The sequence below is a fragment of the Typopeltis vanoorti genome, chromosome 6 (assembly GCF_054136105.1).
Source record: "Typopeltis vanoorti isolate ZY-2024b chromosome 6, IOZ_Tvanoo_1.0, whole genome shotgun sequence".
NCBI lineage: Eukaryota > Metazoa > Arthropoda > Arachnida > Uropygi > Thelyphonidae > Typopeltis > Typopeltis vanoorti.
In genome coordinates this window covers 147,747,672-147,891,850 of record NC_143554.1, presented here as the reverse complement: position 1 = coordinate 147,891,850, position 144,179 = coordinate 147,747,672, and the positions used below count along the sequence as shown (strand labels likewise).

Genomic DNA, 144,179 nt, shown 5'->3' with positions numbered 1-144,179 from the left:
GCTATCAACAATAACATAATCAATGAGACGTTTCTTATTTCTTGGAACTTCTCTCCATGTGAATTTCTCAATCTCTTCATGCCTGATCATTCTGGTCTTAATAACTATTTTATATCCGGAACCGAAACTCAGTTGGTTGTTTCCATTACTAAATGCTGTACTCGTTTCTCAAAACTTTCCAGAAGGTTTTCTATTAATCTAGTAATAATTACATGCTGGTTAGATCTATAACAACGATCAAAGTTTCGTTTATGTGGGTTCAGTGCCTTCTCTAATGCCTGAAATATTCCATCTCTTTTTCCTTAGTAGAATCTTCTGCGAAGGCACAAATAAGTCTGATTGTTCAATACCATCATCATCAATATCCTGATATATATCCTCAAGGGATGATCAGGCTACTATGACAGCACCACATTGATTAAATGAACTTCCTTATTAATCTTGTATCAAAAATTTCCTACAAATTTGTTTATTATTTGTCATCATTCCAATATTGTCACCAACTGCTTTGAAAGAAGTCAACAGACACCATGATGTGAGGAGCAAACACCCATCGCGGCCCACCTTAATAAGATGTAGGATATCCTCTCGCTGTTACTACTGCAGCAATTCTACAAGACACACATCCCATAAGAGTACGGTAGCCATCAACGGGAATTTTGAACTATTTTTCCTATAGCATGTAATAAGGTTCTCGACTGTTTTTGGCCGGACGTAGTAGTTTTAGTTTACATCACGCTAGTCAAATGTCGTGGTCACTTAAGTGTGATGACGTTCATGTCCAAAGATCACGAAATTACAGCAGCAGTCTCGTCACACGGTGCATTGTCTTTCTAACAGAGTCAATGGGTGAGTTCCATAGATTGAGTTGCAAGTTGCGATGTCCAGAATGTTCAAATACTTCTTGTTCTTCAATGATGGTGTCACCTCAAACAGACGTGAGAGGCTAAACCAGAAAAAATAGAACCATAACATCATGCCGCCTCTAAATTTCATATTTAGGGTTATCTAATATAGTAAAAAACTTTATCCGGATTCCCTGAGTGAATTGAATAACTGTTGTAAAACATTTGGCCTATAAATCAGCAATACAAATAATAAAATTAACGAAAACGCTAAGAAAGCAGAAGCCTTCTGCCTGCATTCTTGCAGGCTTGGACTGGGTGTATTTAATAGTACAACATCATCTGCATAAAGATTACTAAATTTGATATCTCGGATTCGATATTAAGTTAAATGCCACATTCTGTCATAATGTGATTCATATATCCATATTATAAATGTGAATGGAGATAATGTGCATAATTGTCTTACACCTGATTTTACATCAAACCATATTTACTGTATTTCCTTCATTTCTATCTGCTGACTGACAACCTACGTATCGATTATGTATTACTCTGTTTAATGTTCGTTTTTCCCACATAATAACAGTGTTTTGAAAAACACTTCGCCGGTCACCTTGTCGTATGACGTTTCGAGGTAGACAAAACTGAAATACAGATCCTTTGAATATTCCCAACATTTCTCAACTCTTTGTCTTAAAGTGAAATCTAATTGTCACAACCATCTTTGACCCGAATCCAGCCTACTCTACTCTCCAAACTCCAATTCAGTTATTTGTCCACATCACACTCCTTTATATTATCGTGTCAATGAAGAAATTACTATTGAATTTTATGTGGAATACTGTATCTACTGCCGGCCTATTTGGCCGAGTTGTTAGCGTATCCGATCTCTCGCCCAGAGACTGCGGGCATGGATGTTTGTGATTGTCTTCCATCTCCATACATTCATTCACCCAAGAATGAATACACTCGCCTAATGAGTCACCATGGGAGTAGTAGACCCAACCCTCCCGCAATGGAAAAGGTTTTCTTCCCTGCAGAGGGAAGAAAATAGGCTGTTAATCATCATCACTATGGATATTACTTCTTCTCACTAATCGTTATTGCCTGAAAATTGAGACTAGCGATTGTTCGCCGTCAATATGAATAAAATACATCGCTCCTCTACACTTCGTATCCATCATATATTTCAATGTAATAATATCAATGGTATTACAATTTTAATATATACTTCGCCTCCATGGTAACTTGGACGTTTATATAGGTGTTGGATGGTTGGAGGTTAAAAGAACATCAGTTTGTGCATTTTTTATTATTTGTTAATACCTATTAGGTCAACATGGTAGGTACCCAATTCTTCCTCATCTGCTAGTTTATTGACGTTGATGATTCTTATGTTTATGGGCCAAACAGGAACACTGCTGATGGTGAGCTGAAGTTGATTTCGGTTGTAAACCGTCCCCTGCACGAAATCCAAACGATGCTTATCTCCGTAACTAGATTTTCCTCTTTCTCCTCACTAAACCAAAATATTTCTTTTGATGCCATCTCTCCTTCAAGAAATAGAAATATTCTGTATTTTTTTCTACTGAAATTCTTAGTCAAAGTATAATAACAAGTCAGTTTATTTTCCAATTTTTCCACTTTTAATTTTATTATTTTCCTTTTCCGAATATAGCAACTGAAAAATTCATGTTTTCATCCTGTAGAAGAATCTTACAATTCTGCGCATCTCAGAACCAGTAAAAGCGACTATCCTGATTTGGTATTTCTCTTATCCTTCTATTATTACCATATGTCTACAATTAATATTTTTCCATTTTCTTTTTCTGTCAGTTAAATAGGAATTACCTTGTCGACATTTTTTAATAATAAAATCTACAGAAAGAGTTCGCTGTGACAATATCAAGCGATACAAACAAAACACGTAGTTTTCACGCAATTTTTTCCAAACATGTTGCGATCACCGTTTTTTTTACCCAAATTCCCAATATAGCCGATTTCTATCAGAGAAGTAGGTTTTTCCCTCCCGCGAAACCGGCATTTTAATTGCTTAGATCAGGAAATCGACCATCATGTGTTTTACGTTGACGACACGGATGCATTTGCTATCAAACTCTCTTCCCAAATGCCTCTAGAATCTATGACAATATAGAAAAACTAACAACTGGTATTAGACCTAACACAGGAAGTCAAGGAAACTAAATTATAAAGGGAGGAATGGTGTGAATATGAGTGTAAGAGCCGAAATGGTATATAACTGTGTTAATGACGGGGATGGGCGTTTTCGTATAAATGTTGACGAGAAGAGAACGATTTGGGATTTATGTTCGTCTGGTTTGGCCGCACTATATGTGTGCAAACATGTCTACATGTGTAAGAAATAAGTATGATAGAGTCAAGATCAAGAGATCAAGAATGAGTATGATAGCTGGTGTGTGTAGTATGTGGCCCCCATGGATGAATCTCTGACTCCCCGGAGGTCTTTCATAATAAAAATAATAATAGTGCAGATATTATTATTATTGTTATTTTTATATTTTTATTATTGTTATTTTAACTCTCACTGATGGTCACGCATGAAAAGTGACTTACAGCAGTTTTCAACCAGATCACTATATCAGATTCGGCGACTTTCACTGGGTGATAAAACACAAAACATTTTGTTGTTCTAAGATGAAAAGCCAAACGACTATTTTTTCTGGCGAGGTTGATATAAGTTAAGGGGATAAAATTTAAGGGGATACGCCGACAATTCGTCGGCATGAAACGTTACAGATCGTAGTTTTCGATCTTAGTTTCGCTTACTGGCTGAAAAACAATAAGGGATTTTTATCCCCTTAACTTATATCAACCTCGCCAAAAAAAAAAAAAATAGCCGTTTGGCTTTTCATCTTAGTTATACTATGTTATAACATAATATAGTGACACACCTTTCTGGCAATCGTATAGCAAACGTTTGTAAGTTCTTTTCACTTAAACTCTGATATTCTAGGTCTAGCTACTCACTGATGAGAACTCAAAAAAGGTTGAAACCGGTCTGGGTAGTGACCTCTCCTCATAATGTAAAGACAGTACTACATCTCCTAAGAGGTGTGTGTTTTTACATTATGAGAAAATATCAAGAACAGTGAGGGAACTTGCTCCACCTTTGCAACGATTTGCCGTGGTGTCGCACTACCAAGTGGTCACTTACGCTTGGATACGTCGACAGTTCGTCGGCATGAAACGTTACAGATCGTAGTTTGCGATCTTTGTTTCGCTTACTGGCTGAAAAACAATAAGGGATTTTTATCCCCTTAACTTATTTTGTTGTTCTGTTCTTTCTACTCCTAGAATATTGGAGAATAATAACTTACTCTTAGATGTTCACTTTATTTCAGTAATTCTTCAGGTGTATTTAATGTGAGTATGTTTTCATATCAGTTCTACACAAGAGACATATATGAATTAACAGGACATCAGTGCTATATATATATATATATATATATATATATAGCACTGATGTCCTGTTAATCCTGTTAATATATATATATATAGAAAGTATTTTACCTTGGGTATAATATATGTTAAGAATACCAAGCAATTTTCTACATTTATATCTCCTCCAGAGAGTTTTATTTAATAAGGTTAAAACACCTTATGGCAACATGTTTCTGGTAAAATACTTACGAGCTCTGTATTACTAAATCTTGGTATTTCTAGCCTAGCTCCCACTGATGAGGCCTCAATAAAGGTCGAAACCGGTCTGGGTAGTGGCTCCTTACCTTTAATACAAAACATCATACATCCCCTTATTGGAGATGTGTTTTGGCATTAAGGGAAAATATTAAGATTAGTGATCGGAGCTTGTCCCACGTCTACCACGAGTTGCCCTGGCCTCGCACTACCTGTAGGATCAGCTAGACTTGCATCACTTGCAGGCGCAAACTTGACTTATTTGTCTGTTTGCTTACTTGGGAAATGGAGTAAAACCAGGTTTTAAAAATTGCTTGGTATTCTTAACATATATATATATATATATATATTCATATTTTTATATGGCATCAGATGTCTTAGTAAGTCTTACGTCCAGGAAAGGAAGAGATCAATTTTCTTCAGCCTGCATTGATAATTTGATGTCTTGGTGGAAAATGTCATTGATAATGCCAACGTTACCTTTTGACAGTTTTACTTAGTGATTAGGTTGATATTAAGACAATATAAATATGACATAAAAAGTTGTTTAAGCTGCAACTTCTCTAAATCAAATAACTGATTTCATTTTTATAGGTGACTTTTGAGATCAACAATATAAAAAGCAAATGAAAAATTTTATTTTAAAGATAAAAATGTCTCAGAATTGCAAAATATTTTACATTTCTTGACAATGCTAAATTGCGTTTAATAAGAGGAGACAAAAGCTTTCATTATTTGACATATAGGTCAAATTTAAGAGATGTCATTCTCCACTTACTTTCTGGTTGTACCCTAAACTGATCATAATAAAGTTTCTTTTCAGGAATGGATCCATCTATACATTTCTTAAACCTCTCTTTAAATATCGCAACCATTTGAAATTTTTCACCTGGCATAACGTACACTGCCGTAGGATTATTTTTACATAGAACATTTTCATACATAGTTTCCTTGGCCTGATTAGAAGAGAGTGATTTTATACAACATTTCTCATTGAAATAAATTTCACCATCATCTTCAACCTCAACATTTATAAACGGCTCCACTAGCAGTATTGGATTTCTTAGAATCTCTAACATGAAAGAGATCTTGTTATCAGTTGATAAAGGAGAATTTGTGTCTTCCTGAACATCAGATTTTGAAGAATTTGTATTTAAATCAAATATTGTAACACGACTATACAGATATGCAGAATATGATCTCTTCAAGTTCCAGTCAATGATCTGAGAACATTTTACAGTTGTGTTACTCTTGAAACTTCTGCATAAATGGGGTTCAATCTCGTCAAATGTGAACAATCCTGTTTCGGTTACATCAACGAGTTCTTTCGACGACATAAGAGAAAACGATATCCATTTCAAAAGAGGATCCAGCACGCTTCTTAAACTTTCTTTTTCATGTTCTTGTGTTTTACCGAGATAATGTACACCCCAATTACGAACGCTCTCAAACAGATCATATTCAGATTGAATCGTCAGTGTTTGCCTAAACAATATATTTTCTACGGTGTCTTTCTCACATTCCAAAAAATCCGATGATTTAAGAATGGTTTTCGTATGTCTGTCAATGATGTCTAGACATTTATACATCACATTAGAGAGACTCATCAGCTTGGCAAATTCGTAAACTTTACATACACGGTCCGACTCGGCTGTCATATGTTCCAATAGAAATTCTTCGCTTTTCTTCTTAAGAAATGGAATTTGGTATTTTTCTGCCACAAAGTAAACTTCTATCGCTGTGTCTATTGACGGAATTGAAATTTCATCTGTGTACAGATACCTGAAAATAATTAATATTGGTGAATTAGAAATCAGAATGCAAATGCAAAATGTACAGTAATGTAGTAATGAAATTCAATGTTTAATTATTACACGATGACTGAAAACAGCATTCATATTTCTTAGCCAATGTTTTTCCAAGAGTTTCTAAGTTCAGATTCAATGGATAGCGCCTTTAGTTGGAAATATCTACGTTCGAATATCATCAATGGGTCGATACCACCTAGAACCCTATATTGAAATCGGGTTAGACCGGCTTTCCGGAATATGGACAATTCTGAGACTACTGTTTTTTCTTAACTACCGTGAAGGACAAAATTATTTATCTCAAACCTTAATAATGGTTTAATAATGTGTTGTGTAAACATTCGTAAAATTCTTTTTATGTCATATTTATATTGTCTTAATATCAACCTAATCACAAAGTAAAACTGTCAAAAGGTAACTTTGGCATTATCAATGACAATTTCCACCAAGACCTCAAATTAACAATGCAAGTTGAAGAAAATGGATCTCTTCCCTTCCTGGACGTAATTACTAAGACATCTGATTCCATAATAATCTCCACCTTAACATCTAAAACTTATGTCGAAAACTGGACGACAAATTAACATAATTGTTCACTTAATTAAAGTAATTTGATTGTTTGTTTGGAGCATGTTCACAGTTATCATTGGTATTTCAGTGACACGTATGCCATAATGTTTAAGAACATAACAGGACGATATATAGAAAAGGGCAAATTATATATTTAATAGCGAAAATATTAAATTCTGAAAATTATACAAGCAGCTTATATATCTAGAAGAACGTGAACATTGGATTATTTAAAATATTAAAGTCGATAATGTTACACAAAGAACAACGCAAATGGAAAACACAGGACCCATTGCATTATGATTCAAAAATTGTAAATGATTTAAATTAAAGGATATTACATCCCATATTGTTTCATACCGAATAAGAAACTATATAAAGTTCGCGAGTACAAGCGTAAGCAAATACCTGGATAGTGCAACACCAGGGCAACTCATAGTCCACCTGATAGTGCAACACTGGACAACTCATAGTAAGGGTGGAGCAAGCTCCGTTCACTGTTCTTGGTATTTATCCATAATGTGAATCCCAGCTCCTAGGAGCTGTATTACTGTTCTACCCTATGAGAGAAGGTCACTACCCAGACCGATTTCTTCCTTTATTGATGTCTCATCAGTGAGTAGGCAGACCTAGATAATACCAAGTTTCTAGTGAACAGAACTTGCATACCCTACTATAAGAATTGCGAAGATGGTGTCCTAATAAATTACTAAATATATGAAGAACCAGAGGCTTCAATTCGGCGACGTAAAATTATTTAAACGACTTTAAATGAATTATTTACTTAAAGCCTTTGGCTCTTCATATAATTTATTTATTAGGACACCTTCTTGTATAACTTTATGTAGTTTCTGTATTCGACATGAAACAATATGGGATGTAATATCCATTCATTTAAATAATTTTACGTCGCCGAATTCAAGCCTTTGGCTCTTCATATATTTAGTAATTGTAAATGATGTTTGATTACAATAGGAGTAACACATATCTTACGTAGTGTAAGACAATCTCCCCAATTAAGATTCGTCCAGTAGAGTAAGGTTTCGGCAGTTTCTTTCAACAAAAATTTGAATTACGAGACAACGAGGCAGTAAGGGTATTTCACACCATACCATATCACAGTCAGTATCAATTTGTGGTATGCTAGAGAAGATTTCTCATATTTAGGAATTATGGACACATTAACACAACAATATCTTAATATTTGCCAAATATTTCAGTCTGAAACTAACAGACTATCTTCAGTGGCTACATAGGAACAATTTTTACCAATGAGGAATCCCAACAATTGATCACTGAGAAGAAGAACAGGCCGCGTGATGTTACATTGCTAAGCATTAAAGAGAAGAAAAATTTCCCCAGAGTGGTAACTAAATTATTTAAATTATTTACTTAACTAAATTAACTAAATTATTATTAATAAATAATACATTCTGTACAACAAATCCGATAAGTCTGGATTGGATCAGCACGAAATAGAGACAAGCCACAACATCCTCTGGTCCAAGACTCGCCTTCTACACAGATGTCGCTATAAATTTGAACGCCTATTCAAAGAGAGAGTGCTGAGGCCTTACTTCAACTCCTTAACATGATTCGAAATTACTGTATATATCCTTATCAAAAATATGGAAACGTTTAACTCGGTACTTTTAATTCCTACATTAGTCTAATGTCATTTATAAATTAAGATTATATGATATTGTGAATTAATACTTATAATTGAGTTACCATTCTGGGAAAACGTTTCCTCTTTGATGTTTAGCAACACGCGGCTCGTTCTACTTTTGAACGATCATCATCATCATCATCAAATTCCTGATATACCCTCAAGGGGTGTACAGGATAAGATAATGCAACATGAAAAATTTACATCAATACTATCTTCCTATCTACAATTTTCCCTCAAATAAGTCTGTTACCTGCCAAGATTCTAACATTATCAGATCTTATATTTCTGCCTTCTAAGGCACTTTTAATTATATCAATCCACTTATATATTGGTCTTCCTCTGGATCGTTTTCCTGCCAACTTGGCAGAGAACGCTTGTTTTGCTAATCTTTCCTCTCCCATTCTGTTTAAGTGACCATACCACCTGAGATTAGCTCTACTAATACATTCCTGGATGCTGACAATATCAAGTTCTTTCCTTATATCCTCATTTTTAATATGATATTGCCATTTATGCCATCTGTTCACGCCTATAATCTTTCTCAGGACTCTCATATCTCTGGTCTCTAGTCTTTGGTCAAGTGTTTTACTTCTGACCCAGCTCTCAGATCCATAAGTTAAAACTCGTTTGAACACTTTACTGTATACAGCTACTTTAGTATTTTGACTAATTTCTCTCTGAATAATATAAAATTATTCAGTTGACTTCCTACCATACCAGCTTTATTTATTCTGTTGTCTATTTCCATATTTAATTTACCATGTTCATTATAAGTCGTGCCTAAGTATCTGAAATGTTTTACTTGTTCTATAAGTTCGCCATTCACAATGCAGTTGATATATTCAATGTTTCTGCCTATTTTCATTGTCTTCGACTTGTCTTTTTAATACTGGTCTTCATGCAATGTCTATTAGAACCGTTATTCAATTTAGTCAGGGAATCTTGCAGACTTGTAGCGGGCAAAGAGGTGAGATTAACATATCCAATTTTGATATCATGTTTAATACCACTTTCCTTCATAATGTGATCCATATAGATAACAAATAACAGAGGGGATAATATACATCCTTCTGACACCAGATTTAATATTAAACTATCTTCTTGTACTTCCTTCCATTCTAACTGCTGACTTACAACTCAAATAAAGACTGAATATTGCTTGATATAATGCTCCATTAACACCATATGACCGTAGCATTTGGAATAGCTTCTCTCTTCGCACCTTGTTATTCACATGCCTTTTCGATATCTACAAAACTTAAATGCAGATCTTTGTTATATTCCCAATGATTTCTCAACTAACTCTCGTAAAGTGAAAATCCGATCCTGACAGGCCTCTATTTAGCCTGAATCCAACTAGTTCTTCACAAAGCTTCTCTTCCACAATCCTTCTCAACCGTTTCTCAAGTATACGTGCATGCATCTTACTAGGAACACTCAGTAGGGAAATACCTCTGTAATTCTCACATTCAGTTTTATTTCCCTTTTTATATATGGGTACTATGAGAGCCTACTCCAATCATTTGGAATTCGTCCCTCTGTCTAGGCCTTCTGCACTATGCAGTGCAGCCACTGTAAGACGTATACCTCCATACTTCAGCATTTCTGGTCGAATATCATCCACTCCTGCTGCCTTTCCACATTTCAAGCCTTTGATGGCTTTTTCTACTTGAAGTATGGATATGTATTCCTGACTGCATGCCTGGTCAGTGTTTTTTGCTACTGTGCTGTCATCACTGCTTGTTTCATTTAGCAGTTTTTCGAATTAATTACTCCATTTTTAAAGGATAAATTTTTTCCTGATTTCATGTCATCTTCACCTTTATCATCTCTAATTCCTTTTACAACACCCTTTCTCCTCCATTTCTGAGCTTCTTCAACAACCTTCAGAATATCTTACCACCTTATTGATATTTATTTTCTATGTTTTTACCAAAGTCCTTCCCTGACTTTTCTTTATCCAGTTTTACACAGTGTTTAGCATTCTTTATTTGTTTCTGAATTCTCTAAGAGTACAGTTTGACTTATTTGCCAGGAACCTTTGACATGCTGTCTTCTTTTCCTTCACTGCTTCTTTAATATGCCGTGTCCGCCATGGAGTTCTGATTTTTCTATCCTTGCAGACAACCTCACCAGATGCCTCTCTGATTGAATCAATCAGATAAAGATTTGTCACTAATCTTTAAGTTTTCTTAAAGATTTGCCACAAAATCTCTAAGGTTTTGATTCCTGTTCTCAAACTCTTTCATCTTGTCTTCAATAATCTTTGGTAACTTAAGTCTACAGTTCACATTTGAGAACTGCTCAACTTTTATTCTCTTCAAAACATTCTTACATAGTTGTATTTCAATATGAAATACAACTTAATCCTGCTCAAGGCTAAATGGTGATCACTTCCAAATTCAAATCCTCTGTATACTCTGGCGTCATGCACCAGGGAGAAAACATCACTGTCAACAATAACATAGTCAATGAGACTTTTCTTATTCCTTGTCTCTTCTCTCCATGTGAATTTGTGCGCTGTTTTATGTTGGAACATTGCATTAGTAATAACCAGTCCATGTCCTGAGCAGAAATCCTACAGGAATTTGTAGAAAAGAGCAAAGCTCTTTTCTACAAATTTTCCCAAAATATTTTTGTATGTCTGACAATCATTTCCTACTCTGGTATTTAGATCCCCAACAAGGACTAACGATTTCTTTTTCACTGTGTCAGTTGCTTTCTCTAAAACCTAAAAACACTCCTCCACTTCTACCATAGTAGAACCTTCTTAGGACCATATGCTCAAATGTCTCCAGTTCCATATTCTCATATTTTGCCCACATCACTCTACTTGAGACTGACTGCCATTCAAGAAGATTAGCCTCGTATTTAGTGTTGAATACTATGGCTGCTCCTTCTTTTTCTTGATTGTCATTCCCTGAATATAATATTTTCTATTTATTGCTCAGAAAGTTCTCACCAGTTATCGTCTTTTTTGTTTCAGTCACCCCTATTATGTCGATCGGGTTCTTATTCAATTCCTCAGGTATCTCCATTTCTTTGCCATTTAGGCTTCTTATGTTGATAGTACCGATCTTGAACTATGTAATGTTGAGTTGTAGTAAGTTTTAGGATTTGTTTATATACCTACTCAACTTTTATTCTCTTTTAACTGCAATCTGTCTTGCTTTGTTCAAACAGGATGCTCTATAGATAAAAGAATTCAAGAACATCAATCATACATTCTGTACAACAAGTCCGATAAGCCTGTATTGGCTCAACACGAGATAGAGACAAGCCACAACATCCTCAAGTCCAAGACTCGCCTTCTAAACACATGTCACTATAAATTTGAACGCCTTTTCAAAGAGAGTGCTGAAGCCTTACTTCAACGCTCTAACTTCAATCGAAATGACTGTATATCCTTATCAAAAATATGGAAAAATTTAATCCGGATAACATATTATTTTTTTTTAATTGAGACTTTTAATTCCTAAATTAGTCTAAGGTTATTTATAAATTCAGATTATTGTAAGAAATTGTGAATTATTACCTATAATTTAGTCACCAATCTGATAAAACATTTCTTCTGATGAAACTAGATACCCTTGTTTCATCAATCTGATGACACAAGGGTATCTAGTCGAACTCTAAGTTTAATTGATCGGGATGTCCATAGAAACTTAAAAAGAGGTATGTGTATACATTTCGTCCACTAACTCTAAAATGTAATACACATTTTGTCTTTCAGTTCGAAAAAGGTTTCGAGGCAGACACATCAATATTATTATTCGCAAAAAAAAAGCATAAAACGACTCACGTCAGCATAATCTGGAAAGCCTCAGGAGTTACGTCAGTAATCGGTATCTCTCCCTCTTCTTTTAGAGGCCCATAAAACATGGCAGCAAACACTGGACTGGCAATGGCAAGCAGCAACTTATGGACTTCTGCTATTGCTTTGCGGTCCCCTTCACCAACTATGAATGTTACATCAGAATAGAGGGGATCTTTCAACAAGGACAGAAGTCTTCCTTTCACTGTATCCATGGTAACTGAACGGAAAAATAGAATGAATTATTAAGAAGTGAATGTTCTTAATTTTAAATTTACGTTATCTTATTCCTATATCTGATTAACTTTCAGAAAGCATTACGACCACTAAAGCTAAGAATTTTAAAGCAACATTCCTTGCAATGACATGGCAAACGTTTTTCGTGTAACTCCAGATCTTTTACTTTCATGTGAAGCTGAAATAGAAGTCCCTCCTCTCCCACTCGCTTTCTATACTCAGAGGCTAACATTCTACTCTTCAAAAAACATTACGTACTTAAAAAACATAATGTTCTTACACTCTCTTCTGGCTTAGTGTCAAATAACAGTTCGTGATGTATATATTTTATAATAATTAGTAAAGCTTTCCAGGAAATGAGGGACTCATCAAGGAAGGTACTGTTCTTTCACATCATCACTCATAGCTTTTTTCGAATTCATCCATGCTACCTGCTCCCCCACCTCCAAAAGCTATATGCGACAACACGCCCTAGTCTCTCAGTCACACCTCTCATACCTTTCTTGAATGCATTCATTTCCACTTTCCATTAATGCCCCACAAATTACCAATCTCTCTTCATATTGAGATATCATATTTAATGCTCTTCTTTGCACCTTCCCCACTGTACTTGGATCACCTCGGAAACTAGATCTTCATATAGTAACCAGATTATGCATATAAAGGCCCTCTTTTACTAGGGTGGTCTGAAAGGTTCTCGACCTAACAATAAAAAAACGAATTTATAATTTCTAAATTATTTTTATTTGTCAACATAATCTCCCTTAAGACGAATATATTTATTTTAGCAATGCTCGCCCGCCATTATCCTGTCCCTGTAGTGGTTCTCAGTCACATCCGCAAAATGCCCCTCTACAGCTGCAATCACCTCTTGATTCGAAGAAAAAAGCTGACCCGCGAGGAAACGATTTAGCTTTGGGAAGAGATAGAAGTCACCGGGAACCAAATCTGGGGAATAGGGTGGATGTTCCAACAATTCGTAGTGCAAATACCATTTAATTTTCCCATTGCCAAAACACCTTTGTGGGCAGGTGCATTGTCCTGATGAAAGATGATTTTTGTTCTGCAAACGGGGTCTTTTCTCAGGAATTTTTCCTCTAGTCTAGTTAAAAGATCAGAATTATATAATATTTCCAGGTTATAGTTTTATCCTTTTCAAGATAATTAATAAACAAAATGTCTTTAGAATCCCAAAACAAGGATATCATGATCTTTCCTGTTGATGGAACCGACTTTGTCTTCTTTGGTGCTGAACAACCGGCTTCTGTCCATTGGTTTGACTACAATCTGGATTGCGGTGTGTAATGGTGAATCCAAGTCTCATGTCCCATCCATAGTAATACATCGACGCACAAAATCAGTTTTATTCTTGTTAAAACGCTCCAAGCACTGTTCAGTGATTTTCATGCGAGTGCCTTTTTGACTTGCAGTGAGGAAGCGCGGCACCATTCTTTCGCAAAGCTTTTTTATTTGCAATTCTTTATGAAAATATATCCTACACGTCCTTTTGAGGTGACTATAATCTCAGCAGTTTCATGCACTTTGACTCGCCGGTCATCCAATACCATATCGTGCACTTGATCAGTGATCTCGGGTATTGTTACACTTTTTGGACGTCCTTCAAGTGGATCATCTTCAAGACTGGTACGACCACTTTTAAACTAGGCAGCGATTTCTTAATTGTCGAAAAAGAAGAAGAGTGCCCATAAACGTTTATGAACTTCGAATGAATTTCATTTGGCGTTAATCCTGCTTTTACAAAGAATTTTATCACCGCACGACATCAGTTTTATCCATTTCAAGGGATACAGACAACACTTTTGCTTCCGACAGCTGTATAAAGCAAACCACTTGATAGAATGACTTGAAATTTCACACGGTGGCTTAACACAGATGTCCCAACTTAGAAAAAAAAAACATCCTGCTGATAGCTGAGCCATCTATGGTCGAGCCAAGAACGTTTCTGACCACCCTCCTACTTCCGTATCAATAATCGTTTTAGCATTGCAATTATCATCTGAGTTATAATGAATGTTAAAAGTAACATTGCATTGCAATTGATATCTGAGTTTCATTCGCAATCTTTGCTATACGGCCACTACTGAACTCCTATTTCATAACTACTAAAGCTCTAAGATTCCTAGCTTGATCAGTTTCTTCTACCATAATGTGTCTCTAAACACGCCATTATTCTAGAAACTGAAAAGCATTTTATCTCTTCACAACAAAGTGCTTTCCCTTTACCAAGATAAACCTAATGGCAAATTTGGACATGCCCACAATTCCAGCCTATACAAATGATTCTCTGCGTTTTCGGATACACCAATAGTCACCTTAAGTCTTGCAGAATCATATTTCCTGTCATATGTACTCATATGTACTGTCCGCGCGGTTGACTGAGTGTCGCAAGAAATATGCCTGGGAAAGGAGTGTCTTGGGTTCGATTCTCCTAGCCGACGTGAGGAGCTTAAAGAACTTTCTCAGACAGAGCCAACTTTTATGCGTGGACAGCAGGGTTTTTCTCCCCAGTTTATCTGGGATTTTGTCACCCTCAAGCAGGCAAACCGGCGTTGTGAACACACATGGATTATAGTCAGGAATACATAAGACACAGTCATTGGCCTGATTCTTCAGCTGTTCTGGTCCCGAGCCCGTATGAAATTAGGGGGAGTTGAGATGGTGCCGTACTTTCCCGTAGAAGGGGCTTCACGGCCGTTATATCATCATACGCTATAAATAAAAATAAAACCCTGAACTACATTTTCTCTCAAGGTGGAGATTGCTACCAATAGAAGACGTCACCAATCACCTAGTTATTTTAGTTCTTACTTTTTTTTTCAAAAGAGAGTCCCACCTCATCAAATGCAAATAATTCGGTTTTTTTCACATCAGCAAGTTCTTCCAATGACATATAGAAACCTTATACATTTTAACCGAGGAGACAACACGCTTCTCAAGTTTTCTTTTGTTTGCTCTTTTTTGTATTTAAGCGAGGTGATTTACGCCCCACTTATAAACAGCATCAAATAAAAAATATTCTGAGTGTAATGTCAGTGTTTCTCACAATATCCTTTGTGTAATTTAAATACTTTTAGGAGTAATACATTAAGACCATTACTTCTAAACTAAACCCGATCGATAAATATTCCGCTTTGACAAAAGATTTGAAAATAAACGTCGCTGCGGTAAAAACCTTTTATATCTAAAAATCCATAAACTGTTTTTTTTTCTGCATTTTTGATATACAAACACACTACGTTGTGCAGGAATATTTCTGTACTCAGTTCCATGAATTTATAGATTCCTTTAAAAACACTTTCTTCAAAATAACAAATGACCCAGTGTACACTGTAGATTGATTTTTGGGCTTTTTAATTCGACTTTCATATTTTGAATGTACCCAATTAGTTCTTCAGTAGAAGATACGAATTATATTATTTTGTTATTTGAATTTAATCCATTCCTTATACACATATTGGTTCCAAAATGTATGTTTCTGCAATGCGTTACGTTTACTTTAAGGAAATATGAACCATTTCCGTAACAAATCACTTTAAAATGAGATACTTCGATTCAACATAAGTTCAAAACCACAACAAAACAACAACCGGAACCAATAGAACACTCTAGCAGTACCTACTTTTCCCATTCTCGGAGAGATATTTGTATGCTTCTATAAAAGCATATTCCATAAATGGATATTAAAAAGCTTCGAATAGTTATCACTAAGAGTAAGAGTTATTGAATTTCCACTTCATGTGATTTTAATATTAATCTTGTTGAAATCAAGAATAATATGGACAAGAAAAGTAGGTATATCAAACAATATTCTGCTAAAAGTATTTCTAAAGTGTGCATTTCTTAATAATTATTTAATCTTAAACTCACTGCTATGCTGTGAAAAACTTATATTTATTTCAACGTCTTTCTTTATTGAAAGATTTAGACATAGATAACTCTATCTCTAATGTCTAGAAAATGCAGATGGTTGTTTTCAACTTCGAGAGTGAAGTTTATCTTGTTATGTATGGACTTGATTTTATTCACAAACGATTTAAGTTTTCTAAGCTATCTTGCCAAATAATGAAAATATCGTCAACATATCTCTACCATATAGATGGTGGGGAGATTGTTAAGAGAATTTCTTTCTCAATTCACTCTGGAAGTTGCAAACAACACCAACCTGCATTTTCTAGACATCATGATAAAAATACAATCAAACAGTGTCAATTTATCTATTTACAGAAAGCCGACAAACATTGGAAGATACCTTCTTTATACTTCTTCTAACCATCACAAGACAGACAAACTAAGCATTATCAATGTGTTGAAAAATAGAGCAGGTAAGTTTATATCAGAAGAGGAGGATACACAGACTGAAATCTCACTAATAGCCAAAACATTATCACAAAATTGATACTCTCCGAACATCATCAAAAAATATATATACGGTAACAACCCCAGACAAGAAGAACCAAACTCCCAGCACATTTCTACTGTAATTATTCCCTTAATCAAGTCAATTTCGTATCAAACATCCAGAATACTAAAAGCGCACAACATCAGAGTGATCTTCAAACCAACCACCAGCATCAAATATTTTTTAGGATCACCAAAAGATAAGGTGCCATTCTGCAAATATCCAGGAGTATATTACATTCCTTGCTCCTGGTGGTCTCGCCTACATGGGACAAACTTTGGAGTTTAGAGATCAGACAGAGAGAGCATGTCGGTGATGTAAACCACAACAGAAGTATTTCTTCCGGCTTACCACATCATTTCTGTACATCTAACCACACGATAGCGTGGCAAAATAGATCCATGCCATATTTATACTACGACTACAGACATCGTTTATTCAAGGAAGCCACAATAGTGTTAATAACTGGCGGAAACCTCACCAGTAAGCGGATGAGGAAACACCTCATTCGCTCTCTAAATCCATCTGAACTACAGCTAGCTAGCAATCACATTATGCGTTTACAACAAACACGCATGCGTGATAATGATTAAGAACAATACGTGAACTCAGTCTGTCACGTGAACGTGCAAACTTAGCTACTAGAGTGTTTACAACGTTTTTAATGTTCCTTTCAATTTGCATTTACTAGTGTTTTTTATACTTTTCCGCCAACGCCTTGAAAAGCTAGACAGTTTGCTAGCGAAACCGGTACGCAACGAATGTTAAAATATTTGTATATGGTCAGTATTAAACAATAAGTTTTTTTATACTTAACTTTCAAACGACCAAATATATTTAATTTGAAAAATTAAATATTTTAATTCAATCAGAGAGAACTGAGAATAATGGCATCGTATAATGGAAAATTTCGCTCTTTCACATTCTCTATATTGTGCACACCCCAGCATAAATAAGGTTTTCTTGTATCACTAAGTACCAAGTATAAACAACCTATATCAAAGATTGATGTTTATGACTCGAAATGGCGTAGTATTTGGGAACCATGTCATTGATTTTCTGTACGCTAACGAGGTTCGAAAATACTATTTTCACAAATTAAAAAAGTCTATAGAATTATAACATAGCATATCCAATAAATTTAACAAATTAAATTAATGCCACCCCGAACAAACCGAAGGGAAATGTTTCCCTTCTACGGAAATTAATTTGCCATGAATAGCGATAACTTTGAGTTACTATTACAACAAAATTAAACTTCTCACAAAATATTTAAGAAAATAATCCAAGTGTTGCAGTGAAACGTCGAACCATTGTGAGAATGGAAGAAAATTAAAAGACTTCCAAAAGCATTTGGAAAATTACAGTCAATAATCAGAAGCTAACTATTATTATGAATGAAGAGAAAAGATTTTAACCAATGTACCCAAACTATATTGACATATGACTGTGAAGCATGGACATAAATTCAAAGGATATTCAAAATTCAATACTATTAAGAAAGGTTAGCATAAAAAAGAAATATTTTTGGCATTACAAGACTAGTTCAAAAAGGAATATGTGGGTAAGAAATCAAACCAAACACTCTGATATAACAGCAAGGGTACATATTCGAAGACAACATCAAAGACGGGCAAAAGAAGTAATGGATTTTATTCCATTGTAGAAAGAACGAACAAGAAGAGAAAAATATCACCGATGTTTGAATAAATAATTGGATTTGCAGAAGAGACAGAGGGAAGAAAGCGACTCAGAGACTGTTTCGGAGTCATCTTTAAAAGGCGTTCATCTAGGTAATTGAATATGGCTGATGACGATGATTACTAAATTCTATATAATAATATAATATTCAAGAAACTATATGTCAGATCATACATGCTGAAAATCTAAATATCACTGCATTCTGCTATTTTATCGTTCTGCTCTGGCAATGAACAAGACAATTAATAAAGAGATATGCCAATCATGTTTTAGTGAAAAATGTTCAGAGAATAATAAAGGAACTTTAATTATATTTTATTTCCATGCGATTGTTAATTTATTAACTTCAACAATATTAAACAAATTTTCATCATTTGATTTACATAGGAAATTGAAGATACGTCGCCATCCACGAGATCCTAAGATGCCCGCTCTATATTCCCATGAATATGGGAGATGCACCTACGGAAAACTAGACATAAAATATCCATAGTTAATTCATTTCGATTCATCATACATTATCTTATAAAAAAATAATTGATATCAACTGCTCGATAACTTAACTTACCCGACATCGAGAAATATCGTCTATCAAATATACAGATCAGTGAATTGTACCTGGTTGTATATCTCGGAATTTTTCTAACCTAAAATTCCAAAGATAACACGCCATTTTGCAACAAACAATGTAGTTGGCATCTGGTATCTGCTGTCTTTCGTTTTGGATTTGTGCACTTATTACTAGGCAAGGTTCGTTTCGACGTACATAATAAGCGTGTAATAGACATTAAACGTGAAACTGAAATGTGAAACCATTCGGTTTTACTACGTGTAATGCTTGAACATCCAACATCGAGCAAATATTCACAACTCAATCGAAAGTGCAAAAAATCTAGGCAAATCCGAAACTATCGAATCCAACTGCTTAGTTCCCGTTTTCCAGGAAATAACGTCGTAAACAAGTGCGAGTGTGAAAAACGGGATCTAAAAACAAATAATTTTCAACTGATTTCCAGATATATTTTCGATGGCCAAATTAAATCCTTAGCAAAGGCCACAGTATTCTGCAATATTATATAATATATTTTTGTTCGCAAGTTTTAATTTGTTATCGGGGCTATTTTCAAATATACGTTATGCATCTGCATGCACATATTAAAAATAAATTCCTCTTAATGGACTGAACATACCGGTCGAAGAGAGGTCGACCAAGATGTCCAGAGACCTGTATGTCCATGACAACAGATACATTTTAAACCTGACAAAGAATTAATTTATTCTTAAATCTACACAAAAAACATAAACAGGAACAAGTATTAAACAAAAATATTCGGATTGTAATAATATCAATGTTAAAGTAATAGAGATCAAACTAACTGCTTACCTTAAAAAAACCGCAGACGCTGTGTGTACACCCTGAACCTCACATGAGAAATGCAATATTCCCTTCAGATAACATATGATAAATTTATCTGGCTGTTCCCATTGTGTGATACAAGCGACAATAACTGATTGCAGAAAAACAAAAACAAAAAAAAAACTCCTGAAACGTTAGGGAAAGGAAGAAGATACTGCTATCTTTGTAGCTGATATTTGTTTAAAAACCAAAACAAAGCATCGGCTTAGTTAGGTAAGCTGTATCTAGCATTTCTATCAAGACTGTAATGCCAATGCTAAGCCGTTCATAAGTAATCATTATGATGAATTAAAATTAAAATTATATTTATAATTAAAATTAAAAATATAATGAAACAAAAATATATGAAAATGAAAAGCAGAAAGTTCTGAAATGTAGTACACTGAGTCAGCTTCGCATTAGGAACACCCACCCCGATTTACATATTCGTCGCGATAGCGAAGTACCACATGATATCCACTTCAGTTTCGGCTTCTATAAATCGGCACTTCTCTTCTCTGTACGTAATCGTTAAACGTCTGACAGTAATGGGGAAACATGGCGAGGTAATCCAATTTGTTGGATAGGTAAACAAGCAGACAGTTGTGGCCTGGAGAGTAGATTCAGTATTTTGTCAAGAGCGGCACTTGTTGGTTGCTCGCATACGACAATATCAAGAGTATACCAGGACTGGATGAATCACGAAGAGACATCCAGCAGAAGGGCTCACATGGGTCATCCTTGCGTGGTTGATCCTGGAGTTGAGCGTCAGGTGTCACGACCGGTATCTCAGCAACCGGTTCAAAAATGAAAACATCAAAAATGTTTTAAATTTTCACCTAATCAACAAAGCAAAATTGCTGTGTTTGCAGTTTATTACGTTAAGGGTAAGATTTTCGTTTCAGTTATATAGTTCACATCATCAACAAATAGTTATAACCAATATTTCAAAATTGTATCATACGATAATATTTCAAGCCAGCCCTGTTAATTTGTGGTATTTACAAGATTTCATAATGTGAATGAGACTGTGCTGTAATACTATAAAACTAACATCAAGCATTCGAGATAGGTTTGATGACAGCATGAAGTGAAAGAAATTACAAGGTATGGTTGTAAGTTTCAACTCATTTCCCTGCACACAAACTGGCTGATGATGGCATGAATGGTACTAAAGATAATCTTAAGGTATTAGGTTTAAATCACTGCAATGCAGAAAAAAAAAGACAGCAGTGCAGTTCCATTATTTATATTTGCAATGCTTTTAATTCCCGTAGTAGTTATTATAACCATAATTCATAGCTGGAAGTGCCCATGTAATTTTGTAGCAGTTTTATTGTGTTTATAATGCTCCGCCTTAGGAAAACCACTGTAGGTTCAATTCTCAACGCATTCTATGAAATCATTCAAGACGTTTTTCTGGAATTTCTTTTTATGTAGTTGGACTAAAGTATCTTTTTTCCCGTTGGGTGTTAATTCTGTCCACAGTGATGGAAGTAACTTTGTCCTACGTGCTTTTCTCGTGAAGCTGTACTACCTAAATAGTTGCGATTCTGTTTTTGCACTCTACGAACTTCGTCGCCTAAATAAATGTCGACGAGGTCACTATGTCCATTTGCTCTGCGACGAATGAGGAGTCTTTTTGAAGAAACGGGACAACTCAGAGGTAGACCTGGCAGAGGTGACAAACGAATGAGTTCACAATAATAATTAAGGGGATACAAATCCCTTGTTGTTCATCTGCCAGTAAGCAATACTCTAAGATCGAGAACTACGAATCTATGAGTTTCATATATATACCGAAAACCTATCGGCGAATCCAAGTGTAAATGACCACTTGGTAGTACAGCACCAAGGCAACTCGAAGCAAAGGTGGAGTAAGATCCCTCATTATCTTTGATATTTTCTCATAATATAAAAACACAGCCCATAAGGGATGTAATACTGTAATAACATTATGAGGAGAGGTCACTACCTAGACGGTTTCAGCGTGTTTTGAGGTCTCATCAGTGAGTAAGTAGACCTGGAAGATAACAAGGTTTAAGTGAAAAGAACTTACATTATGAGGAGAGGTCACTACTCAGACTAGTTTCAACCTTTTTTGAGGTCCCATCAGTGAGTAGGTAGATCTGGAAGACAACAAGGTTTAAGTGAAAAGAACTTACATACTATACGAATGCCATAAAGGTGTGTTTGTATATTATAACATAAATTGAAATCCAAACGTCTATTTTTTCTGGCATTCTTCATAATAATTAAGGGGATACAAATCTCTTGTTGTTCAACTGCCAGTAAGCAAAACTCTAAGATAAGCTTCATGGTAGTGATTGATGTTTTGGTTAGGTGAGAATGACTTCTGTGACTCTCACCTGTCTGTGAAAACCTGTGAAGCTGTGAAACTCACAAACTGCCGGATATAATTACGTAAAAACCGCTTGCATGCAATCGAACAAATTCCTTTATATTCACCAAAATAACTGTCTCGTGCGGGTTTACTGTTTCGTTTATCATTGGGCCATTCTTCTTTGAGGACTTTCGCCAGTCGGATCCTGCGGCATGTTCATATACTGCAGCAACTTTGTCATGTCGAAGCAGCGAATGTGCATGGATTCAATCAATTTGATGCAGAATGCGGTCATTCACATGTCGCGCGATCCCTACAGGAGGTTCTTCGATATATATATATATATATATATTTTTTTTTTTTTTTTTGAATTCATTTTTACTCGGTTGGAATATTATAAGAAAGCTTTAATGACTGTTACCAAGAGATTAAAAGATGACGAGATATATTTAAAAAGATACTACTAGTTTACTAGTTTCATTGAATAGATCAACATCCTCACGTATCACAATCAAAGAAGTATATTAAAAATTACAGAGACTTAAAATTGTAATAACAGAACAAGTATAAAAAGACAATAGCGTGTTTGAAAAAACAAATGCGAATATGAGTTCCAAACAAACGTATACTACGCGCCGTCGCGAGTGCGCCAGTACTGAACAGAAGCAACGTGTGCGTCAGAGAGATTGTAACTCAGGCTGTTGTTGATATGAGAGGAATCTAGAGAAATTTCCCTAGATTCAACAATCTTTCTTTCGAGTTCATCGTAGCACACATGGATGTTAGAAGTTTGAGTCCAGTTTACAATGTGCTGGCGGCCTTCGTCTGAGTTAGCTGAAAAGAGAACGTGGCTAGAGAGAGCGCTAGCTCTAGTCCTGTTATAGGAGATATCTCTGCGGTGTTCATCCAAACGTAGAAGAATGGATTTAGCAGTCTGTCCATAGTATGGCTTTCCACAATCACACAAAATCTTGTACACTCCTGGAAACTGTGTAGGAAGATGTTTCTGTTTATGTGTGCTAAGAATGAACGAAGTTTTGGAAGTGTAGTGAAGCAAGTTTTGAAGTTAAGTTTCTTGAGAATCTTGGCCAGTTTTGGTGAAAGAGAGCTGATGTAAGGCAAAGAGATGAAGGCTCTTGGGGGAGAGGGATCTTCAGAAGTAGTTGAGTGCCTGGGGGAAAGAAATTTGTCAATTTTCTTTGGAGAGAAACCATTATTAATAAAAGTTTTTTTAAGAAAACGGAGTTCATTTTCAATTTCTGTTTCTTCTGTAAGTAATGATTTGGCTCGATGAGCTAAGGCACCTTAGCTCACCGAGGAAACGGACCAAGTGCGAAAGATATTAAGGAAACGGATAGATTTCTATCCGTGTCCTTAATATCTTTTGCACTTGGCTATGTTTTTTCCCACAATAATAACAATAATAAATAATTACTTTATCTCTGTTGGAAAAAATATGTAACATAATAAGGATAAATAATATAGAAAACCATTCAAGACACACATAATTGTTGTCCTATGATGTCACAAGTAATATAAAGTCCCATCGACATCATATCCACCAGGAAACGAAAACACGTTCTTCAGTCATCTGCACAAAAGTTATAATTTGCAGAAAAGGTCAGGTTATGGTAAACAGTAATGTAAGGACTAACATTCAAATAGCATGTCTTTTCTGCAATTAGTTCAGACAGTGCAGCTATCATGTTGTGTTCTGTTGTTGTGTTTTGTGTCTGGTAAAGAAAACATCATGGAGCCACAAAACTCTTTGAAATTTCCTTTCTTCAGGAAAATAGCACAAGACAAAACTCTTCACGAAGCTCTAAAAGGATGGAAACTGATTATTATTATTTTAGAAGACAAGTATATTGTGATGTATTTATCCAGGACCACTTGGGAAAAGTTATGCAGGAAGTGGTCTGATATCCTTGCATACTTGCAAAGAAGAGTCGACTATGAATTGGACATTGGTGATTGTTATATGCTAAAATGCCAAGATGGGGAACTAATGCTCGATAAAACAGGAGCTGGTGGAAGTAAAGTTTTCTCTATTAGTTGTGAAGAAGTTGAGAGATTTTCACCAAAAATGTATGACATTGGTAAACATTTACTCTTTTTGGAAACTGAATTACCACCTATGATGGGAAAAATTATCGCCAACCATCTTAATTCAGCAATGTTAAAATTAGACTTTCAAGATTTTATTCAATTAGATAAAGATTTTTTATTTTGGTACATTTACGAACATTTTATGAAGACTGTTTGTGTATACTTGGTGACGAAAGAATACATGGAATGTTTAGTGAAGCATGTTGTAATTTCTAGACTAACGCTGTATCAGATGTATGGAGCTATGCTTTCTGTGGTGTGTGATCTTAAGTTTCTTTTGCGTGACTGTATTTTGATGTAATGTAACCAAGAAACAGTGAGTAACGAACATTTTCTTTATTGAACTCATTGGAAAATATTAAGAGAGTAAACTAAATATTGTGAAATATTTTTAGGTAATTACATGTTTCGAATTTTTTGTTCTGTGAACATGCTCGTAAATAATATTTCATCAAAATAAAATATGCATTTGTAAACTTAAATGATCAAAGATGTGTGTTGTTTTTGTGTTTTCACAGTGAAATGTTTTCTCAGTTACTCTGTTTAGAAGTTGATCTATAAATCTATAACTTTATACCTTAATGCAATTCTGTTTAATTATTTTAAGAAATAAAACTTAATATTTCTTTAGGCAAAAAGTAATGAACTTTAAGATCTAAAAAATGACATCAATACGAGACCATATATGTAAAAATCGGTGACAAAGAAATGTTTAAGCAGAATCATTAATACACATAAAGAACATGATAATACAAGAAAACACAAATGTAAAAAATATCACTGCTGTGAAATTAACTCCAGGAACAGAGGGAAAAAAGTAGGAAAAACTGATATCCTGTAATTAATTATTTTAGAAAAACATCTGCTACCTATTGATATTGTTTGAACAATATATGTGAAAAGATTATTGGTGAACAAAAAAAAGCTTAAATATGCATGCAAAAAAATTAAGATTTTTACTCAGTTATTCTGCTTAGAAGTTGAAATAGCATTTCATAATTTTTTTCTCTCACTCTCTCTCTCTCTCTCTCTCTCTCTCTCTGTCTGTCACTTAGAACGAAATAGGAGGAAGGGTAAAAATTAAAATTAATAGGCAAACCTGTTCGTGAAAAGACGATATTGGTTGTCCATGTTACATACCCTACTGAAAAAACCCCGTATACTCGAAAACCAGTACTGATATTCTGCTTAGAATGTTGTTGTTCCATTAGCATAACAGGACTGTGCGCATAAACATCAAAAGGGAAGATATGAGTCATGAGCTTACACTCACATAAAGATAACATTATAGTCTAAAGTTTTAAATGTTTGGAACTTTGTAACATAGAAATTAACAAAGTATACTACAAAGCTGATATTCAGATGAAATAATAATAAAATACTATTTATTTGTGCTGGCAAAAGAAGTTTCTAATAAGAAAACGCTAACGCAGTGCCCAATGTATCATTTCTTTTAGGTCAAAACTTACTAATGTTAAAGAAAAACAGCGGTTCTAAAGTATAATCTTTGGAAGTTGTAACAGAGGAATTAATTTGAAAAGTATAGTACCAGACCTAATATTCAGTAGAAAAAGAAAAGTGAGTAACGAACATTTTTTTTTTGAATTTCTTATTATTAATCTCATTGGAAAACGTTAAGAGTGAAAACTAAAAAACTTGAGAAATATTTGTAGGTAATTTCATGTTTCGAAGTATCCTCTGTGAATATGTTTGTAAATAAAATATCAGAAAATAAAATCTGCAGATTGTAAACCGAAATGAACAATGTTTGGTGTTTTCCATATTTAAATTATCCCACAGTGAAATTTTAATCAGTTATTCTGTTTAGAAGTTGATATATAACTTCATAATTTTATACCTAATAATCCGTTAAGACTTAAAATTAACAACTCTCTGAAAGTAGGGTACCCATAATTCTTGAACAATATACCCTACTTTCAGACACTTGTTAAATTTAAAGTCTTAATTTCTGTTTAGTTAAGAATGACCAAAAAAAAAAAAATACGAGTGCAAATTACCAAGTTTTAGCATAAACTATCACGCTACATTGCGAAAATTAACAGAAGCGCTGAGTTTACTTTCTTTCCTCTGCTGTCACTAAGTAGAGAACCGCCACACTGTGCAGATAAACATAGCCAAGTGCAAATGACATTAAGGAAACGGACAGAAACCTATAAGGAACAAGAGCATCTGCATTTCAGATTATTTACTACAATTCGTTCTTTCAGTCATTGTTTATGTGTATGTGTGGGGTGTACTGTACTGTTTTGTGTATCCCGTAGACTAAACAAAAACTAATTTCCCTTGCCAGAATTCCATACTCTAACTACAACCCAGTATATCAAACATGGGAAGTCGCACATACCCACGACAAAAACGCGATTCCACTTCAACTCAATGATGTCACAATGGACAGAAACTTATAAGGAACAATAATCGAGCGCATTTTTCAGTTTATTTTCTGCAATTCATTCTTTCACCCCGCAAATCGTATTGTGTGTTGTGCTGTGAATACATGGTTAAAATTCAACTATTTTGGAATATCTATGTGCATTCAGAAGTTCGTTAGTTCCAATATGAGCCATTCTGGAGAAAAAGTAAGTGAATGTTTCTTTGTGTAGTTTAAGTATAGCAATGATTATTTGAAAATATTAACATCAGTTGAGGTTTTTTTTTGTTTATCATATACAGCCAAAACAGACAATATTTGTTGAGTGCAGTTACTTTATATGATGTTTGTAATTTTAAATGACCACTGCTCGTATGTTGTGATAAGCGCAATTCTGATACTGGATTGTTTTTCACAAGATTAATCATAGGGGTACATACATTAGAGACTATCAGCATGGGCTACTTTAGAGAATTTTCATGTCTATGTTACTAATATATGGTTATAAGCTGGGCGACTGGAAAAAAAGTGTGTGTGCTTGAGGGAGGGGGGTAGGGGACAACAATGATAGCCCGTAAATAATTGTTAAGAATATGTCTAAATGCTGACGCCATCTCTTGTCTCTAAGCTAAAAATTCCCACAGTCAAAAACTTTGTAATAAAGATAACATTGAATTAAAGAAAGTAGTGAACTTTAAATTCAAGGATTCCATACTCTATCTCATCTTTAACCACATTCCATACTTTAACTATTACCCAGAATACCATACGCGAACAAAAACACACAAGGTAATGTGACTGACAGATGGGACCCCAAGGGAAATTCCAAACATTCCATACTCTAACTATCATCCACAATTCCATCTGCAAACCATTACCCAGAATGCCACACTCCAACAAAAACACAACATGTCGGCAATAACGGACGGTCCCCCAGCAAAATTTCAAGGATTCTGTACTTTATCTTATCTCTAAACATCACTCCCAATTCCATACATAAACCAAGACCCACGACGTGACGACAATGCCACATATGTTCCCCATAGAAATTCAAAACATTTTCCACACTCGGAACATCATGCAACAAATCACACACAATGACATCAATGATTTTATCACCCAATGATGTCACGATTCCTAATATGAACAAGATCTTCATCTTGATCTTGTTCATAGTGCCACCCCTACTACTTATGATGATACAGCGGCCATGACGCCCATATGGATGGTACGGCTCCATCTTATGAAATTAACATGAAGCTATTGATTATAATGTATTTTTTATGTCTATCAATTGTGCATGTTCTCCTAGGCGATTTGCTGTTCTTAGGGAAGAAAACCCAGAGTTTCCTGGAAAACATTCCCTTCCACCTCCTGTATGAGACCAGCTAAACACCTTTAGTCGAAAGTAACCAGATAAAGTTCCTCACGTCATGGAGAGAATCGATTCCAAATCTTTCCGACTAAAAGGCCTAGACTATACTGACTAGACCGAGCTATGGACGCCTGAAACGAAGATTAATGAAATTTACTAAAGGTATTTTGTTTTTATATATATATTATTTTTAATGATTTGATGATTTTTAAGACTATTTTTTTAACTAATAAACGGATATTGCATTTATTAAAATTTAAAATTAAGAAAACAATAATTTTAAAATGGACAAAGAGTGTTGCATAATTGGTTCGTTTATGCTGAGATTTTTTTTCCAAAATATTCGACATGCAAAATGTGATCCGTCCAATACAACGAAGAAATCCAACAATTATCATTTAATTCTTGATTTCATTCTTTGTTGGAAGCTGCTGTGTACATCACATATTTTCAGTAATAATTTACTTTGATATCGATTAGTAAAAAGAGACTACTATCAGCAAAACCTATTAAGCTTTAGTTACTTGAAGCTTCCTTTTTATTGGATCAACATAGCAATGTTACACGAGATTTCAACATCCACTTACTGACTGCTTTCACAATAAACGTACAGTTCAAACTAATGTTTTACCTCATAGAAAAGCATCTTCACATTTCTTCAACTACAGAGAAAATAACGAAGCCATTTCGAGTTTCTAAAATGCGATCATAATACAACGTAATTCGTAAAAGATTAAAGGGAAAGGGAATAGTATCACTTTTAATCACCTACAATCTGATGCTGTGAGTGTGTCATTTAAATTGTAGCATTGTTAGATTTAATCGGTCGTATAGCGTATCAATATTTCTGAATCATAACTGCATTATGCAACATTTATTTAAACGTAGCCTCTTGTTCACAGACAAGTTGGCTTCAATTAAATAAATGTTGTAACAACAGGTAAAAAGGATTATGGGAACAACAGGTAAACAAACGCCACACTCGCCTTATGACCACGCTGCTCAATGTTTGTAGTTTTGCAATGCGTTTCACAGTGATATCCAAAGAAGTAGAATGCGTAAGTTTGTGTGTGTATAAAGCGATTTCTTAGAAAAAATGTAGTTCCAAATTTCACCATCACGCGGCACCGTGATGAACCGAATGTACATGGCGCAATGTACATTTCTTCTGCGTGTGTAGAAGGAAAGCGATACTAGCATAAATAACCCGTTTTTATTCATTTCTATTATGCATTCACATTCAAGTATTGTAGTTTCGATGTGCCGAACTTCCTGATATGCCACAAACTGCATCTTTTTCACAGTGTGTTCAATTTGCGACTGATGTTGTGCACATGCTATGTTATGCTGTCTTTCGAAGCTGGCAAGTTACCAAGATGATACCGATAAACCTGTCTTTGAGAAATCTCCACAGCAGAAGTCAAAGCAGGTCAAATCAGCTGAACGTGGATCCCAGGCAGCGGGAAATGCACGGCTGTTCACTCTGGCTTCCGGGAAATATTCTAGAACAGGGGTCTGCAACTGGCGGCGAACAGGCGTCCACAACCGCTAACCTTTACTGGCGCATGCGGCCCATAAAAGGTTGTAATACTTACATGGCATGTGGCCCGTATGTTGAATTATTTAAATAATACATTTTATAATATGAATAATAAATTGAAAATTATTTTATATCTATACTTCGTGATATCGCCGGTGCAACAAATCTTGTTGATTTTCATAAAATCTGCATCGAAATGAGATTATGTCTGAACCCTTTTAATGTTGACATCGATGACGTACCAAACCAAATACAGATGCAAGTTTTGGAATTACAACACAATGAAACATTAAAGAGAGCATTTTTTAGAAAATATCCAAAAAATTTTATCGATGCTTACCAAAAAAAAAAAAAAAGAAAAAAATTGGAGTGTTAATCAGTTTCTCAAAGAAGATGACAGTTGCATTTGGGAGCACATACATTTGCGAATAAGCATTTTCTGCCATGAGTTTTAGAAAATGAGACACAGTTACCAGCAGTGCCTGTTCATGGATTCAGTGATTTTCATGGAGGATATGGGTCCTATGGTTCTCCCCATAAATTTTATTCTCGACTGACTGATGAACATTTGCATGCCTCGATTCCAATTTGCACCTCAGGTTATAAAGTGGAGATAGACAATTTGACTAACGGAAAGCAATCACAAAAGTCACATTAAGCACGGAGACACACATATTGTGATGCATAAACTATATTACTTTGTTTTTATGGGATAATTTTTCATTGAGTTTTATTTTTATGCTTCTTTCATATCTCGTACTTGAAATATTTTTGTGCTTTTTTTTAAAACTGATATAATAAAAAGTGATAAGTTAAGTGTTTTTTTCACTCACTATTTTCTCTTAAATAAACGCTCGCAGCGCGATTATTAAAAATAAAAGTTGAAATGGAACCATAGGACCCATATCCTCCATGAAAATCACTGAATCCATGAACAGGCACTGCTGGTAACTGTGGCTCAACAAAATTGTTTATTATATCGAATACATTTCTGCAGTGACTGAGAAGGTCACATTGATGACGTACATTGATGAATCCAAAGTTAATGTCGTTAAAGAAGAAGAAGAATCCAATGATAAACAATGCTGTACACTGGAACCACACAGTAACTTTCGATAAATGAAAAAGAATTTTTATGTTTCATACGGCTTCGAGTAGCCCATACTCTACAACTGTGGTATGGCCACAGCCATACCACTTTGTCTGCCACATACCGCATCGAATGCCTAGCCACCGACTAGACTGGAGTAGGCAAGATATGTTTCCTTTATAAGTAAATACGTGCAGGTCTTGGGTAAATAGTGGAGTATGAATAATTACTCGAAAAATTAAGATCAGAAATCTTAGTGAGTATAATGATTGGAATATTCAACCATAACAGTAATTCATAAGGTGAGAAAGGATGCTCGTCTCATAAAATGGAGAGGTACAGACAGTTAGACGAACTGAAGTTATTTACAGTACACTTGCAAGAAATATTTGGAACAATATCGCATACATGGTTAGAAATAACTAATGAAACAGCTCTCAATCTTTTATTATAAGATGATTGATTTTGGCAACTGGATTAACATTGTGTGAAGAGTTCATGAGGGAAATTGCAGAAATACAATGTTCGATTTTATTTATATAACAGAAGTTCTTAAACCGAATTCACATATGAACCTGCTGAATAAGAAGATGCCTAAATTGGGTATTCGGCATTATTTAGTCAGATGAATAAGTAATTGGTAGACACCGTTGCTGCAGTATAACGTGTTCCTCATGGGGAATTCCAGGAGTCAGGTTACAATTAGAGAAAGTACAGAGATTTTCCACTATTTAACAGTCAACGAGATCGCGTGTTCATTGCAAAATCTCTCTCTCTCTCTCTCTCTCTCTGGTGATGCAAAATTTGGTAGAGCAAGCAACTGCTTTGATGACCCGGGATATCCTTGAGAATTTTCTTATGACTGGAAGAGTGGGCATACAAGAAGGAATTAAAATTCAATCTGCATTAATGCAAATATTTGATTCCATAATAAAATAGAATTAGGATAACAATCTAATTTCTGAGATTCTCAGAAATTAATTTCTCAGGAGTTTCCGAATACAAGAATTTCAGAATTATGGTTGATAGGAGATTTTTTACTAGGAGGAAGAACAATATGATACCATTAAGGACATTATTGCAGAGGCAAGGTTTTGAATGTGGTTCGAACAAGATTCTTGAAATTTTAAAACTGGTGGAACTTGTACGCGCTGGCTCCATCACACCACCGGGTATATCGATTATTTAAGATTATAGATTACGTATGTTTCAAACGTGATCAGTAAATTTATAGTAATAGCCAGAAATGCAAGTTTTTATTACTACTGGCTTCAAATAATCCCAAATATCTCTTAATACAAATAAAGGAGGAATTGTAGTTTTTATAACTGTTATTTTTCTACATAATATGCAGAGAATATTTCAATGTTTTTTGTATGTTCAGGTCATGATATTTGTTAAGTTGCACATTATTTTAGAGTAACCGTGTCATCATCATTAAATTCTTGATGATTAGCTCAGAGGCGGGGGATATGTACAGGATATTATGATAGTACTGAAAAAAAATTCACATAATTGTAAACTTCATATCGACGATTGTCTTTCCAATTAATCTATCCTCAAAGCTGTTTGTTTTATATTTCAGTACTTTACTTTATATTTTAACGTATCAGTCTGTTTATAACTTTGTCGTCCTATAGAACTAGTTCTGCCACCCAGGCAAGGAAAATATCACTTTTTTTACTAACCGTAAGCCTCCCATTTTTTCAGTGATCATATCACCTGAGGTCAACTATACTAACACATTCCTGAATGCTTATGCCAAGTTCTTTCCAAATATGTTAATTTTTAATATGAGACTGCCATCAATATTATATATTCTCCCCTAATCTTTGTTGTAATTCTCATGTCTCTGATCCCCAGTCTTTGATAAGTGTTTTATTTTTAACCTAGCTCTCTGATTCATTCCTTGAATATTACCGCGTACACAGTTTGTTAAGTGGTTTGACTAATTTCTCTCTTATTCTACATAAACATATTTACTTGTCTTCCTCACATACCCGCCTTGGTAAATGCATTGTCTATTTCTCTATTTAACTTAGCATCTTCACTAAACATTGTACTTAAATTTCCGAAATGCAATAACTTACTCTTTTGTAGATGTCCACTTCATTTGTGTAATTCTTCAGGTGTGTATATTTAATGTGAGTAGGTTTTTATATCATTTCCACGCACGAGACATATATGAATTGACAGTACATTAGTGCTGATTTAATTCTGGACTCACTTTCACCGTGATACATTTATTATTATTATAATTACCGCTATTTTGCCTGCTTCCGTTTAGAAGTGCCCCTATTTAGATGCCATTGGCTATTTACTCACGGATTCTTGGGGCATTGTAGATGTGAAAGGACACAAACACTTCAATAGCAGAAGCACCTACCCGACCTGACATAGCATCCACTTTCCCAATGTGTTCAGATGACGACCAAGCATAGTCGAAACGGACCGCTCCCCATCAACCCAACCCCATTAAAATTGAAAAAACCCCGGTTTTTTCAATTTTAATTCTCCCAAATTGCCCCCCCCACACACACACACTCAGTAGTTTTGGACAGCGCAGAAAGAAGAAAAGCCGCAACACCCAGAAAAAGGTATGTGTAAATTTCTCTTCCTTATGCTACATATACTTACTGGTCAATTCACATCTACAATGCCCTAAACAGGGGCACTCCTAAACAGAAGCAGGCAAAATAGCCGTAATTATAATAGTTTGTTAAAAGGAGTAACATGGGAGTTTTCCCAGAAATAATATCCATTTATTATTTTTATTTTTTTGATACTGCCAAAGTTTCCTTTCGACAGTGTTTTACTTTCTGATTAGGTTGACATTAATGCTATACAGATAGGACATAAAAAGTTGTTTGAATTGCACTTACTCTAAATTAAATAACTGTATTTCATTTTTACAAGTGAGTTTTGAGATCAACTAAATAAAAAACAATTGGCAAATCTCAAAAGTTGCAAAAGATTTTAAATTTCTTTGCCATGCGAATATGAATGTATTGCTTTTAATCAGATGAAATATTAGCTTTCATTATTTGGAATACAGGTCAAATGTAAGAGATGTCACTGTCCAATTACTTTCTGGTTGTACACTAAACTTATCATTTAGTCCTTTATAAAGTTTCTTTTCAGGAATGGATCCAGCTATGCATTTCTTAAACTTCTGTTTAAATATCGCAGTCGCTTGAAGTTTTTCTCCTGGCTTCACATACACTGCCGAGCGATTAATTTTAATACGAACATTTTCATAGATAGTTTCTGTGGCCTCAGAAGAAGAGAGTAACTTTATACAACATTTCTCATTGTAATAGGTTTTACCATCGGCTATAACCTGAACATTTATAAATGGCTCCACGAGCAGCATTGAGTTTTCTAGAATTTCTACCATGAAACAGATCTTGTTATCAATTGATAAAGAAGAATCTATGTCTTTCACAACATCGGATTTCGATGAACTTTTATTTAAATCAAATATTGTAACACGGTTATATAGATATGCATAATATGATCTCTTATAGTTCCAGCCAATAGTCTGACAAAATTTTACGGTTGTGTTACTCTTGAAACTTCTGCATAAGAGCGGTCCAATCTCTTCAAATGTGAACAATTCTGTTTCGATTACATCAACGAGTTCTTTTGATGACATAAGAGTAAACGATATCCATTTCAAAAGCGGATTCAGCACGCTTCTTAAACTTTTTTTTGTTTTTTCTTCTGCTTTAGCGAGATAATTTACACCCCAATTACGAACACCCTCAAACAGGCAATATTCTGATTGTAACGTGAGCGTTTCCCTACGCACTATATTTTCTATGGTGGCTTTCTCACACTCCAAAAAATTCGATGACTTAAGAATGGTTTCCGTGTGTCTGTCAATGACGTCGAGACATTTATATATTACATTAGAGAGACTCATAAGCTTGGCAAATTCGTAAACTTTACACAGACGACCTGCCGCTGTTGTATGTTGCAATAGAAATTCTTCGCTTTTCTTTTTAAGAAATGGAATTTGGTATTTTTCTGCAGCAAAATAAACTTCCATCGCCGTGTCTATTGACGATATTGAAATTTCATCTGTGTACAGATACCTGAAAATAATTCATTTTGGTGAATTAGAGATCAAAATGCAAATATCAAAAGTGCAATAATCTACTCATAAATTTCAATGTTCTAATTACTACACGATGACTGAAAAGGGTATTCATATTTCTTACCAATTTTTTTCTAAGGGTTCGAATAGATATTGCAGGAATAACGCCCCTCATTCGGAAATAACTAGATTCAAGCGTATTTAATTCAATGAGCCGAGAGCAACTATACCTTTCTATATTAGACGAGTTAGTGCGTCTTTCACCAAGATGGACAAATTCTGAGAGGCATATGTTTACTTTTATAACGTGCACAAAATTGTTTATCTGAAACCTTATCATCTACAAATGATGTCAAAATTTGGACAAAAAATCAAGGGCATTGTTCAATTAATTAATTATTTTAATTTGTTTCTTTGTTGGGAAAACGTTCACAGTTCTCATTAGTATTTTCTTGACACTTGTGACGTAATATTTAAAAAATTAACACAACGATATATTGAAAAGAGTGAATGATAAATTTAGTAGATAAATATTAAAACCTGACATTACAGGTCATCAAGCAGTTTGAATATCTAGTAGCACGTGAACATTGGATTATTTAAAATATTAAAGACGATGATGAACAACGCAAATTGGATACAGAGGAAACATTGCAAAGATGATTAAATTTTGTAAATGATGTTTGATTAGAATAAATTTATCATATATTTTAAACAGAGGGAGACAGTCTCTCCGATTCTGATTCGGACAGTGGAATAAAGTATTGGTGGTTTCTTGCAACAAGCATTTGAATATCGGGGCCAGCGATTGAGAAACCGTGTTTCACACTATAGCATATCATTGTCAGTATCAATTCATGCTAGACAACATTTCTCAGATTTTTCTAAAGACGGAATTCAGGATAGGTGTTCCTGCATTTTTTTGGGATCAGGATGATTTATCAAAACAAGGATATCTAATCGATTACTGTGATCGGGACGGGCAGAGAAACATATCAAGAGACCTGTGTTTAATTTTCCATTTTCCACCAGTAACTCAAAAATTTAACTGTTATATTTCTTCTTTCATTTTTAAAAAGAATTCGGGGTAGACAGATCAATATTATTATTTGGAAACAACAACATTAAAAAACTCACGTTAGCATAATCTGGAATGCCTCAGCAGTTACATCAGGAATCTGTATTTCCCGCTCTTCCTTTAAAGGCCCGTAAAACATGGCAGCAAACACTGGACTGGCAATGGCAAGCAACAGCTTATGGGCTTCTGCTATTGCTTTGCGTTCGCCTTCACCAACTATGAATGTTACATCAGAATAGAGGGGATCTCTCAGCAACGATAGTAATCTTTCTTTCACTGTCTCCATGGTTAACTGAAGGGAACAGCAGGAGGAATTATGCATGACTGTTATAATTTTTAATTTATCTACTGTTATTCATATTTCTAATTAACGTTCAGACAACATTGCTTCTACTAAGGCTAAAGATTTTAAAATACCGTTCTTTGCATTGATATGGCCAAGTTTTTTACATGTATGTCCAATTGTTATTCATTCATGTGAAGCGAAAATAAGACATTCCTCTCCCACACGCTTCCTATACTTAGAGGCTTACATTCGAGTCTTCAAGAACCAATTCTGTAAGTCTTCAACAATGTTTCAGTTTTCAAGACAGTTTGCAGTCAGGACATGTAGAGGATTCAGTATATTTGATAATGAACGAAAATGGCTTTATGCAGTATGCTAACTAATCATTTATAATGGCATTTTAATATGAGCAAATTTTGTAACTCAGCCAGCAGCAATGATGTCCTCTGGATGGCTAACTTTGGTTTAATATTTCCTCTTGGACGTGCAAAACATATATTAGGGCTTTACATTTGAAGGTGTGCTATCACAAGGCATTCAATATTTTCCCGATTTTTCACCCCAAAATTCTCCGAAAAAGGCATGCAGTCGAGATATGATGATCTCATATTTGTTTTCGGCATAATCTCAAATAACAGTTCGTAATTATTATTATACTTATAAAAGATTTCCAGAATATGAAGGACTCATCGAATAAGGTAGTATGTGACATTCAAACCATCACTCGGGGCTTTTCTCAAATTCATCCATGCTACTTGCACGTACTACCGCCAAAAGCAATCCGTGTCAACACGCACTGCTCTTTGAGAGAAAAATTTCAGCTCTCAACCTTTCTTGAATGTATTCATTGTCAATTTCCATGGATGACCTCTCTCATCATCCATAAAATTAAAAAAAAAATGTACCCTTTCAGAAGTATGCAGGTGTCTGTCACATGAGACCGCCCTCCTTCTCCTGTTTTTCATTGTTAGTGGTCCACAAAATCTCAATCTCCATTCATATTCAGACATCATATTTAATACTCTCCTTTGCACCTTCTCCACTTGGATCACCTCAGAAACTAGTTCTTGATATCGTAACCAGATTATGTCCTATAAAGGCTATCTTATACTTTCATATAATATTTTTTCTGCATCTTATCGTTTATAATATTTCAATTTTCAGTTCAAATTATTTCACAAATTATATTTAGACTTTTTCGTGAAAGGTATCTGAATGGATTTATTTCACTTTTTTTCACATTGCTATTTTTAATAATAATAATAATATCAGGCAGAGAATATCCTCAAGAGCATTTGTTTCTTTCTTTTTTTCTCAATATTTTCTCTTAAATCCAGTATGCAAATATTTAGTCCTTTTTAAAATCTTCGAATAATTTTTAGCACCTCGGAGCACATTTTCGTTTTTCAAGCGAATATCATGGTTGTTCTTCTCAGTTTGATATATTCATTCAAGTCGACATCATGGATCAATCTAGAAACCTTATTATTGGCTAATGTAATACGAATCAAATGCAGTTTTATTGATTCTTTAACACAAGTGGACAATTTTGTTAAACTAGTCCCTGTACACAACAGAAATCCAGGAGATGTATCTAGAGAGGAGAAGAGGAGATCTATATTAGAAACAAATAATTTAAATATCCTCTCCTGTATACATCCGTATCCAAATACTTGAAAGAGAATAACAGTAATGTATAAACTATCTCCGAAAATAATAGAACCGCAGCAAGCAATCCTTTTTATTGTAGCATGAAAATTAAATACAGCATAGAGATACAATGCGTTGTGTTTAGTGGCAACTGGATCAATTCAATTAGAACGTTGAATATGAAATCGTATAGTGAAAAACCTCCACTATACGATGTCATACTTACACAATATTCACACAACAATATTCGTGAGATTAAGAATATGAGATGAGTGAATTGTCTTTCCACGTTCCCACAAGTTTTAACTTCTGTCTTCCAATAAAAATGTGTCCGTAAAAATCACTTACGATGATGAATCATATATAATCTTTCTTCTAAAAACACTTAATTTATTCGATTTGGTATTATGGATAAAATTATTTATATCTACATATCTACATTATTTATATCCGGCATAGCAAAAATTAAAACATGAAACGAAAATTCCTAAAGCTAAAACAAAATCCCTAACACTAACACAAAAGTTTTTCATTTGTTTATTGTGTCCATTATGCAAGTATATTGCTAAGGGAAAGAGTCAAACATTCAGTGTAAACATCTAAAATACTTTCAAGAGAATTGAGACGTCTAATATTGAACAAGAACACGCCACAGGTAATTTTTATTTTATTGACAGAGATCCAGAGTTCATTTCATGAACATGCGTTTATCGACCATGCTGTCAGACAAACTGACCCTCATTCTTACTCAGCTGGGTATCAGCCATCAAAAATACAGAAGACGGCTTTCTCTATGACAAGTATGACTTGGGCATGAATCCTTGAACAATTTTACTGAAGTGGGTTGGACGATAATGGAGCATTCTCTACACAGTTTGAACTTTTCCACAACGATGCATGATTGGTTGAAATAGTAGGTAATTGTCTGACTTTGCATTTCGTTCGGAATACTAGAATTCAGGATAAGAAATACGTCTATGTGTTGTTGTTGTTGTTATGTTCCATCGAGTCGTTTTCAACTTCTTGTGATTCTATGAACATACGCTCTCCATTCAGATCTGTCCATGGTCATGTCTTTCAGAATTTCCAGACGCATTCCAGTTACTTCTTTAACTCCATGCACCCATCTGATTCGTGGTCTTCCTCTTCTCCTGCTTCCGTCAACTTTAGCAAGCATCATTCTCTTCTCCAGAATGTCATTTGCTCTCTAATATGTTCAAAATATAACAATTTGTTTCTGATCATCATAGCTTCGAGGGAGCAATCTAGCTTTATTCTGTCTATTAATAATTTATTGGTTTGTTTACAGTCCATGGTATTCTTGGTAAGCATTTCCAAACTCATAATTCAAATGCATCTATCTTCCTTCTCAGGGTCCAACTTTCATATCTATACAGTACCACAAGAATACCATTACTTTCACAATTCTGATTTTTGTTTCAAGTCTGATATCTTTATCTTTAAAGATCTTGCTTAAATTTGTCATTGCTTTTCTTCCCAGAAATAATCTACTTCTAACTTCTTCAGTACAATACCTATCTTTATAATTTGGGATCCTAGGATCACAAAATTGTTAACTATATCCATTTTCTCCCTATCTACTTCAAATTGTTTAAGTTCACATGTTGCCATAACTTTTGTCTTTTTGAGGTTAAGTTTAAGACCATCTTTAGCACTTTATTCTTTAACTTTCATAATAAGTTCCTCCAATCCATCTTTGCATTCTGTTAGCAAGGTGGTATCATTTGCATACCTCAAATTATTAATATTTCTTCCGCCAATTTTATTTACAACTGAAGACTCCTCCAGCCTTGCCATTCTTGAAATGGATTCGCTGTACAAGATAAACAGGTACGGAGATAAGTTACATGTTTGTATCTTACCTCGTATTTACTATTGCGAAATACTCATTTTCTCCCAGATCTGTTAGGACAGTAGCTTCTTACTGTTTACAATAAAGACTTCTCAGATTCTCTGGTATTCCCATTGTTCTAAACACATTCCACAGTTTCACATGATCTACAGAGTCAAAAGACTTGCTATAGTCAAGGAAACAAAGGTAGACATTCTTTTGATATTGCTGTGCTCTTTCTATTATCCATCTCACATTGGGGATTTGATCTCTTCTTCCTCTGCCTTTTCGAAATCCTGCCTGTTCCTTTGCCATTTCTCTCTTCATGAATGGTTCAAGTCTTTTCTGAATGATATTAAGTAAGAATTTACTTGTATGAGAAATCAGTGCTAGATTTCTATAAGTTTCTCACTCGCTTACATCACCGTTCTTCAATATAGGTATGTAAACTGATTTTTTCCCGTTTCCTAGGTCATCTAGTTGTGATCCAAATTCGTTGTCAGAGAGCTATTAAAATTTTAACTGCCTCTTTTCCTAGGGCTTTGAGCAGCTCAATACGTAACTCCTCCCCTCCTGGTGCTTTTCTACTGGATAGTTGTTGCAGTGCTCACCTCACTTCACTCTCCAGTGGTAATGACTTCTGTGTATAATCCTGCTCTTCAAATGTTTCAACAATTTTGGGATCTTTTATGTAAAGGGCTTCTGTATATTCTTTTGCTCGTAGAAGACCTTGAAACTTGGGATGTTTGAGAACAGCAAAATTTGCTGAATAGTAGAACGAATGGGACATAACACCATCAGAAAAATTAGGAATATGATTATTGCCAGTGAGAGAAGATCGTTTATGTAAAGGTGAGAAAGATTTCCACCATGTCAAGCAGTGGACAAAATGACAGGAAGTTTGTAGCAGAGTTGTAGAAGGTGGAAGATGTATGGAAAAGATGCCTGAATTAGGATGATTTTTTTTTAAAACTAAACAACCTTTTATCTACTTAGCTAATGTAAAAACTGCCCTACATATATACTGTTTCCTTTGCAAGAAACGATATCTTTGAATCAGTTCGCGTTGATTTTAAATGTTTTTAAATTTTTCTATCGCGTACGATTTAGAAGAACAGTAGGCCCTATATGACCTAGTATTTCCTGCTATGATGCAATCGTATGGTGCTGTTATTGCATCAATTTGCTCAATTAACATGAGATGACGCATTACGTGTGTAACTAAATAATGAAACACATCACATTGTTCCACATTAACCTATACACTCCGTTCAGTTCATGAGTCTCAGATACAGCTGGGTCGTATTCTTTGTGCGATAGAAATGTATCTAGCATATGTGTCAATTCTCCTAATTTGTTTTGCTATGTGTGCAGGGAGTTCTAGCCAAAAAAGAATCACAGGCCATTTACAACGTTAATTTAGGAAGTCTGCAAACTTTATTTCGGATGTAATGTGCATGATCAAAATAAAAGCGGAACTGCACATCTGAATTGTGCAAGTTGGGTGGAACAGTTTTTTTCATGAAGTCATATTCAACAGCCATCTAATCAATTAAAATATCAACTGCTTTCCTTTTCAACCCTCACCTGCATTCTACACACATCATTGATGTGCTATAAATTCATACATCTCTCTCTTATGTGGAGATGATATAAACACCTGTACTCACATTAAAAACAAACCTGGAGAATTACAGAAACAAAGTGAGCATCTATACAATAGTAACTTTTTTCTCCTCATATTTTAGGAATAGTAGTTTCTCTTAGAAATAACAACAAAAATCTGCCATCTTTCACTTCCCAAGGGAAGACGCCAAAACTGATTTATTACTAAACGCTCAAGACCGATGGAAAGTCATTCTTCATGAGTATCGATATGGGTAACTGACCCAATATTATATAATAATAGAATAATAGATCCAACTAATAGAAGAATAAGAGAAATACCAAGTCAGGGTATTCACTGTTACTGCTCCTAAGATGAGTAAAACAGTAAGATTCTTCTGGATGGTCATAACGTGAAATTTTCAATTGCAAAATAGGAAAAAGGAAGCAAAAAATTAAAAATGGAAAATGTAACTGATTTGACTGATACTGTATAAGAGAACGATACAGAAAAGATTTTAATATATAATTTTCTATAAATAATTTGAAACTTTTTTTTGCCCCTATATATAATGGGAAACAGTGTGAATGTAACGTTTTCTGCCATTACTTCTCCGGATTGTATGATTATAATAGTAGGAGGATGGAATTTATGTATAAATCAAGTAAAAAGATTTATTTCAATCTTTCTTTGATTCAATCCGAAAAAACGATAATTTGCCAAGTGATTATTTTTTCGATTTATGAGCTTATTGTATGGCTGTATTTAAAAATCGGATCAAAATTCACTATTGATCCGATTTTCAATATCCATGTCTCACTGTAATATTTGCCAATGATAATCTAATCTCACCTTGAAACGTAAATCCTTTGTGCTTTTGACATAAACGGTGCGACTGAAGCATATCTACTGTTCATTTGAGCTTTATGCTTTTCATATTTAAAATTATATCAATTCATAGATTAAAGTAATCAATATTATCCTATACGTAATTGCATTGGAGCAATTAACAGAAGCTCTATGCACTCTAAAAACTTTCATACATTAATAAAATTGCAGTCATTTGTTGCAATCAAATCAAATTGACGTGATGGCTTTATACCATGTAGTGGCTTAGATTTTTTCTATGTTGAGGATTTTTTATTTTGCAGGAATGGATTTGGATACCGACTGGTGTGTATGTGCCGAACACCTGGAAAACTGTTGAAAATATATTTGGTGTATTTTTTCTAAGTATGATAGGTATATATCTGCGTAGACACTTCAACCATACCTGATTACTATTTCATCAATTCTCTGATTCACAATGCTTATATATCGTCATAGGTGATGCGTTGGCTCAATATAATTTGTATTTTCGTTTTTTGCGTTGTATTTTGTAACTGAGTTGTGGTAGTTATTTTTATTAGTTCATGTTCTGCTTTGCCGAGAAAATCGATAATATCTATATAGAATACTATTACACGATAAAAAACGAGTTTTTATCGTGTTTTTTTATTTTTTTCTTAAAACGTTATCAGTATCAGTTGGAGGTGACATCACTAAAAGATATCTAAAAATGATGAGCTCGCTTATCTCCACGAGGCTGAGCAGAAATCTTCTGGAGGAGAGGGGGGATGGAGTATTGCAGGGAAGACCTCTGTCACCCTCTTGACTACCCTTTCACTTCCACAAGCTAATGCTATTTTTTTTTCCTCCAAAGTTATCAGTATCAGTTAGAGGTGACATCACTAAAAGATATCCGCAAAAGATGAACTCGCTCATCTCCACTAGTCTGAGCAGACATCTTCTGGAGGAGAGGGGGTAGAGTAGGGGGGTGATGGGATTAGGTGGGAGAACATTTCAGGGAAGACATCTGTCACCCTCTTGATGACCTTTTCACTTCCACCACCTAATGCTATTTTTTTCCCATCCCAACAATTTCGGACATATGAGTGAGAGATATAGTCACATGGTCTAACATCAAAAACACTTTTTGAGGATAAAATACTTAACATATTTTATATATTATATTTTATATAATAATATAGAATACCCTTCCAGCCACAGAGATAAGATTTGCCCTATGATGTCTCAAAGTAAGTCAGAAATATTGGCCTCTTAGAATATCCTTAAATGTTGGAGAACAGAATGTTATAAATCAACCTTTAATCGACAGAGAAAAAATCATTTTTTCACCTCTAAACATCAAACTAGGTCTTATGAAGCAGTATGTTAAAGCTTTAGATTTACAAGGTGACTGTTTGCAGTACATATGTGAAAAATTTCCACGACTTAGTTATGAAAAAATTAAAGCCCGTGTATTTGATGGACCGCAAATTAGAACTTTAATGAGAGACCCAAATTTCATCAACTCTATGAACGAAATTGAGAAAGAGGCCTGGACTTCATTTATGATTGTCGCGAATAATTTTCTTGGAAACAAAAAAAGCGTGCAATTACAAAGATCTAGTGGAAACAATGCTTGAAAATTTCTAACGCCTAGGTTGCAACATGAGCATAAAGCTTCATTTCCTATACAGTCATCTTGATAGATTTCCCGAGAATTTAGGTGCTGTAAGCGATCAACAAGGCGAAAGATTTCATCAAAACTTAAAAACTATGGAAGATCGGTACCAAGGAAGATGGGATTCTCACATGATGGCCGACTACTGCTCGAGTATTCAAAGGGATTGCCAAAACAGAACACACAGCAGAAATTGCTACAAACAAACATTTATTCCCTGAAACTCATGTGTAAGTAAAATTGTTATTTTTTTATAAATATTCTTGTAATTTTTAATGAATATTGTTAAGTAGTTATGTATCTAATTATCGGCCTCTCTCGCATTCAAAGCGCCAGTACGTACCATAGCAGGTTCTTACGCATTTATTCGTTTACTAACAAGCGAGAGCGGTGAGCGCTCCGATGCTGATCTGCGCACCGCTTTGAATAATAGGCTATATCTTCGGAAATTTTTCGAATTTCTTGATAAAAAGTTAGGAACAGATTTTTAAAAGTACATGCTTTCAGAAAATAATATTAAAAATCGATTTTTTTGATCCTCTAAATAGTACTGCCTCCTTAAAACTATCAAAAACTTACAAATTAGCAAAAAGAAAATGCCATAGAGGAAAAAACCTGATGTGATAGAGAAAAATGGGTTTGATGTTTGAAATCAGCGCACCGAAATTAGTAAAAAACAAGTCTCATATAAAAGTCAGCAAAAATTGTGTTGGACAGTGTTATTATTTTAGAAAACACATACATTGTGATATATTTATCCAGGACCACTTGGGAAAAGTTACGCAGGCAGTGGTCTGATATACTTGGCTACTTGCAAAGGAGAGTTGACTACGAAATGGACCTCGGTCAGTGTTATATTCTGAAATGCCAAGATGGGAAACTAATACTTGATGATACAGGGGCTGATGGACAAAGTTTTTTCTATTAGTTGTGAATAAGCTGAGAGATTGTCACCAAACATATACGACATTGATAATCATTTACTATTTTTGGAAAATTATCGCTAATCATTTAAATTCATCAATGGTAAAATTAAACTTTCAAGATTTTATCTAATTCGATAAAGATTCTTTATTTTGGGACATTTACGAACATTTTACGAAAACTGTTTGTGTATATTTGTTGATAAAAGAATACACAGAATGTTTAGGGAGGCATGGTGTCATTTCCAGACTGACACGATTATGTGAACAATTCGTTCACATAATCGAAAATCCGAGCTGTTAGAATTTGGTTGTTTTACAAAGACATACCAGATAATTAACCCAAAAGGTGACTTTTTTTGTATAGAAAAGTTTGGTATAGAAAAATATTTGTACTCTCCAGATAACACATATACAAATTTTACCTTTCCCCACAAAGTAAGATAAAAACACACCAACAGTCTGATGTAAAAAAGAAAAGAAGGTACATTTTTCTTTTCTTGTCAAATATTTTTTCATGATAAAAGTTTAAAAACATATCACTGGCAGTCAAAACTTTTTTTTCTTTTTTTTCAAAACTTGACAACACATAGTTGTAGTTTGGTGAATAAAGTACAAATGAACTGAAAAGTGACAATTTTGTTACTACATCTGTAGATACCTTCACCAGACTAGAAAAACAATCGTACCAAATTCAAACAATACGACTGTTAGAATTTGGTTATTTACAGAGAGACAACTGCTATTTTAGCTTATCACGTTACTTAAACTCTTAAAAAGTTTATTGTAGAAAATAAAAAGGTATCGTAGCATGCAGATAACAAATTAATCAACATGTATATGTCAAATAATACTCGCCTTTGGAAGAGAAAAATCAAAAACATTAACGAACTTAATACCCATACCCGTTCTTCATTTAAATGATACCAAATGATGAAAACAATATGGGTATCAATTTCCAAACTTTGAAAAGCTGATGAATTTTTTGCTTGCTGTGATCATAAATAATTACTTAAAGGTAAACATTTAGTTTTTCTCGCGAGTCGAAACTTATTTCAAAAATTTACCACCCATACATTCTAGTAATGGGGGAATTAAAAACAGAGACCATAGCAAATAACGGATTTGTAGCTTTGTGAATAAAGTACAAATGAACTAAAAAGTGACAATTTGTTATTACATGTGTAGATACCTTCGCCAGACTAGAAAAACAGTCATACCAAATTATAACAATACGACTGTTAGAATTTGATTATTTTACAGAGGCAAACACCTGATATTTTAGCCAATCACTTTACTTAAACTCTTAAAAAGTTTGTTGTAGAAAATAAAAAGGTATCGTAGCATGCAGATAACAAGGAATCAGCATGAATGTATAAAAAAATGACCGCCATTGGAAGAGAAAAATCAATAACATTAACAAACTTTATAGCCAGAACCGTTCTTCATTGAAATGATACCAAATAATGAAAACAATATAGGTAGGAATTTCAAAACTTTGAAAAGGTGATGAATTTCTTGCTTGCTGTGATTCCAAAATAGTTATTTGAAGGTAAACATTTTTTCTTTACAATTTTCTTTTTTTCTTTCTTTTTGAGCTAATATTCATTTGAAATAAGAATACATAATTATTTATTTGTGTTGGAAAGAATATCTAATATAATAATTGTTAAAATATATAAATATCCCTACTGTGAAAAAAAAGAGTTGTGTTGAAAGGATAACAGTCAAAATTCAAATTTAATTAAGACCATAACATTTTTTTCTCCTTGTAAAATTGCATGCCACAAACTAACCAGATTTTTTTTTCTTGACTCACTGAATTAAAAGTCTTGTTTGTTCATGCAAGCCCTCAAATATATCAAGAAACTTCAAATCTTGGAAGCAAAAGGAATATTTGGGTATTAAATTAATAACCAGAATTTTAGTGGAGAAGATTTCATCTGAAATATTACAATACTGCAAGAATTTGGTTATTTTACAAAGCCATTAGATATTTTAAACCAACACATTACTACACACACACACACACACACACACGTTTTCTCACCTACGTACAACAATTTGGCGACCGGATAAGAGAGATATCTTTAAGATAAGACTTAATGAGAAATCTACAGTGTTGGAAAATAAATTCACATACATTTTAGTTATTCATTAATTTTGCTCAGTTATTCTGTTAGAATATGTAACTAAACTGAATTTTAAAAGTAAAATACATAAAATAACCATTCAATTTGAAAAAAAAAATCATTTCACTTGTCAGAATTCCATATCCTAACAGCACTCGGAATTCGAAACAGGAAATTACACCTACCCTAAACAAAAGGGTGCATAGACTTTCCCACCAATCTTAGGAAAACATAGCATGAGCAACTGTGGGAAGGAATTAAACAGAGAACCAATCGGATAGTAATCTAAATTAAATAGTCAACTATAGAAAAACAGTCGTACTTCCCCGAACTGATAATACTGTGCAAAACATCAAAAGAAAAATATGAGTGATGAAAAAGGTGAATACCACGATTTGAAGTTAGCGCTTGGTTCTGGATTATTATTCATGAAAAATACACCACTTAGGATATGTGTGTCATAATGAACGAATCATCTGAATGCTAAAAACATAGTCATATGATGTTTCATATCGGAAACATCATATGACCCTATGCTAAAGAATTAACAGTGCACCAAATGGACAGAAATCTAAGGAACAAAAGTCAAATAGCTTTTCAGGTTATTACAGAAATTTCGTTCTTTCAAGATTGTGTTTTTGTGTGTTGTGGTGTGGATAAAAATTCAACTATTTTGGAATATCTATTTGCATTAAGAAGAATCATTTTGGAAAACTGTTAAGTAAATTTAAATTATCATTAGAATTTTTAGAATATATACAAAAAAGTTATTGTAATCTTTTAAGACTCCTTTTATTTTTAAAATACCGTTTGTTTTTTTCTCTTCATATAAACTAAAAAAACACCATTACCCAAACATTTGTAAACAAGATAACGTTAATTCGAAAAAGATGTTGTCATTTCCCAATAATCTTTTAGTAATGTCACCTCCAACTGATAATGAAAACTTCGGAGCAAAAAAAAAGAAAAAAAAAGTATATGTTTGAGTTATCAATATGTTCCCATTCTGGAAAGAAAGGTAAGTTAATTTTTTAACTTAAACATAGCAATTGATAATTGTAATTTCAATAATCACTGCTCGTATTTTTTGGTAAGCATAATTCTAACACTGAATATCTTTTTTTCATAAGAATAATCATAGGGAATATATTAGAGTATCAGCATGGTTACATTAGCGAGTTTTCATGTCTAATATGTGTGTGTTTGTTTGTGGAACACCAGCATATAATTAAATTATACAGAAAAGCGTAATCATTGCCGCCATCACGACTTACTCTAAGAATTCTCACCCTTTAATAGGAAAGAAATACCCCATAATGTATTGGAAATTAGTACACTCATCTATAGACAACGAAACAAAACATGACGACAATGACGGATGTGTGTCACGCTGGGAAAATTTCAAGATATCTTATCTCAAAAACATCGTCCACAGTTCGATAGCCAAACCCAAACACCATGTGATATCACAGAGAGAGAGAGAGAGAGAGAGAGAGATGCTCCCCAGAAATTTCCAAATACATAACGTCACGATTCTTATCTCTAAATATCACCCTCAATGAAATAAACAAACCAAAAACACCACGTGATGTTTTGGCCAAAGGGGGGCCCAGCAAAATACCAAATATTCCAAAATCAATAACAACAAACATCCACATCATGATTACTTATCTTATCGTGATCTTGATCTGGTCAGAAGTGTCCCACCAATCACGACACGATTCCTTATACACTAATATATCTCCCTTTTCCATTCAAAACAATAACGTCACTTATTTACAAATAACAAATGATGTCACTTATCTTCATCTGATAACAACAAACATTCACGTCACGATTCCTTATCTTATCTTGATCTTCATCTGGTTCGAAGTGTCCCACCAATCACAACACGAATCCTTATCTCTACCACCAACCATAATTCCATATGCGAACCAAAACACAAAAACTGAACCCATTGACACATATGCCCACAGAGAAATTCCAAACATTCCAAACTCATGACGTCACACATAATGACGTGATCAACCAATCACGTCACGATTCCTTATCTTATCTTGATCTTGTTCTGAACAGAAATGTCACACCAATCACCACACGATTCGTTATCCAATAATATATCTCCCTTTTCCATTCAAAACAATAACGTCACTTATTTATAACTAACAAACGATGTCACTTATCTTCATCTGATAACAACAAACATTCATGTCACGATTCCTTATCTTATCTTGATTTTGATCTGGACAGAAATGTCCCACGAATCACGCCACGATTCCTTATACCCTAATATATCTCCCTTTCCATTTAAAACAACAACGTCATTTATCCACAACTAACAAATGACGTCACTTATCTTCATCTGATAACAACAAACATTCACGTAACGATTCCTTATCTTATCTTGATCATGATCTGGTCAGAAGAGTCCCATCAATCACCACACTAATCCTTAACTCTACTATCACCCACAATTCCATAGGCGAACCAAAACACAAGAACTGTAGCCATTGACACATATGCCCACAGGGAAATTCCAAACATTCCAAACTCATGCCGTCACACACAATGACGTCATCAAGCAATCACGTCACGATTCCTTATCTTATCTTGATCTTGATCTGGTCAGAAATGACACCCATACTACTGCTGTTGCTTTCTTTGGTGGTTTTTCTTCAAAGCCATCTACGATTGAATGGCAAAGATAAAATAGCTGATCTTCTGTACTGTGTGAGACCTGTATGCAGTTTGGTAGAAGTCGATTTCGTTATTTTCTAAGAGCCAATTCATGAGTCTTTTATGCATTATTCTTTCGTTTATTTTACAGAGAGTACTAGTTATAGCTACTGGTCTGGAGCTTTTACACTCACTAGATTTTTTGTGGGTTTACACCCTTACTGAAACCTACCTGTAGGTTTCAGTAATGGTGTAATGACTGATGTTGCCCAGATTTTTGGCAGTTTACCTGTATTCCAGGAAGTGCTAAATATCTTCAAAAGGCAATTTTTTGCTATTTCTCATATATCCAAACATAAGATCAGTTCCGGGTGATCTGTCAGGGTCAATTTGACTAATTGCAGTTTCTAATTCTGTCATTGAAAGGTGTTGAGTAAAGATGTCTTCAGGATAGGTTCTGAATTGTATTAGAAGATGGTTTGCAATTATCCTGCATTTTTTGTCTTTTTTGTTGTATCGCAGTTTGCTTACTTTAGAGAAATGTTTGGCTAGTATATCTGCTATCTGTTTATTTGTTGTTGCTGTATTATACTTCCTAAAAGAGATTTTGTTTGAATAGTGATCAATATCCGGAAGTGATGCTTTATTGAGTACTCTGATGATATTCTAGTTTTGTGAGTCTTTTTGGATCAAGTCTCTTAGAATCATTCTCAGTTTACTTGTATGCAGTTTGAAATTTCATATTCAATTTTTTGTGTTAATTCCATTACCTTCTTTCTCTTTTCGTCTGTATTATTTTGTTTTAAATGTTCCTTGATAATATCTCTTTCGGTGATCATAGCATTGATATTATGATCATTCCAAAATGGAAGCGAATTGTTTTTCCTTCTTAGAATTGAATTTATTTGCAGCTCTCTGTATGTTGTTAGTTAATTCGTTGTTGCCAAGCCCAAGCCTCGAGTTCGTTGCTAATGGGTGTGCTAGTGTAATATATTTCTAATAGTTGTGTCTGTTTAGACCAATTCAATTTTCTGAAGTTCCAAGATCTATTTTTCTGTTGTTTTTGGTCTAACTACAAATTAACCTCCCTACAGGTGAGGTGGATGAAATAGTGAGACCAAATGGCATTTATTTACGTTATTCATCGGATGTTACAGAATGGTATTCAGATTTAGCTTGACGTCTATAGACGTCATAGCTGGTATTAGGGTTTTAATGGTTATGATAATAGGTCTATGATCACTGATGGCATTATTTAGGATTTTCCATTGGATAAGATTTACAGTTTCATAATCTACTCCTGTGATGTTTAAGGCAGATTCTCTGCCATTGTTTTTTACAGACATGTATTTTGCTTGTTGTTTATGATCTCAAGGTTTAGATCGTCAATTATGTCCTCTATTTGTGCTCCTTTCCGATGTAGTTGTGGGAAGCCCCAAGTTGGGGTTCCCCACAACTACATTCAGATCTCCTAAAAGACATTCAGATCTCCTAAAAGGATCTTTGTATCTAACATTGTTTGACTTTTTTTGCATAAGTAGTTCAGTGTTTACATCTGTGTTATAAGCATCGATTATTGTAATAATGATAAACTGATATCTTTGGAATCTTGGTGCATGGCGAATCATAAGGACGTATAGGAAAGATTGCAAATACAACTCAGATGTCAATTGCAATGCACTGTTAGCTTTATCATTGCATTACAACTCAGAGGAAAATTGCAACGCTGAAACGCACATTGATATTTAAGTAGAGGAAAGTTATTTTGACTCTGTACATAGCCGTTATATGAGTTCATCTGGATATTCTGGATACACATCTAGTTGATCTAAGTATACTGGAGAAGATACAAATGATAGTGCTAAACATGATTTCTGAATATGAACGTAGATTGAGAATTTGTTGAATTAAGAATAAATTAACTACTAACACTATAAAACAGGAGAGGGAGGGAGGGCGGGCCCATGTGATGGAGACCTTCATGCTTCTGAAACGATCACAGAATATATAGGTACGTGGAATTTTACATTTTATGGAGAGTGACAGAGGGAATCCATGTAAATTGGGAATGAATGCATTCAAGAAAGGGGTGAAATCTGGATTTTTCTCTCACAGATTAGTACGTGTTGACAGGGATTGCTTTTAGAGGGGGGGGGGGGGTGCAAGTATCATGGATGAATTTGATAAAATCTATGAGTGATGGTGTGAAAGAAAATTACCTTTCATGATGAGTCCCTCAATTTCTGGAAATCTGTTGAAATAATAATAATAATATACCAATACGAAGCTTTATTTAGGATTATGCCTGAATAAACTATGAGATAATTATATGTTAATTCCAGTCCATTTTCTGGACCAATATCGAGATAAAAATGAGGTAAACACTGATTGATCTGCGATACCTCACCTTCAGATACAGTTTTGATAGAGGTTTGCACATCACAGAGGAGATTCTAAACCAAGTTCATCCGTCCAGAGGACATCGTCGATGCTGACTGAGTTACAACCGCTCCTTAAATTAAAAAGTCATCATAGGTATTTAGTTAGCATACCGTATAAAGTTATATTTGTTGTATATTAAATACATTGCTGAATCCCTTATAACACTGATTGCAAGCTATATCGGAAGCTGAAAATTTCTTCTATTAACATTGGGTTGAATATTTATAACACTGCGGACATTGAAATTGAATGATGTGCAGTTTGAATACAGTTAATATATTGCAACGAGCTTAGTAACAGAGCAATTTTTGCTTTTATTTGTAAAGTGAAGCAAAAGTAACGTATTGGGAGTATATGTTTATATAATGTTATATTAAATGAAATACGACACACTGTCGGTTGAACATAAAATGATAACACCTAGAATTGGAAAATTTTATTTAAGTATTTTAAAATAGCCAAACATGATTACGAAATTCTTCACTATTCAAGAAAAATTTTCTCGTTATTACATACCATTAAATTTCGATAAACAATCATTTTCAAAATCCGAGTGTACATTTAATTGTCTGCATTTCCTAATTTCCTAATGTTTCTTGAAGAAAGAGTCGAATATAAGACTCTAAGTATAGAAATTATTGGTCTAAGGGGAGGTCTTCTATTTTACATTTACATGAAAGTAAAAGATCTGCAGTTATATGTAAAATCTTGGCAATATATCTAAGCAAAGGATTTTATTTTAAAATCTCTAGCTCCGTAGTCGTATAAACGTTAACTAGATACATGAATAAGATAACATAAATTAAAAATTACACCAGTCAGTTCTTAATAATTCATTATATTTTCCCCTTCAGTTAACCATGAAAACAGTGAAAGAAAGACTTTTTTCTTTGCTGAAAGATCCCCTCTATTCTGATATGACCTTCACAGTTGGTGAAGGAGAATGCAGAGGTTCACGAGTTGTTGCTTGCATTGCCAGTCCAGTGTTTGCTGCCATGTTTTATGGGCCTTTAAAGGAAGTGGGAGAGATACAGATTCCTGACGTCACTCCCGAGTCATTCCAGATTATGCTAACGCGAGTCGTTTTATGTTGTTGTTTCCGAATAATAATATTGTCCGGTCTGCCTCCTCTTAATTTTACAAATGAAAGAAAAAATGCGTCTTAAATTTTTAAGTTACTGGTGGAAGCATAATCACAGGTCTCCCGATATGTTTCTTTGCCTATATATATATATGTATGATCATTCAAAGAGCAGAACGCAGGAACACCTATCCTGCATACTGCCAATAGAAAAATCTGAGAAATCATCTCTGGCATACCATGAATTGATTCTGACCGCAATATCGTATGGTCTAAAACACGTTTACTCTCTTGTTCCGGCGTAATAACTCAAATGTTGGTTTCGAGAAAGGAATGAAGCCTTACCCCTATGTACGAACCTGAATCGTAGAAACGATATATCTCTGTCTAAGATATGCGATAAATTTATTCTAATCAATCATCCCTAGGGGAGACCTGACTCCCAACAGGTGCGTCCCTCGGGTGGCGGATGAGAGAAATTTATTCTCTCATCCGCCACCGAAATACTTTATTCGGAGCATCCCCAACGGGATGCTCCGAATAAAGTAAGGAGTCATGGATCAAAGGATGCAGCAGAGGAGTGGCAAGCCGGCTGCATTATTCTGCCACTCAACCCTATGAATCAGGAGTCTCCACTGTGTCAAGAGAATATTACTGCGTCCGAGGAAACCGACGCGACTGATCCTAGATCACAGGGAGTAGTCGAGAAGATTAGTATGTGGTCAGCCAATAGAATTTCGCATCTCTTAACCTTAAATATAAGGACACTGTTAAAACCTAGAAAAATAACTTGCTAGGATTAAATGGGGCATTGTAGGTTTGGCAGAAACCCATTCGAAGGAGAAGTGGCTTTAAGCATTGAACATTGAACTATAGCTGAACTCTGGCATAGGAATGCTTACATACTTGAAAGTGACAATACAATTAGAGTGTGTATAGGAACAAAGATGGGGTCCATGATGTACTCTTGTGTTCGTAAGGTAGTAGACCTTTGCAAAAAAGGATATATTTTGATATCATGTATCGTTCATTCTATACATTCTAAAAAGTGACATTTTATTACAATTGAAAAGACTCGTATATCAATCCGTTCCCTTCATGTAACTCCCCATAATCTTAAATTATGTATTAAGTAATTCATCTAATATATAATTACAAATGTAATTAATCTAACTTATGTATTATTCTAAATAGTTGGGCTGGTGTATAACAGAAATCTGTGCCTATGAGTCCAATATCAATGACAATATATGCCTAATAAGGAATATGAAATTAGGGTAGTGGCTCCTGTACAAGAATGGTACATAGGAGAAGAAAGGAGATCCAAATGTAATGCAATCTTTATGGATTGATTGATATTACTTTTTGTAGAAAGCGATCAAAAGATTTGGGGAAAAATTGGTTTGGTGCACAGCAAATGAAAATTTGGAATAGCGAAAATTAATGTATCGGATAATTCAGTTCCTGTTCACAGGAGCGAGTCATCCTTATGCAAATCCCATGGTCATCTTTTTGCTAAAAGTTGATTCCAGGATTGTTACACATTTGTAATTACACAAGAGCTTTTGTGTCCGTCATAAATAATACATCGCATTTAGTTTGATTGTTATTCAATATTCCTGAAAAAAAATTAATAAAAAATTTTCGACTTCTATGAATGAAACTCAATTTTAATGACAGTCCTCTTCCAATATTTGTAAATCTTTGGTATATTAGAACCATGAGTGAGCAAAGCATTAGTTAATATGAAAATGAAGTGTTGGAGATCAAATATAGAATTTTTCAAGTCCATTACGGCTTCCAGTAAACAAGAAGTGCATTTCATTGGAGCATTTTATTGCCCGAACACCATACACAAGAGTATTTTTTCTTCTGAGAGGTGATCATAAATATCCATCCATGCCTTCCTTGTCTTATTAAACGACGTGAACAAGAGTGTTTTCGAAAAATTAGGATGTGTCCGGCCTGAATATTTCTGATTTTTTAACTTCAGTTTCCAAACATACTACACAAGTTAGAAAAAATAAACTCGTTTATTTGATATCCTATTTCGAGATTAAGGTTTGCCATTTGTCTACTATCCTGTTTTCAGATAATGAACATGTTGTGGAATTTTCTTAAAAACAATCAGGATTAAAATCGAAGTTACAAAAACTATTTATATGATGCATTCAAATTGGAAAACAAAACACGAAACAACTAACTGACAAATAAGCAATTATCCCAGGTTCTCATTCAACACTTTTTTGTGACAAGTCGAATTGCTAGCTCATGAGTTTATTAGTTTCACTATTTCTAATCATTTTAAACCGACCACGCTGATGTATTTTTTCAGAATTACAATAAAATTCTAAGTGAATAGCAGGTTAAAGAACAGTCGATTTCACAATACTTATTATATAATATGAATTTCAATAAAGAAGATATTTGAAACTTACCGTAAATGAGCGACGTGGATAGGAAATATTAAATTCTTGTGCCAGTAAATTTTGAAACTGAAGTAAGGAAATTTATTTTGTAATTCTCAAAAAAATGCGCAAATTAAAATTAAAGCAAGCAATCGGATCTTCATAACTATTATCGCCACCGATTATCATGTGCTTAAACATCACAGATCAACTCGTCCAACTTACCGTGTTAATCTACTTAAACTGAACATTTGCTCTTAAAAACACGTGAAAAGTGAACCAGTTACTTAGAATGCGAAGGTTCATTTCTCTTCATTGAGAAATGGCATGGGATCAAGTGGGAGGGTATCTGATACAGATAATAAAATTTTTAAAAAAAATCTATCATCAGTAAACAGAGAGAGAGAGAGAGAGAGAGAGGCTATCGGTGTTGCGAGAACATCGATTTATGTAAAACCCATACATAAACATGCCATGCCATCTATATGCAGATTATTTGATAAAATATTCAACTAATGTAATAAGACTACGCTGAAATAAATTAAAAAAAACAAATGAAGGATGAAAGTTCAATAAATACTTTAATAATTTTAACAATCATACGTTTCTAACGTTTACAAAATTTTATGCTAAACACATCTATGTTATATTTAGAAATATACCATTCACGTATTTCTATCGCATTTTCTGTTTACTATATACAAGTACAGCATGTTGATTAAGTAATGTAATGTAAATATGCATAAATAATAATAATCTTGCATTTTGATTCACATACATATTTATAATGATTCGTTTAATGTGATAAGAAAGAGCTTTTTTTATTTTAACGATATTGGTTATGGAATAGTTTTGTATAAAACAGCATATATTTTTCTTCATCTTATCATTTGTATTTATATTTCAATTTGCAGTTCAAATTATTTCACAAATATTTACAAGCTTTTTAGCAGCAGGATATGCTGAATGCATTTCTTTTACTTTCTTCACATTGCTATTTTTTAATTACTTAATTAATAATAATAATAATAATAATAATAAAAATAATAATAATAAAATAATAATATCAGCCAGCGAATATCATCGAGAGCATTATACTGGATTATTATTTTATAAATCTTTCTTTCATTCTATTTTATTTTTATTTATTTCTCTTAAATCCAATATGTAAGTACTTTGCCCTTTTTAAAATCTTTCAGTTTTCTCAGTTGTATATTTCAATCTAAACCTCACATCTTCGAACTATATTATTTTAATTATATTTAGAACCTTGGCACACAGTTTTCGTTTTCAAGCGAATTTCATGGCTGTCGTTCTCAGCTTGAACTGGTCGAACACAACATCAACGATGGACAAAAGAAGTCATTGATTTTATTCCATGAGAGGAAGAACGAACACGACGCCGAACAAAACAAGGAGAATTGAATATCTTGAATCATTTTTACATCGTGGATCAATATAAAAGCCTAATTATCAGCTAGTAATACGAATCAAATTGAGTATAATTGATTATGTGATATGTATTGGCCAATTTGGCTAAACTAGTCCCTGTACACAACAGAAATCCAGGAGATGTGCAGCGAGGAGAAGGGGAAGATCTGTTCAATTCAGCATATATTAAAAAGAAATATTTAAAAATTATCAAATGTATACATCAGTATCAAAGTACTTGAAGGAGAATCAGAGTATTGTATAAAACATTTCTTACAAATGAATTGAACCGATGCAAGCAGAACTCTTTTTTGTAGCAAGAAAATGAAGTAAAGCAATACGGACAGTACAATTGACCCTATATTCTGTGCTTCATTTTCTGTCACGACTAGTATCTCAGCAACAGTCACATAGTTTACCCACTATTAGAACAGCGGGGCAGTTCAACTCAATTCCACATTCACCATGCACTGGAATTTGCTTCGAGTAAGGTTCCACAGCTGGAAAACAATACGAATACCAGTGATGATGTCCAGGCATGGAAGAAGATCATGTGGATTTATGAGTGCCGTTTGCCTGCTGCACCATGCTGACGGCCGAGTTCCCCTTTAGCATAAACAGCATGAAGCCCTATCCCCAGGTTGCAGAGTTGGCATTCAACAGACCGGAAGAAGTTGTGTTATGGTCTGCGGAGCTTTAACCTGGCATGATCTAAGTCCGTTGGTTATCATCTTATAAAGAATAAATGGTGAGTGCTATACGCACCTGTTAGCTGAACATCTCCTTCCATATATGTAGATAGTCTATCATGACAGCAGTGCCATCTTTCAACAGTACAACGCACCTTTTCATCAGGCTCGTGAGAGTAGTTGGAGGAACAAGGAAACGAATTCGTCACGTTTCCGTAACCCCCACCCTCCACTAACAACAACCCAATTGAACAAGTGAGGGATGTTCTAGAACGTAATGTGAAAACTGCTGATTCTTCTCCACGGAATAGGCTTTGACTTACCAAGATGCTGCAGGATGCATGGGTTGAGTTACGCAGTGAGGATGTTCAACACTTTGGGGAATATGTTACTAGGCGCCTGGGAGCTGTGATTATGCAAAGAGCTAGACCAACGAATTACCAAGTCGGAGTATCTACTTAAAATGTAACCCAGTTTACACTAGTACCAATGATTATCTGGACACTTTAGAAATTTGCAATTGATACCAAATGAAAAATGATATTAGGAATGTAGACCTTTGGCTTTCATTGCATCCTATGGGAGAAGCTTTCCATCAGCATGAAACAGACATCGAGTGAAATTTATCTCCATTGATCCCCAAAGCAGCACTGAGTTCAGCAACAGATCTACAACGTGCTGCTCTGGACCTGAATCGCCGCTCTTATTCGTCCCACAGCTATTCGGTGCGGTTGAGGTCAGGAGGATGCACTGTCCACTGCAGTCGTTTAACACCCATTTCTTCATTCTATTCCATAACAGTTGCAGCTTTGTGGCATGGGACATTGTCGTCTTGATAGTAATACGGGTCCTTTCTATAAGAGCACCATAGCGTACGCAAAAATTGATTATCCAGAATAGCAAGGTACTGAGCTTCTTTCATGGAACCAAAGACAATGATCAGTGGTCCCACTCCAAACGCCAGATGAATATGCCACAAACCATTACTTCTCCTCCCCAAAAAACTGTACTTTGGGTACAACACACTGTGTTAACTAGTGGTCAGCAGGTTGCTCCATGCACACACCCTGCCATCAGACTGGAAACAGGTGAAACTTAATTCTTCGCTGCAGAGTACTATTTTCTACTAACCAATTGTCCACTTCACACGCTCTTTGCACCAGGCCAGACGTGTCGTCTTTTTCGTTGTTGTGAAGGTCGGCTTGTGTACCGTTGCTCTTCCGGCGGAAACTCTGTAAATGGAGTTCTTTTCGTACAGTATTAGTGCTTACCATGGTGTAACTCTAACTCTAGAGCTCATGATGAATTGTCTGTGCTAATTGCAGCCTGCTTTTGCGTGCAATTCGTTTTAACACCCACCTGTCTCTGTCAGTCATTTTCCGTTGACGCTGTGGGTGTTTTCTTGCGCAAGTGAAACCAAAAGGTCTCAATTTGTTGATCACATCGCCATCCGTTGATTTTGGTTGTTCCAGTTGAGCCGAATGGAACGTATGGATATGCTACCAGTGTGACAGCATATGATGACACCTTTGTCGAAGTCACGGAGTTACGGCATGTTGCTATACCATCTGTATAACCGTACCACCACACCACCACCTACGAAATACTGCATCCTGTTATCTGTAGATCGATTTTTATGTTATTATCAAACCTCGAATATTCCGTAAGTTAAAAATTACAGGGGTGTCCAGCCAATTATTGGTAGAGAGTGTATATTGTAAGTATTGCTTTAAAAACTAATAGCTGGCAAGGAAACTAAGGACGTCAGAACCATTTGAGCATCAGGAAATTATTATTACACACTCATCATTATCACTTTCATGTTACTGATTAGAACTTTACCTTAAAATTATTGTTATGACTTCTCCATGAGTCGAATGCATCTTTATGACATTCCAACAACTTCATATTTTCGTTCCATATTTTGGGTATCGTTTGTAGGTATCTGCTAGAAGTGACGATCAAGAGGTTTGCCAAATTCAAAAAAAATTTAGAAAGGTTTCCTTGTTAGAAAATCATTTCTGAAGAGAGCCAGACTTCACTGTTATTCCTCAGAGATATTTGATTTCAATGCTTTAAAATTATATATTTTAACTCGACAGTATAATTATAAATAACATGTTCTCTGAAATTGACGCTGGTGCTAATTGTAGAGCATGTTTCTTACGGGCACAGATTTTACAATTCAAGAGGAAATTTTGAAATAGTGAAAGGAAATATATCAGATTCTGAAAGACATTTCAGGTTGATAGGGAGCAGTTTGCTAAACGTTGAGATGGAATTTTTATACATTTATAAATGACACAGAAGCATTTCTGTCCCTCATAAGCAATGCGTCGTAGTTAGATTATTATTTAGTATTGCTGTAAAATAATATTAAAATAATAAACTTTCGTTTATTGACCACAAAAGTATTTAAAACGCATTTATTACATTCAATATGCAGTTTCAGTAGGATCAGATCAATTCAACAGTGCAATAAAAACTTAACGTTGTTTAAAAATGACTCATACCTGTGAATAAATAATTTGTTTAACGAGTCAAAAGGCTTCACTTCGGCGATGAAAAATTATTTAAATTAAGAGGATGTTGAAATCCACATTATTTCACAGCTGAATAAAAAAACTCTAAGATAGGAATCAAAGAGTTTCATGCCGAATAACTATAAAAGTTTGGAGAGTTCAAGCGTAAGCCAACACCTGGTAGTACATGCTAGGGAAACTCATAGTAAAGGTGGAAAAAGCTCCGATAACTGTCCTTAGTAATGTAAAAAAAATACACTTTCCCATAATGTAAAATACAACCCCTAGGAGCTGTGTGCTGTTATACATCATGGAAAGAGGTCACTACCCAGACTAGTTTGAAAAGAAGTGGGATTCAATATTTCCTTAATTTAAATAATTTTACATCGCCGAAATGAAACCTTTTGGCTCTTTATTTCAGTAATTTATTGGTGTACCTTTTTTGACCACTCCTATAGTAAAGTAAATAAGTTCTCTTCACTACAAGCTTAGTATTATCCAGGTCTACCTACTCACTGATGAGACCCCAAAGTAGGGTTGAAACCGGTGATGGATGGGGCTGACTCTGCTTGGGCGTAGGTTTCTTTGGTCTCAGAGGGGCCATCGCTAAGAATATGGCTCTGCTTGGTGTTGGGGATCAGCTTGACATTGGGTAGAGCCAATGCTGAGAAGTTCTTATCGGTGACGGGGTGAGTCTGTCACTGAGTGGAACAACGCTGAGATGGGCGATCTTTCAGGATAGCCTAATAAATAGAGCCCGCTTCATCTATACATAGGTCGGAACCTGTGATTGTTGGGTCTGGCTATGAGAGGCTCTGCTTGGAGGTAGGTTTTTGCCTGTCTATGAGCGGGGCCACAGCTGAAATTATGGCTCTGCTTGGTGGTTTGGATAAGCCTGCCTCTGGGTAGAGCCAATGCTGAGAAGTTCTTATCGGTGATGGGGTGAGTCTGTCATTGAGTGGAACAACGCAGAGATGGGCGATCTTTCGGGATCATGCTTCACCTATACATAGGTCGAAACCGGTCTGGGTAGTGATCTCCTCCCATAAGATATAGCAGTATACAGCTCCTAGGGGTTTCGTTTTACATTATGGTAAAAATATTACGGACGCTGCCTGGAGCTTATTTCGCCTTTACTACGAGTCGACGTAGTATGTACTACCAGGTGTTGGCTTACGCCTGGACTCGCCGAACTTTTTATATTTTGCTATATTCGGCATGAAACTCTTATATTTCTATCTTAGAGTTTCTTATTCGGCTTTGAAATGGTGTGGGATTCAATATAACCTTAATTTAAGTAATTGTTTAACGAGGATTATTCAAAAACCAATTTCTTTAGATAATGAATAAATATTGAGGTTTTTAACCTTTGTGAATAAAACACAATTATTACGGGTATTCCATCTTCCAAAATTTGTCAACTTTTTTAAATTTTAGAATCGTGATGTTATCGACATGATATAGAATTTTCCAAATCCATTAAGGCTTGTTATATATAAAAGAGGTTTATTCCGTAAGAGAATTTCCTTGTCAGACAAGACGTTCCGTTTTTCCTCCTAGAGGTGTCACGTAAGACAGGTGCCTGCATTCTCTTATTAAACGACGAAAGAAATCGTGTTATAGAAAATTTCAGATGCGTTCGTCTTGTGTATTTCTGATTTTTTTAACCTCAGTTTCCAAACATAATACACAAGTTAGATAATCACACAAAAAGTGAACTTGGCTATTTTGAGATTTTGATTTTTTGATTGTCTGCTATCCTATTTTCAAACATTGAACATATTTCGGACATTTAAAAAAAATAAAATTAAAAGATAATCTGCTTCGTCCCTGGAACTATTTAAATAACGTAGTATGGCTTCGATTGATGATGTGCCAACAAAATACTAAACAACCAACTGACAAATAAGCAATTATTCCCAGGTTTGCATTCAACACATTTTTGTGACAAGTCAAATACTTATTCCACAATACTAATTTCAACTAAGGAAATATTTCAAATTTCAACTAAGGAAATATTTCAAACTTACCGTAAATGAACGACGTTGATAGGAAATATTAAATTCGTGTGCCAGTAAGTTTTGAAATTAAAGTAAGCAAATTTATTTTTTAATTTTCAAAAAAATCATCCACAAATTAAAACTAAAGCAAGGAATCCACTCTTCATAACTATTATTGCCACTGTTTATAACACGCTTAAAGAGCACAGATCAACTCGTCCAGTTCATCGTAATAAACCGCTTAAACTGCACATATGCTCTGATAATCACGTGAAAATTGAACCTGTTACTTATATTGCGAAAGGTCATCTGTCGTCGCATATTAAGAAATAAGAACTCAGTGAGAGGGTATCTGATAGAGATAGAAAAATACTATCAACAGTAAAGAGCAGAGAGAAAGGCTATTGCTGTTCTTTGACTTTTTTTTGCGTTTAAACTAATCATATACTGTATAAGATATTTTGTATATGCAGAGTTTGTTGCCATCGATGAAATATTCAAGATAAGTAATAAAACTACTGTGAAATAAAAAATATAGATGAAAAAGTATTAAATACTTTAATAATTTATAATAATACTTTTTTCATATTATCATATTATTACCCTGATCATATCTACATTATATTTATGAATATGCAATTTAAGTGTTACTATCGCATTTTCTGTTTACGACATACATATTCAGTAGAGAATGTTGATTAAATAATGTAATATAAATATGCATAAAGATTAAAAATTATTGTGCATTTTGTTTCATTTACATTTTACGTGATGTGCTAAGAGAAATCGTTTTTCATTTTAATGATGTTGGTTATGGAATAATTTTATATAAATATAATTTTTTCTGCATTTTATTATTTATATCTATATTTCAATCTGAAGTTCAAATTATTTCCCAAATTATATTTATAGTTTCTGTTTTTATTAGCAGCAGAGTATGCTGAAAGGATTCGTTTTACTTTTTTTTCACATTTCTATTTTTTTTAAATAATAATAAAGGAAAAAATAAAAATATTCTAATGTAATAATAATTGTAATATATACCACGAGGCGCATTTTTGTGGATCATTTCTTTCTTTCGTTTTTTCAGTTTCGATGTAAATCCAATACATTTGTGTTTTCACTTTCTTTCGGTTTTCTCAGTTGTATATTTTATTCTACACATCACGACTAAGAACACTTTCCTTTTCCTTATTTCTTAATCTCGGCACACATTTTTGTTTATCAAGCGAATGTCATGCTTATCCTTCTGAGCTTTCTATCTCGAATCCTTTTGAAATAACGACACTATGTAAAATCCGCGTTACCAAGCAAAAGAAATACGAATAAGCCTGCGTTTTATAATTTTCCTATATTAACCGATACACAACGGATGCACAGAGAAAGAGTTAGAGAGAGAGAGAGAGAGAGAGAGAGAGAGAGAGAGAGAGAGAGAGAGAGAAGAATGAAGAATCTATTCATTTCAGGATACATTAAAACAAATCATTTAAAAACATTCACATCTCTAGACATCAGCAGCTGGAAGAGAAATGAAAGTACGGCATAACACGTCTCTGCAAAAGAATTCAACCACTGCAAGCAGCACATTTTAATTGTTGCATCAAAATGAAATGCGTCACACAGAACCAGCGCCAGGTATTTAGTGAGAGTTAGAGTAAGTGCAGTATTTAGAACAATTACAAAGAACTAAGAATTATGACACCGTACAGAGTAAAACCTCCCTCTCTTACATTCTCTATACTGCATGGACCGAACTTAATTAAATAAAACCTTTAATTACTCAAAGCAAACTAAAGGTTTTAATGTATCACTAATTAAGTACAAAGTACAAACAATCTATACAAAAAAAGTGATATTAATGCTCGCATTAGCGTTGCATTTCGTTTTCTATACCACTAAGATGGTTCCAAAATACTATTTTTAGAAAAAAAAAGTTTACCGAATTGAAATTTAGCATGTCGTAATATAATTAACAATATGACTGCTACATACCAAAGGGGAAAGTAATACTTCTACGGAAATCAATCTAGCGTGAATGAAGTTAGAGTTGGGAGTTAATGTTACAACAAAGGTTAACTAATCACGAAATATTTGAGAAAATAATGCACGAATTGCAGTGAAAATATCAGGGTAATGGTGATAATAGAACAAAATATTATGGACAAAATTAAAAGACGCACGATGTTGGGTGGAAATCATTTGTAAAATTACTTTCAATAATCAAAACCAAACTACCATTATGCATGAAGACACAAGTCTTTAACCATTTTAACCAGTGTACCTGTCCTATATTGCCATATGGATGTGCAGCATTAACACTAGAGTCGAAGGATATTCAAAATTAATAATAATTTAGAAATTTTAGCATGGGAAGATGTATGTTTTGCTTAATAAAACTAATTCAAAAAGGAATCAGTGGATAAGAAATCAAACCAAAGTCCTCACATCAGAACAAAAGGTACAGGATCTGAAGTGTCAATGGGCTTGACATACTGGTCGAAGACAACATCAAAGAGGGTAAAAAGAAGTAACATATTTTATTCCGAGGATGAACGAGCACAGGGCCAAAAATCACGGAGGGTTGAATAAGTAATAGGGTTGGCAGAAGAGACAGAGGGAAGAAAGCGATTCACAGACAGTTTTGGTGAAATCTTGAAAAAGCCTTCAACTAGCAATACATTGACAATAGTTGATGATGATGATTATTATTAAACTATATTAATATAGAGTATCAATAGCAATAATTAATACTTTTAGTTATCAAAAGCGCTACTGTCTGAATATTATTGCTAACAGTATTTTACTTTGCCTTTGAAGTAGGTACAGACATCACACACACACACACACACACACACACACACACACACACACACACACACACACACACACACACACACACACACACACACACACACACACACACACACACACACACACCAAAAAAAGTTCATACCATACATGCTGAAAATCTAAAGATCATTGCGTTCTGTTTCTAACGTTATGCTCTGGTAAATAACAACACAACAAAAACGAGATTAATTATATTTTATCCCCATGCGAATGTTACATTATAAACTTCAACAATAAATAAAATAAAATAAAAAATTCAGCTAACGCCTTTTATTCCCTTATAGGGAGTAGGCGAGCCCTTTAACCCTATCTATCTTTTGGAGACTGAGTGGGCAGTTCAATCTCCACCGGTACGCAGTCAGAGATATGTGGCCCATGTCTATCACTAATTAAAGCAGCCACCGATGAAGAGGCTAGAAAACACATGCTGCCATCTCTTGGTACCTAACTCTAACAGGACATGTTACTGTCTGAAATAATGTGGGTACTACGGTCGATTTTCGTGAGGTTTGCGGGATGAAAAACCCGAGTTTCTTGAGGAAAAACCAGCTTTCCCGTGCCAGAGATCAACTAACTCGGGAATCGGTCGAAGAAAGGCTTAGTAAAAGTTCCTCCAGTCGATGACTAGACTTGAACTTTAGTCTGACTTCAAGCGACCAAGCGCAGAGGACGCAAGCGCCACTTCCACTGAGCTACACGGGCCTCATTAAGCATATTTTCATCATTCATAGAAATAAAATGGAAGAGACGTCACCATCCATTTTTTTTCTGGCTGTATGCTAAATTTAAAATAAGGGGTATTAAAGTTTTTTCTTTTCATTTAGAGAATCATCTGTACACATAAACGTATAACTAAATATTGAAGTCATTTGAAGTCTTCTGGTTTAACGTATAATGCAGAAACCATACTATCATTACTAGTATTTTCACAAATAATTTCCTTGGTCTCAGGAGACATGAGTGATTTTATGCAGCATAAAATAACTCACGAACTCAAATCAATCACTCAAAAACATACTTGAATTTGTTATTCAAGTGTGTTTTGTCATCATCTTCAACGTGAAGATTTATAAATAGTTCCGCGAACAGTATTGAGTTTTCTAGAATACCTAACATGAAATTTTGAAATTGTCAGTTCATAGAGAACTTAAATCTTCTGGAACATCGGATTTTGATGAACTTGTATTTAAATCGGATATTGTAACAGGGCAATAAACAAGCAAAATATGATCTCTTACAATTCCAGCCAATGGTCAGCAAAACTCTAAGGTTGTGTTACTCTTTATATTTCTGCAGAAGAGCTGTCCAATCTCTTCAAATGTGAAAAATTCTGCTTCGGACACATCAGCAAGCTCTTTAAATGATATAACAGAAAATGAAATCCATTTTAAAACATGATCCAGCACGCTTCTTAAACTTTGTTTCGCTTGTTCCTGTGCTTTTACACTCCAATTACGAACATCCTCAAATGAAACTTCAATGTTGACCTGCGTCCTACAGTCTCCACGGTGTCTTTCTCACAGTCCAACAAATCCCATGACTTAGAATTGTGTCCATGTGTCTGTCAATGATGTCGAGTCATTTAAGCATCATATTAGAGAGACTCATAACCTTCCCAAAATTTATACATTTGTCCCACGTTGGTTGTCATGAGTTCAAAGTTGGGAATCATGCTTGCTTACATTTCAAATCAAACTCTGGATGTTATCGTTTCATCTTCCTCCGATATTACTTTTGAATTTCATTTAACCTAACATCGAATACACATATACACACAAAACGTTTCTTCTATATAACTTTACAAATAATCGCAAAATTTGAACTGCTACATATCTCAACAACATAGCCTTATATCTCTTAGGCTGCGCAATTAATCTTGGTGAGTGTATTCAAACTGCATGTAACTCAACTTTCAATGTCCACAGTGTCGTAAATATACAAAACTATGTTCAGTCAATAATTTTTCAGTTTCCGAAACAGTTTTTATTCGGGATTGTGTAGATTCAGTAGCCAATTTGTTAGGCAACAAAAAATGCTTTACAAGGTATGCTAACTAAATATCTATGATGGTGTTTTAAAAATAAGGAACGTTTATAATCCAACCTGCATTGATGCCCTTTCAATAGATAAAGGTGGTTTAGAGTCTCCTCTGTGACGTGAAATATATATAAATGTATCACGATTTATTCAATGTTTTCCATTTTTTATCCCAAATTTTTAATTGAAAACAGCCTATAACAAACATGTAATGATCTCATGGTTTTCCGCGGTGATGCTAAATAACAGTTCTTAATGACATATTATTATTATTATTATACTTATAACACATTTTCAGGAAATGAAGGACTCATCGAGAAAGGCTGTACGCAATTTCCACCCCATCACTCGTAGCATTTCTCTAATTGAACCATGCTACCTGCACTCTCCATCTATAAAATCAATCAATAAAAATCGATGTCAACACGTAGTGCGTGTTCACATCGATTGCATTCATTAACAATTTCCATGGATGCCCTCTCTTACCTTTCATGAAATAAAAAATGCCATGTACCTATTGCTATATGACCGATTCACAAAATATGAAGGTCTCTACCACGTGAACACTCACTCCCCTCTTTCTCCTGTTTTTAGAGATAGCATTCCACAAATTCTTAATTCCTGTTCATATTCAGATATCATATTTAACACGCTACTATACCTTCTCCACTATACCTGGATCACCTATCAAAGTAGATCTGCATACAGTAACCAGGTGATGTCCTATAACCCCCTTGTAAAGAGGAAAATTTGATTTTGTTATGCTTAGATATCAGTGTGTTCTTTCAGCATTACAATTGGCACCCGACTTGCTTTCTCAGTCTTTGCTGACAAAAGCAACTCAGATGACAATTAGGATTTACTGATCTTCAACTTCCTAACTACTGAAGCTCCAAGATCAGTTTCGTCTAGTACAATGCGTCTGTATAATACGCCACTGGATTTCTCTTCACAACAAAGTGAAGACTCATTGAATCATTTTTTCATGCCTGCAGCTCCAGCCTATAGAAATCAGTTTGCAATTTCAGCATTTCAGTAGCATTCGTTATAATCATACCATTGGCTCACCAAACAGCTCTATGATTTCAATGAAATCTTACCCAACATCATTAATTTAAGGGAAAAATAACAACGAGCCAAAGTGTTATACCACGGATCACCTTAAATCTTGGGTGTAGAATCATATTTCCTGTACGCTACGTTTTGATGTATGTGACACAGCTATCCTCTTATCCAAGATAATCGTTTATAATTCAGTTCACTATCCTCCCACTTATGTACTTGTCTTTCACGCTGTATCATGTGAAATGCCTTTAGTAAAACCCAGAAATAATTTATTCCTGGAGACTCTAACCGTAACGAGAATATAAAAGGTGAGCAAATAAGTCAAAATTACCTGCATTAGTAAACCCATGGCTTGCTGATAAACTTGGTTTCACTATGAATCTTTTTTTGCTTATGAGTTCTTACCGACTTTTCACAACTTCTTCCAACTGATTTGCATCATTCGTGATTACATGCTATCAGCACCTATTAACTAATTCATATTCAGTTTTGTGCAATATCTCTAGCACCACCTCATGCACCTGCGTTGTGGCGGCAATATTGAGTTGATAGCTTTTAGAAAAATGGTCACCAATAGTTCCAAAATATCTTCTGAAGCAGAAAACGCATGACGTCGGCATTCAGTAAGGTTACACTTTCGTATGCCTTATGTCTTTTACTTGAACTTAACGTCAGAAGTTTGGTGGACGCCCTTTAGATTACAGAGCACTTTCTTTTCATAATCATACTGAGGTATCTGTACAATAGTCGTAGCTCTTTGACCATACGTGTGATAATTTTATTATTAATGTCAGAGAGAGAAAATGGTTTAAATGATAAAAATAATGAGGAATTATTTGTAGGAAGTGAGATCGCTAGATTGCGCGCTGTGATACAAAATGCGCAGCGGCAATTAGAGCACCTGCAAAACTCTTTCCAGAGTGATTCGGCTATCGTAAATAAACAGCGTAAGAATGGGAGAGTTTCTGAAATGAAGGAAAGAGTGTTGTATGGTGACTCGTTATTAAGAGGAGTGATAGATGGCAGTGTAACTAAATCGTACTTACCGGGTGCGAAATTTAAGGATGTAAATGAGAGTATTAGAGTGCAAAAACAGAGGGTGAAAGAATTAATAATTGTGGCGGGTACGAATGAATTGAAAGGTGATAAATTTTTTATGAGAGAGGACTTGAAAGTATTGTTAAAGGTAGCGAAAGAAAATAGTGACAGAGTTAGAATGGTTAGTCTGTTGCCGCGGTATGACAGTTTAGAAGGAGGGCCATAATCGCAAATGACATTATGCGCAGGTTATGCAGACGGTGTGGTGTGGAATTCGTGGACGTGTGGAATGAGTTTGAAGGGCGAAAGGACTTATACAAGATGGATGGCCTGCATTTGAATGGACTTGGTGTGTGGAGACTGGAAAGAGTGTTGCTGAATGAAGTGAAAATCGATGTGCAAAACCAGGGAAACTAGAACTACAAAGGAGGGGGAGAAAGCAGACATCAGTGAGACAGATGAGTGTAAGAATGTATATAATGTACCCGAACCAGCAATAAGGACAAAAAATGGGAATGGGTCATTTAGAATAACGCATCAATATAGGGGTGGGACTAAGGGATCACTGCATTTCATGTATACTAATGCCAGGAGTATTAGGAACAAGAAGGAAGAATTTTTGGCCTTGATTGGCTCTTCCTGGCCGTAGGTTATCGGCATTAGTGAAACATGGCTGACGGAAGATGATATAGTTAGTGGGATAGATTGTGTAGGTTATAGTGTGTTTAGGAGGGACAGAGAGAATAAAATGGGGGGAGGGGTATTATTGATGATAGCTGATGAACTGCAGCCAAGGAGAATTGAAGTTGTATCGCAGGATAGTGAAAGGAGCTCATTTGAGGCTATTTGGTGTGAGATTGAGACTGGCAGAATAAAATATACAGTTGGGTGCTGCTATAGACTAGGTGATGGAATAGATGGTGGATATAGTATGCATAGGGAAATTGATGAAATGAGTGGAAGGAGAGTAATTATTATGGGGGATTTCAACTATGGTAGCATTGATTGGAAGGAGGAGAAGACACATGTGAGGAAGGAAAAGGATTTTATTCAATTATTAAGCGATAACTATCTGAGACAGCATGTAATTGAAAATACTAGGGGTGTGAGAGTGCTTGACCTGGTAATAGCATCTGAGAATTTGACTGTAACGAATATGGGAGGTGGCTAAAGGTGTGGAATTTTCGATTAAGACAGGGTATATGTGGAATTACCGTGCTGATAAGTATGACAAGCTTAGGAGATTACTTGGATCAGTGCCGTAATGTACAACTGCAAGGGCTGGACGTCGATAGAGCATGGGACGTGGTCAAGGAGCATTTACAGGAGGTTATGGCTGATTGTATACCTAGGGTCCGAATAGTAAAACAAGTAGGGGTTAAATGGATGAATAACACCATTAAGCTTGAGCTGCAAAAAATAAACAACTGTGGAGGGAATTTAAAGAAAGGGGCGACCTGCAGGCACACGAACGGTATAAAGTGCAGACCAGAAAGGTAACGATAGTGGTAAAAAAAGCAAAAGCGGATTATGAAAGGAAACTAGCTATGCAAGCAAAAGAGAATCCCAAACAGTTCTTTCAATCTGCTGCAAGCAAGAAAAAACTGTACACGGCAAAATGATTTTAAGGAATGACGATGGTAAGGAGGTCACTGAATCAGTCGATACAGTGGAGTTACTGAGCGCGCACTTTGCAAAAGCATATCATCCAGGTGGTGACATTGAAAAAATGATGGAACCATTAGTTTATACGGGAACAGTGATGAATGAAGTGGAGGTGACTAGTCTATTACAGAACCTTAATGTGAACACATCTGTGGGATTGGATGGTATACCGGCACGGGTCTTGCGTGAAGCGGCTAAGGAATTATCAGTGCCCTTGACCATGTTGTTTAATCTGAGTCACAGGTCTTCTTTAGTCCCGAAGGTGTGGAAAGAGGGGAAAATAGTTTCACTGCATAAAGGAGGATCCAAGACTACGGTTGCAAATTACCGACCGATCAGCATATCAGGAGTCGTTGTCAATGTCTTGGAGAAAGTAATCAAGGGAAAAATACAGGAAAGGATTGATGAAAATGAGATACTGTACAGGGGACAGCATGGCTTTGTGAAGGGTAGAAGATCGTGCTTCAGTAACTTGCTCAAGTTTTATAACAAGGTGACGGCTGAACTGGATAAGGGAAATGGGTTTACAGGTGATACTGGTGGACCTGGCAAAGGCGTTTGACAGGATACCACATGGAATACTAATCCGTAAACTACAACATATGGGAATGGATATAGGGTTGGTGAGATGGATAGGTGGTTGGTTGATGGAGAGATATCCAAGAGTAGTTTATTCAGGAGTAGAATCCAAAAGACGGCCTGTGACTAGTGGTGTGCCACAGGGTTCTGTTCTTGGACCACTGCTGTTTAATCTGTTCATTAACGATATAGGGAAGGATCTAAGTGGAACAATTCATTTGTTCGCTGATGATGCAAAGTTGGGTAGGGCAATAGTGAATGCAGAAGATGTCAAAGTATTGCAGGATGACTTAGATAGATTAGAGTTCTGGGCTAAGGAGAATGGATGTCAATTTAATGTGACAAAATGTAAGGTTATGCATTTTGGGGTGAAAAGATTAGCAGCAGTATACCACATTGGTGGAACTGTACTCCAAGAGATTGATGAGGCCAGGGACCTGGGAGTGTTGGTGGATAGGGAGACGAAGTTTAGGGGGCACATTGCAAAAGTAGCTAAATCAGCTTATCAACTCACTTGGTTGTTGAAAAATACCTTGACGAGCAGAGACAAGCAAGTTATTGTACCTCTGTACCGAGCCTTGATAAGACCTGATCTCGACTACTGTGCCCAGATTTGGTCACCTTGGTTCCTTCTTGATGGAGAGGAGGTGGAGAGGATCCAGAGGCGAGTGACTAAGATGATAACAGGCCTATGGAATGAACCATATGAGAACAGGTTGAAGATTTGTGGGTTGCAGAAATTAGTTGATAGGCGGAAAAGGGGAGATATAATTGAGACATTCAAATTGCTAAAGGGATTCTATAGGATTAATTCAGAGGATATTTTTGAGATCAGGACTGGTGGTGGGAGAACTAGGGGATACCTATGGAAGTTGGGAAAGAGTGTGGTTAGCAGGGGTGTTAGAGCTGGGTTCTTTACTTTTAGAGTGGTAAATGAGTGGAATAAGCTGCCAGAGTCTGTTGTGGGTGCTATGACGGTGAACGAGTTCAAGGCAAGGTATGATGGCATGCCTTCCATATAACTTCACCTATTTTTATGAATCCTTTTCTGAATTTGACTGTACATCCGGTTTATTCGTTCCGTGTTTATTCGTTTATTCTAACAAGATTATTCCAAAAATTAAATACAATAAGAAAAATTGGAATATTGAATATTGGAACTTATGAATGAAGTCGAAAAACGAAAAGTACATAAAAGTATAGAATACTCAGTAAAATTATGAAAAATGGATACAGGAAGGCTAAAGACAAATGGCTAAATGAAAAATGTAAATAAATAGGGGAATTGGACAAGAAACACAATAATAACGAAATGCATAAGTCAATGCAAGCACTGACAAATAAAAAGAAAGATTTCAACCATAATCTTTGTATAAAAGGTCAAAATGGAAAAATGCTACTAGAAACACAAGATATCTTAAAAAGATGGAAAGAATATGGAAATAAATATTTGTCTCTGATCGCACAGACACACCAGATATACAAAATATGGATGATGAACCAATTATATATGAAGAAATAGAATACGCTCTAAGTCAAATGAAAACAGGTAAAACACCAGGCCCTGATCAGATCCCTAACGAATTGTTAAAAAAATTAAATGAAAATATTACTAATGACCTAAAGGTTATTTTTAATAGCATCTATGATACAGGATACATCCCTTATGATCTAAAGAAATCCATCTTTGTCACTATTCTTAAAATGTCAAGAACTTTTGATTGTTCCGAATATAGACTAATAAGATCTAATAATAATTTCCAGATCTTTTTGCTCAAGAAAACTAAATGTTTTTTTAACATAGACTAATAAGTTTAACAAGCCATGTTTCAAAATTACTACTGAGAATTATCCTAGAAAGAATGAGAGATACTTTGTCAATAGAAGTGAAAGACACTCAATCAAGCTTTCAAAAAGACGAAGGTAGAAGAGAAGGAATTTTTAATCTGAAAACAATATTTGAAGCGTCGATAACCAGAAAAGTATATATCTTTGTTTTATTGACTACACCAAAGCCTTTGTGTCAATAGTTGTTAAGAAATTCATACATATGCTACAGAGTACTGAGTTAAATGGAAAAGATCTACGTTTAATTAAAAATATACAGTGGAATGAAATGGCCTCAATAAGATGTAAAAATGCATATTCTGGCAACTTTGTGACAAACAAAAAGGAATAAGACCAGGATGTGGCTTACACCCTTACTGTATAATATATATAGTGAGGAAAGTTTTTAAAGATATTTCAGAATTGAAGGATGTAAAATTCGTGGTAGGAAATTCAACAACTTCAGGTATGCAGATGACACAGTCGTTATAGCTAAAGCTGGAGATAATCTTCAAAACCTGTTCACAGAAATTTACAACGGAAGCTTAGACATGAGATTAATTATTAAAGTAAAGAAAACAAAGTGCATGATTATATCAATAAATAATACATTAAACACATCTCTTAAGAAAAAAAAAATTGAACATGTTCAGTCTTTTATATATTTGGGACGAGTTTTTAAAGATGGAGGAAATTCCTTTAAAGAAATAAAAAGAAGATTAGACATAGCAAGGAAAGCATTTATTGATATGAAAACTGTTTTAACATCCAGAGACATTAACATAGACACGAGAAAAATATTAATAAAATTTTATATCTGCTCAAGTCTTCTCTCCAACATAGTAAAACGTGGACTCTAAAGAAGCAGAGAATAAAATTTAGAAATGTACACTATCAGAAGAATGTTGAAAATATCATGGACAGAGAAAATGAAAAATAAAGTTGTCTGAAAGAAAGTAAAAATGAAAAGAACATTAAAGACAATAATTAAAGGACGAAAACTTAAATATTTTGACATCTAACTAGACAAGAAAGCATTCAGAAATTAATATTAGTAGGGAAACTGGATGGAAAAAGAGGGAGAGGTAGAACCAGGAGAATGTGATTTATAGACATTAAGGATTGGACTGGCTTGAATTACTATGAATGTTCCACATCAGCAAAAGAAAGAAAAATGTTCCATGATTGGTTGCCAATTTCCTTCTATGGGATGACACTTGAAGAAGAGGTTTATTCTTTGAAGACTATTGACCCATTCGGATACCGGATAATTAATTTTTTTAATATTCCCCAAGTACTGCCGTTATCCATGTCATCTAGCAACTGATATCATCGCGCTCAAACCTCGTACTCTTCAGATGGTCATAACTTATTCCTTTGTACTTCTGCATGTAACCTTTGCCTTCCCAATCCGGTTCTGTATGATACCTATTATAAACGGAAGACAAAACAAAAAGTCTTTAACTGAAACGCCATGCTACGTTATAATTAGACCTAACATATTTTGACCTCAAGTTCATTCTGTCACGTGCTGAGTAAAGGAAATTGTCTTACTACAGCTCAATACGAAAGATCCTTTGAATACGTCATTGCACATTCTCTCTGAAATAACAATCCTAAAGAGTTTACATTTGTAACGTACTACTGTATAAGCGTTTCGGTCGTTCACCATTTGATCAATCGTTTTTAAAACCTTTCCACCACTTCAAGATTCCTAAGAAACTGAGGCGATTAATTCATTTTATTCATTCATTAATAATGTTAACAGCATTTTAATTAAATAATAACTTTTAATTCATTATATATCTCTAGAAAACGTTTGTCTGTGATTGATTCTCTAGTGAATTTTAAAAATATTACCTTTATATATTTTTGAGGTGTTGCATCGCTGATTTTGTCGTTATATTCCTTCAGTATCACTCACCTCAAAATAGGGAGTCGTCAGCAAAGTAAGGATTCCATTTATAGCAAAATTTTATTTAAGAAACAAGAAATAATGCCGTGCATCATTTTGAAGAAGAGCATGTGGAATCAAGACGAAGAAGATCTTCATAATAACATATATTCTACTACTTAGAAGGAGTAGATAGAAAAACTCGAATTACAGAAAGAAATATAATAATTTCTATGTTTACTGGAGACGTTATACTTTTTTTTTTCTTGGTTATTATTATCCCATCAATGGAGTGACAATAATAAAAGAAAACAAATAATTTACAACACTGGTGGACGGATGCGTTGTTCCACCCTCACTTGAACATGACGATGCATTTAGCGTGTTAGGGTAAAGGGCGGGGTGTTTGGTGTACTCGTGTGTTGAGTAGGTAGCACATCTCTGCAAAAATGGATTTGTTTCATAATCATGTATCGCTGATTTTATACATTCTACAAAGAGTCTTCTTTTGAACAAAGGCATTACCCCAGATGTCAATCAGGCCGTTTCCTTTGCATATAACTCTCTAATCTCTAAATTATGTTATTAGCTGTTTTAAGGATACTTGTGAAATAAGACTGAATGATATATGCACGTAAACACAAGAAAGATATTTAATTAACCAAATATTTCGGTCTGGAAATAGCAGACCATCTTCAGTGGTATTAAAAGAAACAGTTTTAAAAAATACAAGCTGGAATACTAACAATAGATCGTTAAAAATAGAACACGGAGGCGACGTGATGTTATATCACTAAGTATGAAACGGAATATTTTGAAGTAGAGACATGATTGAAAAAAAAATAAGGAGTAATTTTGATTAGAATTTCCCTGATTTTTGATATAGATATACAGTCATTACGATTCAGGTTGGGACGTTGGAGCAAGGCAACCACGCTTTCCTTGAACAAACGTTCAAACCTATAACGGGATCTATGTAAGAGGTCCTGGACACAAAGATGCTGTGGTCAGTTTCAATCCCGTGTTGAGCCAATCCAGACTTTTCAGGTTTGCTGTGAAGAATGGGGGATTGATGTTCCTGGATTCTTTTTTCAAGAGATTTCTTTTTTCTCAATTCTTATAATCCTCCACAAAACAACAAAGTTTCAATACGTAGAGTGCCTGTTCCTTATATCTCGGGTATTTCAGAACCTATCGCAAGAAGTTTAAAGAAATGTGATTTAACAGCTACGTATTCACCTATTAACAAATTGTCTTCTCATTTCCTTCTCCTAAAGACAGACGCTCAACTTTATCTCTTCCTGGAGTTTATCAAATTCCTTGCAACTATGATCTCTCCTATTTTGGACAGACTGGACGTTCTCTTGAAAAAAGAATCCAAGGACACCAATCCTCCCTTCTTCATAACAAACCTGAAAAGTCTGGATTGGCTCAACACGGGATTGAAACTGACCACAACATCCTTTGTTCCAGGACTCGCATCTTACATAGATCCCGTTATAGGTTTGAATGTTTGTTCAAGGAAAGCGTGGAGGCCTTGCTTCATCGTCCTAACCTGAATCACAATGACTGTATATCTATATCAAAAATCTGGGAACGTCTAATCAAGATTACTCATTAATTTTTATTTTTTTTTTCAATCATGTCTCTGCTTCAAAATATTCCGTTTCATACTTAGTGATATAACATCACGTGGCGTGTTCTATTTTTAACGATCTATTGTTAGTATTCTAGCTTGTATTTTTTTTTTAAACTGTTTCTTGTAATACCACTGAAGATGGTTTGCTATTTCCAGACCAAAATATTTGGTTAATTAAATATCTTTCTTGTGTTTACGTGCATATATCATTCGAATTATGTATTAATTGTGATTTAATCCTGAATAGTTTGGCTACTGTACAACAGCAATCTGTTTCTATGAATCCAATGGCAATGACAATGAATACATTTCAAGAAAGGTAAATTTAGGACAGTGGCTCCTGTACAGATATCGTTGCAGAAAATCGACCAAAAAGGGTGAGTAACGAATACAAGAAATTTATCTTGCGGGCACATGTTTTGTAATGTTTGCGGAAATTTTGGAATAGTGAATGTTGTTATATCAGGTTAAGAAAATCGGCTAAGGTTCACAGAGAATGGTTTCCTAGACGATGATATTGGGAATATTATACATTTATAAATTGCACAGGAGCCTTTGCCTCGCTCATAAATAATACATCTGTTTCAGTCAGAATATCAATCCATATTGCTGAAAAGATCATATTTATAACAATAGCTTTTCGTTTACTGACAGAAAAATAATAAAACTACCACTCATTAAAACATTATGCAGTTCCAGTAGGGATGAGATCTCATCAGTTTGACAGCGCAAAACCAACTGAACACTTTTTAAAAATTGATTTATTACTTTATATAATAAATTAGTTTAACGAGGATTATTGAAAACCAATTCCTTTTCTTCACGAATAAATATTGATGCTTTAATACTCTGTGAAAAAAAATTAGTTTTTATGGGTCATCTTCAAAAATTTGTAAATCTTTGGTATATTAGAACCATGAGTAGAGAGGATTAGAAAAATACGACAACCAGTGTAATAGATCTAATATAGAATTTTGTAAGTCCATTTAAACTTCCAACCGATAAGATGTTGATTCATTAGAGAATTTCATTGTCAACATTAGAGACGAAATTCTTTTTTTCTCCTAGAGGTGTTCAAAAATATTCATGCCTGCCCTGTCTTGTTAATCGATCTCAAAAGTATGTTTTCGATAAATCATGTGTTCGGCCTATGCACTCCTGATTTTTCTTCGTTCTGTGTTTTAAATAATGGCACATATTAAAAAAAGAACACATTTGTTTATTTCATATTTTACTTCGAGATTTTTTTTATGCTGCACCATCTTAGAAAGGTTATTTGCATACACACAGGACGTTTTGCACTGTGGGTGGACTAAATATTTATATTCATTTCTATATCTAATTTTACTTTGTCCGAAAATACGGAACTGAACTTTCAAGCAACTTCAATGTTAACAGGAGAGGTGGTCTCTCATCAGCCGATGATATTCATTTCCCATCTAAACACAATCACAAACATCCAACCCAAGGCGAGATTCGAACCGGCAGCCTGTTGATTGGAGAACAGATACACTTACAACTCTGCCAACTAGGATGCATATTTGCTGATACTGTGCTAAACTATTTTTCAGATAACTAAAATGTTTCCGAGTTTTTTCAAAAATTTGAACTAGCCCGGATGTTACGAAATAACGCTGTTTCAATCCTAGAAACTACGAGCATTTAAATTACGCATCATGACTTCTATTGCTTGTGTGCCAATAAACAGAATAAAAAATAAAGAATAAAGAATCCAACTAACAAATAAGCGATCAACCCATGTTTGTATTTAACACTTTTATGGCAAATCGAATTCGAATGCGCACATTCTCGTTCATTTTTTCGATAGTTTAATTTTTTTCTGAACAAACATTTTTAAACTGACATCTTGATATATCTCTTCGAGCTAGATTAAAATCGTAAGTGAATAGACCCGCTTAAGGACTGTAAATTTGGAATCTATAACATGGCAGATGAAATTAATTTCAAGCAATAGTCATTTATTTCAAACTTATTGTAAATGAACAATGTGCAGAGGAAACATTAATTAGGAATATTACTGAATTTTAGAACTAAAGTAAGCAAATGCATTTTGTAATTCTCAAAAAAAAAAAATCTACAAATTAAAGCAAGAAATCGGATTTTTGTAGTTACGTTTCCACTGATTTATAAGCTGATCATACAGGACATACGAACTCTTCCAACTTATCGTAATAAACTATTTAAACTGTACATGCGCACTGAAAATCACATGAAAAGCGAACCCTTCCTTACATAGCGAAGGGTCAATTTATATCACAAAATTGATGGACGAAGACCGATCATTAAAATGAATGGTGAATGTTTGAGGATATAATAAAAATTATCTATGGATTCGTCAATTGTCGTGAGGAGATTTTAGATGTTTACACTTAATATATTTGACTTCCCTGAATTGGTCTCCAATTAGATCACATTCATAATGGACTTTAGATATATAGAAACTTTTAGGCATTTTATGGTTCAATTTTAGGAGTTTCTTTTATAATTTAGGAATAAATGTTTTAGTTTTGGAAAATTATGTTTAATTTTAGGACTTCGTATTTCAGGTTCAGAAAGTTTTACTTTAGTCTAGATGCTTACCTTCTATATTATAATGTTCACTATGTCATAATCAATAATTATTTATATATTATTACAAAATATAGAATCTCTTTATTATATATTGTGTGTAGCATGATATATTAACCATTATCTTAAGTGATTTTCATAGGTGTTCTCCTCTTGGAAGACGAACTGAGTCAAACTGTTTTAACACGTTCATTGCCAAGCTGAAAATTGGAATTTCGTGTGGTGGCCAAATTTTTTTTATTTTTTTATTTAGTTAACGACGCCCAAGCGATAACGCGCGATCGGCCGTTTGGTGAGAACTCAGATCGCGCGATATCGCGTGATTGGTAATGAACGTGTTAATGTGGAATAAATATATCAATCATATTGTGTTCTTAAGACTCATAAATGCTGAACAGTTGAATATGGCGTATCTTATTTCATAACTGGTGCGTTACAGGGATAGAAATCTCATCATCATCTGGGATAAATATCCAGGGGAGGTCAAACATCGAAAATCATGGAAATATCAGAGAAAAAGTTTTTCCAATAGATCAGCAGAATTCAAAACCGTTTTCTTCGGATGATCTATCATCCTAGAAATTATACAAAAGTTATTCTCTACATGTACCTCAATTAAGTAAGTCATTGTCGAGAACAACTATCAATTATTCACGAAATATGGCGTCAAACCATAGAATTTGTTCTCTTAAGCCTATGCCAATAATTGGTGAGCAGAACTCCTCTACTTTCTCCTATTCATACTCTTCCTCCTCCAAGGAGAAGAATCAGTATTCTTATCAATAGTATGTATCAATATTTCTGAAAAAAAATATTATATTAAAAACCATCATGAACTGACACCTTGAAATTGAGATCCAATCGTCAGCATGTAGCTTCAAAAATATCACGGTAGATTTTGGAGATGTAGTCCCTTCATGAAAATATTTTTAGACATACGAGGTATATAGCATATATTTATATATAAGAAATCATTATGTGAAATCGATTGATATTTTGGTAGAGTTGTAAAGCGCTCTTAAAGGAATGTTCAGAGCAGATATGTGTTTGGTGCTAACGCAGAACAACTTCCTCTACCTTCAAAATATCTTCCAGGAAGCTTTCATTTGTCTGCTTTCTTATTACTGGTGGATTGGTACGAGATCATTTGTTACCCTGAGTACATGGATTATAACTACCTACGTGACTATGTGTACAGATAACTGTCACATACGTGTAAATATTTCTTAGTGAAGTCCGCTGTTCGACTTGGGCGAGATATTGAAAATAGAAATAACATATTTATATATTAATTTATATTACCTTCTTCATTTTATGACAGTCTTGGTTGATAATCAACGTATATCAACGTTAACAAAGTAAATCATCGGGTATCTCCACCACACCTGTACTATCACACCGGATTGGAGACTATAACATGATTTCTCTGTCCATATCTCAGCTTTTCAAGCTTCCACGTCGCACTTACAGCATGCTCGTTGCGCGTCAAAGAGCAGAATATAGAAAATTTACCACATTAATCGATCCAACGCTGAATTTTGATTGAGTAATGTGAGCTTGTACCCACCATACGGATATTGAATACATGGTAGGGCATTGAGGTCCTACCCTGGAAACTCCCTGCTGTTGGCCACAGGTTTTGGATGTGTTTAAGCAGATTTATGTTCCCGCAGATGAAAACAACTCCGCACTGAATGAGTGGGCCTATGAATGGTGGTTATATATATTATTTTTTGTCACTCTGCGGGCATGTACATTGGTTGTGGTTGGTCGTCCCCGACTAGAAGCACTTACAGTTAACTTTCTACGCTTTCCTATTAGTAGACTGTTGACTGTGTTGTCCCGATTTAATGAATAGATTTGCTGAACAGATGGGTCTACAACATGGCATCCTATCACAATTCGTCTTTCGAATTCCGTCAGTTCCTTTATCTCAGCCTTTTCACCCAGACGAAGTTGCACTGACTTGGGAGCATCATATTCCTACAATGTATACTGTCAACAGACACATGACTCGTTACTTGGCAAGCTGCACCTTGCCCATAAGGATGTCCGTTGAATTTTTTCCAAGCAAGGTATCTAACATCCTGTTCTTCTCAAGCACTAAAGTTTGAATCAATCGACCTAGATCTTGGTCCTGTTCTGTGTCTCTTTCCATTCCTTTTTTTTTTTCAATATGATTCTGCCATGGATGTTATCTCTTCAATTCCCCTAATTTTTATGTGATCCCTGATAACTGTGGTTTCTATTATTGGATCAAATACTTTTTTACTAAATCAACCTCTGATCCATAACTGAAAATTGGTTTGAACACTGCCTTCTTTAATATAGTTTATAGTTTTGGATATGTTCTCGATTATTCCACTTTCCATACCAGCTTTGCTTATTCGGCTGACAGTTTCCAAATTCCACTGGAAAACTGTGGCTAAATAGCTGAAATAGTTTACTTATTATCTAGGTTCTGCACTGAGAATGCAGCAGGTGGTTTCTACGTTCCTACCTTTTTTCTTTATTTTAGTCTTTTTATTGCTGACTTTCTGGATAAGGGTTTCACAGCTATAACGCAAATTCTTTTGGGAATCCTATAGCGTTTCACTGGATGTGTTTAAGAGTATAATATCATCTACATAAAGCGATTTAAATTTGATATCTCCGAATTCGGTATCAAGTTAAATGTCACCTTATATAACAAAGTGATTCATATATACACATATATGAATGAGAGCGGTGTTAAGATGCATAATTGTGTTACACCTGAGTTTACATGAAACCATATTTTTGCATTTCCTTCTAACTGTTGACAGACAACTTACATATTGATTATGTATAGCTCAGTATAATGTTCCTTTTATCCCATATAAAAAGAATATTTTGAAAAACACTTCTCTGGTCACCTTGTCATATTTCTTTTCGAGGTAGACAAAACTGAAATGAAGATCCTTTGTACATTCCCAAGATTTCTGAACTCTTTGAATTAAAGTTAAGTGTAATCCTCGCAACCTCTATTTGACCTGAATCCAGCTTACAGAGAAATATCGGATATTTGTGTATATCACACTGCTTGATATTACTATTGCACTTAATGTTGAATACTATAGCTACTACTTCTTTTCACTTATGGTTATTGCCTGAATATTACATCTTACGTTTGTTGTTTAGAAGAATCTTTCTGTTTGTGCCTTTTTTTGTAACATTTCTCTTGTCAATATGGTATTTCCCCAATTCTACCTTATCTGCTAGTTCCATTTCTTTGCTGTTGATGCTTCGTATGTTGACTGAGCCAACCACGAGCACTGTTGATAAAATATTCTGCATTTTTTCATAATATTCTTTGTCAAACTACAAGAAATAATGAGTTTTATTTATAAATTTTATCCACTTCTAATTTAATTCTTTTCTGTCAACTGAAAAATTAATATTTCGATCGGGTAGAAGAATAGTACTGTTCTCCTAACCATCGAACCAGTAACAGCGATTATTCTGACTTGGTATTTCTCTTATTCTTCTATTAGTGCCATCCTTCTACCATTAATATTTCTTTCCGTGAGCGTATAATTTTCTCTCTCAATTCAGTATGAAATACTTTGTCGAGAATTTTTTTATAATAAAATCTACCGGAATAGTTCACTGTAAGAGTACCAGGAGTTACAAACAGAACGCATCGTTTTCACTATTTTTTTTTCTAAACATATTGTTTGGAAAAAAAATAATCCCGTATATTTCTGCCTATTCTCAAGTTAGTCGTTCTCTTTCAGTGTGTGTGTGTGGGGGGGGATTAGGCTTTTCCTTCCAAGAAAGTCGGCATTTTAATTTCGTAAATCAAGAAATCGACCATAATGTGTTTTGCTTCGACGACACGGGAGAATTATCTGTTGTACTCTCTTCCCAAAGTAATATAGATCAACGATAAATTTTGGCTAAATATTACAGGTGGTTAAGCATGAAGAGTGACTTGCCATCATTCTTCAAAGTATAGTACTAAATCCGATCGAGTGACTTACCCTGGGGAGTAAAAGACAGAAGATAACAAATGAGGAGAAAAAGAAAGAATTCAATTGTAATTATGTAAACACTCTGTTCGATGATAATAGAAAAAAATATTTAAAAAAATGCAATAAAGAGAAATTATATCTATTGTTATTGTTTAAGTATATATAGTGTAAAATGCAAAAACATCTTAATAACAATCATCATTGATAATATACGTGCAGGTGTCTGTTACACAGTTGTTCATGTAATGCATTATAAATATTATATATAAATAATAACATTTGATTGATTAAAATCTTATTTTGAGAAATAATATCTATTGTTAAGACCATTACACTTTTTTTATAAAATCGTTATCAAGTAGCTTTATTTTTATCCTCCTACATGTTTCGCCAATCCGTTTCTATTGGCATCCTCAGGGAATACAAATCAGTAAGCACAAAATGAAGGTTACAGACTAGGTTATAACCGATGGTTCTAAATCATACAAAAATTGGTATTGTGCGTGACAATGTGCGTGTCTCGTTAACGTGATTTATTCGTGATGACTCATGACGTAATTGTTATGAAAGTTCATTTCTTTGATATTTAATGATCTGATAAAAGTTTTCCAAATTTCTGGTAAAATTAGACCTTGATTCTTGTTTAGGTTTTCAGTTTTACGGACGACTGTAGCTGCTTCTTTAAAGGTTCTTGAATGGTAGTTATCTTCTATGTATGGCATAAGGCTCTTATCCCACTCAATGTGATGGTTCGTAGAGGCAAAGTGGCATGAAAGGCCTGAAATGTCTTGTCTGTTATTTCTGACATATCCTATGTGTTCTTTCTTTCTCGTTTCGAAGCTTCTAGATGTGTGACCTACGTAACTAATACCACATGAACAAGGAATATTATATACTCCAGAGTATTTGTAGAATGGGTGAGGATCTTTCGGTGATCTTAAAAATTTCCGAATAGTGTTGATTGGTTTGAATGCCACTCTGATCTTATGTGGTTTTAAAAGGTTAGCTAATTTTTTGGAAAGGTTGTTGACAAAAGGAATCGTAATTGTACTGATGTATTCGACGTCATCACGTTGCCGATGTGGTATATCAGTAAATAGAATCTTGTTGTAGAGTCTTTTAGGGTAACCATTTAAAGAAAGTTCTCTGGATATTGTGGTTAATTCCGTGAGTAGGTCATCCTTGTCTGGATAAGAGCCTTATGCCATACATAGAAGATAACTACCGTTCAAGAACCTTTAAAGAAGCAGCTACAGTCGTCCGTAAAACTGAAAACCTAAACAAGAATCAAGGTCTAATTTTACCAGACGGATTGGCGAAACATGTAGGAGGATAAAAATAAAGCTACTTGATAAAGATTTTATAAAAAAAGTGTAATAGTCTTATGAATAATTGTCAAGAAAAAATTCAACATAATATCTATTGTTATTGTTGATACGTATTATAGTGTAAAAATGCAAACAAAAGGTAATAATCATTAAGGTTAATATTATAATAATATATATTGTAAGCAATTATTAGTACTATTATTTACATTTATTATGTACGTTCAAGTATCTGTTATGCATAACTGTGTGCATAGCAGATACTTGAACGCAACATATAATGTATTATAAATATTATATATGTGATAAGAATAATAAAGATTATTATATCGTCACCTCGGTATATTATAATAAATACGAGTATTATAGGAATGCTATGATATAAAAATGGAATTTTATTGGCAAATAAAATTCCCTAACGCAAATTTTATTTGCCTATCCGCTCTCCAGCCAAGAGGCTGTGGGTTCAAATCTTCCGTAGGCATGGATGTTTGTGATTGTCTTCCACATTCATTCATTCATACATTCATTCACCCAAATATAGATACACTCTCCCAATCCGGACTGGATCGCAATGAGTGTAGTAGACCCAAAACCTCCCTGAATGGAGGAGGCCTTCACCCTGCAGTGGGTAGAAAAATAGGCTATTCATCATCTACATAATCATTATATATATATATATATATATATATATATATATATATATATATATATATATATATATATATATATATATATATATATAAGAAATATTATTGCGTAACCCTCCAGGGAGTCCAAAAACTCATCGAGGGTGGAAACCTATGTACAACTCTCTGTATCCACGAAATCCATCAACTACAACGAGCTTTGTTTTCACCAAGGTGTTGCGAACATTGAAATTTTTCTACCTATTCTTTAGTTAGTCGATCTCTGCCAAATGGAATTAGGTTATCCATCCAAGAAACTCGGCATTTTAATTCCATCAATCATAAAATCGACCATAATGTGTTTTGCTTCGGCGTCACGGATGCACATTCTGTCGTACTCTCTTTCCAATTGCCTTTAGATGAGTGATAATCTTTGGCCAACTATCACTGATGGTTAAGAATGAACAGTGGCTAGCAAAATCAGAATGGGTGACTTCCCTACGGAGTAAAACACAGAAGATTTTTGTTCTTGTTCTTTATGCTCCTAAAACATTGGAGAGTAATAATTTACTCTTATGTAGATGTTCACTTTGAGTCTGTAGTTCTTCAAGTGTGTGTAATTAATGTGGGTAGGTTTTATATGTTCCACACAAGAAATATAAGCATTTATAGCTCCCATCAATGGTGTGTCAAACCTGGACACAGTTGCACCGTGAATCGTTAATTTATTTATTTTTTCTTTTGATGCTCTCAAAGGTAACTTCAGGGATAATCTTCGGCCAACTATCACTGACATACTTTTGACAGTATGATCCAGTTCTTCGGCTATATCTAAATATGAAATTATCTTCATACATAAATCAAACACATAACGGTCTCTGAAATTTTGTTAATTCCAGAATTGATGTTTCAGCAAAACGGATTGAAAAAAAAAAGTACGTTTCAAATAGAATAAACTCTTATTCCTGTTTCGGAGAGCAACTAACTCGAGATGTGTTTAAGATGTCTTGTAGTCAGCGATTAGAGTCAAACCTAATCCGGTCATTTTTGAGGGACTAGTAATGTAGCACTGGAAATGTAGCGAGGATTCCCATCAGGCAGCAATCGTATTATCAGAATTGCGTTCTTCTTGGGAGTGTTGTTGTTGTATCGATTATCCTTTCTCTTGGCATCGAATCCCACCATAGTCATGGATTTAAAATATCCTGAAAAAAAAAACGTTTAGCTTTGTATTTCGGTTGATATTATGCTATACATATATGACACAAAATGTTGTTTAATATGCACCTACTCTAAATTAAATGACTGCATTTCATTTTTACTTTTGGGATTTTTACTTGTGAGTTTTGAGATCAACTAAATAAAAAACAAATGGCAAATCTCAAAAGTTGCAAAAGATTTTAAATTTCTTTGCTATGCGAATATGAATGTATTGCTTTTAATCAGATGAAATATTAGCTTTCATTATTTGGAATACAGGTCAAATGTAAGAGATGTCACTGTCCAATTACTTTCTGGTTGTGCACTAAACGTATTATATAGTCCTTTATAAAGTTTCTTTTCAGGAATGGATCCAGCTATGCATTTCTTAAACTTTTGTTTAAATATCGCAGTCGCTTGAAGTTTTTCTTCTGGCTTCACATACACTGCCGAGCGATTATTTTTAATAGGAACATTTTCATAGATAGTTTCCGTGGCCTCAGAAGAAGAGAGTAACTTTATACAACATTTCTCATTGTAATAGGTTTTACCATCGGCTATAACCTGAACATTTATAAATGGCTCCACGAGCAGCATTGAGTTTTCTAGAATTTCTACCATGAAACAGATCTTGTTATCAATTGATAAAGAAGAATCTATGTCTTTCACAACATCGGATTTCGATGAACTTTTATTTAAATCAAATATTGTAACACGGTTATATAGATATGCATAATATGATCTCTTATAGTTCCAGCCAATAGTCTGACAAAATTTTACGGTTGTGTTACTCTTGAAACTTCTGCATAAGAGCGGTCCAATTTCGTCAAATGTGAATAATTCTGTTTCGGTCACATCAACGAGTTCCTTCGATGACATAAGAGAAAACGATATCCATTTCAAAAGAGGAACCAATACGCTTCTTAAACTTTCTTTTGTTTCTTCTTCTGCTTTCGCGAGATAATTAACACCCCAATTACGAATTCCGTCAAACAGACAATATTCTGATTGAATCGTCAGTGTGGACCTGCGCACTATCTTCTCCACAGTATCTTTCTCACATTGCAAAAATTCCGATGACTTAAGAATGGTTTCCGTGTGTTTGTCAATGATGTCTAGACATTTATACATAACATTTGAGACATTCATGAGCTTGGAAAATTCGTAAACTTTACACACACGGTCCGACTCGGCTGTCATGTGTTCCAAAAGAAATTCTTCGCTTTTCTTCTTAAGATATGGAATTTGGTATTTTTCTGCCACAAAGTAAACTTCCATCGCTGTGTCTATTGACGGTATTGAAATTTCATCTGTGTACAGATACCTAAAAGTAATTAATTTTGATAAATTAGAAATTAGAATGCAAATACCAAATGTTCGTTAATCTGCTAACGAGTTTCAATGTTCTATTTACTACATGATGACTGTAAAGAGCATTCATATTTCTCACACAATATGTTATTCGAGAATTTCAAAGTTCGGATTGTCGCGATAGCCCTTGTAGTTGGAAATATCTAGGTTCGAATCTCTTTAATTAACCGAGCTTCATTGAAGTCGGTGAAAGACACTCTAACTCGATTGTCTTTCACCGAAATGGAAAAATACTAAGAGTTTTTTTTCTAATTCGAAGGACTAATTTGTTTCTAGGGATGTTAACATTTAAAAACGATGTCAAAAACGTGGCTACCAATGAACATAACTGTTCATTTAATTATTTATTTTCTTTGCTTGTTTTTTTGAAACACGTTTACGGTTTTCATTTCATTCATGGTATTTCATTCACGCTTGTGTCATAATATTTAACAAATTAACAGGTCGATATCAAGAAAAGAGGAATAATATATTTAATAGCCTAATTTTGAAACCTAAAAATTACAGATCATTAAGCAATTCAATACCTATTAGAATGTGCATTGTTTGAGTGCACAATGATAATTGGTTGAGGTCGCGGTTATGAACCCCTCCCCAAACCACTCTTCTAACAATCATTAAGAACAGTTCATGCATCACTTTTGTCACCCTTCCTCCTTTTCAGAACAATCGCGTGTTACTAACAAATGACCTTTGCGATAACGAACTTTCCATGATTTCCATTGGCGATTTCTAGAACTTCTCCAAAAATATAAATACATCCGTAGCCAGACTGTTTGATCAGTTCACTTATTGACTAATTATAAGTAAGTGCGTTGTCTTTAATTGTGATTCTTTTCAACTAGTTTTTTATTTAATGTTTATCGTAGTTTAAGTTATTATTGTCAGTGATTTTTAAGGGTGTCAGTTATAAATCAGTGACTGAAAATATGAACGGTTAAAAAACCAAAAGTTAATGTGGACCGTCACAAAGTACTTCTCAACACGTGTCCGCAGCTACGAGTATTCGTACATCGGGAGATAGTAAAAAGGCGCGTGCCTCAGGTACTACACAGAAGAAAAGGAAATACTGTGAAGAGTATATTAAATATGGGATTTTATTTGTAGGGGATGATGACTGTGTTAACTCATTCTGTGTCGTGTGTGGGGAGGTATCATCCAACGGTTGCATAAAACCCTCTCTACTCAAGTGACATTTATAAACTAAACATCCTATGTATAAAAACAAAGAAATACATTATTTTCAGCGATTAGAAAAACGTCCAAATGTAACTTCATGCATCAGGAAAAAAGACAATGAGAATGAAGTTGAAGCTTCCTACCGTATCGCTTATCGCATAGCTAAATATGGTAAAAACCAGACCATAGTTGAAGATATAATTTCTCCTTGTATTAAAGTATGTTTGGGGAAGAACGAACAAGTCCGCAAAATCGATGCTATCTGTTTTTCAAACAATACAATGTCCCGAAGAATTCAGGATATGTCTGACGATGTTGAAGCTGCAACTAGTAGATACAATTAAAAAAAAGTAAATTCTTTTGCATCCAGGTCGATTAAGTGTATATGTTGCTGATTTATCTATTTTGCTCGTCATCGTGAGCAAACCTGTTGCTTTCTTACCCATTGACAGAGCGTACCACAGGCGAAGATATGTTTAATGTGATCGGTGGTTATTTCATTGACAAGCAGATTAGTTGGTCTAATTGTTGTGGTGTATGCACTGACGGAGTCATGTCTATGTCAGGTTGTTTTATAGGCCTATGCGGCACTATTAAATAAGTAGCTCCTCACGTACATCGAGTCACTGCTGATTCATAGAAACTCTTGCATCCAAGCCTCTTCCTAGTGAACTGGTTGTCAAGTCACACCCACGAAACTGCAGATTGTTTAAAACGCTGTGCGAAGAAATTAACAGCCTTCACAGCATATTCATTTTGCATACGGAGGTAAGGTGACTATCTCGTGGTAAAGTACTTACATGGATGTCTGAACTTAGACATGAAGTCGTTTTTTTTTTTTTTATGACCACCGTTTCTGTCTTGTTCCAAAGTTTCATGACAATGATTGGCTTCAAAGTCAGATATTTATCAGACATTTTTCTAGAAATAAATAAACTCAACTTGGGACTTCAAAACAGCTCAATCATTGTATTCAAAGTAACCGACAAAACTCAGTCAAGGATTAAAAAAATTGGACTTTTTGAAAGCGTGTATTGAAAGAGCTCAGCTGAGGTTTTGGCAACTCTGCACAACTTCTTATCTGAGAATGACTTGCACCTATCCCAAAACCTGAAAGAGAATATTTGAAGTCACTTGGACGGTCTCAAAGTGTGCTTTTTAAAGTACTTCCCTCAACGTGGAAAACAAAAACAATTGGATTGCAGATCCCTTCAATGAAGAACCTTCAAAGAAACTAAACTATCGATCAATGAAAAAGAGCAGTTAATCGAAATTTCAATCGATTCTTCTTTAAATTTTGATTTTTAAAGAAACAATCTTATTAAGTTATGGGTAGATGTCAGTGAGAAGGCACTCAAATACCTCGTGCCATTTACTAATGGAGAGAGCATTTCCTTCTTACACCTTAATAAGAAATAAGTACCGCAACAAGCTTAATGCAAGTCCGAATTTAAGATTGTATCTTGTATCTTTTTACCAACTATTACAGACTTTTCAGATAACACAAATAAATAGATAATAATAATAAATCAAAATTTTTTAAATAACTAATCATCACTATCAATATTTAACAAGAAGCTATACTTATTTCTGTGTTACGAACATTGTAAAATCAAGTCTGTGGTTTATAATTTTAATATAGTAATTTTCCTTTCCCAACTCAATACCTCATTTCCACTATTTTACATTAAGATCTGAACAAACTTACAACACTGAACAAACGTGTCGGTATTTAAAAACATCTATTACAAAAATAACGGGTACAATTTAGAGAAATGGTTTTAAAAGGGGTACTCAAGTGGGGAAAGATTGGTAACAACTGCATTAGAATAACAGTAACAGATATCTTAGTTAGGGGGATCCACTCTCTGTTTAAGGTTCTAAAACTGGGGTAAGGTTTCGGTGGTTGCTTGAAAAAAAAACATTTGAATTACGGCGGCTACGATGTAGTAAGCTTGTTTCAAGCCATACCATATCACTGTGAGTAGGAATTTGTGTAATGCTAGAAAATATTTCTCAGATTTTTCTACTGTCGGTTTGGAGGATAGGTGTCCATGCGTTCTTCGGATTATCAGGTTTATATATCAATATAAAGATGTCTAACCGAACACTCAATATAGTTGATCGCAATCGCCATAAAAACATATCAAAAGACCTGTGTTTATGTTTCGATCAGTAACTCAAACATTTAATAGGTATTATTTCTGTCATTTTTAAAAATATTAGGAGTTAGATAGATCAATATTATTATTCGGAAATAACAACAGAAAACAACTCACGTTGTCATAATCTGGAATGCCTCCGGAGTTACGTCAGGAATCTGTATCTCTCCCACTTCGTTTAAAGGCCCGTAAAACATGGCAGCAAACACTGGACTGGCAATGGCAAGCAACAACTTATGGACTTCTGCTATTACTCTGCGTTCACCTTCACCAACTATGAAGGTCACATCAGAGTATAGGGGATCTTTCAGCAAGGACAAAAGTCTTCCTTTCACTGTTTCCATGGTTAACTGAAGCGGAAAAATAGATTTAATTATTATCAACTAACGGTTGGAATTTTTTATTTATGTTATCTTATTATATCTAATTAATGTTCAGACAGCATTACTACCACGGAGGGTAAAGATTTTAACCTAACGTTCTTTGAAATGATATGGCCAAGGTTTCATATGTAACTCGAAATCTTTTAGTTTCATGAGAAGGTAAAAAAAATAGAAGTCCATCCTCAGCCACAGACCCTGTGTAGCTCAGTAGATGTGGCGTTTGCACACTACGGCGTTTGACCGAACGGAGGAAGACTTGGTTTCGAATCTAGTCGTCGATTAGAGGAAATTTTTCTAAACCTTTTTTCGACCACTTTCAGAGTTAGTCGATCTCTGCCATGGACAAGCGTGTGTTTTGTCTCGTAAACACAAGAAAATCGACCGTAGAACCCACATTATTCAAGACATTAAATATATTGTGTTAGGATTAGGGACCACGAGATGGCGGCACTTGTCGAGCCGTCTCTCTTCACTGCATGCCGCTTAATTAGTGATATCCTTGGGCCAGCTATCTCTTATTGGCTGCCAGTGGAGATTGAACTGCCCACTCAGTCTCCAAAAAGTTAGTTAGGCTAAACGGCCTCGCCTATTCCCTATAAGGGAATTAAAAGGCGTTAGCTGATTTTTTGATGATTATCAGCTACACGCTTCCTACATTTAGACGCTTAAATTCGCCTCCTCAAGAACCATTAGAAACTTAGTATAATGCAGAATGCATATTTCGATTTTGAATAATATTGTTTATTTAATTTTAATGGTATGTAATTCCAGGAAAAGATTTCTTTAAAATTGGATGTGCAAAAATTTACAATTCTAGATATCATTGTTTTATATTCCACCGACAGCGATTTTTATTACATTCAACATAACCTCATACACGCATCTACTCCAAATTAGTTACTTTTGCTTAACTTTACAAATACCAGCAAACATTACACTGTTATTAAGTTGAATATCATAATCTTATGATAAAGGAGGCCGTGTAATTAAGCATGGTGACTGTTCACCATGTTAAAAATATTCTTAGCCATGTTCGCTCAAGAATTTTTCAATTTCCGTAACAGTTTGCAGTCAGGGGTGTACAGGATTAAGCAGAGTATTTGGTATCCACAAGAAGGGGCTTTTTGCATAATGTTAAGTAATATCTATGATGGTTTTTTAACATGAAAAACTTTTGTAACTCAGCCAGCATTGACGATGTCCTCTCGATGGACAAACCTGGTTTAGAATCTCCTCTGTGATGTGAAAAACATATTTAAGTGTCTTGCATCCGAATATGAGGTGTCACAACTCATTCCCTATTTTCCCGATTTTTCACCCCGAAAGTCTTCAGAAAATGGCATGAAATTAACACAAATATCACATTTGCTTTCGACGAAATCTCAGATAGAAGTTCGTAATGGGATATAATTATTATATTTACAAACGATTTCCAGGAAATTAAGAACACATCGAGTTTCTACAAGGACTCATGTAGCCCTACGAAGATAGGACTACACGAACTAGGAAGGTAGTATCTTTCGCAGCATTTCTCATATCTTTTCTCGAATTCCTCCATACTGCTTGCACTCCTCATCTCCAAAAGCAATCCATGTCAACATGCACTGCTCTGTGAGAGAAAAATTCAGCTCTAGACTATTTCTTATTTGTATTCATTCCCAATTTCCACGAATGCCCTGGCAACTCTGCATAAAATAAAAAATATACCTTTCATAAGTATTCATGTCTCTATCACATGACGCACCCATACTTTTTTCTAATTTTTGCGTTAGTACAGAAATTCCCGACATTTGTTCATATTTAAATATCTTATTTACTCACCTTTGTAGCTTCTAGAATCTAAACTCTACTTGGATCACCTCGGAAACTAGATATGCATAGTGTAGGTCTTCTTATAATTACATATCAATAATCGTTTCAACATTGCAATTATCATCTGAGTTTTAATGAGTGTTAAAAATAATGTTTCATTGCAATTGTCATCTAAGTTAAATTCGCAATCTTTGCTATACGGCCACTATTAAACTTCGACTTATTAACTACTAAAGCTCAAAGATCCCTTGCTTGATCAGTTTCTTCTAGCCAAATGTGTATCTAAAACACGCCATTTTGCTAGAAGAAACGGGAAAGCACTTTATCTCTTCAAAACAAAGTGCTCTACCTTTACTAAGATTGAACTAATGGCCAATTTTCACCTGCCTACAATTCCAGCCTATACAGAGCATTTTCTACGTTCTAGAATACACTACTGGTCACCTTAAATTTTTCAAACATATATTGCCCATACGTTTTTCATATATCTAAGACAGTCATCTTCTTATCCACGCTAATAACTTATAATTCAGTGCACTCCAACGCATATAAGATTCTTCCACGCTGTATAATGTGAGAAGCCTTAGCGAAATGCCGAACTAATATGGTATGTGCATTATTCCTGGGGGCTCCTATCGTAAAGAGATTATAAACGTTGGGAGAATTACTCCAAAAGGACCATTCATTAGTCAACCCATGCCATTTATTGAAAAGTATAGTTACTCAGTCAATGTATTTTGTTATGGGAGCTATTTTCAACCTTTCCAAATTTTTACGAAACCTTCAGATAACTAAAGGTCGAGAGTTACAAACAGCATTCTCTGAAGCACTCTACTGTAAAGGTCACATTCTTTCTAATCCTTTGGAATTTTTCCTGTTCTCAGATTCACTTTATATAGTAAGGTTTTAAACAACAGCCATTTCAGCTGTTCTGATTTGTAGCATTCATGCTGATATGATATCAGCACCTATAACCGAATTCTTATTCAGTTTTGAGTAATATTTCTAATATCACCTTATACACCTCAAATGATTCATCCAGCGTAGTGGCAACTTTGAGTTGATAACGTTAAAAATGGATACTCATTAATTGAAAAATCTCATCTGAAGCTGAAACCGCATGACAACGGAATTCATCAGAGTTTTTCTTTCGCATGCATACATGTCTTTTACTTGAACATAACGAGAGATTTTATCAGGGCTCTCTTCAGAGTGCGGAGTAGTTTCGTTTCCTAATTTCTGCACAATAATCGCAGTTCTTTGGTTATATGTGATAATGTTTATAATTAACATCAAGCCTCTGCATATGATAATTCCATTAACAAAACTTGATCTATTTCTTAGGTACTTTTTCCTTAATTAGCTTGCAGATCTGTTTAATTCATTCTAGTTATCCGTCTCATCTAGCAACCGATATCATGACGCACAACTAACTTACTGTTGAGATGGTCATAAATTACTTGTTTCTTATTCTGCATATGCTTTCTCAGGCCAATTCTGTATGATCTCCATCACCAACGGAAAAAAGAGCATTCAGTCTTTAATTGAAACCTCCAACGACAGTATAATTATAAGTAATATATTTTGACCTCTGGTTTCTTTTGTCACGTGCTGCGTAAAGAAGTTGTCCCAGTACAGCTCACTAGAAGATGACTTTTAAATGTTTTGTTACGCATCTCTATTAATTAACAATTTGGAAAGGTTTACATTTATAATGCACCACTAAATACCCTTTGATTAAACCATTTGATCAATCGTTTTTTAATCCTTTCTACCATTCCAACATTCTTAAGTAATTGAGGCGACGAATTCATTTTAAATCATTGTTTAATAACGTAAACAGCATTTTAACTATACAAATACCATAACTCATTATATATCTATAACGATAAAAGTAAACGAGCCGGTTGGTGTTAGCCAAAAACTACACTTGAAATAAATGCAGAACATTCAAAAGTTGAGAGAGAACTTCATTTTTAAAATGAGTATTGCAATGACAAATATAATCAGAATTCGACTAGGAGATTCACATCGAGTCCTCACTTTGCAGAGCACTCCATAATGTCATGGTAGTGACAATGAAAGAGCAAATCTGCCAAGAAAATGTTTGCCTGTGAGTGATTCCCGAATGAAATTTAAAGATATTATCTTAATCTGGTTGTTGTGGTGGTGTCTCTTGGCAGATTTGCTCTTTCATTGTCACTACCATGACATTATGGAGTGCTCTGCAAAGTGAGGACTCCATTTTATTATTATTATTATTATTATTTGACACCTCCAGGGAGGTGTAATGCAATGCAATGCCGTGCATTGCATTTGAAGAATGGCACGTTGTAAGAAGAAGAGGGAAAGCTTCATAATAACTTATTTTCTTCCTTATAAGGCGTAAGTAAGAAATCTCGAACCAGATATATACAGTAAATGAAATAATTTCTCCATGTATGTTGAAGGGAATTGGATGCAAATTTTTTTTTTTAACTTGGCGAATATTATCCTATCTTTTGAGTAACAAGAATAAAATAAAAAAAATAATTCCCAATACTGGTAGACAGATGCATCACTATCATAGATTCTTTTCGTCCTTCAACTCACACATGGAACCCAACAATGGGCTACGAACGTGCCAGCAAATGCCTTTCATGTGAGAATACCGCAGCCGCCAGCTCCGCTACATCCTTCCTAGAATAATTGTAGACAGATATCAACAAAATCAGAGTGATCCAGGGCAGATGCGGCTAATTCCTACATTAATGTAATATTGCAAACTACTTTTATTGTGACTGAAACTGTACTCTACAATCAATCAAACATATCGTCAATGACTGCTCCCTTCACCGTTTTCACGATGACCTAGAGTAGATATATGAAATGTAAATGATGGAAATAGACTAACTTTCAACATTGAACATTGAACTATAGCTGAAATCAGCCATAAGAGTACATACACACTTCAAAATGACAACGTAGTTAGCACGTATGTATAGGAACAAAGTTGGAGTTCATGGTGTACTGATGAATTCGTATAGCAGTACATCGTTACAAAAATGGGCGCATTATGATATCATGTATTGCTGATACTATACATTCTAAAAAGAGACTTTTTTACAATTGGAAAGCCCGAGATATCAATCAAGGCCGTTCCATTTGCATCTGCAGGTAACTCTCCATAATTTTTAAATTATGTATTAATCGTGTTTCCATTCTAAACATTTGAAGCGCTCTATAACAGAAATATGTTTCTATGATTCCAATAGCAAGGACAATGGATGCATAATAGGGAAGGTGGAATTAGGACGGTAGCTCCTGAACACGTATGGTACGTAGAAGAGAAAAGGAGATCCAAATATATGTAAGCTTATTCATTCAGTGATTGATAATAAAGTTCTCAGAAATCGATTAAAATAAGTTGAGAGAAAAGCAAAAAAAAAATTGTTAGGGGCGCAGATTTTACAATTCAAGTAGAAAGTTTGGAAGAGTGAAAGTAAATATATCAGATTTTGAAAAACATTTCAGGTTGACAGGGAGCGGTTTGCTAAAAGTTCATCTGGAATTGTCATACATTTATAAATGACACACAGGAGCTTTTGTATCCCTCATAAATAATGCATCGCAGTTAGATTTTTATTCAATATTGTTCTATATATAATATTAATAATAATGTATGTTCGTTTACTGACCACAAAAGTATTTAAAATGCACTGATCAGTTATATTCAATATGCAGTTTCAGTAGGGATCAGATCAATTTAACAGCGCAATACGAACTTAATGTTGTTTAAAAGTGACTCATATCTGTGCATACAGCAATTAATATGTTTAAAGATGATTATTAAAAAAATAATTTCTTTGAATAATGTATAAATATTGAGGGTTTTAACCTCTGTGAATAAAACTCAATTGCTATGGATATTGTAACTTCCAAAATGTGTAAACCTTTGGTATTTTAGAACCGTGATTGAGAAAAGGATTAAATAATACGAAAACCAGTATTACTGACTTAATATAGATTTTCCCAAGTCCATTTAGGCTTCCTATATAAAAGAGGTTTATTTCGTACGAGAATTTCCTTGCCAGACAAGACGTTCCTCGTCCTCCTAGAGACGTCAAATATAAGACGGGTGCCTGCACTCTCTTATTAAACGACAAAAGGAAACGTGTTATCGAAAAATTCAGATCCCTTCGGCCTGTGAATTCCTGATTTTATTTAACTTGTTTCCAAACATAACACACAAGTTAGAAAATCACACAAAAAGCAAATTCGGTTATTTGATATCCCATTTCGAGATTTTGATTTGTATCGTCTACTATCCTATTTTCAGTTATTGAACATGTATCGGACTTTTTTAAAAAAAAAAAAATTAGAACGAAAAAAGAAGTTACAAAATAATCCGGTTCGTCTATCGAACTATTTAAATAACGCTGCATGACTTCTATTGTTAATATGCCAATGAAATACTAAACAACCATCTGACAAATAAGCAGTTATTCCCAGGTTCGCATTCAATACTTTTTTTCTGACAAGTCGAATTACTAGGTCATGTATTTATTAGTTTCCCAATCTCTGAACATTTTAAACCGACCATTTGCTGTATTTTGTTTCAGAACTAGAATAAATTCCTACGTGAATAACACCGGTTTAAGGACCGTAGATTTCACAATACTTATTCTATAATACTAATTTCAAATAAGAAAATATTTCAAACTTACCGTAAATGAAAGACGTGAATAGGAAATATTAAATTCGTTTGCCAGTAACTTTTAAAACTAAAGTAAGCAAATTTATTTTGTAATTCTCAAAAAAATCCACAAATTAAAACTAAAGCAAGGAATCCAATCTTCATAACTATTATTGCCACCGTTTATAACACGCTTAAAGAGCACAGATCAAAATCGTCCTGTTCATCGTAACAAATCGCTTAAACTGCACATATGCTCTGATAATCATGTGAAAATTGAACCTGTTACTTATATTGCAAAAGGTCATCTGTCATCACATATTGAGAAATAAGAACTCAGTGAGAGGGTATCTGATAGAGATGTTCGACACTTTTTTGCTTTTAATCCAATACCATCAGCAGCTAAGAGAGAGACAGAGAAAGACTATTGCTGTTGTTCGACACTTTTTTGCGTTTAAATCAATCATATACTTTATAAGATATCTTCTATATGCAGATTATGTTGCTATCGATGAAATATTCAAGATAAGTAATAAAACTACGCTGAAATAAAAAAATATAGATGAAAAAGTAATAAATACTTTAACAATTTTATAATAATACTTTTTTCATATTATCATATTATTATCCTGATTATATCTACATTATATTTGCGACATACCATTTGTAAAAATATTCTAAAATATTAAAAATAATCTTACATTTAGTTTCATTTACATATTTACAATCATTCGTTTGATGTGCTAAGAAAAATCGTTTTTCATTTTAATGATGCTAGTTTTGGAATAAATTTATATAAATATACATATTTTTCTGCATTTTATCATTTATATTTATATTTCAATTTGCAGATGAAATTATTTCACAAATTATATTTACAGTTTCTGTTTTTATGATCAGCAGGGTATGCCGAATGGATTCATTTCACTTTTTTTTAGCATTTCTATTTTTTTTAAATAATAATAATAGAAAAAGAAAAATATTCTAAAAGTAATAATAATTGTGATATTTATCTAGCAAAGCGCATTTTAGTCGATCAGATTTTTCTTTCTTTTATTCGCCTTTTTTACCTAAATCGAATACATAAGTGTTTTGACCTTATTTCGGTTTTCTCAGTTTTATATTTTATTCTACACTTCACAACTGAGAGCTGTTTCCTTTTCCTTATTTTTAAAACCTTGACACACATTTTTGTTTTTCAAGCAAATGCCATGTTTATCCTTCTACGCTTTCTATCTGGAATCCTCAGATCTAACCAGGGTAGATGTGGCTACCTACTACATAAATGGAGGATGTTAGACCACCTTATTGTGATTGTTCTCCCGTGGCTCAGGCGATTGCTCATATTTTGAACCAATTTCACGGTGGTGGCCTACAGGACATTCATGGTGACAGTGAGGCCTTAGATTGGCTTTTCAGACTGGATATTGACCTGTAGCTGTTCTGTATTCCTTTTGCTATAAGAATAAATAAATAAATATCTCGAATCCCATTGAAATAACGGGATTCGAGAAATAATCTTCATTATCAAGCTAAAGAAATGCGAATAAGCCTGTTTTATTGAGATGATGATCAACAGCATATTTTTTCTACCCACTGTAAGGTGAAGGCCTCTCCCATTGAGGGGGGGGGGGTTGGGTCTACTACTCCCATGGTGACCCAGACCATATTGGGAGAGCGTATCTATACTTGGGTGAATGAATGTATGAAGGTAGAAGACAATCACAAACATCCACTGGGCCAACCAGGCAATCTTTATTGTGATATTTGGTGATATTTGAACTTATGTTGACCAATTTTGCTACATTAAGCCGAGTACACAACGGATGCACAGAACGAGAAAGGAGAAGGAGGAAGCAGTTCATTTCAGGATAATTAAATCAAATAATTTTAAAAAATCCACACCTGTAAATCCACATCAGCAGCTGTAAAGAAAATAAGATTTGAGTACGGCATGAAACATCTCGGCCAAAAGAATTGAACCTCTGCAAGTAACACATTTTTATTGTTGCATCAAAATGAAATGCATCAAATAGAACCAGCGCCATGTATTTAGTGGCAATTAGAGTGAATACAGTAATTAGTGTAATTAGAGAGAACTGAGAATTATGACACCTTACAGAGGAAAACTTACCTCTCTTACAATCTCTATACTGCATGGACCTAACTTAATAAAATAAAACAGTTAATTACCCAAACCTGATTAAAGGTTTTGTTGTATCACTAATTAAGACTCACATCAAAGACCAACTACCATTATGCCTGAAGAGAAAAGCATTTACCAATGTATCCACTCTATATTGACTGTATCCACTCTATATACTGGCTGTGAAGCATGGACACTAAACTCCAAGTAAATTCTAAAATTCTATAATAATTTAGAAAATTTGCACGAAAAGAAATATTCTTGGCTTCACAAGTCTAGTTCAAAAAGCAATACGTGGATAAGAAATCAAACCAAGTCTCTGACATCAGAGCAAAGGTACAAAATCTGAAGGTCAATGAGGTTGACCTACTGGTCAAAGACAACATCAAAGATGGACAAAAGAAGTAATTGATTTTATTCCAACGGAGGAAGAACGAACACGGCGCCAAAAATCACGGAGGACTGAATAAATAATCGGATTGGCAGAAGAGACAAAGAGAAGAAAGCTACTCACAGGCACTTTTGTTGCCATCTCGGAAAAGCCTTCAACTAGCAGAAGACAGTCTATGGCCGATGATGATAATTATTATTAAACTATATTACTATAGTATTTCAATAACAATCATTAATACTTTAAGTTAATAAAGATACTGTGGTCGGAATCTTAATGCGAACAGTATTTTACTTTGCCCTTGAAGTAGGTACAGACATTATACACACACGCACACACTACACAAAAAAAGTTCATAAAACACATGCTGAAAATCTAAAGATCATTGCATTCTGTTTTTTAGGCTATGCTCTGGTAAATAACAACACAATGAAAAAGAGATTGCAAATCATATTTCTGTAGACAAATATGTTCAAAAATTAATTTAAGAACTTAATTATATTTAATTATATGCGAATATTAATTTATTTACTTCAAAAATAAACATATTTTCATCATTTCACATACAAGTCAAGTTGAAGAGACGTCACTGTCCAATATTTTTCCGGTTTTACGCTAAATTTCAAATAAGGAGCATTAAAATATTTCTTTTCAGTTAGAGAATCATCTGTACACATCATGAACTATGGCTAAATATCACAGTCATTTGAAGTGTTTCTCCTTGTTTAACGTATAATGCAGAAGCGCTACTTTTATTACTAGAATTTTCACAAATAATGTCCTTGGTTTCAGGAGACCTCAGTAATTTTGTGCAGCATTTGTAACTGAAGTATGTTTTTTCCATCATCATCAGCCTGAACATTTATAAATGGGTCCACGAGCAGTACTGAGTTTTCTGGAATACCTACCATGAAAGGGATCATGTTGTCAGTTCATATAGCAGAATTTATATCTTCCGGAACACCGGATTTTTATGAACTTGAATTTAAATCAAATATTGTAGCAAGGCAATATAAAAAATCAAACTTTTTACATTTTGAATTTCTATATATTGCCTTGCAGTTCCAGCCAATTGTCTGACAAAACTTTAAGGTTGGGTTATTCTTTATATTTCTGCAAAAGAGCGGTCCAATCTCTTTAATGTGAACAATTCGCTCTGTCACATCAACGAGTTCTTTCAATGACATAAGAGAAAACGATATCCATTCCAAACAACGAGAATGCTTCTTAACGCTTCTTAAACTTCAGAACTTCGTAAACTTTCTTTTGTTTCTTCTTCTTCTGCTTTAGCGATAAAATCTACACCCCCAATTAGGAACTACCTCAAACAGACAATATTCTAATGGAATTGCCAGTGTTAACCAGCGCACTGTATCCTTCACTGTGTCTTTCTCACATTCCAAAACACTCCGATGACTTAAGAATTGTTTCGGTGTGTCTGTCAATGATGTCCAGACATTTAAGCATCATATTAGAGACTTCTAAGCTTCGAAAATTCGTAAACTTCACACCCACACACACACGTACAACCTGGGCTGTCATGTGTGTTTCAATAGAAACTCTTCGCTTTTCTCCTTAAGTAATGGAATTTGGTATTTTTCTGCCAAAAAGTAAACTTCCATCGCCGTGCCTATTGAAGGAACTAAAATTTCACCTCTGTACATATACCATAAAATAATTAATTTCTGTGAATTAGCAATCAGAATGCAAATATCAAGTGTGTATTCATTTATTAATGAGTTTAAATATTCTAATTACTCAACAATGACTGAAAAGTTCCGAAGTTCGTATTGCAGCGTTAGCGTCCTTTAGTTGGAAACATTTAGGTTCGAATCTCTTCAGTGAACCGAGAACACCCACATCTTTCTGTCCTAAACACAAAAATGGATACATTTTGAAAATACTTTTTTTTTGTTTGTTTTCTAACGTGAAGGACAAAATCCTTTATCTGAAACCTTAATATCTAAAAATCATATCAACAATTTGACGTTAAATGAATATAATTGTTCAGTTAATTAATTCAGTTTGTTTGTTCAGTGTACGTCCTCAGTTATCATTAGTAATATTTGTTAAATATTACGACTTCAGCCATAATATTTAACAAATTGACATGATTAAATATAGAAATCCGGGGCACAGCTGACTACTACCGGGTGCGTCCCCAGGTGGCGGATCGCACCTGGGGAAGAGCCTCCAATGACAACTCCGTGACATGGTGAGTAGTGTCGCCATTAAATAAGCACCTGCTGGGGTCACTACCCCTGATACTGGGAAGCAGCACTGTCAGTACTGACACAAGGTTGAAGCCAAATGATGAGGGAAAAGTTTGTGATCAGACATTTGCAGATGGCAATATGATTATATTGTGTACGTCTGTAATACTGATGAGCAGAAAGCAAACGGAGAAACTAATGCGCTACCTTATTTCCAGAACAACCACCATGGCGAGCAAACCCTTACAATTGGCCCCAAGTTCCCGGCGTTCCTTAAATGGGACAGGGGTGCGAAGAATCTCCGGGCTCAAAATGGTGTCCACTTTTAAAATCACAACTTGGAATGTCAGAACTCGGTATGAAACTGGCAAATTAAGAACTGCCACAAGAGAAATGAAGAGGCTGGGCATCAGGATTTTGGAAATTTGCGAGACAAGATGGCCAGGATCTGGAAAGTGTCAACAAGATAATACGACAATGTATTACTCTGGGAATGATGAGAACAAACATCGACATGGTGTAGCTGTAATAGTAGATGAAGAAATCAATAAATGAGTAATAAATCGGATTCCATTTTCTGAAAGGATAATGCTGTTACAACTTAAGGGAAACCCCGCTAACATATATATCATCCAAGCTTATGCACCCACAGCTGACAAAAATGAAGATGTTGAAGAGTTTTATGAACACCTAAAAGAGATTAAAAACTTAACAAAGAAACATGATATAAACATAGTGATGGGTGATTTCAATGCAAAAGTGGGAAGAGGGGGTGATGGAGAAATTGTTGGAGAACATGGCTTAGGCACCAGAAATGACAGAGGAGATCGCCTAGTCCAGTTCTGTCAGGAAGAAGATCTAACAATAACAAATACCCGGTATAAACTTCCACCCAGAAGACTGTACACTTAGAAATCGCCTCAAGATAACCGACATAGCATTGTCAGAAATCAAACTGATTACATACTGATAAATAAAAACTCCCACAGTAGTATAAAGAGTGCAAATACTTATCCTGGAGCAGATATCTCATCAGACCACAATCCCATGGTTGCAGAAGTACGTCTTAGATTAAAATCAACTAAAAAATCACAAAAGAAGAAAAATAACATTGATGTAGAAAAACTGAAATACCCGAACATAAATAAAAGTGCCAAGACGCAGCTTAACCAGCGATTACAACAGATTAACATAGAAGAAAATAAAAGAGTGGAATCTATTTGGAATAGCTTAAATAATGCCATCGTAACAACAAGTATTGAAGAAGTAGGTTATGTGAATAATATTAAATAACAGGAATGGATGACAGATGAGATTCTTTCTCTTATTGATACAAGAAGAATGTACAAAAACAAAGACCTAGCCAGATATACAGAAACACATAACATCATCAAGAAAAAAATAAAACAAGCCACGGAAAATTGGATGAAAAATTTATGTACTGAAATTGAACTGCTTCAGAAGAAACATGATAATTTCACTCTGTATAAGAAAATCAACGAAATTTCCGGAAAACTCAGAAAAAAGCAAACAGTGTCTCTAAGCGACGAAAATGGAAAAATAGTTCTAGAAGAAATGAATAAAGCACAAATTTGGATACAATATGTAACAGAACTTTTCAATGATACTAGACAGACCTATAAATATGAAAGATAACATTCAAGGACCAGCAATCATGAAATGAGAAATAGAGAATGCTATAAGATCAAGTAAAGCAGCAAAAAGTCAGTGGACCAGATGGTGTGCAAACAGAATTTTTAAAATTAATAGAACCAGATAACATCAAACTTCCTGAAAAACTATTTAATGAAATATATGAAAGTGATGAATTTCCATCAGATTGGCTCAAATCTACATTTATCACTATCCCAAAGAAACCCAAAGCGATTTCCTGTGGTGACTTCGGACTTATTAGTCTAATGAGCCAAACATTAAAAATATTTTTGAAAGTAATTCAGAATCGCATTTATAAAAAAAGTGAAGAAACTCTAAGTGAAACACTATTCGGCTTTCGGAATGGTTTTGGTACTAGAGAGGCCCTTTTCTGTACCCAAATATTGATACAAAAATTCATAGAAATATAGAAATCTATCTTTACGTGTTTCATAGATTTTGAAAAACCATTCGACAAAGGCAGACACACTAATTTAATGGAAGTCCTTCAACAAATAAGACTAGACGAACAAGACATAAGACTAATAATAAATCTGTATTGGAAGCAGTTAGCTACCATTTGATTAGACAACATTGCCGCCAGTGATATCAACATCAAAAGAGGAGTGAGACAAGGATGTGTGCTCTCATCACTCCTGTTCAACATATACGCAGAGATAATCTTTAAAAAAGCATTGGAAGAATGTCCAGAGGGAATCACAATAAATGGAAAGATTGTTAACAACCTACGATATGCAGATGACACCGTGCTAATTGCAGATAACATTATGGATCTCCAAAAACTCATTGACAGAGTATACAGAGAAAGCCAAAGAATGGGAATAAATATAAACATCAAGAAAACAAAATACATGATCATCAGAAAACATCCAGCCTCAAAATGAAACTGACACTCAATGGGAAAAATATCTTGGTTGCTGGCTTAATGAAAGGTGGGATCCAGAAATATATATAAAGACAAGGATTGAAGTTGCACGGTAGTCCTTCCTGAAAATGAGAACACTATTCTGAATAAAGGCCTAAACATGGAAGTCAGATGCCGAATGCTGATATGCTACGTGTGGTCTATTCTGCTCTATGGAGTTGAAACATGGATATTGAAGACCACAACCATCAAGAAAATCGAAGCCTTTGAGATGTGGCTATACAGAAGAATGCAAAAGATATCATGGAAAGAAAACATTACCAATGAAAATGTTTTAAAATCCATTGGCAAAGCTAAACATTTTGTACAAATAATCAAGAAACGAAACACATCATAGCTTGGCCACATCATGAGAAACAGCAAATACCAACTTCTACAAACTATTTTGGTAGGAAGAATTGATGGCAAAGGAACTAGAGGAAGAAAAAGAATATCATGGTTTGACAACATCAAGACGTGGACAGGAAAGAGCAGTACACAACTGCTCAGATTAGCACAAGAGCACAGTCTGTTCGCCAAGATGGTCGCTGACCTTCGATAGAAGATAGCACAATAATAAGAAGAAATATAGAAAAGAGCAAGTAATATATTTAATAGCCAAATATTGAAACTTGAAAATTTCAGGTCATTAATAAGCAGCTTGAATACCTATGAGAACGTGAAATTTGGATCATTTAAAATATTAACAACGATGATAGATGAAACGAAGAGGAAAACAGTCTTTCCGTTTCATGTTTCCCCAGTAAAGCCTTCGGCGGTCTCTTTAAAGAAATATTAAATAACAAATAATGTTAAACAAATATTAATAGTGACAATGAGTGAATAAGCGCATTTCGTACCATAGGATATTGTGATCAGTATCAATTCATGGTGCGCTATACAATATTTCTCTAATTTTTCTATTTTTGAAATGTAGTATAGATCATGCATTCTTCGGATGAACAAGATGACACATCAGTACAAGGATATCTATTTGAAAACTAAGTTTATCGCGATGGGCATAGAAACATATCAAGAAACCTCTGTATATGTTTCCACCACTAACTCAAAAATTTAGAACGCATTTTTTCTTTTATTTTTAAAAAGGATAAGAAGTTGGTATATCAATATTATTATTCAGAAACAAGAACAGAAATCGACTCTCTTTAACTTAACCTGGAATGCTCAGGTGTGACGTTAGCAATCTGTATTTCTCCCTCTTCCTTTTAAAGCTCGTCTCAGCAAACACTAAACTGGCTATGACAAGCAACAACTTATGGACTTCTGTTATTACTCTGTGTTCATAAATCCAATGTGTAAGTGCTTTGTTCGTTTTAAAATCTTTCAGTTTTCTTGGTTGTATATTCTAATCTAAACCTCAAGAATCTTCAAACTATATTATTTTAATTATTTTTAGAACCTTGTCACACAGTTTTCTTTTTCAAGCAAATTTCATGGCTGTCCTTCTCAGCTTGAGATACTGGTCAAGCACAACATCAACGATGGGCCAAAGAAGTAATTGATTTTATTCCATCTCGAATAATTTTTACATCATGGTTTCTTGTTTCTAACCATAATGTCTACACGTTTATAGATCATTTGGGACAGACTCATGCTTTTACCAAATTCGTAAACTATACAAAGAAATACCACTTCTTATGTAATGAAAGAAATTTTTCACTTTTTGCCTTGAGAATTGGTATTTTATATTTTTCAGCGACGTAGCACACTTCGATTGCGGTGTCTATCGAAGGTATATTGACATTTCATCTGCGTACATGCACCTGAAATAAACCCTTTTTGTTGAATTAGAAATCCGAATATAAGATCCAAAAGTGCTATTGTAAAAGTTATCTGTAGTTTTCATATTACCTCGGTGTACCTTGTTCACAAATTTCATAGCGTAACGCTTTAGTTGAGCATTTTAGTGATGTTGTCTTCAGCAATCATAGTTTTCACTTAGAAAGACCAAGGTTAGAATTCATCAAGGAGGCCTACCTAAATTACATGCTGTGAGTTTAAGGTGAAGGAAGGTTAGACATTCAATTAATCTTTACTTCTGTGGTGGAAGTGATATTCTGTCATATTCTGGGGCAATATTATGTATATGTACACGTATTATAAAATAAATATCTACGACAGGAGAATAGGTTATTATTATAGAAACTCTTCAAAAAGAAAATAAAAAGGAATTATATAACCCTCATGTTACCGAGTTTATATATTACATTTTGGGGGAACCATAACAAAGTTCGCATTATGTTCTCCATTCCTAGAGTTCCCTCATTTCGCAATTCTGCGATTGAATTTTGTCTGGGTGCATTTTTCTCTTTGCCATTATATTCCAGCAACAGTTGACTTTGCAACTTCCTACACAAATTCAGCTTATGATGAGAATTTCTCTTATGTTTCTTAGTTACTATAAGGGAAAACTAGACAGATACGATGTCGATTATTCATTTACGTATACGTATTACATATTTCAATGAAATCATTTGTCTTCATTAAAACCATGTATTTGTTTCACCAACTAGCCCTGAGTGTACGACGTATAATGTCTTTTTGGAGTCGAGATAAGAATTCCCTTACAAGACCTAAGTTCAGCTAATATACACATGTAATCAAAGGAAAAACAACACTTTCCTATTGGTCTTAATTGCTGCTCAAAATCAGCTCAATCCGGTTCTAAATAATTGCTTGCGTGTGGTAATGCGTTAGGGACTATATATCGAAGCAGCTGTCTTATTCGATTCGGTGATTCCAGGTTTCTCATCACAGATGAATAAATTAGGAAAAATTCTGATTTTTTCTATATGAATCTAACATAAATATCTAACCGTACAGTCTTTCTTCATCAACACTAAACGAAGATGTGCAGTTATACTATCTCATAGTCCGTCCTCTTGTCATTCGTCCACAGCTCGTGTTATCCACAGCACACCAGCCACACTCCGTTTTTCTTAAAGAGCATTTTTTTTACAATTAGAAAAAACATTCATAAGATGAAAGAGTTAAAGACTAATATTTTAAATAAACAACAGGAAATGATTCACCTGAGCGTAATTTGGAATGCTTCTGGGGTCATGCCTGGAATTTTGATCTGTCCATCCTCCTCCATCGGACCAAAAAACATTGCAGCAAACACTGGACTGACAGCATTGGGTAACAACCTATAGACTTTGGCTATTTGCTCTGCATTCACCTTCGCCAAATATGAAGGTCACATCAGGATGGAGAGGATCTTTCAACAAGTATTGAAGTCTTCCTTTCACTGCCTCCATATTTGGCCGAGGAAAAATATTACAAGATGAATATCATTAAACAAATGTGATCAGCATATATTTCGCTTTCTGTAATTTATAAAATGTCCTCGCGGTTAGCCGAGTGGAAACGCGCTCCTCAACCATATGCCTGGTAAAGGAATGTTCTGCGTTCGATTCTCGTCACTGACGTGAGGAGCTAAGGATCTTTCTTAGACATAGCCAAGTTAGCCGGTCTTGGACGTGGACTGCAGGGTTTTTCTCCCCAGTTTATCTGGGGATTTTCCTACCGCAAAGTAGGCAAACAGGTCTTAAGACCACAACACTTCACAGACAATTACACATGGTTGAGTGTGAGGGTAACGACCCCACTTCGCAGTAATTTACGAAACCAAAAAAAAAAAAAAATGGCATGGAGCTATAGTGCCGAAGAAGAAGAAGAATTTATATAATTTTAGAAGTATTGCATTAAGAACAATACTTGTAAAACAAACCCCATCGCTAAATATTCCACTATGACAAAAGATTTTAAAATAAAATTCCCTTCGGTCATTAAACTTTTTATATTTAAACTCATAAACTTTTTTTTTCTGTGATTTAAACGTATAAGCACTATTTGTTAGTAATATTTCTGTACTCAGCATGAATTTGTAACTTTCTTTAAAAACACTTTCTTTGATATAACAAAGAATCCAGTGTACACTGTAAATTGATTTTGGGCCTTTTTATTTCGATTTTAATATTTTGAAAGTACCCAATAGGTTCTTCAGAAGAAGAGACGAATCATATTATTTTGTTCTTCGCATTTTATCCCACTCCTTACGCTCATGTTGTTGTAACGTTTATGTTTCGGCAATGCGTTACATTTCATTTAAGGAAACATAAATCATCGCCGTAACAAATTACTTTAAAGTGAGATATTTCGATTTAATATAAGTTCAAAACTACAAGAAACCTATAACCGAATCCATAAAAGAATTTCAACCCTTCTTTCCCACTCTCGGAGAGATATTTGTATGCTTGTAGAAAAGCATATTCCATGAATAGCTATTAAAACATTTCGAGTAATCACTAACAGCAATAACATTTATTGAATTTCCATTTTATGTGATTTTAATAATCCTGTTGAAATTGACTTAATTTTCTTCAAAAATCAAGAATGACATGTGGACATCAAAAGGAGGCAAAAACAAAAGTCTGCAAAACATTTCCACAGTGTTCATTTCGTAATAATTATTTAAAGTCCAGTGCTATTCTATTAGTTTAATATAGAAATATTAGTTTAATATCTCATGGAAACAAAATTTTTTTGAAGATCATGCTAAATAAGATTGAGGCCAAAGTTCAAGCAGAGATCCCCGAGGAACAAGCAGGTTTTAGGAAAGGTAAGGGCATCAGAGATCAGACCTTTGCCTTAGATAGATCATAGAAAAATATAAAGAAATCAGACTCCTTCTGGTAATGCGTTTCTTAGACTAATCTAAATCTTCTGCCTGTGTTGAGCATGTAAAACTGCTGGAAAGTAATGAAAATAATAGGTTTTCATCACACACTATCATGTTGATAGCCAACTTGTACAGGGAGCAAGAAGCCAGATTAAGAACAGTTGTTGGAATGACTGACTAACTTCAAGTAGAGTTGGAAAAAGAGATAGGCAAGGATGTTTACTTTCTCCTCACTTTTTTAGTATATATGCAGAGAACATCATGCGTGAAGCACTGGATGAGCTCAAGACAGGAATCAGGATAGGAGGTAGATTGATCAGTAATCTGAGGTATGCTGATGATACAATACTCCTTTCTAATGACATGGAAGACCTAGGACTAATTCCTGACAAATTTAACAAGATAAATAATAACAGAGGGCTTCATCTCAATCGTAGCAAGACAAAGATTGATTCTCAAAGGAAATGCAAAGAGGGAAGCTCTTGACAAACAAGTGTACCTTAATGGAGAAAGAATTAAGTCAACAAGTTTGAGTACCTGGGATCCATTATTAATGTGAAGAATTGCTGTTCTGAAGACGTTGGAAGACGAACAGGAATAGCTAAAACAACAGTCAGAGACTTGTCTAAGATCTGGAAGGATGGATCTATCTCCATGAGAACAAAGTTGAGGATTTTGGATGCAGTTGGTTTTCCAAAAGCGACTTATGGATGTGAAACTTGGAACCTAAAGAAGTCAGACAAGAATGGGATATCTGCTTTTGAGATGTGGTGTTCCAGAAGGCTGTTGAGGATATCATATACTGATATCCTCAACAGCCTTCTGGAACACCACATCTCAAAAGCAGAAACGAATGGGTGTTAGAAAAGATCAGTGGAACTTTAAGACTCCTTAAGGATATTGATAGAAGAAAGTTAAAATATTTTCGACACATTGAAAGGATGGAAGGAGGATTTCTGAGAACAGTAATTGAAGGTAAAGTTTCTGGAAGAAGAGGAAAGGATAGACCATCAATGAGATGAATGGATTGTGTGTGGAGTGACTGATTTTCAGAGAGTTGAGGCCTCCAGAAAAGCAAAGAACAGGACTACATGCCGATGCCTCGTATGGCACATCACCGAACATCGGAGTGACCATACGACATTTGTAGATGCCCAGTGATTATATAGTTATAGATGCTATTCTATGAAAAATTGTATTTATTTTAAAATGTCTTACTTTATTGGAAGATTTAGCTATCCACAAGACTGCAAGCTGCTCAACACATTTGCTACTTTTAGTAAAAACAAGATACAAAGAAGAGGCAAATTACTTTGTACTGCATACTGAAGAAGGGTATTGTTACGAAGAGGGTTAAAAAGACAAAATTAAGTTGTTAGTTGGTCTACAGAAATCAAATTTCAATTAAAAAAGGGGTATAATGTGATTATGATTCTTGACGATTGTAACAACCTTCATTTGGTTGTAAAATGTATCCCAAGCATATTGATAATAGGAATTTAAAACTGAATTATTATTCTGTTACCTCTAACTGAACAATTATTTCAGATTATGTCGGGAAACTGGACGAAAAGTAAAAGACTTCCTGTAATTGTTATATTCATTCCGTTGACAGTTTCTCTCTTTGAGTAACAGTTGTTGTAGTAAAGGTATTAATTTTGTAACACTTCTTGTATATAAGTCTTATAACGTGGTCTAACAGTTTTAGCATGCTGGCCTTAAAATAAAAACGGATCCTAAGGTGCCCGCTCTATATTCCGATAAATGTGATATGATGCACCTATAGAAAAGTATGGATAAAATATTCAGAGTTAATTCGTTTCGATTCATGAAACATTATGTTTAAAAAAAAATTGATAGCAACTACTCGATGTCTTACCGTATATCACGAAAATATCGAATAATCAAAAATACAGATCAGCGAGTTGTATATCACAGAATGTTTCGAACCTAGAATTCCAAATTTCAACACTTGAATTCCTACACTGTTTATTGCCATTTTTCAATAAACAATATAGTATATGCAATTCTTCGAAGTATATACAATTAATAATTTGTACAATTCTGATCACCAATTCTGACAGTAATGGGGAAACTTGACGACGTAATCCAATTTGTATGATAGTTGGACAAGCAGATAGTTGTTGCCTGGAAGAGATTCCAGTATTTTGTCAACAGACTAACTTGTTGGTTGCTCGCAGACGATGGTAACAAGAGTGTACCAGGACTGGATTAACCATGAAAAGACATCCACCAGAAGGGCTCACATTGGCCAGTCTTGTGTGGTTGATCTCAGAGGGTCAGTGTCGGGTGTCACAAGTGGTATCTCAGCAACTGTCACATAGTTCACACACTATAAGAAAAGCGGGACAGTTCAACCCAATTCCACATACTCCATGCTCTGGAATTTGCCTCGCGTGTGGTTCCACAACTGGACGAAAATAGTTATACCCGTGGTGATGTCCAGGCATTGTAAACAACGCTTCATAGTTCACAGAACTTCGGCAATGTACCCTTGCAAGATGGAAGACGGTCATCTGGAGTTATGCGTCTCGTTTGACTGCTGCTGCAGCTTACTGATGGCCGGGTTCACGTTTGGCATAAACAGCATGAAGCCCTATCTCCAGATTGCACAGTTGGGGTTCAACAACGCACCTGTTAGCTGAATATCTCTATCCATATATGTAGGTGGTCTATCCTGACAGCAGTGGCATCTTTCAACAGGACAACGCACCTTTTAATCATGCTCATGCGAGTGGTTGGAGGAACAAGAAAACGAATTCTCAACGTTGCCATGACCCCCATACTCCACTGACTGAAACCCAATTAAACATGTGTGGGATGTTCTAAAACGTGATGTGAAAACTGCTGATTCTGCTCTAGGGAATGGGCTTTAACTTACGACGATTCTGCTGGATGCATGTGTTGAGTTACGCATTCTGGATGTTCAACAGTTTGTGGAATCTGTTCCTAGGAGCTGTGATTATGCAGAGAGATAGGCCAAAGAATTACTCGGTCGATGTTCCTACTGCTAAGGTTACCCAGCATACATTACTACCAATAATTATCCGGGCAGTTCAGCAATTTACAATTTATACCAGTAGGCGAACAGTAATACTGGGAATGTCGAAATTTATATCCATTCATTCACCAAAGCAGCACTGAGTTCAGCAATGGATCTGCTGTTCTGGACCTTCATCGCAGCTCCGATTCGTCCCCCATGTGTTCGGTGCGCTTGAGGTCAGGACAATGAACCAGCCATTGCAGTCGTTTGACACCCATCTCTTCATTCCATTCCATAACAGCATAGTAGCATGGGGCATTGTCGTCTTGATAGTAACACAGTTCCTTTCCATAAAAAGCACCACAGCGTACGCAAAACTTGATTATCCAGAATATCAAGGGACTAAGCTGCTTTCATAGAACCAAGGACAACGACCAGTGGTTCCACTCCAAACCAGCTGAATACGCAATAAACCATTACTCCTTCCCCCACCAAACTATACTCTGGGTACAACACGCTGTGTTAACTAGCGTTCATCAGTATGCTCCAAGCGCACACGCCGCCATCAGACTGGAAACAGGTGAAACTTAATTGATCTCTACGTAGTACCATTTTCTGCTAATCAATTGTCCAGTTCACACACTCTTTGCAAACACCAGGCCAGACGAGTCTCTTTGTTCTTCGTTGTGATGTTTATACGTCGCTGCTCTTCTGAGAGTAACTCGGTAAATAAAGTTATTTTCGTACAGTATTAATGCATACCATGGTGTCAGTGGCATTCTGGAGCTCATCATGGTCTGTGCTGATTGTAGCGGGTTTTTGCGTGCAATCAGTTTTAACACCCACCTGTCTCTGTCAGTCATTTTCAGTTGCGACTGTGTGTGTTGTCTGGACAAGTGAAGCCAGATGGTCTCATTTTTTTTTTATCACATCGCCATCCGTTGATTTTGGATGTTCTAGTTGAACCGAGTGGAATATATGGATATGCTACCAGTGCGATAACCTACGATGACACCTTTCCGATGTCATGGAGTTACCGCGTGTTGCATAACATCTGTATTACCATACCACCTCATATGAAATACTGCTTCCTATTATCTGTAGACCGATTTTTATGTTAGGATCAAACCACGAATATTCCGTAACTTAAAAATTGAAGGGGAGTCCAGACAATTATTGGTAGAGAGTTTATATTGTAAGTATTGCTTTAAAAATGCTAATAGCTGGCGAGGAAAATAAGGACATCAGAACCATTTGAGCATCAGGAAATTATTATTACGAACTCATCATTATCACTTTCATGTTACTGATCAGAACATTATGTTAAAATGTATTATTACTCCTCCGTTATGAGAGTCATGTATCTTTATTTCATTCCAAGAAGAACTTAAAACGTTCTTCCCATTTTTAGGTATCGGATGCAGGCTTCTGCTAGACGTGATGAATATCAGGTTTGCCAAATTCAAAATCTTTAGAAACGGTTTCTGGATTGTTAGGAAAGCTTTCCTAACAAGCCAGACTTCACTCTTATTCCTCAGAGATAGTTGATTTCAATGCTTTAAAATTATATATTTCAACTCGACAGTATAATTATGAATAACATATTATCAGACATTGATGCTGCTGCTAATTGTAGAGCAAATTTTGATTCTGGTGTTACTCTTTATTCTTTTACATCAGAGAAGTGCCAGCTCACGAGATATGAATTTTTTCTTTCTATCATATCAGTGAGGTCTTCCGATGACAGAAAAGAAAGAAAACCTCATTGAAATTAAATGATGATAGTCTTTGTCCTTTAATGTCAAGTTTTTGTCCTTTTGTGTTTTAGAAGATAAGTTTACACACCATGCATACCATCGAATAGGCAGGCTCGGACACTTAATGTTTCTTTCAGTACCATGCCGCCACAGTCCCTTTCTGCCATTCAAAAACATTTATTATTACAACAATTAGATTTTTTATGAAGAGTAGATATTTTACTGCTACAATCTCCCTAGGCCTGACTCGTGAGGACAACGCTCGTTATCTATTATCCATGTGTCTAAGAATGACTGCTGAAGTCAAAAATTGTAGGCAATTAAGTCAGAGTTTATTTTACTTTGAAAAATGAACATGATTATTCAATATCGTTGTCCTCCATTGTAACAGTATGTTCCCGGGATTAAAGAATATAACGAATTTTTGGCGGCTATTCGTGGTCACGGGGTTAAATGTAAATTTACAAATCCACCTCTCTCTCTCTCTCTCTCTCTCCCTCAAGCACACAAAATTTCCATTGATTAAAACAGTGGTGGCGAACCTTTCTCTGTGCGCGTGCCAAAAGTTTACATATCGAGTTGCTGACATGCCGGGCAGCTTTTAGTAGAGGAAAAATTAATTAATTTATTTATATTATATACTATTTTATAATTTTAATTTAAAATATTATATAATATTTTTATTATAATTATAATTTTATAAATAATATTTTATTCTATTTATAATATTTATTTATATATAAATTTATAATATTATTTAATGTGAAATTTATTATTGTATCAATAAATTGATTTTAATAATTTTGGTTTGAAAAAAAACGGTAGTGAGAAAAATATTTCTGCATTGTAACTCACCATAGAAGTCAGTTGAGCAGGGAAAGCAGATGGAGCAGATGGATGTCAACTTTTCGGTGAAATACCGTATTTACTCGAATATAACTTGTCCTCGCTTATAACTCGCACCCCTCATTTTACTTTACGATAAAAGACATAAAAAAGTTTTGCATATTACCTCGCACACGAAAAATGTTTGAACATGTTCACGTCGAGGCGATAGTAACCCACTCTAAGCGGTAACAACACACCCTCCCCAACAAATATACTGCAGATGCAAGAAAAACAAGTAGTTTTATTGTATCGGTACAGAGGCTTTTGCAGTCTGTGTAATATATTTCTCAACAAATAGTGTGATTCATTAGTTAGCGCCGTTTTTATCCAGCTGTCTCTAATTGCACTATTGTCTTCCTCCCACAGAAATTATGCTGTATAGACTCAAGAAAAACCATATGCTGCACTGAAACACGGTATCTAACTAAAAAACTTTTCAATTTTTCAAATACATGAAATAAGTGTTTGTTTTATTGCATTTGAAATTCTCGGTGTCATTATGACAGATCACAAAGACTAATTTCAAATAAAATTCTACCACAATTTTAAAACATGCCATATATTTACGGTCACCAAACGTCCTTTATTTAAGAGGACAGTCCTTTATTTCACTGATTTTTTTTTCTGAAATGGCCATTTTGTCCTTTATTTTGTGAATTGAAATAGGAAATTGAATATTAATGCCAACATACTTAAAGATGCAATTCATAAATTTACCAAACCTGCAATGCTTATTTAAATAACTGGGACAGATGTTTCTTGGAAATGAAAGTATTTGAATGGATCCTACTACCAGAAATCCTTCTGCGGGCGAAGATCGAGGAAAATGTTTTGTTCATTTCCAGCAGGTGTTTACTCCGTCTCTTTAAATATTTGGATATTACAATTAAAGGATTTAATTGTAATGTCCAAAAACTTTAAATCCATTCCTTTAATTACAATTAAACGAATGGATTTTATTTTCAAGTAATTTTGAATTATACTAAACTGTATAATTTTATCGATAATAAACAATATTTTTTCCTGTTTAATTTTTTTTTAATTTTTACCATAATTTTGATATTTTATCCAAACACATACACACTGTAAGTACAGTGTATATGTATATTTCGAAAGTTGCAGCACCCCCACGATTTCAAGTCAAGAGCCGCCGCTGTTTTCCAGTCACTGGAACTTAAACATAAATGACATCAAACTATTTCAAGTTTCGTGTATTACAGTGGGGGCCGGTGAAAATTTTAAGTGGGGGTGCTGCATATACAAAATAAAAAATAAATACAAATTATTTTTTTCCTAATCAGTAACCAATTTATTAATAAATATATTTACGTATTAAAAAATATGCTTTATTAAAAATATTTCAACCTCGCCACGAACAAACACCAATAATAAAAGTTTTGTATCTCACAGAAATAACGCCAGAAGCATGAGATACACTGGTCGTTTGAGCAGTGTCGGAATGACTTGTAACGTGCAATCACAAGCGCAAACGAATATCGGCGAGACTGGCTGCGATTGATCGAACGTGATAATATCGACACTGCGTTAGATCGCAGTGTATTTGTTTCGTAATCTAAAGCGTTAATCGAACAATTCCAATTGTTAACTATTCAATCACTGTCGAAACATAAGCTGTAACCTTTAACATGTACTGCATTTATATAATGTTGTAAGGATTATTATTATTTATAAACACAAACAAAATTTAAATTTTTCATTTTTTCCTTGGGGGTGCTGCAGTGTCGCAGTGCTTATGTATGGCCGCCACTGGTGTATTAAAAGTTATGTCGCTAGTTAAAAGATCGAAGAATGGTGACAAATTGATGAGTCCTGCCGACATAGATGGGTTGAAAATTTTAAATATTTCGCAGATAAACACGTATCTTTTAAAACATTTTAAAAAGCGTTGACTTTTGCTTATGTATCCCTGGATCTAATGCCTCCACTGAACGAGTATTTTCATCAGTGAACAATATGTGTACCAGTGAAAAAAATCGAAACATTGAAAGCACGAATTTATATCAATTGGAACTTTGACATGAATTGTATACAGTTTTACGAATTTTTAAACCACAAACCTGATTTATTATAAAAAAGTTCATTCTTATGAAAAGTATCAAAATTAAATTTTTTTAAAGTAATAATATGATTGTTCAAAATGCTACGTATATGCTTATATTGTACAATAAAGCATATACATAGCCTTTTAAGCTAGGTATATGCATTATAAAGCTTTTTCGTTTTAGCGAAACAAACAAACCCAATTTTTTTTATTATTATTATTATGAAACAATTTCTGATTTCTCCTTTATTTTCTCCAAAAAAATATGGTCACTATACATATAATGCGTGTGTGAGTTAGCCTGCCAGCTCCATCGCAAACAAGCAGGAATAAAATTCAACCAAGGGTAATCTTTGTGTGAGTTGAGCCCGCAGGTAATGAGAAGTTCCGTCGGAACGATAAACGATATCCAGTCATGAATGTGTTAAAACTAAGAGATATATAGTGAATGTTGTTATGGCAGATTCAGAAGTTATTGAATTTGAATGGGGTGCTTAAGAGTCAAAGCTATATAACTGAGAGCAAACCTCACATAGCCTTTAAAGGAATGCGAAGAACCGACCAGGGCTTCTGACTTAATGTCCCATCCTCACCTTCTCGTGGTGCACCCTGTTGGGTATCTACCAGGATACTGAACGAACGAGGATGGGCTGGCAATTTGGGATTTAGCCGACCAAATTGTATTCTTATTGGCTTAAACCAAAATACAAAATGATGGTACAACATGACAAAATTTCATGCCAGCTGGGGCGTCGCCCGGTTAAACAAAGCCCTCGTTGTTTTCGCCAGGGAACCAGGGCGAACAGCGAAAAGTCAGCTACTGGAACAAATCTGAAAACACACCCCAACTCAACATCAGAGTTAAAGATTGGTACTATCAACATAAGAAGCCTGAATGGAAAGAAATGGAACTAGCTGAGGAATTAGATAAGTACCAGATCAACATAATAGGGGTGACCGAAACAAAAAAAGACAAAAACTGACGAATCTTTCTGAGCAATAAATACAAAATGTTATATTCAAGCAATGACAATCAAGGAAAAGGAGTAGCCATAGTATTCAACACTAAATACGAGGCTGGTCTCAGCTGGTCTTGCTGACCATGCGCTGGATACCTGCCATAGAATACGGTGGAAGAACGCCACGATAATACACCGTAGTAAATATAAATATGAAAGGCTTTTCATGGAATCAGCTTCAGCCCTAAGAAACAATTCAAACCTTAACAAATTTGTCTGCATGAGACTGCCTCAAATTTGGGAAACCTACATCAGACCTTCAGCCCAATCGCCCAAGAATACCAATATTGCCCGCTAATTAATCAGGCATCATCAGCACTTCAGGAAAAATAATAGCTTCCTGCTTCTACCTAACTTACTGTTTGTTGTGCCTGCGTGCACGTGTCTTGTTCTTAAGTTTCTTGAAAATGGCAACGTGACGTACCGAGATATTGAAATATATTAAAATTTATTTTAATGTATATCCTACTTGACGTAATTTCCTTAAATTATTTAGTAAAAAATGCATAACCAACGTCTAAGCCTTTCCACGATAAATGCGGGGCTAATCTTATTGAATGGCAGGCAGTGTCAAGTAGAGTGATGTCGGCAAATATGAGAATGGGGAACTGGACAATGAGACTTATTTGTGCCTATGGTCCCACAGAAGGTTCTACTAAGGTAGAAGTGGAGAAATGTTTTGATGCTTTAGAAAAAGCAACTGACACAATGAAAAAGGAAAAGTTGGTCCTTGTTGGGCATCTAAATAGCAGAGTAGAAAATGATTGTCAGACACAGAAAAATATTTTGGGAAAATTTGGAGAAAAGAGCAAAGCTAATAATGGCAAATACCTGTTGGATTTCTGCTCAGGACATGGACTGGTTATTACTAACATTATGTTCCAAAATAAAAATGTGCACAAATTCACATGGAGAGAACAGGCAAGGAATAAGAAAAGTCTCATTGACTATGTTATTGTTGTTAGTGATATTTTCTCCCTGGTGCAGAACCCCGGAGTGTACAGAGGATTTGAAATTGGAAGTGATCACTATTTAGTCTTGAGCAGGATAAAATTGAATTTCATACTGAAAAGAATAACGTGTAAGAAAGTTTTAAAGATAATAAAAGTTGAGCAGCTCTCAGATGTGAAGAGTAGACTAAAATACACAAAGATTATTGAAGAAAAAATGAAAGAGTTTGAGAACAGCAACCAAACCTTGGAGATTCAGTGGCAAGCCTTTAAGAAAACACTGATTGATTCAGCAAGAGAGGCATGTGGTGAGGTTGTCTGCAAGGATAGAAAACTTAGAACTCCATGGTGGACACAGGAAGTTAGAGAGGCAGTGAAGGAAAAAAAGAAAGCATATCAAAAGTTCCTGGCAAATAAGTCAGCTTGTGCTCTGAGAGAATACAGAGACAAATGTAAGAAAGCTAAACACTGTAAAACTAGCTAAACAAAAGTCATGGACTTTGGCAAGAACATTGGAAATAAATATCAGGAAGGTGGTAAGATGTTCTGGAGGTTGTTGAAGCTTAGAAATGGAGGAAAGAGTGCTGTAAAAAGAGTTAGAGATGATAAAGGTGACACGAAAACAGAAGAAAAATATCCTTGAAGTATGGAGTAATTACTTCGAAAAATTGCTCGATGAAACAACCAGTGATAGCACAGTGGTAAAAAACACTCAACTGGCATACAGTCAGGAATACATATCCATACTGGAAGTATAAAAAGCCATCAAAGGCTTGAAATGCGGAAAGGCAGCAGGAGTAGATGATATTCGACCAGAAATGCTGAAATATGGTGGTATAAAAGTCTTACAGTGGCTGCACTGCATAGTGCAGAAAGCCTGGACAGAGGGACGAATTCCCGATGATTGGAGTAGAGCTCTCATAGTACCCATATATAAAAAGGGAAATAAAACTGAATGTGAGAATTACAGAGGTATTTCCCTACTGAGTGTTCCTGGCAAGATTCATGCAAGTATACTTAAGAAACGGTTGAGAATTGTAGAAGAAAAGATTGGTGAAGAACAAGCTGGATTCAGGCCAAATAGAGGCTGTCAGAATCAGATCTTCACTTTGCGAACAACAGTTCAGAAAGCATGGGAATATAACAAAGATCTATATTTAAGTTTTGCCGATCTGGAAAAGGCATATAACAAGGTGCCAAGAAAGAAGCTATTCGGTACGCTACAGTTGTATGGTTCTATGGGGCATTATATCAAGCAACTGCTGATTGAAAGTCAGCAGTTAGAATTGAAGTACAGGAAGATGGTTTAATGTTAAATCTGGTGTGAGACAAGGATGTACACAATCCCCTCTGTTATTCATTATCTATATGGATCACATTATGAAGGAAAGTGGTGTTAAACATAATATCAAAATTGGAGATGTTAATGTCAGCTCTTTGCTTTATGCGGATGATGTTATATTTCTAAATAAATCCGCTACAAGTTTACAAGATTCCCTGACTAAATTGAATTACTGTTGTAATAGATATGGTATGAAGGTCAGCAATAAAAAGACAAAGACAATGAAAATAGGCAGAATCGTTGAAAATGTCAACTGCGTTGTGAACATAGAACCTGTGGAAAAAGTAAAACATTTCAGCTACTTAGGCACGATTTTTAGTGAAGATGGTAAATTAAATATGGAAATAGGCAATAAAATCAACAAAGCTGGTATGGTAGGAAGTCAGTTGAATAAGAGAGAAATTAGTCGGAACACTAAATTAGCTGTATACAAGAGTGTTCAAACCAATTTTAACTTATGGATCTGAGAGCTGGGTCAGAAGTAAAACATTTGACCAAAGACTAGTAACCGCAGATATGAGAGTCCTGAGAAAGATTAGAGTCGAGAACAAATGGCATCAATCGCAATATCACATGAAAAACGAGGATATTAGGAAAGAAACTTGACATTGTCAGCATTCAAAAATGCATCAGCAGAGCTAATCTCAGGGTGGTATGGTCACTTAAACAAAATGGGCGAGGAAAGATTAGCAAAACAAATGTTCTCTGTTGTTTGCAGGTTGGCAGGAAAACGACCCAGAGGAAGACCAAGATATAGGTGGATTGATAAGGTACAAAGTGCGTTAGACGATAGAAATATAAGATCTGAAAATGTTGGAGTCTTGACAAGTAACAGACTGATTTGGAGATAAATTGTAGATAGGAAGTTAGTAACGATGTAAATTTTTCATATAGTACTATCATATTCTGTACACCCCTTGGTACATGGCAGGAATTTGATGATGATTCAATTCGGTTGAAGAGAATTAGCATTTCAACTCAACACTTGTCAGTTGCCTTTGTGTTTGGCCCGCATGATCTTTTGTTAATACCGCACCAATCATATGCACGTCTTCATAGCTGCTCTCTCGTGTAAAACAAAATGTAATTTGCACGTATTGTAATAACTAAGAAAAAAGTTAAATAAATTATAGGCATATAAAAGATATCACTTGAAAATCGTTGGCGTGCCAGCAAAATTGTCGGACGTGCCACCTCTGGCACGCGTGCCAGAGGTTCGCCATCTATGGATTAAAACATACACACGCGCGCGCGCACACACACACACACACACACACACATAATACTGAAAAATATGTGACGTCCTATTCATATTGAAAGTTTCCATTTAACGACGTAAAATTAGCATCAGCTGGTAGAGTTTCTATAAAAAGTATGATGATTGCTGCCATGAGTAGCTTTTTCTCGGAGCGTAATCAAGGTCAAAGTGCTCCGGTAGTGGAAGGATAGTATACGACCCAACAGTTGCCTAGACCAGCGTTTCGCAAATTTTTTTCTACCACAGAACACTTCACAAACCCTGAAATTTTAATGGAACACCTTGGTTAGAGTCGAGTGTCATTGGTCTCGTATTCAATATAAAGCTAAGCGCACACTCTCGCCGAAGCAGACTGTGCCACATCGCAATGTGCTATTAAGGTGCGATTGTGGTGCAATTAATGTGATGCAATTGTTATTAAGGTGGAATGTGCGATTGTTCTGTTACGGCCAGCACACTGGGCTTAATAGCATAATCCACACACAAAATGAGGCGCGCCTGATTTCAAACATGTTTGAACTTGTCGCAGCATTTAAACCATTCCAGACTCATATTAATTTTGATAATTTTTCACGCAACACTAATTCACTTTCCTCGGAACTCCATTGTCCTGCGAAACGCAATTTGGGAAATCTTGGCCTAGACAATAACGCGAGTATATACTACATACCCAAGTCTCAAGGTTTGTAACACAGATTTTACTGCCAAATAGAGGAGCCTAGCGTTTGCCAAAACATAATTATATACATCGTTCCTTCCTCAGAAGTAGACACCAGGCCAAGTTGCAGAAATTAATAATAATAATAATAATAACGAACTTTCCAAAACATCGATGGTATATTACTTAGTAATTATGACATTATCATTTGTTTTTGAATTAGCTGTTGTTATTTAAAATAGCGATTTCACTGGTCAACTTCTCTATATACCATCCTGCTCACTGGCTGAGCAGGATGAACTTTGCGTGAAATGATTTGCGTTCACTTCCCATGGAAAACACACTGAGTCTTTATAATTGCCTTCCTTTAAGTCCCTAGCCAAGTCCGCAATAGGACGGAACATGAACCCCTCTCCTGAAAGGCGCCTAGGAGTTCGATTCTCTCCATGAAGCAAGATATTTTGTATTTACTTTTCCAAGTGACCGTGAGTTAACTGTTATAATAAGGAAGAAGCAAAGTTTCATTTATTTTATTTTTAATTTTTGTAAAAATGGGGTTTTCCACCTAAAACGTTTATACTGCCGACGTTTATACATAAATCAGCAGACAACAATACTATTTCCTTTACTGTCTACAGCAGACGGTGTTGTAGAACCTCTGTAGCTCAGTGGGTATAGATGAAGCATATACCATTCACCTTGCCCATAAGGAATTCCTTTGATTTTTTTCCCGAGCAGAGTATCTAACATTCGTGCTTCTCAGGCATTTCTGACTGAATCAATCCCCCTAGATCTTGGTCCTATTTTGTGTCTATTTCCATTCCTTCTTGAAAGCTAAGAATATCACTTTTCTTTCAGATATATTTATTTTTAATACGATTCTGTTATTGATGCTATCTGTTCAGTCTCCTAATTTTTCTCTGATCCCTCATATCTGTGGTCTTTATTTGTAACACATCCATAACTTAAAACTGGTTTGATGCCTTCTCTACTGCTAGTTTAGAAGTTTGGATAATTTCTAGATTATAGCAGATTTGATTCTTCTGTTGTCTATTTCCAAATTTACATTGAAATCTTTTCGCAGAACTGAGAATGTAGCAGAAGGATTCTGCATTCATAGCTTTTTTCTTAATTTTACTCTTTTTAGTGTTGATTTTTAGGCTACATTTTAAACAGCTGTTACGCAATTTATTTTGAAAATCCTACAGCCTCTCACTGGATGTGTTTAAGAATATATCATCTATATCAAGCAATGTTAAATTCGATATCTCAGATTTTGATATCAATAATAATGCCACTATCTCTCCTAATGTTATTCGTATATATGCATGACGAATTAGAGCGGTATTTAATGTGCATAATTGTCTTTCACTTCCATTTTCGATCATAATGTGTTTTGCTTCGACCTCACGGGAGAATGTTCTATCGTACTCTTCCCAAATACCTTTAGAACAATAATAATCTTGGGCGAACTATCACTAATGGTTAAGAATGAAGAATGACTTGCCATCAGTCTTCAAAGTAGAGTACCAAATCAGATTCAGAGACTTCCTCTGGGGGAGTAAAAGACAGAAGATTTTTGTTGTTCTTTTTCTTTCTAAGAGAAACGACTAGCACTAAAACATCAGGAGAAAAATTACTTATTCTTGGGTAGATGTTCACTTCGTTTCTGTAATTCTTCATGTGTGTATTTATTATTATTATTTACACCTCCAGGGAGTCCAAAGATTCATCGAGGGGGCACCTGCTCTTCCACTGTCTCCACCACACAATCCACAAACTGACCGCAACTACATGAATGCCATCTATCGCAGACCCCCACTACTAGTGGGGTCTGCGGTAGATGGCATTCACAGACAATCACAAACATCCATTTTTATATCTGTTCCACGAAAGATAGATATATGAATTTATAGTACATCAATGCTGTGTCAATCCTGGACACACTTCCACCGTGATACCTTTTTTATTTGATAATGCCAAAATTACCTTTCAATAGTATGATACACAATTTGTACCGTATCTAAATATGAAATTATCGTGATAAAGAACCCAAACGCATATTGGTCTCAGAAATCTTAGTAATTCCGGAATAGATGTTTCAGCAATATGTTTGAAAAAAGCACCTTTCAGATAGAATAAAATCTTATTCCTCTTCCAGAGACAAACTAATTCGATTAGATTACATTTAAATCCGATGCGGTGTTTTTTGAAGAAATAGCAATGTTGCACTAGAAATTTTGCGATATGCTAAACAGGAAGCAGTCATATTATGATAATTCCGTTATTGTTGAGCGAGTTGTTGTATCCTTTCTACTTGCTCTTGGCATCGAATTCCAATATGGTCACGGATGTAAAATATCCACAAAAACGTTTTACTTTGTGTTTAGGTTGATATTAAGACTGGATAAATATGACATTAAAAAGTTATTTAAGCTACACCTACTCTAAATTAAGTAACTGGATTTAATTTTTACAGGTGAGTTATGAGATCAACTATATGAAATGAAGCTGACAACTCTTATTTGAAAGATAAAAATCTTACAAAAATTGCAAAAGAATTGAACTTTTTGGGCTATCCGAATATGAGTTTACTGTATTTAAACAGATGAAACAAAAGGCTTCATGATTTGGAAAACATGTCAAATGAAAGAGATGTCACTATCCAGTTGCTTTCTGTTTGTACACTGAAATCATTATGAAATTTGTTTGCAGGAATGTAACCTGTACATTTCTTAAATTTCTCTTTGAATATCTCAATAATTTGAAGTTTTTCTCCTGGCTTCACATACAATGCCGTGCGATTAATTTTATTAGGATCATTTTCATACACTGTTTCCGTGGCCTCAGCAGAAGAGAGTGACTTTATACAACATTTCTCATTGAAATACTGTTTACCATCTTATTTAACGTGAACACTTATAAATGATTCGACAAGGAGTATCGGGTTTTCTAGAATTTCTACCAAGAAAGAGATCTTGTTATCAGTTGATAAAGGAGAATTTACCTCTTCCGGAACATCAGGTTCTGATGAACTTTTATTTAAATCAAAAAGAAGAAACCAAACTTTGAAGTATTGAAAAGTGAACAGAAAGGACCGTGGTCAACAACGAGCGAAGAACAAAGGACATCGCCATCCTTACAAGCACACCTTAGCTGCTCGAGGGAAGAAAGGTGAGTCATGAAGTGTATCAAATGCTGACGGAAATAATATAACTCGTACGAAATGCAGTAGGATCCTACACTTGAAATGTGCCAGCTTTTCATAAACAACCGGGCAACATAAATATAAATCCGATGTAACACGCGAGGAATGGATGTGCGTACTCTGTAGGAAGAACAAAGAAACGCAGCCACCTACGACGCAGCCGATTATACCGGACGCAAAATCAGACGACGAACTGAACAGACAAAACAATGCAAGTGAGTTCTATAATTTCAACTCTTTAAATATACTAATAGAAAACGGTCTAGAGACCATAAAAGCAGCTTAGTAGACCTTGTGCAGGAACTCTTTAATAAACAGAACGAACAAATAACAAAAAAATCTAGCGAATATGAAGATTTGGTCAAACAATAATTTAGCAGTGATAGAAGTGTTCCAAACGGTAAAAGACATTAAAATGAGCATTAATGCACTAAATGTCAGGCAACACAACTTGATGAAAGAGACATCCGAACTCCGTCAAGAACTTCATTCTCTATAACTACAATACGAACGTTTAAATTAGCAACAACATAACGAAGATCTTGTAATAAACGGTCTTCGTGAAACTGCACCTACAGAAAACCTCAGAGACGTGGTTTTAAAATTAGGTCATGCAATTGATATACCCCTACAGCTTAACAACATTCAGACTGTAAATCGATCGGATTCCTAGGAAGAGCAAAAATCAAGGCTTGCCAGGTCCTGCACCAGTCATAATTCGTCTTACGAGCAAGTCCACAAGAGACAATCTCATAAAAGCCAGCAGGCTGAAAAAACCAGTTGCCAAAAACCACTTGAACGCATAGCAAGACAATACACCAATCTTCCTATCTGAATATTTAACACCCTTCAACCAGAATCTGTTGTACCAAGCAAGGAAAGCAAAAATAGAAAACAATTACCACTTTTTGTGGACGAGAGATGCCAAGATATTCATAAGGAAGTCATAAACTTGAAAGCCGATACAAATTAAAACCTCAGAAGACATAGAAAGGCATCCACAGTGAAAAAAAAAGGCTCCTAATTAGCTCAAAAAGAAGCCCACAATAAAAAAAATGTGAACCATCAAGTCATATGCAACAACACAGGATATATCGGCAATTTCACTTTGATCAGACCATTCAGATCATTCATTTGACCTCTGAAACACCTGCCTACTTCAAACACAGCAATCAAATCAATAATATATTTTTTAAAAGAATGAATTTTAAACGACTTTAAACCGAGATAAAATATTAAATTTTGATGATAATGATACTAGTTTCAGATTTTTACAGCCATCTTCAGGTATTCCACTAAAGGTAGAACACAGTAATAAAAAATTGAAGTTACAAAAAATTGAGAATTACAGGCAAAAAATGCAATACATAATTGACACAAAAACGTTATATTTTTTCAAGTCGTTCTATCTAATGTGCTATTGTTTGCTGCATGCGTGCTTGGAGGTTCTCGTGCGCGCCAGTATTGAACAACTGCAGTATGGCTATCAGGGATGTTATAACTCAAATTGCTGTTCAAATGTTCAGGATTAAGGAGAATTTCTCTGAACTCCACGGTCTTCCTATCAAACTCATCACTTTAACGAAAAATGTTTTCGGATTTATCCCAGCAAACTGAGTGACTCTGTAAATCGTCATGAGGGTTATTAGAGAAAAGAACATGACTGGATAGCGCAGATGCATGTGATCTTTTATATGAGATGTCTCTCTTATGCTCCTCAATACGCAGTTCAACAGATTTGTAAGTCTGTCTCCAAAATAAGGAACATTCCAGTCGCACCATAACTTGTAAGCACCTGGATATTTCAGCTTAGGATGAATAGGCTTCGGATGGCTTATAAGAAAACAGACTTTTGGGAGTGTAGTGAAAGCGTCCTGATGCTGTATTTTTAAGGACTTCAGCCAGTTTATTGGAGACTGAACTAATGGAAGGTATTGAGATGCTGCGTTTAAAATCAGTAGTTTCCGTAGTATGCTGCCTAGGAGGATCCAGAAGAAATTTCTTAATTTTTTTTTCAGAATATCCATTTTGTTTAAAGATAAGAGAAAGTTGTTCAATTTCGTTTTGGAGTTCATCTGGTTCATTTAAAAGAGATCATGCTCTGTGTCCTAAGGTAGAAATAGTTCCGAGCTTTTGTGGCGTAAAGCCATGAGATTGACAATGCAGATATATGTTAGTATGGGTTGGTTTTCGGTATATAGAGATTTTAAATCTATCAGAGCATCGTGTAAGAATTACATCCAGGAAAGGAAGGCAGTTATTTCGTTCTAGTTCGGCAGTGAATTTTATATTAGTTTCGGCTTAAATGAGGACGTTATGGTTTTCGTTTCAAAATCATCCAGGAAAATGTTTGCTAGAACTGGGGATAAAGGGTGGTCCATTGCTAGGTCTTGGTTTTGTTTGTAAACGGAGTCCCTTATCTGAAGTAGCCAGATTGAATACAATGCTTTAATAAAGCAAATATCTTTTCAGGCAATTTGTCCTTAAGTAATGTTAATACCTCCTCAGTAGGGACTTTAGTAAATAACGAGATAATGTCAAAACTTGTTATGATATCATTTTCATTGATTGAAATATTTTTGATATGAGAAACGAAGTCTGTGGTGTTTTTGATGAATGATGAAGATTTATTGGAGAATCATTTCATGTATTCTGCAAGATGTTTCGAAAGCTTGTAAGTAGGACCATCAATTCCTTCCACAATTGGGCGAAGAGGGATGTTTTCTTTATGAATCTTCGGAACTTCATGAATGTGTGGAATAAGAGGATGAAGAGAAAGTAAAAAAAGGCGCATATTGTGAGGAAGTTCAAATGTAGTCTTTAACAGACTGTTTGTGCGGTTTTGTAGTTCCCTTGTTGGATCATTCTGAAAAATTGAATATGTAATGTTGTCTTCAAACAATTGAAGCATTTTATTGTGGTAATTTTCAGAATTGAGGACGACTGTGGCATTTCCTTTATCTGCAGGTAAAATAATGATGTTTTTGTTCTTTGTAAGATTCTTTAAGGCCTGTATTTCTGCAGGAGAAAGATTATCTCTTGGAGGTTTTGCATTATTGATAATAAAGATGGATTCAATACGGAGTTTTGCCAGATGATTAGGAATAAGTGAACTGGCTTTTTCTATTTTAGTAAGAAGAAATTCTTTTCGAATAAAGTTAGGTGAGGGAATGAAATTTAGACCTTTGCTTAGAATCTTTATCAGCAACTGTTAAAACATGTGACGAATTGTTTACTACACTTTTGTCAAGATTAATATAGGCTTTAGTAGGAACAAATGTGTTTTGTACTCTCTTAAGAGTATCAAAATTCTTGATAAGATTAAGCTTATTATTTTGTATCCGTGTAACTTGCGCTTCACTGTTAAAGATAAAATCACGAAAATTATCATTATTCATAACCTCTACAAGTTTTTGAGTTAAAGACCTTTTTATGTTGAACAAATGGGGAAGACAACGTTTTGTATCCGAGATTCTTTCGCTGAGAAGATCTAACTTTGCTTTACGATAAATTCTTTTAGCGCGTTCTGTTGTAATTGTTTGTTGAAAAGATATGAAATTAGGTTAAACATGAATGAATTTACAACGTTTTAGGAAAACCAACCTATTGATTCTCAGTCCTATTTTCTTCATCAATGTTTTTTATAACTTGTTTTGGTGTCAGAAAGAGATGCCTCGTCATTTAGGCTATAGATGTAATCTTGATCTTCTACTCGGTTGAAATGATACATTTTAAAGAATTTTAAATGACTTTAAACCGAGATAAAATATTAAATTTTAATGATAACGATACAACTAGTTTCAGCCTTTTACAGCATTCTTCAGGTATCCACTAAAAGTAGAACACAGTAATAAAAAATTGAAGTTACAAAAAAAATGTTCCAGTCATGTTCTTTTCTCTAATAACCCTCATGACGATCTACAGAGTCACTCAGTTTGCTGGGATAAATCCGAAAACATTTTTCGTTGTAGTGATGAGTTTGAAAGGATGATCGTGGAGTCCAGAGAAATTCTCCTTAATGCTGAACATTTGAACAGCAATTTGAGTTATAACATCCCTGATAGCCATACTGCACTTGTTCAAAACTGGCGTTCACGAGAACTTGCAAGCACGCATGTAACAAACAATAGCGCGTTAGATAGAACGACTTGAAAAATACAACGTTTTTGTGTCAATCATGTATTGCATTTCTTGCCTGTAATTCTCAGTTTTTTGTAACTTCAATTTTTATTACTGTGTTCTACCTTTAGTAGATACCTGAAGAAGGCTGTAAAAGTCTGAAACTAGTTATATCATTAAAATTTAATATTTTATCTCGGGTTAAAGTCATTTAAAATTTATTCTTTTAAAATGTATCATTTCAACTGAGTAGAAGATCAAGAATATACTGTATATATATAACCAGTGTCATCCTCAGAATTACAAAGCTTCGAGGATGCAGTTGAGACACTGCATCCCAAAATATATAATGTTAGATAGTATTTATCTAACATTTACTTAACATTCTGTAATGAATATTTGTAGTATACAGAAAATGTGATATTAACACTTCAGTTATATATTTGTAAATAATTTGTGATGAGAATAATAAACTTTGCCATTGTAAAAAAAAAAATATATATATATATATATATATATATATATATATATTATTATTATTATTATGTGATAATATCATTAATATATCATCACTATTTAACATGAAAAAAATGCAATAAATTATTCTTACTATTAAAAAAATTATGTAAATAATGAGTTACACTGTATGTTTGTGAGAATTAGGAATATAATATTTTAACTGCATGTGTGTAAATACTGTTGTATAACCACACTTTCTCATTCTCTTAAAAAAAAAGTAAACTGCAACATATAATATAACTTGTGTATCTCTGAACTATATAATTGTAAATTATTACTGTGATTGTTATTTAAAAAAATAGCAAACAAACTATGTTATCATCATTATTATTATTGAAATCTGATTATATTTAACTCAACCTTGTAAAATAATATACTTAATGTTACTCAAGATGATAATTGTATATATGTAAATATTTGAGAGATCAATAAAAAAATATTTTAAAATATTATTAAGTTGGAAGTATCTGTTATTCACAATTTTAATGTATTATAAATATTATATATAATTATTATTGTATCAATGTATGTAATTTTTCTAGAATAATAAAATGTTAAAAAACAATACATACATATACTGCTGCATTAACAAAAAAAAAATCGATTTACCCCATGTAAATACAGTGTTTTGAAAAACATCTCTCCGGTCACCTTGTCGTATTCATTTTCGAGGTTGACAAAATCGAAATAGAGATCCTTTGTATTATCCCAAGATTTCTCAACTTAGAGTCTTAAAGTGAAATCTAATTCTCTCAACCTCTATTTAGCCTGAAATTAGCTTACTCGTCTGTCCAAACAACAATTCTAAAATCTGCAGAGATCACCATGTTCGATATTACCTTGATAATGAAGAAATTACTACAGAATTTAGAAGAAGAAACTTACCTGTTTGTGCTTTTTTTTATTTTTGTAACCAACGTTATTTCAACATGGTTCTTACCCAATTCTACCTAATCGTCTAGGTCCATTTCTTTGCTGTTGATGCTTCTTTTGTAGATGGGGGCCAATCACGATCACTGCTGATGGTGAGCTACAGTTTATTTCAGTAGTGAACAGTCCACTGTATGAAATCCAGACAATGCTCATCTTGATAACTAGCCTTTCTACAGGCTCCTAAAAACATTTGTTTTTATGCCATCTGTCCTTTAATAAATAACAGTATTCTGTATTTTTTTTATCCTGAAATGTTTAGTCACACTATAAGAACAGATCAATTTTATTTTACAGTTTTTTCCTTTTTAGTTTTATTCTTTTGCGTGTCCGATTTGTAGCGTTGAAAATTTAATGTTTAGATCTTCTTGAAGGATCTTACTGTCCTGCTCATCTCAGGACCGGTAACAGGGTCTATCCTGACTTGGTATTTCTCTAATTCTTCTATTAGTTCCATATTTCTACCATTAATATTTCCCTCAGTGAGGGTATAAATTTTCTCTCTCAATTCAACATGAAAAGCTTTGTTGAGATGTTTTTTATAATAAATCCTACCCGAACTGTTTACTGTTACAATACAGGAGTTACAAACAAAACAAATTGTTCTCATGCTTTATATTTTCCAAACTTGTTGTGAACACTGTATTTCTTCCACGAATTCTCAAGTCAGTCGATTTCTGTCGAGGGAAATTAGGTTTTTTCCCCCAAGATTCTCTCGTAAATTTAATTATTTAAATCATAAAATCGATCATAATGTGTTTTGCTTTGACCTCACGGGAGAATGTTCTGTCGTACTCTCTTCCCAAATACCTTTAGAACAATGATAATCTTGGGCTAACTATCGCTGATGGCTAAGCATGAAGAATGACTTGCCATCAGTCTTCAAAGTAACCGAATCAGAATGAGCGACTTCCTCTGGGAGAGTAAAAGACAGAAGATTTTTGTTGTTCCTGTTCTTTCTAAGAGAAACGACTAGCACTAAAACAACAGGAGAAAAATAGACAATCACAAACATCCATGCCAAAGGTGGGTTTCGAACCCGCAGCCTTTTAGCTGGAGAGCGGATACGCTAACAAATCCGCCAACCAGGCCGGCCACTAATATAAAATCCTACTCACTTTTAACAGCAGTAGATTTTTATATCTGTTTCACAAAAGATAGATATATAAATTTATGTACATCAATGCTGTGTCAATTGATGGATACACTTCCACCGTGATACCTTTTTATTTGATAATGCCAAAATTACCTTTCGATTGTATGATAAACAACTTCTACTGTATCTAAACATGAAATTATCGTGATAAAGAACCGCAACGCATAACAGTCTCTGAAGACTTAGTAATTTTAGAACAGATGTTTCAGCAATATGTTTGAAAAAAGCACCTTTCAGATAGAATAAACTCTTATTCCTCTTCCAAAGATAAACTAATTCGAGACGTGTATACGATGAGATTAGATTATATTCAAATCTGATGCAGTCATTTTTGAGGAAATAGCAATGTGGCATTAGAAATGTTGCGAGATTCTAAACAGGAAGCAGTCATATTATCAGAATTCCGTTCTTGTTGAGCGAGTTGTTGTATCCTTTCTCCTTGACATCGAATTCCACCATGGTAAAGGATGTAAAATATCCACAAAAACGTTTTACTTTGTGTTTAGGTTGATATTAAGACTGGATAAATATGACATTAAAAAGTTATTTAAGCTACACCTACTCTAAATTAAGTAACTGGATTTAATTTTAACAGGTGAGTTATGAGATCAACTATATGAAATGAAGCTGACAACTCTTATTTGAAAGATAAAAATCTTACAAAAATTGCAAAAGAATTGAACTTTTTGGGCTATCCGAATATGAGTTTACTGTATTTCAACAGATGAAACAAAAGGCTTCATGATTTGGAAAACATGTCAAATGTAAGAGATGTCACTATCCAGTTGCTTTCTATTTGTACACTGAACTTACAATATGGCACATTATAAAGTTTCTTTTCAGGAATGGATTCACCTGTGCATTTCGTAAACTTCTCTTTAAATATCGCAATCATTTGAAGTTTTTCTCCTGGCTTCACATACAGTGCCGTAGGATTATCATTGGGAACATTTTCACACATTATTTCCGTGGCCTTAGAAGAAGATAGTGACTTTATACAACATTTCTCATTGAAATACTGTTTACCATCATATTTAACGTGAACCCTTATAAATGGTTCGACAAGGAATATCGGGTTTTCTAGAATTTCGACCAAGAAAGAGATCTTGTTATCAGTTGATAAAGGAGAATTTACGTCTTCCGGAACATCAGGTTCTGATGAACTTTTATTTAAATCAAATATCGTAACACGGCAGTATAACTTTGAATAATATGATCTCTATAAGTACCTGCCAATGGTCTGAGAATATTTTACGGTTGTGTTACTCTCTATGCTTCGGCATAAGAGTGGCCCAATCTCTTGAAATGTGAACAATTCTGTTTCCATCACATGAACGAGTTCTTTCGATGACATAAAAGAAAACGATATCCATTTTAAAAGAGGATCCAGCACTGTTCTTAAATTTTGTTGTGTTTGTTTTTCTGCTTTAGCGAGATAATTTACACCCCAATTGCGAATGCTATCAAACAGACAATATTCTGATTGCAAAGTCAGTGTCGATCTACGAACTATAGTCTCCACGGTGTCTTTCTCACACTCCAAAAAATCCGACGATTTAAGAATGGTTTCCGTGTGTCTGTCAATGATGTCCAAGCATTTATACATCACATTAGAGAGACTCATAAGCTCAGCAAATTTGTAAACGTTACACACACAACCTGACTCGGCTGTAATATGCTTTAACAGAAATTCTTCGCTTTTCTTCTTAAGAAATGGAATTTGGTATTTTTCCGCCACAAAATAAACTTCCATCGCTGTGTTGATTGACGGAATTGAAATTTCATCTGTGTACAGATACCTGAAAATAATTAATTTTTTTTTAAATTAGAAGTTAGAATGCAAATATTAAATGTCTATTAATCTACTAATGTGGTTTAATAATCTAATTACTAAACGATGACTGAAAAGAGCATTCATATTTCTCACCCAATATTTTAGTCAAGACTTTCTAAGCTTAGAAAGTCTTAGTTTCACGGATAGCGCCCTTTCGTCGAAAACATCTAGGTTCGAATCTCATTAATGAACCGACAGCACCTAGACTTTTCTAACTTAGAGGAGTAGAGGGTGTTTCTGCAAGATGGGTATTTTCTCAGCCCACTGGTTATTTTGTTTTCTTTTCTAACGTGAAGGACAAAACTGATTATCTGAATCCTTAACATCTAAAAATGATGTCAAAACGTGTACGACAAATGAACGAATTGGTTCAGTTAATTTAATTTGTTTGGTACATGTTCACAGTTATTATTTTGTTTCAGCGACACTTGTGCCATAATACTTACATACCTTCACTATACGAATGCCATAAAGGTGTACTTGTATTTTGTAATTAAAATTAAAAGCCCAAAGGCTAGTTTTCTGGCAATTTAATAGTTATTAAATGGATAAGAATCCTATTTTGTTATATAGCCAGTAAGTAAACTAGCCTTTGGGCTTTTAATTTTAATTACAAAATACAAGTACACCTTTATGGCATTCGTATAGTGAAGGTATGTAAGTTCTTTTCACTAAGCATTGATATTTTCCTAGGTCTACCTACTCACTGATGAGACCTCAAAAAAGGTTGAAACCGGTCTGGGTAGTGACCTCTCCTCATAATGTAAAACAATAATACATCTCCTAGGAGCTGTGTTTTACATTATGAGAGAATATCAAGAATAGTGAGGGAGCTTGCTCCACCTTTGCTTCGAATTGCCTTCGCCGATAGTTTTTCGGCATTGAAACTCTTAGATCGTAGTTCTCGATCTTGAGTTTCACTTACTGGCTATATAACAAAATAGGATTCTTATCCATTTAATAACTACATTTAATAACTATTAAATTGCCAGAAAACTAGCCTTTGGGCTTTTAATTGTAATGAGAGAAAATAAGAATTAAATTGCCAGAAAACTAGCCTTTGGGCTTTTAATTGTAATGAGAGAATAAGATATTTAACAGCCAAATAGTCAAGCAGCTTGAACACTTAGTAGAACGGGAACATTGAAATATTTAAAATATTAAAGACGATGATGTTACACACAGAACAACTCAAATTGAAAAGAGAGAAAATATTGCTTTTTGATTAAAAAAATTTAAATTTTGCTTGATTAGAATAAGTGAGTCACATATCTTACATAGTGGGAAGCAGACTTTCCGAATTCAAGTTTCCCGAGGGAAGTAAGCTTTTGGCGGTTTCTTTAAACAAACGTGCAAATAAATGGGGACAACGAGGGAGTAAGCGTGTTTCAGACCATAGATTATTGCGGTCAGTATCAATTCACGGTATGCCAGGCAAGTTTCTCAGGCTTTCTATTCACGATATGTACGATAGATGTTCCTGCACTCTACGGAAGACAGAATGATATATCAATACAACTTTATCTAGTCGAACGACTAATTTATTTGATAGCAATGAGCATAGAAACATATCAAGAAGCAGGTGTAGTTGTTTATACCAGTAATTCAAAAATTTAATATGTATTTCTTCTTTCATTTTAAAAAATGATTGCGGGTAGACTGATAACATGATCATTCGGAAACAACAATAGAAAACGACTCACGTTAGCATAATCTGGAATGCCTCAGTAGTTACGTCAGGAATCTGTATCTCTCCCTCTTCCTTTAAAGGCCCGTAAAACATGGCAGCAAACACTGGACTGGCAATGGCAAGCAACAACTTATGGGCTTCTGCTATTGCTTTGCGTTCGCCTTCACTAACTATGAATGTTACATCAGAATAGAGGGGATCTTTCAACAAGGACAAAAGTCTTCCTTTCACTGTCTCCATGGCTAACTGAAGGGGAAAATGGAATGAATTATTAAGAACTGAGTGTTATAATTTTTAATTTATGTTATATTATTGATATATCTAATTAACGCTCAGACAGCATTACGACACTGAGGCTAAATATTTTTAAAATAACGTTCTTTGCAATGTTATGGCCAAGGTTTTTCAGATAACTCGTTCTTTTATTTTCATGAGAAGCTAAAATAGAAGATCCTCCTCTCCAACAGGCTTCCTATACTTAGAGGCTTACATTCGACATGGTTCTTCAAGAACCATTAGGAACTTGATATAATGCAGACCGTACTTTGACATTTTGAATAGGATTGTTATTTTTTATTTGTGAACTTAAATTAAGAACTTTTATTGCTAAAAGACCATGAGATATAAAGATAAAATATACAAAGAGCCAACAAGTTTCACTAGCCACTGTCTAGCATTTTCAAGGCTGTACTGGTGTGAAAACAAATGCATCAAGTCACATGTAAAACATACAGTTTAGTAACTGCTAGGCCGTTACAATTGATAATTCGTGTTTGATGGCGTTCAGTGTCTGTAGTCATTCTCGATGGAAAGCATAGAACTGTTTTTCCAATCTGCAATGTGATTTGATGTTGAGAAATGAGCTAAACCAGATGTGATGATTCTATTGTGATTGACATCCCCAACATGTTCATTCTGTCTTATTTCAAAACTTCTAGAAGTCTGACCAATGTAAGAAAGGCCACACGTGCATGGAATTTCATATACTCCAGGAAATTTGAAGAAAGGTACCTCATCTTTGGGTGATCTTAAGATTTGTCTGATCATGTAGTTGATTTAAAAACCACTCTGATGTTATGAGCTTTTAACATTCTCGACAATTTTGTGGAAACTGAATTAATATATGGAACGACAGCAGTGGACACATATGGGACACCGTAACACGTTGTTGAAGGTTGTCTTTAAATAGCAATTTGTTTAAAATGTTAGAAGGTTATCCATTCAGAGAAAGAGTGTTAGCTATTAGTGACAGTTCTCTCTGTACATCTGGTTCTTTCGAAATAGACCTTAAGGCTCTATTACGGAGCATATGAATGATGCTGTGTTTTTGTGATCTATGAAGGTTAGACGAATAATGTAGATATGTACCTGTATCTGTGGGTTTCTTGTAAATGGACAGTTCGATATTGTTATCGTCTCTCCTCACGAGGATGTCAAGAAAATGTAGTTCTTTGTTCTTCTCCAGTTCCATAGTGAATTTGTTCTTATTGTGTAGTGAGTTAATTTTATTAAGAAACACGAGAAGGTTTTCCATGGTATCCTTCCAGATGATGAACACGTCATCGACATATCTCCACGAAACAGACGGTTTTGGTGAAATGGTGGAAAGAATATCCTTTTCAAGTTTTTCCATAGAAAGGTCTGCACATGGTGGTGACAGGGCTAGACCATCCGATTAATTCTTAAGGATTGCGTTTTTTAACTTTAATATTATGTAATAACGAAAAACGTTTCTTGAAATGCAGAGAATTTCCTAATCATGCTTGCTTGCATTTTAGCACTTAAGTCTTAAGTAACTTTAACGCGATCCCTCACAGCTTTTCTCGAAATCGTCCATGCTACCTGCGCTCACCACCTTCCAAAGCAATCGATGTTCACACACACTGCTCTATGAGATAAAAATCCAGCTGTCACCCGTTTCATGAATTTATTCATTAACAATTTCCATGGAGGACCTCTCTCATCTAACATGAAATAAAAATTGACATGTATCTATATGGTATATGACTATTTCACAAGTGTCAAGGTCTCTACCACTTGAACATCCCACCCACTCTTTCTGCTGTTATTAGAGTTAGTAGTCCACAAATTCGCAATCTATGTTTACATTCAGATATTATATTTAACACGCTATTATACCTTCTCCGCTATACTGGATCACTTATCAAACCAGATCTGTATATAGTAATCGGATGATATCATATAAACACATAGTTATGTTATGCTTAGATATCAATGTTCGTTTTAGCATTACAGTTGAATATATGAGTTGCTTTCTCAATCTTTGCTATAAGGCTTCTATTAAACTTCAACGTTTTAACTACTAAAGCTTTAAGCCTAGCTTGATCAGTTTCGTCTAGTATACTGCGTCTGTGAAATACGTCATTGGTGTTCTCTTCACAACAAAGTGTTTTACCTTTACTAATGTTGAACCGTTGGCCATTTTCACGTCTACAATTCAAGCCTATACAATCATTTTGCAATTTCTTTATGTCAGTTGCTTTCATGATTATCCTATCCATCCTATCTAACATCAGCAAATAGCTGTATGCATTCAGACAAATCCTATCCAACATCATTAATCTAAGGAATAAATAACAATGGACCAAAGTATAACTTTCGGGATACACAACGGATCACCTTAAATACTGCAGACTCATATTTCTTATACGCTACTTTTTTGATGTATGTCAGACAGCTGTCCTCTTATCTAGCCAATCGCTTATAATTCAGTCCACTATGCTCCAAATTATGTAATTGTCTTCCACGCTGAATCATGTGAGAAACCCTTTAGGGAATCCAGAATTAACATGGTGTGCTTTATTCCGGGAGGCACCAACAGTAACGAGATTATAAAAGGTGAACAAATTTGGTATGTGAGCTCTTGCCAACCTCTTCAAACTTCTACCAACTGATTTGCAGCATTCGTGCTTATATACTATCAGCACCTATTACGTAATTAATATTCAGTTTTGTGCAATATCTCTAGTTCCACTTCGAACCCCTTCGTTGTAGCGGCAACATTGAGTTGAAGACTTTTAGAAAATTGGTCACCAATAGTTAGAAAATATCGTCTGAAGCTGAAACCGTATTACATAGGCATTCAGCACGGTTACTCTTCCGTATGCCTTATGTATTTTACTTGAACCTAACGTCACAATATTTCAGGGCTCTCTTAAGTTATCAAATGAGTTTCTTTTCATAATCCTACTCAGGAATCTGTACAATAGTCGTAGTTCTTTGGCCATACGAATGATAATGTTTATACTTAACATGATCCATTTGATGTTTCCGTGAGTTCCGTGTTTATTCTTTGAATTACCGTTAATTACATTACAAAATGAAATTAACGGTTATGATTTAAATTGAGATGTCCATATTTTCTGCTCATGAAGTATCAATTTTTATCAATTGGGAAAAATATGCTACAAGTGAAACGTAAAATATTTAACCAAAAAATAAATAATGACGTGAACATATTCACTTTGCCAACACACAGCATTGATGTGATATGGCTTCCAAATTTTTTGTGTGGGAGATTTATTTATTTATATATATATATATATATATATATATATATATATATATATATACAGGGTGTTCGGGATAAATTTGACATATTTATAATTAATTATATTTTTCCGTAAGTTACATGTATTAACACACACTTCTCTTCATTTAAAAGTTTGGACCCTTCTTCATTCATATACAAGATGTCAGAAAGGATGGATAGCTGGAACCCACCTGAATCATGGAAGAGAATAACTTGTATCATGATGATTCGTGCCCGCCATCAAAATAAGGATATTACGACTGCTGCCCAATGCTCCCTGAATACAGTAAAAACAATCAGGCATGAACTAGAGACTTGCAATGGTGACTACGAGGATGTAGCAAGAAGAAAGATCCCTAGCAGACGATCTGATTGCGTTCGTACAGCAGAATTCCTCGCAAATCTGCAGGAACAGGTGTTGAAGAACCCTGGCATTGGAATTCGGGCTTTGTTCGTGGAGTTGCTAACTGTAGTCAAGCCCTGGATAACAAGGGTAGCCAATGGTAGGCCATATGTATGGCAGCAGGATTCGGCCCCTTGCCACACCTCTGGGAAAAGTCAAAAATGGTTGTCTGAAAATTTCTACGACTTCACCAGTCCAAATGTTTGGCCTCCAAACTCCCCAGACCTTAACCCCATGGATTATTTTGTATGGGGCGCAGTTGAAAAAGACACCAATCGCACTTCCAGTAATACAAAAGCCCAGTTAATGGATAAAATTAAAACAGTTTTTGCGGCCCTTCCCAGGGAGACTGTAGCATCAGCTTGTTCGAGGTTCCGAAGCAGAATTGAAGCTGTGATCGATGCTAATGGTGGTTATTTTGAGTAAATCTTGTTGATAGTATTGTAATTAACTCTGCCTGTAATGTTTTTTTGTCAATTCATTAAATTTAATAGATACAAAGAAGATTTTCTTTTTCCTTACGAAACTGTCAAATTTATCCCGAATACCCTGTATGTATATATATATATATATATATATATATATATATATATATATATATATATATATATATTATACAGTTTTGTAATAAACATTTCTGCTACAATGAAGTTCGACAGAATCAACTTTTTCTAGTGTGGGAGAAAAACCGTAAAATGTCATGCTTATAGTTATATCAGTCGTTATAACGGCAAAAATAGTAAGAAAAATATCATTTGCACGTTGTTTTCTCAACTCTAAGAAAGAACATTGTAAATTCACCCAATGAAAAGAAAATACTACATATTATTCTTATGTTATTTGATTATTTTTTCCCTGTAGTAGAAAGAAATCACTGCATATAACATGGGAGAATGGAAGAGGACAAAAATCTGTAAATTGATTACATTATACCTCAGAGAAATCATGTCAGAAAAAATTAGTAATGTAAGAGTTCTAACATCAGCAGATCGTGTGGAAAGGCTTGTATGTTTATCACACATGTTAATTGGATTGTTACGGTATAGATGCGTGCATAGATTGATTAGACAACTGTTTATTAACTTAAACGCTAATATTTTGCTGGTATTATGTCCAGCATCTTCAGCGCATACAAACAAAGTTGGTTACATTCGCGAGACAACGGCAACCCGGTGTAACGGCGAGACTAGTATGAGTAATTGTAGCGTGCAACACAAAGAATAAAGTCCTAATTAGACGCCATCGAAGTTACAAAAAAAAAAAAAAAAAAAACGATATTAATTTGGCCCCAGGATGAATGTCTCCAAAATTTTTGGCAGATTTACACAGCTACACCTGTTGAGGCCTGGAGTATGTTTGAGGGCTTCTGTTGATTCCAGGAACAATAAGAAAATAACTATTTATTAACTTAAATGCTAATTTTCGCTGGTATTATATCCAGCATTGTTCCTAGTCTCTAGCGTATTCATTGACCTAACAAAAGCATTTGACACACTAACACACAAAACCTTGTTAACGAAACTAACGCATATCGGAATCGGAGGTCGTCTATTCCAGTGGTTTAAAGCATACATGAAAACAGTGAAGTACCTGTGGAGTACCGCAAGGAGCTATCCTATCTCCCATTCTATTTAACATACGCACACGTCATAAGCCATCTTCCCCTAAAAAGTAATATCTTCCAGTACGCAGACGACACGGCCATAGTATCCATTCACAACAACGCAAATAACGCTTACACAAATATGCAACACGACATCAAATCACTGGCTAACCGAAAACGGCATACATATAAACTCTAGTAAAACAAAGCTAATAATATTCAAAAACCCCCAAATCCTGCCCATATAAACTAAATATCTGACTATCCGATATTCTTCCTCCTACACACAAAGCGCTGAACCTATAACTACAACCATCACAGGTTAAAATAACACGCCATCTCGGACTTTACTTCGATGATGATTAAAGTTGGAATAGCCATACAAACTACCTACACACCAAGCTCAGGATAATAGCAAGCAAACTATACACATTAAAACATATTGCCCCAACTCACATAAAAATACTAATCTGTAAAGCATTATGTGAAAACATTTTAGGATACGAAATCACATCATACGCATTCTGCGCAGACTACAGACTTAACAGGTTACAAGATAAAATGATAAAACTGATATTCTGGGAACAAACCACACTTTTGCAGGCAGCACGGACACAACACAAAATATTTAAGGTGAAAAACTTATGCCACTACACAGTCATGTTAAAACATTACTACAGCCCAACTATAGAGTAACCAGAACAACATATCAGATAACAAGAACACAGTCTACAAATTACATAACCTATATAAGTACAACAATTACTAAGATTGTTGTACTTTCCGGTGGCAAAGCCACCTGAAACATCTACGCACCTGACATGATAAACAAGCTGCAGTTCGACGACAGAAACCTAGGGACATACAGAGAGCTGAAACAGGCGCTATATAAATATTATAGTGAGAATGAAAATTAGAGCAATTCCTGTTTCACTCTCTTCTCTTTCTCACACAAACCTGTGACAAACACTTCTTAAAAAACACCACTACAAGGACACAAACAAACAAACCATGTCGAAATCCAACCCTACTTGTAAAAAAAAAAAAAAAATAGACTGTGTAATAGCAGTTGAAGTCTTCTAAGCACGTACCAACAAAGAGTAAAATCAACACCTGGCTTGCGACCAGTATAGAAACATAACCACGAAACCAACGCCATCTATTATCTTCATCAGATAAGCTCTGCAAAGCTTCGATGAATAAATCAGAAATGCCTCCCGAAGAAAGAATATAATACATTATACAGAAAAATAAGAAAAGAAAGAAAAATCGGTATGAATTTCATTGTTACAAAAAAAAAAAAAAAAAAAAAAAAAACTAAACCTGTTGTAAATATGTAATATTACGTGTTGTAAATATGAAATCAGAATATGCAATCATAATTTTAATAATAAAAAAACGAATGAATTTTAAAAAAAATGTAATCAATGTCGTGTCATATGTAATCAGATGCGTGTAAAGTAAAGTAATGTACGAATCATATGGAATCAGACGTACGTAATTTATGTATCATATATAATTTAAATATGTAATTATAATTTTAATTCAAAATTAATAATAATAATAATAATATTATTATTATTATTATTATTATTATTATTATTATTATTATTATTATTATTATTATTCGTAGTAGGTGGCGTCGTAGATGGCTGCGTTTTTTGTTCTTCCTACAGAGTACGCACTGCCATTCCTCGCGTGTTACATCGGATTTAAATTTATGTTGCCCGGTTGTTTCTGAAAAGCTAGCACATTTTAAGTGTAGAATCCTACTGCATTTCGTACAAGTTATATTATTTCCGTCGGGCGATAAATTCTCCAGTCATTTGATACACTTCATGACTCACCTTTCTTCCCTCGGGCAGCTATGGTGTGCTTGTAAGGATGGCGATGTCCTTTGTTCTTCGCTC

At 34.7% G+C, this 144,179-nt stretch overlaps 3 protein-coding genes across 5 annotated transcripts in view; all 3 read right to left on the bottom strand.

The window, feature by feature from the left end:
• Positions 1–5,140: 5,140 nt before the first annotated feature.
• LOC150106063 (BTB/POZ domain-containing protein 6-like) lies at positions 5,141–20,212 on the bottom strand. Its single transcript, XM_090393813.1, has 3 exons — positions 20,133–20,212; positions 12,379–12,610; positions 5,141–6,308 (listed from the first exon to the last, which is right to left on the bottom strand). The coding sequence occupies exons 2-3, from the start codon at positions 12,603–12,605 to the stop codon at positions 5,258–5,260; spliced, it is 1,278 nt and encodes a 425-aa protein (XP_090249939.1). The 5' UTR covers positions 12,606–12,610; positions 20,133–20,212; the 3' UTR covers positions 5,141–5,257.
• A 13,442-nt stretch (positions 20,213–33,654) lies between these two features.
• LOC150106062 (BTB/POZ domain-containing protein 6-like) lies at positions 33,655–98,471 on the bottom strand. 3 transcript variants are annotated; one of them, XM_090393810.1, is made up of 4 exons: positions 98,315–98,471; positions 91,531–91,763; positions 36,228–36,460; positions 33,655–35,088 (listed from the first exon to the last, which is right to left on the bottom strand). In XM_090393810.1, the coding sequence occupies exons 3-4, from the start codon at positions 36,452–36,454 to the stop codon at positions 34,032–34,034; spliced, it is 1,284 nt and encodes a 427-aa protein (XP_090249936.1). In that variant the 5' UTR covers positions 36,455–36,460; positions 91,531–91,763; positions 98,315–98,471; the 3' UTR covers positions 33,655–34,031. The 3 variants fall into 3 exon arrangements, with proteins under 3 accessions (XP_090249936.1, XP_090249935.1, XP_090249938.1); XM_090393809.1 differs by lacking the exons at positions 91,531–91,763; positions 98,315–98,471 and adding an exon at positions 62,403–62,582; XM_090393812.1 differs by lacking the exons at positions 91,531–91,763; positions 98,315–98,471 and adding an exon at positions 55,761–55,883.
• A 34,999-nt stretch (positions 98,472–133,470) lies between these two features.
• Positions 133,471–144,179, bottom strand: part of LOC150106061 (BTB/POZ domain-containing protein 6-like) — a 21,714-nt gene continuing 11,005 nt past the window's right edge. The window contains exons 2-3 of the mRNA XM_090393808.1: positions 136,724–136,956; positions 133,471–134,985 (exon numbers count right to left, since the gene is read on the bottom strand). Coding sequence (XP_090249934.1) covers positions 134,406–134,985; positions 136,724–136,950 — 807 coding nt within the window. The 5' untranslated portion in view covers positions 136,951–136,956 and the 3' untranslated portion in view covers positions 133,471–134,405. The remainder of the gene's footprint in view (positions 134,986–136,723; positions 136,957–144,179) is intronic.

What these genes read in the sequence shown, in the direction of transcription:
- LOC150106063 (XM_090393813.1), bottom strand. Translation starts at nt 12,605, where the DNA reads ATGGATACAGTGAAAGGAAGACTTCTGTCCTTGTTGAAAGATCCCCTC. An exon ending in GCTTTCCAGATTATGCTGAC is followed by an intron (nt 6,309 to 12,378) that starts GTGAGTCGTTTT and finishes AATTATTTTCAG; the next exon opens with GTATCTGTACACAGATGAAA.
- LOC150106062 (XM_090393810.1), bottom strand. Translation starts at nt 36,454, where the DNA reads ATGGAGACAGTGAAAGAAAGATTACTATCGTTGCTGAGAGATCCCCTC. An exon ending in GCATTCCAGATTATGCTAAC is followed by an intron (nt 35,089 to 36,227) that starts GTGAGTTTTTTA and finishes AATTATTTTCAG; the next exon opens with GTATCTGTACACAGATGAAA.